Raw genomic sequence first — 144,179 nt, forward strand, 5'->3', positions numbered from 1 at the left:
AGAGGACTTTTTTTTTTTTTTCAATATTTCTTTAAAAGCATGATTCATCACCAAATACTGGAAATAGCCATACACAGGTGCTGGTATTTTCAGTACTGAGATGATTCATTCAACAGTTTGTTTTTTCATGCCTTAATCACCGTCAGGTAATCAAAAGCGCTATAATTTATGGACAGCAGTCCTTGGATGCCGTCTTGCCAGTTATCCTTGAGATTTAAAAGGCAGGCGATGGGAAAACTTTCTGTGAGGAAGGCTGGCGTGCTGGCAAGAAGTGGAACAGCTATTCTCAAGCAGGCGGCCATCAGGGAAATGTGAGCTCGAAATCCTCTCCCCTGCCAAAGAGCTGCTCAGAATCGGAACACGTTCAGTGTCCAAGTTTCCTCAGGGCATACCGGTGCACTGTGAGGCCTGCTCACCCGATGGAAAAAGGAGCCTTTCACTACGAGCAAACGCACATGTACCCTCAAACCCCGCTCAGTTTTACTCTCCTCCTTCCATCTTTACAGTTTGACATGGAAACTGGATGATCTGTAAAAATGCAGAGTGTGAAATGGTATAATTGCCAAATGAAGGAATAAATGAATAAATCATGCTGGTTTGTGATCCATGGATTCCACGAGGCCCCACTCAAGCCTCCCACACGCCCACTAATGTTACCTTGCAGGCAAAGGTTCAAGGTTCCCACAGCTTCCTTACATAAACACATACATCCCAGGTGTTCAATTAGCCTGCTCTGCCACTCACCAACACCCACATGGTAGTTTTGTGTATTGAAATTTCCTATTTTTTTCTCCAACTCCCACTCAGTAGTTTTCTGAATCATACACTTATTAGTGGCACTCTTTTGGCTGAGAGTGCTCATTTCTGTTACACTTTTCTGAAAGCTTTTATTATCAGCCATGTTGTAGCCTCCGATTCTATTTAGGGGTCACTTGATTTGGTTTGTTTCTTATGTAGAACCCAATTTATTTGTAGAAAACAAATGATCGTGTTGACTACAGCTTATTTATCGTTTGTCTGGACAGGTGCATCAAAACAGTTCACCCAAGCCAATTTTAATTTTACTGCAGATTTCCACCAAATCCCCCAAGATGTGAGTTCTTCAGGGGTCTTTTCTTCAAATGTGAGAACATTTATGACGCTAAATGTATGCACAATACAGTGCCCATCAAAGGTATGGGAACAGTATTTAGTTAATTTTGCCTTGTAGTTAAGGCATTTGGATTTGGTTTACACAGACTGTGATGTAGCTAAGGTGGAATATGTGTGGCAGAAACTATATGGATTGACCCATACCTGTCAACGCAGAAGTGGAACTGGACCCTCTCTCACTTTTTTATTAATAATAAAAAGATATAACATTATATTGGTGGTGAAACAGCTCTCCCATGAAAACAGAAGTGATGTACACTTACTAAGCACTTTGAGTTATTTATTATACTCTTTTCTTCACTTATTGGTCTTCTGCTGCTGTAGCCTATCCACTTAGAGGTTTGACATGTTGTGTGTTCAGAGATGCTCTTTTGGATACTACTGTTGTAATGTGTGGTTATTTGTGTTACTGTCGTCACCTTCTTGTCAGCCTGGCCCTTCTCCTCTGTCCCTTCTCATTAACAATACGTTTTTCCCCACAGAACTGCTGCTCACTGAATGTTCTTTCGTTTTTTTTGCACCATTCTCTGCAAACTCTAGAGACTGTTGTGTGTGTAAATCGCAGGAGATCAACTGTTTCTGAGATACTGAAATCACCCTGTCTGGCACCAATAATCATTCTACAGTCAAAGTCACTTAGATCACATTCAATAATAATAATAATAATAATAATAATAATAGTAATAATAATAATTATGATTATAATTATCATAATTTTTCTATGAAGCGCCTTTCAAGATACCCAAGGTCACTTTAATGGGAACAAGAATCAGAGCCAAATGCAGAGATACAGTACAGAGGGGAAAAAATAAAAAATAAAATAGGTACGGAACATTAAAATAATTTCATAATCAATGTGCACATGTATTATGTTTATCCATGCCACAAAGAATTGAGGCTGTTTTGAGAGCAAAGGGAGGCCCTACCCAGTATGCGTATAGTGTTCCTAATAAAGTGCTCAGTGAGTGTATAAATAATGTAGATTTAGACATTATTAAGCTCGTCGGGGCTTTCATTTTGAGGTAATGAATGGGAATGAATGAATTAGTACTGCTAGGTGTTGGATCGGCAGAACACCGGTCTTTAGATGTGTCCGTGATAACTACACTGATTACATGCCAATTTGATGTCTCCCATTGGGTCCAAACATTTAAATTTCAGCTGCCGGTGTTCTTATGTATTAGTTCTTAATTTAATTCTGAACCCTATAGATAAAAAAATGTAATGCTTTTGACAGTCTCATGAACCTGCACTGCGTTGTAAGATCCTGACTGTAACAATCAGTGTTGTCCCTCTAGAGCAGGGGTCGGCAACCCTGGTCCTGGAGAGCCGCAGGCTGTGCTGGTTTTTGTTTTCGTCTTAATACCAGCAACTGATTTATACCCAAGAAACCAGGTGAGGCGAGTTAACTGTGTAATCCACTGCTTTAATCGATCAATTAAGTGCTGAGTAATGACAAAAGCCAGCACACCCTGCGGCTCTCCAGGACCAGGGTTGCCGACCCCTGCTCTAGAGGGAGGCACAGGGGAAAGCCCCAAAGTGTTTGTACTTTTTGGTTGGTTGTTATGTGGAATCACAGTATATATTCCCACAATCAGTGTCATCCCACTTGAGGGAGGCACTGAGGAAAGGCCCCAAAGTTGTCTCATTTGTTTGTTGTGTGGATATATTTCCACAATCACATTGTGTATTATTTTATTTCGGCGTTCTTTTATCTACAATGTGTTGTCTTTGTAATTGGCTTAATGTAAAGCACATTATATGTATGAAAGGTACTATAAATATAGCTATATAAATAAAGCTTATTATTAACATAAAACATATTTATCGGTACAACAGCAGCATTATTGTGTTATTCGACATGCAGAGGTAGCTAATGTTAGCTAGCCTAGGTATTGCTAGGCTTGGCTTACTTTCTCCGAGCTAGCATGGACTTGAAGCGTAAGACGACTCGGCATAGCCACTTGCTCTGCTATATTGTTGCATCTGTATCTTCGTATGTACTGCATAAGCCATCTTGCGCTTGCGTGTTTTAAGTCTGTCACTCGATGATAGAGAACTGATTGTTGCCTGGTCCCTACTGGCCCAGCAAAAACAGACAATCCATATGTTTTTACATCCATATGTTGCATATAAACATATGTACATGCACGAGGGTGACACTGGCTCAGGAGGTAAGCACAGTCGGAGGGTTGCTGGTTCGACCCCGCCCTGAGCGTGTCAAAGTGTCCCAGAGCAAGACACCTCACCCCCAATTGCTCCTGATGAGCTGGTTGGTGCCTTGCATGGCAGCCAATTGCTGTTGGTGTGTGAGTGTGTGTGTGAAAGGGTGATTGAGAAGCATCAATTGTACAGTGCTTTGGATAAAGGCGCTACATAAATGCAGACATTTACCATTCTTTTACCATCATGTACATAAAACAGCAGTGAATATCTTAAGTTTAGCCTTTATTTCCATCCGTAGAGATTGCATTTGGAGTCAGAGGCACACCATCAGGAAGACCAGAGGACTAACTCTGGCTGAAAAACAACTAATCTGTGGAGAGGACAGAAGAATTAATTAAGAAGGATGGCACAGAAACTGGGTATATATTAAGTAAATACCATACGGGTCAACCAGTGAAGATAAATCCTAGTCAGTGACATAGGCTAGCCTACACTGCAAGATGCGAACCTCTCATCAGCAAGAATTGAAAGGCCAGATTAGAATGAGCCAGAAGTGTTCTGAAGTAGCCAGTTTTCATAGACACATGAGATCAAAATAAACCTTTACCAAAGCAATAGAAAATCAAAAGTGTGGAGAAAGGAAGAACCCATGATCCAAAGTACCCCCTCACCCCACCCCATCTGTGAAATATTATACTTAATGCCATTTTAAAAAATTGATCATTGCTGAATAACTGCCTTTTCATGACTAACCCAAATAAAAACAAACATGTTGATACGAAACTATATCCAAATAAGAAATCTGTATATTCTGTTTCTAGTTTTTCCTAATTTCCTGCTCTGAATGCCTTGACAATCTACTGTAGATGCACAAATCATATACAGTCCCCTCCAAATTGGAACAGCACAGCAAGGTCAATTCCTTTGTTTTTGCTATACATTGGAGACAATAAAGTTTGAGGTCAAAAGATGTACTTGAGATGATATATCAGATGAATTTCAGCCTTCATTTCCTGGTATTTTTATCTAAATTTGTTAAACAACATGTCACCAGACCACCCAATTTTCAGGTGAGCAAAAACATATTGGAACATTGGACAGGTGTGTCGTTGTGTTGTTGCCCAGATATGTCCTGTTAGATTGATTGCTTAAACAATAAATAGTACTGAATGTCTACTCTTGGTTTTAGCCTTGGAATTTGCCTGTGAAAACTGAATTTGTGTTAGAGAAGTTAAAGATTTTTTTTTTGTGTGTGCTTTTTCAGCGTTATTGGATAGTAACAGAGAGTCAGCAGAGAGACAGGAACAATTGGAGTGAGAGAGGGGAAGACATGCGACAAATGTCAGATGGTCGGATTCAAACCACTGACGTCGTGGCTCGCAATGAGGACGTGGATGGTGCTCTACAGGCACAGTCTTTGGGAGAAAAGAAAGTCATTTTGAAGCGTAGAAAAGAGGGGGAGATCAGATCCATTGCACAAGCATTGGGGATAGCTTGTGCAACAACTTGGAATGTCCTGAAAAAGAAAGAAGCCACTGGCATACTGAGCAACAGACATCGAACAGGTTGACCAAGGAGAACAACAGCAGTTGAAGACAGAAATTGTGAAGAAAAACCCAAAAACATCAGTCAGTGACATCAAAAACAATCTCCACAGGGCAGAGGTGAAGGTATCTCAATCAAATGTTTGAAGAAGACTTTGAGAGCAGCAATATAGAGGCTACACCACAAGATGTAAACTGCTCATCAGTAGTAAGAATCGAAAGGCGAGATTACAATTTGCAAAAGAGTACAGAGATGAGCCCCAAAAGTTCTGGAACAAAGTTTGATGGACTGATGAGACCGAGATTAACCTCCCAAAGTGATGGAAAGGCCAAAGTGTGGGGAAAGAAGGGACCTGCTCGTGATCCAAAACATGCAAGCTCTTCTGTGAAGCATGGCGGAGGAAGTGTCATGGCTTGGGCTTGCATGGCTGCTTCTGGAGTGGGCTCAATAATCTTTATTGATGATGTAGCAGCAGGACTAACTGGGAGGAACTTCATCTTGCAGCAAGACAATGACCCAAAACACACTGCCAACACAACAAAGCACTTCATTACAGAGAAAAAGCGGAAGGTTTTAGACTGGCCAAGACAACCCAAAACAAACAACAACTGAAAGAGGTTGCCATAAAAGCCTGGAAAAGCATCACAAAAGAAGAATGCAATAGTTTGGTGATGTCAATGGGTCACAGGCTAGATGCAGTTATTGCAAGCAAGGTATATGCTACCAAATATGTGTTATTTACTTTAATTTACTTAAATACTCTGTGTTCCAATACATTTGCTCACCTAAAAATTGGGTGGTCTGATACCAAAGGTGCTATGTTTTAAGTTAATCTAGGTGTAAATACCAGGAAATAAAAGCTGACATTCTGAACTCTTGTCTTGTGTTCATCTTTTTATCTCAACCCCAAATGTATTCAGTGTATTGCAAAAACAAAATAATTGGCCTTGCTGTTCCAATACATTTGGAGGGGACTGTATGTTCCTCATTTTTATAGGCAATGTGCACTGGTCTACCAGCTTGATCGTAGGCCTATTTCAAGTTTTTTTTTCTCCCGGCTGTACCACAGTCACAGTATTGCAGGTCGGTTCCAGAGCGGAACGTTAGAAATCAGGCTAGGATATGTAAACGCTTTAGAAGCTGGCATTTTGCTTAGCCCGAGTCGCTTCACACCCACGGGAGATTCGTGAAAAACCCTACCATTCATTCCTTTCCTTAATTCTGGGCTACATTACACATTTATATGTAGCAGTATTAAAATATTATTTTCAGTTTCAACTAGGTCCATAAGTTTGTGCAGCTAAATCTTTCAGCAACTTCACGTAGTGTCATTATCCGTATCCTTGCAGGCAGCAGTGTTCTGCATCCAAAGTGTCAAGCCCATAGGATAACTTTTCCATTACTTTTAAGCTGCATGTGTGGTTGATGGCGTCTTTTAGGTTGCATTAATGGACTTTTCGAAAACAGACATCGGTCACATTAATTTATCCTAAATGTATGACGTCCACAGGATGGCGTTAATTTATTTCTTAACATTGTTTCCACTTCTTATGCCACTGTTCGTATACCAAACGGTGGGGGTCGCCAAGTGTACGGTATAGTGTGGTGCTAGCAATACCTTTTCGTCTGTTCTGTCGATGGAGCAACGGCAATACAGACGCCCACCTCCTACTGCTTCCACTCACTCGCCACAGAGCTTATCAAAATGGCGGCAGCTTCCTCCATCCAGCCGCCGAGCGTACATGCTCTAAACCAGGAAAATACACCTTTCCCGGATTCTGACAGCCCCGAGAGCCGACAGGATGAGGACACCACATCGGACGGCCCCTGTCTTCGAGTCTTGTCTGATTTAGAGCCCGAAGAAATCGAAAGGAGGCTGGAAAAAACTCGCAGGGAGCTGAGCAACAGGAGGAAAATTCTCATTAAGAACCTGCCACAAGATATAACCAACCAGGTAGCTAACGTGATTAATTCATTTTTTTAATTAAGTGCAACGTAGCGACGTCCCGTTTGATACTGTTGTCAAACTTTTCCCACCAAATATTTATTAACTATATTTTTATAGCAAATGACAATGATAAGCATATGTTTAGCACTACTTTGACACACTTTTTTGCAGTTTGCGATCACGCAAAAATATATAGGTAGCGGGCGAATGTGTTACAGAATTATATGGACGAACCGGGTATGTCTTGGTATTGGAAGCCTTGCTACACTTGTTTGCAAGCAAGCCAAGCCATTACGGACATCAGGAATGCGCATAAAAGAAAGCAACCACAATGTTGGTGGGCGCACACAATTCCTAGAAAGATAAAGAATTACTCCCACGGGCCATTCGGTGCCGTTAAATGAACTGTTCTGTTGTTACAATATGCTCATCTGATAAAAAAAAAAAGAAAAGTATCTCAACCGCTGTAGCCGCGTTAGCTGGCCTTGGGACGTAGTTAATAATTCCCACATTGTAGCCTAATCTGATCAATATGTCCGAAATATTAACTAATAGCGAGGTAACCTGTACAATGGATCACTGTTCAGGAAATTGTACGGCCAGTACTTTTATCATGGTGTGTGGATTCGCTTATATTCTTTCGTGTCCCAAACTTATGTTTTCACTGTTTCACTCACCTATTTGCCACGGCGTAACTTGAATGACCTCCATTAATTTAGTGACACAACAGGGTGTCGGCGATGAGTACAACTGAAATTGTAAATGATGCAGCGTTATCGTACTAGCCTAGTAGGCGAAACCCTATCCGATACTTGCTAGAGGAAACCCTGTTACCGACGTACGTTTTAATATTTAAGCTGCGTGTGTCGAACTCCGAAGGTAGTTAGCTAGATAGACAGACACCTAATTAAATATAAGTACAAACACTTGTTAGCGCCTGCTGTGGGTGAACAAGCTGCTTAGGGAATCGGAAGCCTTTCCGGGGCATCATATGCATCATAATTAATTCAAATGTGTAGATATACGCACCTTATTGTATGAAGCATCGTTTTGAGACTCTTGAAGCCGATTATATTCCATGCATAGGTGGATGCTCGTTTATTGGGATTTCCTTCACTTTGCTCGATTAGGCCAGTTCATTTCGAAGTCATTTGTTTCAATATGTGCATGTTCAAATGTCATTACGTATAGTTTGAAATGTCACCAAGTGTTGGGTGCATGAATAATTGCGTTTCCCCTCTAGGACCTAACCCGTATTGTGAGATTGCTCCAGGCTATGAAGTCTCGGGCAAAGGCATTTGCTAGTGGAGCATATGTGTACAGTATAGTTTAAGGGTGAATGACAGATTCCCATTCAGCCAGGTGAACCTGTGTGCGTGTGCTATTATTTCACAGCAGAATGTCAGTGCAGGATATTGTGATACAAAAACAAAGGTCTTTTGATGGTGGATAGATATGTGGTTTTCATGTGGCTTATTGTCATTCTGGAAATAGGAGATAGCCAAATCTCTAAAATGTCTGCTATTTTAAGATTGCTTTTTGTCTGAAACAAAGAATGGTATAGAAGCTTGACACAGATGTTTAACACCCTCTCTATAACCCTTCCCCAATAATATACCAAGATGATAAGAAAATAAATACATGTACACTGTAGGCTAATAAAAATGGGAATTTCATGGTGTCACTGGTATATAGGCCTATCGGTCAGTAGTCTGAAGTATCTTCTCCTTCAAATTCACCAAATGATAATTTCACAGCTGATCTTTGACATTTTTTTTCTGGGGAGCATGCCCCCAGACCTCCCTCCTGCAGCAGGGTTGTAGCTCTATGCATTTCAACAACACCTCCGCCAGCGTTACAGCCTGTGTTTCCACACCTGAAAGTTGTCATTCCACAGACCCTTAGCCCTGCGTTCCAAACGGCCCTCTCTCGCTGTGCGTCAGTTGGGGATGGAGGCGCCGTTCGATTCGACAGCCGGATGATAATAAGATGGGTGATGGATGCTCTGTCAGAGGACGGCCAGGCAGAGCTTCCTGCCGAAGACGTCGACCGTCGTTTGAGCTGTTCAATTATTCAGGCCCTTCAGCAGCAGGTGTTCTGCCCTGCAGGTGGGACAAAACGAGGAGGGCCGCACGCACACGCGGGCTACCGCGGCGTATTTCGCTCTGTCCGCCCCGGCAGGAGTCAGAATGCGTGCCCACCCCCCTGCCTGCTCCCAGGACACAGTCACTGCCGTGTGTCAACAGCAGATGTTCTTGAATCTGTCTCTCTCTAACAGCACGGCCCCGTCTGGTGCCCTGCACTCAAATTCTGCCTGTTTATTGGTGTATTTCATATTGTTATTTTTATGTGCAAATTACCCCCAGGTCTGATGTTGATGGAAAAACCGAGGTGTAGCCTTCAGGGATTAGACTGGCAGGGCTGGTTACCATCAAGAAAAAAAAAAATGGAAGAGCATGTTTTTATTTTTGCATTATAATTCTGTGCCTTTATTTTTGTGTGGCTGTATTTTTGTTTTTCTGTGTTTCCAAAGTACTCGCTCGGGGGGAACCAGCCCATAGTTTCTAAGCCCCATTGCCTATAAACATAGCAAGACTGCGCATAAATATGCATTAGGCTGATCTTCTTGGCCTGCTGCGGTGGAACAATTAGAGGGGTTGGTCCGGTACTCTATGGATCCATCCTGTATGTAAACTGTCAAACGGTCAGCAATAGGATCTGCACATTACCAGCAGCTGTTTGTGAGGGCGTTTGCTGGCGCGGTGATATTTGAAGATATTTTACTGTGGTGAGTGCTGAGCAAGGGCATGGGTCCTACAGCTGAGCTAGCGGGGAAGAGATCTGCGTCAGATGCAAGCGCTCAGTTCTCAGTGCACTTCAATGATCTATTATTGTCCTGTCTGTTCTGAGACTCTGTTTACCCCTACCCTGTTTCCGTATGTGAAACTGCTCTACTTCCTCTGCACAAGCGGGCTGTTGCAGGAGATGCTGCTTCATGTCTGCCCCTTGTTGTACTGTCGCATCCACAGTGGGCGAGGGTAATGAGCTTGTTTGAGTCCGGGGAGCTGCTCTCTGGTCCCTGGGCCGGGCACGGTCGGGTCAGCCCTTCCTCGCGTGGTCGCGGGGGGTTGCGGCGCATGCTGAACCCCGTCACGCTCCGGCGGGTCCTCCTTCCGGGTGACCCGGGGACAGGCCGCGTAGGGCCCCCAAGGGCACCTCGACCACTGCTACCACACCCACCTGTGCCCTCAGGGTGAAATACACCAGCAGGTGCTGCATGACTTTGGGCAGCACTGGAAAAAGTGCAAGTGAAGACCTTCACGTTCACTGAAGCAAAGCCTTTCGTTGAAGTGAAGCCTTTCACTTTCACTGAAGCAAAGCCTTTCACTTTCACTGAAGCAAAGACTTTCACTGAAGCGAAGCCTTTTGCTGAAGCGAAGCCTTTTGCTGAAGCAAAAGGCTTCAGATTCGCTGGAAACCCTGCCTTTTTAATTACATCCAATGTAGCTGCTGCTTTTATTCAAAGTGACTTACAGTTGACTAGACTAGGCAGGGGCCAATCCCCTCTGGAGTAATGTGGGGTTAACGGCCTTGCTCAAGGACCCACAGCTGCATGGATATTATTGTGGCCACACTGGGACTTGAACCACCAACCTTCCCGGCTCCTACTCAAGTAACTTAACCACTAGACTCTCGATGCCTAATGGATGAATGTAACAGATGCATTAGTAAAGACAATTAAGCAACATTTCCTTGCCTGGGCTCCTTTTTTCCCAGATGTTCGCCACTGAAATAATTTCTAAGGCCGATTGAAATTTCATGCCGTTTGTGTTTAAAGCTATAGAAAAATGCTGTGATGTCTTAATCCATATGCCAGTGTCAGAGTTCCTAGGCCGAGTTTTCTACTAATTTGAGAGCCATTATTCTCCCTGGAAGAAACTGCATTAGGGACAGCGTTGAAAATCCTCTCTATTGAATATCTCTCCTTTATCCCAGATTGAGACAGACAGCTCTCCTCCCTACATTGTTTGAGTAATCAAATGTGGAAGGGGTTGCAGATTCTCTTAAAGGAATAGAGACTCACTGTGGTTCCAGTAACAACAGATGACACCATAGCTGTTCCTCTCGGTTGGGTGCTGTTTGTCAGGGGTCTGTACCAACACAGTTTGAGGTGCTGCACTAAGTGCTCCGTGGCTGTCAGCTGCACTGAGATCATGCCACTTTGCTCAAATATCACCACTTCCCGGATTGAACAGTGACTGCACACTAAATGATCTGGCTTCTGGGAGGTTGTGCGTGTGTGCGTGTGCGTGTGCGTGCGTGTGTGTGTGTGTGTGTGGTTCAGAACAGGGGCTTTGCATTTGCTTCGTGTCAGCTTGCAGAATATGCACACAAGACAGAAAGCCTATACGGGTGCCTTTTATTTTCGGCTGGAAAAGGCTGGGCCGGGCTCTCAGAAGCACTCCGGGTTCTGCTCTCCTGTAGACGCAAACGAGAATCCAATAAATATCTTGGGCTAGAAAAAGATCCGTGGAGCCGTGGAATCGCCAGAAGGGATTTATTTTTGTTTGCCTTTGTGTTCCATAGGATTGCGCTTTGATCTGACTTTGAATAAAGACGATTCCGGGCTGATCTTTTGGAGCAGGCGCGGGACCAGGAGAGCAGGGGTTTCTCCCTCAGCGGTAGACTACTCTTCTGTAGGTGGCTCTGCTGGAGGAAGGAGAGCTGGGATCAGTGATTAATATGCAGCAGCACTCCCCGCTGCCCTCCCCTCCATGTTTGAGAGTAACTGTAAAAGTGCCCCGGAGGTTAAAATGCATTTTCACCCTGCTCCGCTAATGTGCCATGCCACTGTGAATGGCAGCTCCTTTGCTCTCCCTGACTCTGCGTCAGGCCTGGTTCAGAGTCGGGGGCGCTCTGCGCGAAACATGCTGTCGATATCGCACACAAGATAAAGGCTCACCCCCTTTCACTAAGATCCTCATGCCTGGAGATATGCTTTTTCATGATGGGGCAAGTTCACAACCAGATTGAGATTATTAGCGTGGATGTCAGAAATCGTAGAGAGGCACGTTGAAGTTCAGAATATAGATGATGTTTGGCACATCTGAAAAGCGAACTTTCCTGTTTTGTTCTCCCGAAGATGCTATTTCTTATATTGTACGTTTTATCCTTTTGGGCAATTCCATGGTAACCGACATTACAAATGCAGCGTATCTGCTTGGTAAAGTCCAACAGAGCTAGTACATAAGAGACTGACAGGGTTATTTGCTCCTGATGGATATAGAAGCCTATATCATCTCTATTACGTAGCCATATAGAACTTTATCACACATATATCTGTCAGTTGTAACGACTGTTATCATGGAATTGCCCTTTTTGTCTTTCTGGTTTATAGCTTGTATTACACCTCATCTTTTTTCCCCCACCTGCTTTCATATTGTACTTATGGGATGGGGCATTTTACCGGGAAGGATTGTGAGTGTCCTTACTTGAAAGGTGCAAAGAAACTGTAATTGATTTTAATATGAGCACTTTCCTTTCCTCACTCCTGGGATTGCATTGCTTGCCCATGAAATTAGTTACACACTGCACAGGATTCTTAGCTGTCATGCGTTGAAATGGGAAAGAATTATGAATTTTATGAAATGTTAGATTACAATATGAATTTATGCTGTGTTCTTGTGAAAATGGGGATTGAAACTGCTTTTGGAGTTTGATATTTGAAGGTGTTTGGATGAAGTATCACACTTTGTATCAAACAGTCGTAAAGATATGCACTTAAACCAAACCTTTCTTTTCTCTGACAGGAGGTCCATGACATTTTGAGAGAATATGAACTGAAGTACTGTTATGTGGACCGAAACAAAGGAACAGGTAACCTTCAATAATTTATGCAGCATGTAGAGTGGCAAGCTAAAAATGGCTTTTCTGTGATAGGAGCTTAGCCTTTGAATACATTTAGTTTGAGTTAAAGTCCTGAAATGCAGCACCTTTTAAAAGATTAGTCAGAAAACCATTTTAATTGTTAAAGCCCTTGATGTTATAGGCACCAGCAAGGTTAATTGTTTTCAATAGCAAATGGGATCTTAATGGAAAATGTGTTATCAAGTGGACCATGTTTTTTTACAGCAGAGCACACGACTGTGTTGAGTAAGCTTGAGCAAATCTTTGTAGTTTTGTTGGGATGATGAATGGAGTTGTGAACTTTGGCTGTGCTTGATATTCTTTCTCTGTGATTTTCATACATCAAACAAAGCTCTAAGCTCTATTCTCCTTTTTCATTACATATCCATTTTTCTCAGATTTGTAGAATTTTGAGACGGTTGTTGCCAACTTAATGTCACTGAAATTATTTTCTTTCTTCGGAAATGGGGTTCTGAAACATTTGTGTCAAATTCAATTTAAACGGAGCCCTTCAAAGATACTCAAAGCTGGATGTGCTGAAACTGGTTTATAGGAAGCCTTTTATACCTAAATTGTTAGACTGTCGCTGTCATTTAGTCAGTCAGTTGAAATTCAGGCAGTCACAAAATGTTTGACTTTGATGTCTGGGATTGTTAGACGCGAGATATTTGTTACCAGGCTCTGAAATAGCAGCTTTAGTGCAGTCATCCATTTTTCATGTCCTCCGCCATTTCTGAATGTATCTGCTGTTCTTCTTCACCCCGAGGGCAGCGTGCGTCTGTTCGCTCCCTCGCAAGCGAGCGCGGAGCCGGGCTGCCGATTAGAGGACGCTTAGCCCAGCTTTGGAAAGACCGCAGCGCTAAACCCGGGACTAATCGGCGGTGTTGGGCCGCCGCTTACTCTGCCGTAATGCTGAGGTCTTTTCACAGCTCCGGAGCCCGGGCTCCCTGCGCCCCGGCGACGTGGCAGGGATTCCTCCGAGCCGTAATTAGTCGTGCGCGGTGTTGAATATGGACCCATGAGCTCATGTCCTAACCCTCCTGGCTTGTCGCCTTCTGACGGGAGGCTCTGGTGTCATGGCCGGTAGCTACGTGCGCAGGGGACTTTTCACCGCGGTTGCACGCCACAGGGCCATTTCGGGCGAGAAACCCCACAGTCTGACTGGCAACGGGCACACCTCCAACCGAACGGTCATTGATACTTGTTCCGGTGAATTCCTTTGATCTGCGCAGTGTCTGCCGCTCTTCCTCTGTAAGGAGGGGCAGCTGGGAGATTTAAATTTGCTCCGCCTGCCGACAGGGTCAGGGCTTGGACATGACCGAGTCGCTCCTTCAGTCACAGGCTAAGCTGACAGACCATTGTGCTTAAGCCTCTAAGCCTGCAGTTGAAAAGTAGAACAAAACCACTGTTATGTGTGTGAATCTGTCACACTATGTGAACTGGCAGATGAGTATGTAGCAGACTGGTGCCTGCAAATTGAATTCCAAGCTTTTTATCTGTTTGTGTATTAGAGCTGAGGTCTCTTCCATGTCAAGCGCATTGCCGTCTGGTTGGTTGAAATGAAGGGTCGTTCAAGAGGAGTATGCCCCCCTTGACCCCAATCGGCACCAGGAGCCTTACTGGACTCCCTCCCCACCCCACACCACTAACTACTCCACCATTACAGACCAGCTGTACACACTTCCCCTCCATTCCTTCCTCCCCCGCTTCTCCTCCTGGTGTCTTGGAACCCAGACGATAATCTAAAGAATATAGAAATAAACCGTGCAAGGTAGAGTCTGCTGTCCATCTGTCCCACAGGCTCTGTGCAACTTACAGGCACGGTCCGTGTAAAGATCTGTCTAGCACAGTATCCAGGGCAGCCTGACAGAATAACATTTCTGGGGCAGAAAGAGAATCAGGGTTGCACAGGAGCAGCAGAGGTGACCAGCACCCAGAGCAACTGCTGTAAAGGCACCTTGGGGATCAGCAGCCATCGTATTTTAAAGAACGCAATTAACCAAAGCGTTGATATCGAGGGGGGCCATTAAACACCAGAAACGCTTTAATCAGTCCTCGCTAATGCTGCTTTATGTCTCGCACCTTGAACGAAATGAAATCCACGGCCCCGCGGGCCTCGCCTGGTCTGGGCCCACCAATTAATAAGAGCACGGTTTCTGCTGGCTCTGAGTCTCCTTAGGTAATGAGGAATATTTATCCTCTATCCCCTGCGCGGAGTTTGCTCTCCAGTAGAGCCGCGCTAAGCAAATTAGCGCTCGGATACCGAGGCGAAGAATCGGCGTTCTGACGCACAGACGCGTCCGTTTCGGAGTCTGCGTTCGCCGCTTTCCACCCTGCGAGTTTTTCCGCCCGGGGGAGCCTCCGGCTTCCAGTGGGGACTCCCGAATGGAATTCCAAAGGTATGTGCGCCAGTTCAGCCTGCCGGGACCGGACAATGGAAGTGGCCGGCATGGGAATGCGAGAGAACAATAGGGGGTTTGTTTGACCGCCGTGTCCAATAATGAAGACACCGGGGCATTGGAAAGCCCTTCCAGGCTCAATGGGGAGCCCTCTCTCCCCTTGCTTTGTAGCCCAACGCCAAACGGAACGTTAAGGGCCGCGATCGGGTTTGTCAAATTGAAATAAAAGATCCTGTCACAGTTTGACCAAGCTGCTTCTGTGATCTCGCAACAGCCGTTTGGCTTTGTTTCGTCCGGGCTGTGGAGAGTGGAAGATCTTAACCCCGCAGCTCATAACTGGGAGATATGAACAATGCTGGTGATTGATTTTACCCCCCCAACCTCCATTCCTCTTCTCAGTTCTGTCCTGGGAATATGGTCATTTGATGATACGGGCGGGTGGGCAGCCGGTTAGGCTCACTGAGGTCATGACGCCTAAAAGCAACTTTTTGTTCAGCACATCAATTACCGCCCGATTGATCTGTTATTCACCAGCCAGTAGCGTCCAGTAATGGAGTGTGTGTTTACTGTTTTTCACCAGCTGGACTTTTGTAGCTTTCTTAGTCGTAATGGTCCATTTAGTGTTCGCTGGAAAAAAACCCTACTGACTGGAAGCCGTGATAATACGGTTACGTTTGAATTTAGTATTTTTTATGTTCAGTATTAGTGACTAGAAGTGGTTTGCCTTCCTGAATCAAGAAATGTAAATGTTTGCATAGCTTTAAAAAAAGGAAGAAAGAGTGTTCTGATATTTGGCCGTGTAAGGCAGTGCAGTGTAAAATTATTCAGTACTTCAATGTGAGTCACTCTAAAATGAAAACGCCTGTTTGGCCCCTTACCACACATTTAATGGGCTTTTAAAACAGCACATTTTCAGTGCCTCGGTGCTAGAACGACATCATCTGCTGATTGCTCCTGGATGACTAAGTGAATGCAAATCAACAGAGGTGGGCCATCCATCATGGAGCTCTCCCAATGTGTGGCAGGAGCTGAGTCCTGTCTTATCTGCTTGATTCTGCTTGAAAATATAAACGCTACCGTTTGGTTGGACTTCTGGGCGTAGAATCTTGCAGCATACGCTCTTTATATCATGTATTTCGGTAGAAATATATCGATGGGGATCATCGTCGACTGGAAAGTTTTTTTTCTCTTTTTCCATGTCTCACTAAGTGAAATGTAGATTATTTCCTGCACCTCCAGCCATTAGCTTTGAGATGATCCCTGATCTGCTCTTTCAAGCGAGTGTTTTAGTTTCTGTCCACTGCCACTGGCTGGCTTGTCAACTGTTTCTGTCTGTATTTAATAATTCTGTTAATGCTGGCATTACTGCCCTAGGGATAGAAAGGGTTGTGTGTTGTTAATTTGCAAGACCTCATAGTTTTCCCTACACAAAAATATCTGCAATGGTGTGGAACTGGTCATTTGCATTGGTCCTTTTTAGGTAATTAAGTAATTGATACAGCCACCAGTGGCTGGGTCCCCTTTTTTCAGCTTTCACGGTGTCGGGTGGAACGGCCGTGAAGATGTGAGGAGGGGGGTTGTGTGTTCTGGAAGGAGCACTGATGTGTGGCATGGCCTCGCCCCTCTTCCCTTATCAGACCCCACATACAGCAGGGCCGTCACAGCCCGCTAAGCCACCGACCGCTCAGCTGTGATACCGCCATACCGCCACACCACACCCAGCCCCCTTCTCATCGCCTTCAGCTGTAATGCGAGGTGGGTGGACGGGTTAAACAAGGCGGTGTAATGGCGAAGCGTGCGGCCCCATTAACACACGGTCGGGGGTTTGGTCCCACGCCATGCCACCTTCTCAGCTGTGGTCCCTCTACCCGTTACCCTCTCAGATTTATACCTCTCTGAATAAAGCAATACGTCCTAAGTGGGGAAATAAAAAAGGTGGAGAACCCCTTGTGCCCACACCCACACCCACCTCTGCCCCCCATGGCCTGGTGCAGTATATTTTAAGCCGGTGTCCGCTGGGGTTGGGTTTCAGCCGTTTGGAAGCAGCTGTCGTGAGAACGGTGTGGAAGTACAGAGCTTGCGTTTCTGTGGTGATCTAATCGCGATGGTGGAGGAAGAGGGGGGGGGGGTACGCGGTGCATTAGCGCTCCGCGGTCTCGTCGTCCACTCGACGTGGAAGCGCCGCTGTTTCCAGCGCTGCGTGGGAGCCGGCCTGCCATGTCTGCCACTTACGCTGGATGACTGACGCCTAAGAGCAGGAGAAGATCATCATTAATTGATGTGATGGCGAGTGTGGGAGGCTGAAATGCTGGGGGGGGGAGCGCATGCACAGAGACTAAGGGTGCGCTTAAGAGCTGTTTGGCAGTCTGTTACGTGCCGGGACTGCATACTGTGACACCTGTGCATGGCTGTGCACTGTGGCAGGAACCCTACCTGTGCAGGGAGAGGTCTCTGTGGCAGGAAACCTACCTGTGCATGGCTATGGCAGGAACCCTACCTGTGCATGGCTATGACAGGAAACCTACCTTTGCAGGGAGAGGTCCTGTCCAGCATGTGTGTCCATCCACACACCTGTATGTTTGTGCGCAAATGTAAATATTGTAATCCTCCCTGCGTGCTGTGTATTTGTGGAGAGTTACTAATTCTGTGGTTGAGGTGAGGTGAGGTGTGTGTGTGCCTGTCTGCGCCTGTCTGTGTCTGTGTGTGTGTCGATGTGTGTGCACATGGCCCTTGGGAGAGTGGTCCATTCTGTTCATTATGTTTGAGCGGTTTTCCCAAGGTGCCAGTAGGGAGAGAGGCCTTGCTGGCTGCAGGCAGAGAGCTCCTGCTTGTGTGTTTGTTGTGCTAAGTGACATGCTGTAAGTCAGCAGGTGGAAACTTGTTTGTTTGTTTTGACATTGCAGAGTGCAGCCTAGGTTTTTCAGAGCCTCTAGAGCCTTAGCTGCCTCCGTGCTAACCTGCCTCCAGAGTGCTTGGAATCAGGGAAATATTTGTGAAAATACTTGAATGAAGATTGTATGTAGTGGAGCACTCGACATTGTAACCCACAAGAGGTTGTAAAACTGCCCGTTTGTTCCTGTGATTTCATAAGCCTTACCATTAGTTTCCGTTATCTCTTCTTTTTAATTATCTGTTTCGGATGTGACATGGCAGGAGAATTGTAGGCTTTTAGAAGTTCTCTGTTGTATTGTTTTTTCCCCCCTCCACATACACTTCTGTAAAAATGAACAGCACATTCATAGGCAACGTCTGTAATTAAGGACATCTATGTCTTGAAATATACGTATTCTTCAACCTGTCACCAGCCGAGAAGCTTTGAATTATAACATTATTGTGTAAGCTTTCTAAGAGCATTTTTGTCTTTGACAAAAGAAAGAGTAATTAGTTTAATCTCTATAAAGCATTAGAGAATGTAGAAGTGCTTTGGCGCAGTGTATTAGGTGCAGAAACGGAGGCAGAGTTTGTTCATTACAGAGGCAGAATGTACACAAGGCCAGCTAATACTTTTCTCTTTGTTTCTGCCTAAACAGATTATTGGCCTTTCAGTGGCAGAATACTGTACGTTAATGCTTGCATACTGACTACTACTTCATTGATTTTACTGTAGAATATACTTCTGGCATATGAAGGGAGGTAAAGCATTGAACCATCAGCCATTCAAATTGTGAAACTACAAAAATAAAGTTCAAAGATTTGGATATTTCTGCAGGGTTTTGTAGCTACCAGTGGAGACCAGTGCCATAGGCTAAATGTGATTGCTTCGAAAAGGCTTTCATTTCTTGGTATAAATCATTGGTATAAATCTTGACCCCCCCCCAAGTATTTATGACAGACCCACTTTAATCCTGTTACGGTTTAGGAAGCAAGCTCTCAACACAGGAAATGATTCGAGACAAATATCCTGAGCCTGTAGCATGACTGCTAATAAAAGAACATCTGTTTGAGATGTTAAATTGTATCTGAGTTTACTCCTCAGATAAATTGTGTGTTGTTAAAAAAGACACACTGAAAGCAGAACTGAAGGAGGGTCATTATGAACTGAAAGAAGGAGGCTCCTGTCAGGTAATGGGGAGCCATTAGCCTGGCATACCGTTAGTTGCATAATATCTGAAGAGTATCAATTAACCTCTGTACCATTTCACACTTGATGCAAAGAGCAAGCCTCAACCCAGGCCATTCATTTATTTAATGGGGGAAAAGCATTACGGTTGTTTGGGTTTAATTCGCCATTTCTTTTAAGTGAAGGGGACAGCACTGCCATGTTGGCGTTAGCCTTGTGCTTTTGGTGAGTTAACCATTTCAGTCCCATACCCAAAATGAAATCCCAAGGGGTTTTGGCTTTGGTTGTGAAAATTAAGAAAGTTGAGAGGATTTAGGAGGGTTCTAATAGGGGCTCAAAACAATCGTCGAGTAGTCATGTTGATTTGTTGAAAAGGTATAAGGTGGAGATGGCATTGTTGGGATTTTCTGGTGGTTACGCTCGAGTTCCATATGGCACTCTTGGGACTGAAAGGGGTGATGTTCCTCTCTTCCAGCCTTTGTGACGCTGCTGAATGGAGACCAGGCCCAGGATGCCATCCGCTCCTTCCACCAGACCTCCATCCGTGGCAGGGAGATCACGGTGCAGCTGCAGCCCACCGACTCACTGCTGTGTGTCACCAACCTGGCCCACACCTTCGCCGGGGCGGCCTTCGAGGAGCTGGTGCGCGCCTACGGCAACATCGAGCGCTGCTTCCTGGTGTACAGCGAGCTGACGGGCCACTCCAAGGGCTACGGCTTCGTGGAGTACATGAAGAAGGACTCGGCCTCCAGGGCCCGCACGGAACTGCTGGGCAAGCAGCAGGGTGACCGCGCCCTCATGGTGCAGTGGACCGACGTCAACCAGCTGACCGCCGAACACCTCCACTCCAAGTGCCTTTGTGTCGACAAGCTTCCCTTAGACTTCTGCGACACCGACGAACTCGCTCACATTTTCTCCAACAGGTACAAGCCTGTCTTCTGCCAGGTGAGTCTGAGGGCCCCGTACCCAGTAAGGGGTGCTCAGGTTTGGATGGTTTGACACTTTTGAGAATGTTTTTTCCCCTCCAGTGCTCGGGCCCTCAGTGAGGGAGACGTCAGTGTCGGGACAGCGTTTGCAGCGTGAGGCGGGTATCCGCTGATCCCTCTGCTGGCGGTAATTGTGCGGTGCGCGGGTCAATCACGGTGCTGCCAGACACAGCGACGAGCTCGGAGCCTGAGCTCCCAGCCTCTCGTCTTTCCTCCGCGCATTATTTCAAGCACATTTGCCAGCAGAGAGGACAGGAATCAATAAAAAAAGCCCATGATGCTTTGCAGGAGAGTGAAGCGGGCTCGGTTAGAAAAGCTTGCGGTCGGTGTTCCAGCAGCTGCTGACTCTGACCCAAGGCTGTAAATTCCTGTCGGGAAAGTTTCTGCAGCCGGCGCGTCTGTTTTTGAGTCTGGGGCTGCTCTCTTCAGCACCGAGCGTTGGGTTCAAGCTCCTGTCAAAGCGTCAGATTCGCCATGTCATGTTGCCATGGCTGCAGAACGCCATTGTCGAGTCGTTCTTGTCAGTGAGCGATCCTCTGTAACCGGCGACCCCGAAAGTCTTGGACGTGTGACAGTGGGAAGGGGAAGGAATCAGGGGTCAAAAGGTCTGTCCTCGATTGCTCTCTCAGAAACGGTGCAAGATGCTGCTGACGCAGTGGTCTTTAGAAATGTTTAACACGCTGAATGAGTCACCTGTGAGAATGTTTGAAGCGCTTCCGTTGTGGGGGGGGAAAAAAAGTCTGGAGATTGAAAAGTTGAGTAACCAATAGCAACAGAATCCTCAGTAGCTTGCCACTGAATTGTGGAGCGTGATGTGAAGGCCACAAAATCAACAAACATTTTTTTTCTCCCTTTTATCGTTCTGGAGTGTTTGCTTACTGTGTTCAGTCTGGATTCTTGACAGCGGGCGCGTTGCGTAAGGCAGATTTTTTCATGTCGCACAGCCCCCTTCAGCGTGTGCTCTGACAAGCCTGACCTCTGAGTGCCTCTGAGGCCGTGCTCTATCTTATGAGCCCCTTCAGGCTATACGCCGTCATACGCCCTGTGTCAGCCTGTGTCAGCCTGTATCACCTCAGTGACCCTCCTACTTTTGTATTATCTTTTATTTGAAGTTTTCTTAAGTTTGGCAGATCTCTTACAGTTTAAAGTGGAGGTGCTGCCTCTAAAAAGTTAAAGCTACAATCAGAATGCCGTGCTGAATTTCATAATCTCATAATTTAATTTGAACACTTCCTTTTTTGCTGAGAGGTAAAATTGTTAGACAGATAAGCTGTTCTGATTGACAACTGTTATTCTTGCTTGTTAGCAAAGCAAAGTCAGCCTCCACTTGACTCAATATGTATGTTTGATGTAGCACCTTGTCAAGGACATAGAACAACCTTTAACAGAGTTTAAATAATGACTTATGATTCGTTGAAAGTTATTCGAATGGTGTTCTTACGCGTGTACATGTTAAGCCTGGGCGAACACATGTAAGGTTACTTAAAACAAACAAGTTCATAGGTTGCTCAAAACGCAGTTTCACATTCCATGCTAAACAGACTTTGACTTATGTTTTATTTACACCGGCCTTGTTATGGCTAATCTTGAGTGTAAATTGAGTTTATTTTTGGCCTGTTTACACTACGTGCCTTGATACTTGTGCCATCGGTCTTCGGTACAACCCCGCTAGCGGTTTTAAATGAAAGTTATTGTTCGTCATAACAGCGAGACAGTGGTAGGTTTTTGCTTCATCTTCAAAAGCACACGCTTCCTGTTAGCTAACGCGGAGTACACAAATTTCTGCATACTGTATATTGTGATGCTGCCTATACATGAAAAATCTCCAAATAAATAATGAATTGTATAATTTCCATACGACCTCGTAAGTATTATTGCAATAGGGCTTCTCCAACTTTGCGAGTACGCTGCAGCTCTTAATTAGCAACTCCATTCACGTGCTAGGAGTAGCGCAGATTTAATCAAATGTTCTGTGGAGACCGCTTAAGCTCTTAAGATTGATATCAGAAGGAGGGACATGATTCTCGCGTAGCCAAGGACTCTACATTCATTAATGCAGCAGTTTACTTAACGCTAGCACACTAATTGTGTTTAATTTACTGGAATTTCAGTATGACAGCAGTAACCAATGAAGCGAAAGCAGCCAACAGGTGTGCGCAAAATAATGTAGACGAGCAGCATAATAATTACTCTCTCTTTCAGTCTCCACATGTTCCTCGTGCCCCCACAAATGAATGCGCATCTCAAGGAACATCGGGGTTCTCACGTGCCTTGTTAGCATCTGGGACATACCAGCAGCCAGAGGGCCTCTTGGGCTTTTATTCCGCTACAACGAATACTTGTGTAAATACATTAACGTAAACGGCCTTTTTGGACATTTTAATGAGCCGGCCAAAGCGGGTCAGATAAGGCCAGATAAACAAGTCTGGTCACTGAAAAAAAAAAACCAGTGTCAATGTGACAACAGCTGTCAAAGTGACAAAACGAGTTAATGTCAGCAGGCTAATTGAAAAAATCTAGAGTCATTCCATTACCGTTTTCAATTTGTTCTACAGAAAAGGCTCAAACTTAGTTTCTTGACAGCTCTTCTGTTAACACCACAGATTAATGATTAAGTAAACGATGCGTTCAAAATTGAATGGATATATGCTGCTAATTGACTGGACTGAAATCGAAAGCACTGTAATTATTAAAAACAATTTCAAACTGGACTGTCATTGTAATTAATGGTGGTTGGTTGTGCATGTGTCAGCAGCACTGACCTTGGTTTAAAATATATATATATATAAAAAAGTTGTGTACTTGTGCCATTGACTTATTGATTCAGTTGTGTTATCTAGCTGCATTTCAAATAGAACTGTAAGAAATGTTTTCCATTACCATCTTGCAAACTGTACAGTGAAAAGATACATTTGTTCCCCGTTTCGCTCACTGCAAATGTGTATCCCTTTAAACAGTGAAATTAAACTTGAGTGTTAATGCAAGTGTTAATTTGCAGAACAGCTTTATGTCATGGCAGCCTGAGATCCATAAGTCCCTGCTCATCAGGAAATCCTGGAGTTTCAATTACTTAAAAAACAGAATATTGAAACCTTATTTGATTGGACATATTATGTTTTTAGTCTATAAAATGTGGCAAACTTTAATGAAATTTGTGAAAATAAATATTAAGAGCTTAAATAAATCTTTGAGCTGTGTATGGAAATAGCAGTTACACCCCTGCATTACACCCCTCATCCCGCAACCCCCCTCCCCTCAACAGTCTGTCATTATTGACCCCTAATATAAAACTGCAGTAATTTCTCTGCACAGAATTGTGACTTGGATTGTTTAATGCATGAATAATTTCCAATTTACCTGACAGCAGTTTTCTAAATACTGGAATGGCAGATAGACACGGGTTAGTGTCGGAATCTAAATCCTGGGTGTGAAACTGAATTCCCAGGGGGTGCAGTGTCTGCGGGTTCTTGTGAGTTCTGTGAATTATTTAGTCAGTCAATGACTTAAATGAACAACTGGGGTTGAGAACACTATGAAGATCAACAGACGCTGCTGCCCTCAGGGACTGGAGTTTGACATCAGTGCTCTAAATTGACAGGCATTAGTAATAGACAGGACAGCATCTAGAGTTGTTTTTGGATTCTGTTTCTCTGTGAGATAAATTAATGAAAATAACAATAGATTGTATATGTCAATTGGTGTTGTTCACCAAACCATTAAAGCTAAAAACCTATGGAAACAAGGCCTCAGCTGCACTATTAGTAGCAAAGTCCTAGATTAGCCAGCTTGTATTTCTATTTATGTAAAGCCATAACTGGTTCTATATTGAATCATTATGTACATACCACGGTTTTTCCTGGCTCAAAATAGGGCTTAGGTGGTCACTTTGCATGACACTGATTCCAATTGGTCCGGCTTTACTGCCACTGTCAACTCGTTTTCTCCCCATATTTACCTACATTTAGAATGTAAAGTTCTGTAAATTCTTCAGTACATTGATAGCAATGCAGGCTTGTGGCAAAAATTAACAATTGCCATTTGCTAGTACTTAGTGAATAACTGTTGGAATAACAATATACCACGACCTGCTAGGTTTGCGTTCGCTAATGTTAGCCTTGATATGCTTTTCGAATGAGTTTGGCCTAATAGGCTACCTTATCTAAATTCTAAACTTTTTTTGGGGCGATGTCCCATTTACGTTACACCGTTGTGGGAGATTGAACCTGCATAGCCTAACCATGTTTAATATCTATCTATTCTGGCAACTCTCATTTTTTTGTGTTTCTTACTCTGTTTTTACTATGTAGGCATCGCGTAGTTTACACAAGGACGCATTCTAACATTTGTCCGCACTGGCAGCTATTGCCTATTGTTTACTGTGCATTTGACAAATTAACTTTCATTTGATTTTATCTCTCCACAAATACAGCCAATAGAATAGACTTGGTATTTATTATTATTAATAGTTTATATCTTACCTTCGCGCAAATGTGTGTCTGTATCACGTCACGTTAAACCGCGTGGTCGTCTTCACAGTTTAACAGAGGCTTTTCCGCGTTTGTCCTCGGCTTGGGCAATAGGATAAAAATAACACATCTCTCTCTCTCTCCATATGCTCAGGATAACGTGTCTGTTTTACAAGTTTCCCAGCAACACCTTTTAACCAGCTAGCTACAAAATAAGTTTTGTAACTTTTTTCCCCCCCACTATCAGCTACAATGTTGCAGAGAGGAATGTCAGAGCAACAGTAGATGTCAGAGGAATTCATACATACTGTAGCAACCGTTTCTATGCAGGGATTGATGGACTGCGGTATTAATCCTACATTTGCTCATAGGTTCTACTAACGTGAAATCCTGTATTGAAAGGACATTTCTAATTAATGTTTGCCATCTTAATTTTTTTTTTTTTTTTAATCTACAGATGTTGCTAATGTTTTATTTTTATTCTTGAATAAAGTTTTGTGTTTGCCACTTTTATTTCCCTAAAAATATTGACAGTATTTATTTCACTAAACATATTGACAGTATTTAAAGAACTTTACACGCACAATCTTTGCGAGTAGCGGGGTCATGCCCGGGCCCCCCGTCTCCTGACATCTGTCCTGTTTGTCAAAGTTTACTGGACGGCCGCGCTTTCCCCCTGCATGGTCCAAACCATGCTGCTCCAAACCTGCTGCACTGGGCAGTCCGTTCTGATGACACGGTCATCCGCCAGTCATATCCCCGAGGGTGGCGGTCTCAAACAGAAGGATCATGCCTGCTCTCCAAGTTCTGCTTCCTCCAGTTTGACATCTCTGCATCTGAGGTGAAGGGGCCTTTCACTGCCTGTCATTTACAAAGCCTCAGAGCTGGGGGGGGGGATCGGGCACAGACACTATGATAATGGGCAGAACACGACTTCATGTTTGAACAGAAACTAATCTAATGGATGCTTCGGCTGTGATCACTCAGGAGTGTCTAATGACGCTCCTGCTAGCAGCCCAAGGCCATGAGCAGAACTTAATTAATTATTTCCCAGCGAATGATCACGGTGCTGTATAGCAGGCTTATGTCCAGGAGCTGGTCTTTTTCCCTCAGTGTGTCTGCCCGACCGTCTTCGCAGTTCGCCCGCGCAGGAAAGATTCTGCGAAGCGTAAACACTGGAAAAATCTGAACCCGTGACATCATTCCTGGGCTAACGAGTCATGGAGGCACTGGAACTGCAGACACTGGCCTGGAGTTGGAGCCTTTTCTGCTCTCCTTCTCCCTCAAAGAGCTGCATGCCTGTCTGGGCTTTACTGTTGGCTGAAGGACCTGAAATGTTTGTATAAAAGAGGACGGAAAATGTATATCAGTCAGGAGCTATAGAGAGATTGCAGGCTCATTGTAGGTGGACAGCTGGGCGGTGCATGGTGAGATGAGGTTGGGGGATGTGGGGTAGGTGCGGTATTGATCAGTTTCTGGTGAATATGTGGATGTAAAGCAGCTTTAGGCCCCGGCTCTGAGTGCCGGTGCTGTTAGTCATCCTCTCGATTGCTTTTAAGGGCTGTTCATCCTCCCACACACAGAACAGAGCTGCGTGTCTGTCTTCTGCATGCAGATCCATCCACACACAGAACAGAGCTGCGTGTCTGTCTTCTGCATGCAGATCCATCCACACACAGAAAAGAGCTGCGTGTCTGTCTTCTGCATGCAGATCCATCCACACACAGAACAGAGCTGCGTGTCTGTCTTCTGCATGCACATCCATCCACACACATGGAGCTCTGCCAGGCTAAGGGAGGCGCTCCAAATGTGCGCTTCTTCTGTGTCTGCAGTACCAACACACACACGCACGCAAACACACACGCAAACACATACACATGCAAACACAAGGGTGGGCACACATACGCAAGCACGCGCAGATACCCATGCAAACACGCAGGCTCACACACACGCAAACACACAGGCACACACACAAACACATACACATGAAAACACAAGGGCGGCCACACACGCAAACACACACACACACACACACACACACATACAAACACACACATACACAAACAAACACACAGGCACACATGCAGGCACACACACACACGTAAACACACACATACACATGCAAACACAAGGGCGGCCACACATATACAAACACGTAGGCACACACACAGGTACATGTTCACTTACCCTCAATGCCAGTCCTGGGTAGATGCCTGCGCAGTGCAGGATGAGTGGTGGACACACAGGACCTTAACTGCTGTATACTGGCTGTATTCCACACCTTAAACCTGCGTATACAGCCTCCAGCAGGCTACCTGACTGGCCTGTGATTCTAAACCTCACCCGCTTCCCCCAGCGTATGTTTGGTGGCGTGTGTGTGTGTGTGGGGGGGGGGGGGGGGGTCATGTGGCTGCGTCAGAAATGCTGAAACACCTTCTGGAAGGGTCTGCATACGCCCCATTAGGCAGCCACCCGCCTGCCTCTCAGGGTCCGGCAGCTTCAGTTCCCGCTATACGGTTTCACTCTGGCTCAGCACTCTAATGCCCTTTCCATGATGTATATAGAGCCATCTGTGGACTGAGGTTGCATCATGTCGGGGACGGAAACAAAATCGCCTACCCTCAATCCTGAGAGGCTACGCTCGGCGGCTCATAAGGCAAAGCAGAAGCAATTTAGTTTGGTAAGAGCTTTTCTGGGAAGAGACGGTTAGCTTTAGCGCCTGACCTCCTCACCGTGATAACAGCATTATCTGACCTTCCCTCCCCGGGCCTCTTTGCTAGCCTTGCTTCTGTTGACGCTGTATTGATATTCTGATTGCATTAGCATGCAGAGACGGTCTGCGTGTTCTCGCTCGCCTAGGCAGCCACCTCAGGAGAGCGTTTCCTCTGAGGGAGGGGGTCAGGATTTACATGCCATTTTCTCCTGCTGAGGGCCAGTGGGCCCCCGCTGCTCGGACCATGGCTGGGCCTGCTGGTGCTAGTGGGGGAGAGAGAGAGAAATAAAGAGAAAGACAGAGAGAGATTCATCACATCGCGTCACACTCCTGCGGCTGCCAACGTGCAAACACTGCCAGTGATTTCATCTGTGACTAAAAGAGGGGAAAAAAACAGTGCTTCGTGACTGAGACAAAGACACAAGATCGATCTGAGAAACATCATATTTCGATTCAGTGGATAAAACGTTGAATAGTCCCATCTCCGACACTTTTACAAAGACTACAAAGGACAGCTATCTGGTAGGAAGAGTGAAGTTCCGTAGGTTCTAAAGACGTATCATCGTGATCATATCAACCATCATGTTAGCCAGAGTCTACATTCTGGGTCCTGTAAAATGCCCTCAAGTGATTCACAGTTGGCATTTGGACCGGCTGGCCGACTGTTCCACAGGCAGGAGAAGCAACCAGATTGGATTAGACGGCTGCCAGTCAACAGGCGTGCTGACAAAGCCAGGTAGCTCCGCTTACTCAAGTTGTAACTTGATGTATAATCAGAATAATGTGCAGGTATGAGCACTATCAGCAGAGTTGGCGCTCTGACTGGTGTCCAGCAACGGAGAGAGATCATGTGACTCTGTCCGTGTGTGTAATTGCTTCCTGCGAGCGGTCGAGCGGCACTGCCAGGGGCTGAGTGCAGGTGTTCAGAGGACAGGGAGCTCACGCTCGCCATATTAAATCTTGTTTAATAAAAGAAGAAAATGAACAGTTGATTAAATTAAGCTCTTCCGCCACCGCACTTTGCTTCCCGCGCTCGCGGAAGCGTGAATTCCCCTGAAATCCGTCCGCTGACGTAAAGTACGGGGGAAAAATATGAAATGTTCTTATTTCCGGAGGGATCGTACCGTACGTGCCACGCGGTAACGGGTGAAGTGTGATGGAACATTGTGTTGGGAGTAAGAGTAGAGCGTGTGTGTGTGTGTGTGTGTGTGTGTGAGTGTGTGTGTGTGTGTGTGTATAATGTATGTGTGTGTACGTGTGTGTGTGTGTATATATGTGTGCATAATGTATGTGTGTATGCGTGTATAATGTATCTATCTCTGTGTGTATGTGTGTATAATGTATGTGTGCATCTCTGTATATGTGTGTATAATATAGATGTGTACGTGTGTGTGTGTGTATATGTGCTTATAATGTATATGTGTGTGTGTGTGTGTGTGTATACCTGTGTGTGTATAGTGTGTATGTGTGTATGTGTGTATGTGTGTATAGTGTGTATGTGTGTATGTGTGTATAGTGTGTGTGTATCTATGTGTATAATGCATGTGTGTACGTGTGTGTGTATATCTGTATGTATGTATGTATGTATGTGTGTGTGTGTGTGTGTGTGTGTGTGTGTGTGTGTGTGTATAATGTCTGTGTATGTGTTTGTGACCCCCTCCAGCTGGCCCAGGATGAGGACAGCCACGTGCGGGGCTTTGCCGTGGTGGAGTATGAGACGGCGGAGCAGGCCGAGGCCATGCTGACTGAGATGGACAGGCAGCTGATCGGGGGCCAGGAGATTCGGGTGTCCCTCTGCACCCCTGGGACCTCAGGGAGGAGCACTCTGGCTGCCCTGATCGCAGCTCAGGGGGTGGTGAGTGCCAACGCACGCACGCACGCACGCACACACTCACTCACGCACACACGCACGCGCATGCACATGCGCACAAAGACCCCTTTCATGAACACACAAAACGCATGCAAACATATACATATACACATACACATACACACGCATGCACACACACGCACGCACACACACGCACACACGTGCACACACACACATGCACATAAAGACCACTTTCATAAACACACAAAACGCATGCAGACATATACATATACATATACACATACACACGCATGCACGCACACACACACACGCACACACAGTCGCACATTACATTACATTATTGGCATTTGGCAGACGCTCTTATCCAGAGCGTCGTACAACAAAGTGCATACCCATAACCAGTTCGCTGAAAGACCCTAGAGGGAAGTACAATTTCAACTGCACACACGCACACATGCACATGCACATAAAGACCACTCTCATAAACACACAAAACGCATGCAGACACTTAGGCATGCACACACACACACACACACACACACACACACACACACACACACACACACACATAAGCATGTGCACACAAAGACCACTCTCATTAACACACACAAACGCATGCACACACGTAAACGCAAACACACACACGTACACACACACACAAACACCAGTTAAATAAACACACAAATGTGCACAGACACACAAGCACACAAAAATACATGCAAAGACCACTTGCATAAACACACACAAGCGTGTGCTGGCACATAAACATGCACACATACAGACACAAACGCACATGGTCACACACACAAACGCTCACACACACACAAACTCCACTTGCATAAACACGCAAACGCGTGCAGACACACACACACAGAATGAGCCTGAACACTGGCAGTTTAATTACAGTATTCACAAGACTGCGCTGCCTCAGACAGAGCCCACTTGTGTGGTTCCCAAGATAAAAATAAGTCCTACAGCGTTTGAAATATTTCCCCCTCAGGGATGCTGTTATTTTTGCCTATTGGTGCAGAAATTATGTGAAGTGGGTATCAGTTAGAGCTCCCCAGCACCAGAAAACGATCAGATTGGATGTTTATTTAACAATGGCTTGCTGAGTATAGTATGGTAGTATCAGTGAGTATCGTATGGTATTTCTCAGGAGTACCTTCGCATTAGTGAAAGTCATCCAGCGCTGAGAATGTTGCTCAATTAAATTCATACTGCATTTATAAATGTATAAATCATATGTGCACCCTGCGTCAAAACTGAGTATTTGTGTGCAGTGTAATATTAATAAATATTACTCCATATCAAGAAATATTATCATGAGAATATTCCTATCCATTGCAGTTTTACTGGTTACAAAATCACATGGCTTTCTCTCAGTATCATAAAACGCTGTACGCTGTTGTAGGTTTCCGGAATGTATGTTTCCAATGCAGCAGATGTTTAAATCTTTATTGAATGTATCTACTGGAATCAATATTGTGATGCACACAGCCGTAGGCTATTTTTTTCTGTTGGAGCTGGCTCTAGTGCACAGTCTGAGCCCTCATCAACTGTCAATGGAAGGTGAAGACTGCACTAGATTTCTGTTGACGATCTCTGGAGTCTCAGCTCTCAGTACTGGTTAATGAATTAGCGCAGTCACGCTAACTAGCTTGCAGTGGTGTGACAGATCAAAGTTTTCTCAAAAGGTTCATAAAGCAAGGAGTCATTTTGGAGTGAACAGAAAGGAACCAGTTCTGGCCAAGATCCGATACAAATTCATAAGGTAAAGTTTAACTAGAGTACTTTTTCCCTCAAGTAATTTTGATTCGTCGTAGGTCTTACCGGCTAAATTGCGTTTGCATTTGTTTCAGCTATATTGTCCAAGATGAATCGATGATACGTAAGCAATGTTCCTGTTTTGTGTGCAGTGTTCAGGCGCTCTTATAAGATTTGAGGTTGCATTCCTGACAGATGGGAATCCCTAGGCAGACTCTGTTGTACTTTAATATTTTTCTCCCTTCAACTTAACCAAGTTGTGTTGTATCTCCAGATTGAAAACACAGGCTATAATGTGTCTTTTCTGTCTTTCATGCCTCTTTCAGCATTTTATGCTTGTCTCTTAGCAACAGGTCCGACTATACGAGGTATGCAGTAGTCTGCAGCCATTCCATTCTGTCGATTGCCATTATTTTGCTAGCAGCCATACCACCATTCACCTGCTCCTGCCAAATGGCTGTAGCCAAGTGTGTGTGGGTTTGGTTACTACTTGGATGGGGGAGACCTCCTTGGAAAACTAAGTTGCTGCTTAAAGTGTTTCCCTCTTGTCAAATTACCCCCATTGCCTAACACAGGGATGGGGTCATTGTGCTGTCAGAGATACAGTCTTTTGGATGAGAAGTTAAACCTAGGTCCTGACTCACTGTGGTCATTAAAGATCCCATGACAAGAGTCAGGGGTTCCCCGGTGTCCTGGCAAATTCCCACCAAATAATCCTGACTCAATTGGCAAAAAACATTGTTCTCTCCCTCCACCTCAGCTGGTGTGCGGTAAGCATTCTGCCACAAAATGGCAGCCGTGCATCACTCAGGTGGGTGCTACACATTGGTGGTGGTTCAGGTGAGTTCCCCCTCATCACGAAGCGCGTTGAGTGTCTAGAAAAGCGCTACGTAAGTGCAATGATCTATCTATTTGACTGGCTCTATCGGCTGATGCCAATACCTCCGTTTTAAGATGCAGCACAAGTGCCATCAGCAACCAGGTTTCCACATTTATGGAAGAAACCGAACGAGGTCAATTTCATGAAGCAAAATGTAACAAATTTGATTTGTATAACTGCATATTTTAACGTTATTAAGTCTTCTACCGGGTGTCTGTATAACTGAGTTTGGCTGGTAAACTCAGTTCAATGAAAAATTAATAAGACATTCAGACGACTGCGCTTAGGTTACTTTTGAGCATTTTTCCCATTAAAAACATTAGATTAGATGAAGCGGTTAGCGCCTGAACCCCCAGTGCTCAGCCTCAGTGGCGGCAGCTGAAGAGCCTGCAGAGGCCTTTCCTGTGCGCCTGTGACGTGCCCTTTTCATTGAGAGCGAGTGTAAACAGAGGAGCAGATGGACCCCTCTCTCCACTCTCATCCTGCTCCGTTGTGCTGGTAGCTGGGGGGAGTAAACAGCCAAGCGAACAGAATGATGCAAGATGACATTTCTCAGGATGTCTGTCCCTCGGAAGAAGCTGACGGCGTGTGATCTGCCCGCGTATTCGCCGCTAGCCTATTTACGCAGTGGCCATTTTGTAGGGACAGGAACACCAGTCCCTCACGAAATTTCGGTTCAAGGCTTCTGTTGTTGTTTTTCCCGGTTGTTTCTTTTTTTTTTTTTTTTTTTTCTTCCTGGCCATTTCAGCTGTCATTGCGGTCGGATTTTGTGGCACCCCTGCCTGACTGACACCTGTGCTTGTGTTGGCACACTGAAGTGGGGTGAAGGATCACTCAGTCATTGTGGCTGTCAGGCAGGATCAGAACAGAATAGTGTCTTGGGAGCTGGTGGCCTCTTTCTGTGACCCTCCCTGCGTCCGTGCCCTGAGGCTGCAGTATGTGGGGCATGGGGAGAATTCTTCCCTTTGGCGTTGGAGCGTTGCTCCTCTCAGCATGGCTGAAAACAAGCCGCTTGTCTTGGAGGGACATCAGGAACGCCCTAATGAAGGGATCTAGGCTTCCAGAAGGGCTGCCTTCATGTAATTGCCTTTGTCCAATCAGACCAACAATCTAGTTTGAGTCACACAGACAAGATGGCCCATTAAAGCCATTTGGGTATGAAACTCACAATCAATATTGCAGTGGCAGGGTTCTCCCCCAAATCTTTCTACTGAGTGGTGATCGGGCCCTCGTCGAAGTGGGCAGGAGGGACGGGGGTTGGAGCTTTTGCACATTAAAAATGTTATGGGGTGTTAGAAAATCCACAAAAAGCCTTCAGACAATGATGGTTAAGAACCTCAAATCATTTAGGCCATTTAGGTGATGAAAGCATCTTCTTAAAAGAAAAATTCTCTGAACAGATGACAGATAATAAAAAGGACTACAAAAGAAAAATATATTTATGACCATTAAATATTAGAAGTGAGAAATGAATCTCTTACTTCCAGCTTTTTGACACATTAACAGCTAGTCATCAGGATGAACTTGGAGTTTAATTTAACCGCTCGTTATCCGAGACAAGTGTAAGGTTTTCTTGTAAGGTTGAATCAGCACACCAAATCTCATAAAAATTTGTAAACATGTGGTCCAAAAGTGTGTCGAGTTGACGTGGAATAGCAGCGCCCACGTCCATTAGAGAAAGACCTTATTGTGAGTGTAATGTTCGGTTTGCTGTGTGTGCCTTGCCTCAAGTCTGGTACTGAAGGAAGATAATTTTTTCCCAGCCTTGACAAACTAGTTCACAGAAGCCAGGTCTCTCCCCTGATTGCGAGTAGGTAGAGTGGCGACAATATTCCAGTGACGCAGGCTATTTTCGTTACACAGTGGCACAACTGAGGGAACAGAGTGGCACACTGCCACAGTTACATTCTTTAAGAAAAAACCCAAGTTGTTTCTGTCCATGCTGAATACCAGCTTGTTATCTGAAGTTAGTTTGCCTCGAATACATCCGTCCTGTCGCATCAAAATGCAGCGGGGTTGAGAGAGACTGCAGTGTAGGGATGTGTGCGTGTGCATATATGTGCATGTGTGAATGCGCTGTCTGTACCATGAAGCCTCGCTGTGTCGCCCTGGCAGATGTCAAGCAACAAGAAGGGCCTGCTGCCGGAGCCCAGCCTGGCCCAGCTGCTGAGCAGCATGAGTAATCCTGCAGCCCTGCAGGTGCTGATGAGGCCATACCAGGCCACCGGAGGCAAACGAGGAGGTGAGCTCCAGCCTATACACAAGCACACATACACATATACATGCACATACTATACACATACACACACATGTACATACTATACCCATGCATACACATACAGCATTCACACATAAACAAGCACACACACATACACAAATGTACACTCACAGGGCTTAAAGTTCTCAGGCACCTTGCTGGATTTTCGGCGTTTGCCCGTTTTTTCCACAAAATAATTTTCTCGCAAAATAAATAAATAAATAAAAGAGAAAACACAACAACCACTCCCCGGCCAAGTCAAGATAATGCATAACTTTGCTACTTTCACCCCAAAATGATAGTATATACAGGAAGAATTGAATCCGGTGTAATATATCAATATGATAACATCCCTTCTTTTGTAACATGCAACACAAGGTCTTAAAAGGTAAATGTTATAACCATCCCACGTGTCTTTGTTTTTGTTCCGAGTGCGAGTAAGGCAGTTTTTCATCAAATGAGTACGGAGCTACTGTCAGTCCGTCAGTCACCGTGTGAGTCTAAGTCAAAGTATCCGCTGAAACATGGAAGCGGAGTTCATTCAAACTCAGGAAGACACCAGCCTAATTGAGAGGGCAGTGAAAAATGAATGGAGATGGGCTTTGGTAGAAAATGGTGTGGAACGGCAACCGCTTAACACTTGAAGAAGAAACTCCATGAAGTTGTTTCTGCACGGTGTGTGACAGGAAACTTATACACGGCAGTAGCAATGTTTATCTGACAAGTTGAAAAAAGGAATGTTTTCCTTAAAAGCGTGAACATTAATAGAATTCTTAATGTCCGAGTTAGCTATTATGATGAAGATCTTGGCAAAGTTATAAAACTACATCTGGCATGTTCAGTGTTTCCCGCAGTGGTGGCGGGCCGCCTTAACAAAAAAACAGCCCCTCCTTAACCAACGTTGGATTAAAAAATTCAAAGCGATTGAAAAAGACAAATACGAAATAAGAAATCCGACATCAAACAGAGGCATTTGCCAGTTTAAAATATCATTGCGCTGTTTGTCATAGAATCGTTATCAAATTGGAATAAAATACCTGCTAATTATTAACCTAATTGTTTTGTCATGGTATTGCGAAACCATAGCTTTTGCAAATATGTTTATCGACATTTATAAGTAGACTAGCGACTATTTACAATATTTAAATTCACAAGCATACTAGGTCGCAGACATCTGGAAATCATGGCATGCAAAGGATATGCAACCAACTATTTTCATTTACATTATTACAAATCTCAAATTGTGGAGTGCAGGCAAATGATGGGTCTTTGTCCCAAACATTATGGAGGGCACTGTATACACACACCCACATACAAGCATGTACATACAGGGTGCCAAACACTTCAGCTTCACTCAATACAGCTGCATCAATCTTAGATTTATTTATCACAAATATTTACTAGTGTTTTAATAATTGGTGCTTAACTGCAGGAAATGAAAATTCACTTCACTATGAGCATCACAACCAACACGTGCAGTAAGAGAACAGTTATGCTCATAGTCTAACATAGTCTCATATTAGACTTATTACATTGAGTTACCTGTAGTTGTGTCTATTGATAGACACGTCTGTTAGGTTACAAAGACATTCTATTATAATTAATCCTCAATGCTTTTTGATTAATGCCTAATTATGTATTAAAATGAACTCTTCAGACTCATCGTTGACAAATGAGCTCAGGAAGGCATTTTGGACAAGCTCTTTTTAAGGGGACACACAAGCTGAAGCTAAAATTAGCCCATGATTAAATGCTCAACTTTCCCACCTGTTCTTGTGCAAATCGCTATTAGGTGCAACCATGCATTATGAAGAGGCTGACAGGTGCGTGGCCATGCAGTGTGCTGCGTGGGACTCTGACCCTTGGCTTTGTTCCCTCAGGGAAGTTTGGGAGGCCGCAGGGCTTGCCCTTCCTTCGCCCCCCTCTCACTGCAGCCCTGCTCCAGCTCGGGAAGGTGCAGCAGGTAAGAGCCGCAGGCCATGGAGCTCGGCAAGAGCACACGAGCAGGCATGGAGCAGGAGAGCCCTGGGCAGGTGTTGAGAGATGGGTGTAGTTGTAGGAGAGTGGAGTGTAAGAGTTGAGAGATGGGTGTAGTTGTAGGAGAGTGGAGTGTAAGAGTTGAGAGATGGGTGTAGTTGTAGGAGAGTGGAGTGTAAGAGTTGAGAGGTGGGTGTAGTTGTAGGAGAGTGGAGTGTAAGAGTTGAGAGATGGGTGTAGTTGTTGGTGAGTGGAGTATAACACTTGAGAGATGGGTGTAGTTGTAGGAGTGTGGAGTGTAAGACTTGAGAGATAGGTGTAGTTGTAGGAGAGAGTGGAGTGTAAGAGTTGAGAGATGGGTGTAGTTGTAGGAGAGTGGAGTGTAAGAGTTGAGAGATGGGTGTAGTTGTAGGAGAGTGGAGTGTAAGAGTAGAGAGATGGGTGTAGTTGTAGGAGAGAGTGGAGTGTAAGAGTTGAGAGATGGGTGTAGTTGTAGGAGAGTGGAGTGTAAGAGTTGAGAGGTGGGTGTAGTTGTAGGAGAGTGGAGTGTAGGAGTTGAGAGGTGGGTGTAGTTGTAGGAGAGTGGAGTGTAGGAGTTGAGAGGTGGGTGTAGTTGTAGGAGAGTGGAGTGTAAGAGTTGAGAGATGGGTGTAGTTGTTGGTGAGTGGAGTGTAAGAGTTGAGAGATGGGTGTAGTTGTAGGAGAGTGGAGTGTAAGAGTTGAGAGATGGGTGTAGTTGTAGGAGAGTGGAGTGTAAGAGTTGAGAGTTGGGTGTGGTTGTAGGAGAGTGGAGTGTAGGAGTTGAGAGATGGGTGTAGTTGTAGGAGAGTGGAGTGTAAGAGTTGAGAGGTGGGTGTAGTTGTAGGAGAGTGGAGTGTAAGAGTTGAGAGATGGGTGTAGTTGTAGGAGAGCGGAGTGTAAGAGTTGAGAGGTGGGTGTAGTTGTAGGAGAGTGGAGTGTAGGAGTTGAGAGGTGGGTGTAGTTGTAGGAGAGTGGAGTGTAAGAGTTGAGAGATGGGTGTAGTTGTTGGTGAGTGGAGTGTAAGAGTTGAGAGATGGGTGTAGTTGTAGGAGAGTGGAGTGTAAGAGTTGAGAGATGGGTGTAGTTGTAGGAGAGTGGAGTGTAAGAGTTGAGAGTTGGGTGTGGTTGTAGGAGAGTGGAGTGTAGGAGTTGAGAGATGGGTGTAGTTGTAGGAGAGTGGAGTGTAAGAGTTGAGAGGTGGGTGTAGTTGTAGGAGAGTGGAGTGTAAGAGTTGAGAGATGGGTGTAGTTGTAGGAGAGCGGAGTGTAAGAGTTGAGAGGTGGGTGTAGTTGTAGGAGAGTGGAGTGTAGGAGTTGAGAGGTGGGTGTAGTTGTAGGAGAGTGGAGTGTAAGAGTTGAGAGATGGGTGTAGTTGTAGGAGAGTGGAGTGTAAGAGTTGAGAGATGGGTGTAGTTGTAGGAGAGTGGAGTGTAAGAGTTGAGAGATGGGTGTAGTTGTAGGAGAGTGGAGTGTAAGAGTTGAGAGTTGGGTGTGGTTGTAGGAGAGTGGAGTGTAGGAGTTGAGAGATGGGTGTAGTTGTAGGAGAGTGGAGTGTAAGAGTTGAGAGGTGGGTGTAGTTGTAGGAGAGTGGAGTGTAAGAGTTGAGAGATGGGTGTAGTTGTTGGTGAGTGGAGTATAACACTTGAGAGATGGGTGTAGTTGTAGGAGTGTGGAGTGTAAGAGTTGAGAGATGGGTGTAGTTGTAGGAGAGTGGAGTGTAAGAGTTGAGAGATGGGTGTAGTTGTAGGAGAGTGGAGTGTAAGAGTTGAGAGTTGGGTGTAGTTGTAGGAGAGCGGAGTGTAAGAGTTGAGAGGTGGGTGTAGTTGTAGGAGAGTGGAGTTTAAGAGTTGAGAGATGGGTGTAGTTGTAGGAGAGTGGAGTGTAAGAGTTGAGAGATGGGTGTAGTTGTAGGAGAGTGGAGTGTAAGAGTTGAGAGATGGGTGTAGTTGTAGGAGAGAGTGGAGTGTAAGAGTTGAGAGATGGGTGTAGTTGTAGGAGAGTGGAGTGTAAGAGTTGAGAGGTGGGTGTAGTTGTAGGAGAGTGGAGTGTAGGAGTTGAGAGGTGGGTGTAGTTGTAGGAGAGTGGAGTGTAGGAGTTGAGAGGTGGGTGTAGTTGTAGGAGAGTGGAGTGTAAGAGTTGAGAGATGGGTGTAGTTGTTGGTGAGTGGAGTGTAAGAGTTGAGAGATGGGTGTAGTTGTAGGAGAGTGGAGTGTAAGAGTTGAGAGTTGGGTGTAGTTGTAGGAGAGTGGAGTGTAGGAGTTGAGAGGTGGGTGTAGTTGTAGGAGAGTGGAGTGTAAGAGTTGAGAGATGGGTGTAGTTGTAGGAGAGTGGAGTGTAAGAGTTGAGAGTTTGGTGTAGTTGTAGGAGAGTGGAGTGTAGGAGTTGAGAGGTGGGTGTAGTTGTAGGAGAGTGGAGTGTAAGAGTTGAGAGATGGGTGTAGTTGTAGGAGAGTGGAGTGTAAGAGTTGAGAGATGGGTGTAGTTGTAGGAGAGTGGAGTGTAAGAGTTGAGAGATGGGTGTAGTTGTAGGACAGTGGAGTCTAAGAGTTGAGAGATGGGTGTAGTTCGAGGAGTGATGTGTGTGAGTGTGTTCGGATGCTGTTGTTGTGGGAGAATGGAATATAAGACAAATGGGTGTAGAGTATAAGATTTGAGAGAGGTTTAGTTGTTGGATAGTGCCGTGTTAGTGTTTGGGGAGGGTGTAGTGTTTGTGGTAAGAGAATGTCTGTTTGTTCCAGAACGCCCTGCTTGGGAATGGCCTGGTGCTACAGAACCTCCTGCAGATGCAGCTGGCCCAGCAACAACTCCTACAAATCAAGGACAAACACATAAGCAATGTGAGCATTTTCTGCGTGTGCGTGTTCGTGTGCGTGTGCATGTGCTTTTGTGTGTGTGTGTGTGTGTGCGTGCATGTGCATGCGTGCTAATTGTCTTATTGTGTGTGTGTGGTTTTTTGTGTATGGGTGTGCTTATTGTGCGTGCGTGTGTGTGCTTTTGTGTGTGGGTGTGCTTTTGTGTAAGTGTCTGGTTATTGTGTGTGTGTGCTTATTGTGCATGTGTGTATGTGGGTGTGCTTTTGTGTATGTGTCTGCTTATTGTGTGTGCGTGCGTGCGTGTGTGCTTGTGCTTATTGTGCGTGTGTGTGTGTGCGTGTGTGTGCTTATTGTGCGTGTGTGTGCGCTTGTGTGTGATTGTGGACATCTTCTCTCAGATCCTCAAGTCTGTTCTTTTTTCATGTGCCTTTGTGCGTTCCAAAGCAAACCTGCTGTTGGGGTATATGGAACTAAGGCAAGAATGCCAACCTTGGATTTTATCACATCTCTTACATAACGTGTTCTAATCCTTGGTATGAATCCACTTTTAAGGTCTCTCTCATGGAGTTCAGGGCGGTCTTAGTCTTCATCAGAGCCATATACGGACACGGGAGGCCTCAGGCTTTAATCCATCACTGTACAGGGAGCTCAGCAGAGGTGTGAGAGAAAAAGCTTGCACTGTGTTACAGAGGACGGTCTACGAGCCTGTGGCCAGTTCAGTGTTTAGGACACAAACTCAAACCAGGCTTTTCTGAAATGAGAATCTTCCTGAAGCCTGTTTTCTACATTGTTTGCCGAGCCAAAATAACTTTTTTTGTATAATTATATAGAGGGATTCAGAATAATTCAATCTCATTGTCAAAATTGTTATTTTGCTTTACTTATTGGAAATCCCTTTTTAATAAACATCACTCATTGTTTATTTTCAGATATTGGTGTATTCAAAATGCCAATTTGCTTTAGAGAATTTTGTTACATACCCCCCTCCCACCCCCAACCCTCCTGTTATATATACATAATGTCAACAGAAACTAATCAGATTTTTCATTTTGCTCAGAAGGGAAGACACATTTCTTGAATAAGAAGCAACACAGCCGAATTGTGTATTAGCCTCATTAATTGTCCCTGGTTCAGTGCTCATAATGTCTCTGGCAGTGGGAAGGTTACCTGCGTCTGAGTGACGGTCGCGCTGAGTGACAGGAGCTCTGTCCTCCCTGCAGGTTCCCAGCCTGCTGGGCGATCCTTCCAGACTGCTGTTGCAGAAGGCCATGGGCCTCAGGACCACAGCCCCCATGCCCCTAGGCAAGGGCCTGCTAGGGGACTCCCCGAACGGTGAGAGCAGACGCACCCACAACCACCTCTCGCTCTCTCTCACTCTCTCTCGCTCTCTCTCGCCCTCTCTCCCTCTCTCTCGCTCTCTCACTCTCTCTTGCTCTCTCGCTTGCTCACTCGCTCTCTCTCGCTTGCTCGCTCTCTCTCTCTCGCTCTCAAATGGTTACGTTTGTACATTTCTCAGTCCTGTCTGGTTCCCTGGTGTGGCTCTATCGCAAAGGCCATACATAGCCTTAGCACAGTCCACAGTAGTTGTCCAGGCATCTGTTCTTGGCCTTGTCCTGTTTTCTTTATGCAATAAAACTCTTGGCTCAGTAATATCTTCCCATTGCTGCTCCTACCGTTGCTATGCTGACGAAAAGCACAGCTGTTTCTTTCCTTTCCACCCCCGGAGAAATATATTGCTTCACGCATCAAAGCTTGTCTCCAGGACATTTTTGGTGGGATGATCAGTTGCCATCTCAAACTCAATCTTGCCAAAACTGAGGTGTTCTTCCTACCAGCTACATCCTCCCCCCACGAGAATCTGTCCATCACCCTAACAACTCAACAGTGTCTCCCAGACTGCCAAGAATCTTCATGGAGTCCTGGATAATAAGATGTTTTTTTTACTGAGAATCTTGCAAAAATCACTTTGAGCTGGTGATTTTTTTTTTCTCTGCCACTTCCTCAATATCCTCCTTCCCTTACAATACGTGCTACCTAGTTGATTGTGCTGTCCTGACTGGACTGCAACTCTTTCTCGGGGACGTGCCGTCAAGCTGCTCCAGTGCATTCAGAATGCTGCTGCTTGGCTCATGTATAATCTGCTAAAATACAGGCATGTTAGGCCTCTCCTCATCTCCAGTGATGCCACACACAAAAATATTAATCTGTAGTCCTAGCCTAGATTCCAGCAAGAGGTTCCTCTCCACATCGACTGGTCACCTTCCGTTCTTTTAAAGCGCTGCATGGAACGGCCCCTCTCTATCTCTCCGAGATCCTGCACCGCCACACCCCCTCCAGATCCCTTAGATCAGCCGACCAGCTACTGTTGGTGGTGCCCAGAACTAGGCTGAAAACTAGGGGAGACAGAGCTTTCGCGGCTGCTGCACCCAAGTTGTGGAATAGCCTCCCCCTCCACGTACGGGCCGCTCAGACCCTAGAGGTTTTTAAATCCCTTTTGAAAACCCACCTGTTCTCCCTGGCCTTCCCCCCACGTAGCCATCCTTCTTCACTACCTTGTCCTCGTTCGGTCCCTGGCTTCTGTTGTTTTACTGTTTATTGTTTTTAATTGCTTTTAGCCCTTTTACTTTCTCTCCTTTTTAAATTATTATCATATATTGTTTTATATTGTATTCTATTTGGTTCTGCTGCACTTTTATCTGCATTTATGCTCCTTATTTTATTTTCCTAAATCTGTAAAGCACTTTGGTTTCAGCTGTTGCTGCATGTAAATGTGCTATACAAATAAAGTTGACTTGACTTGACTTGACTTGACTCAAAGGCCCTCCTCCTGGTCATCTTTCTCTACTCTCGCCGTCTAATGGTGGAAATAGGTCTGGAATTTAGCTAAACGGCAGGCAATTCTGGTCCTGGAGGGCCAGTGTGCATGCAGGATGTTTGTTTCCACCAATTACCCAAGCTAAATTTAGATAATGGACTGTATACACCAAGACTGGTTCACTCGTAGATTAGATCATGTAGAGTAGATCGTGTTTGATATAGGGACACAAGAACAGTCTTCGTCTTTCATTAATGCACTTACTAAAATGTTAGATGGTGTAAATGTTAGGCTAATTAGGTATGTAAGGCCAGAGGTTGGTGTGAAAACTACACAATACACAGTGAAACAGATGCAGCCCTCATTGCCCACCTCTGATCAAAGATAATAAGCAACTAATGCAGAGCATTTTCCATTTCATTTACTAGCTCCATCTATGCTACATCTACAGTCAACCTGTATCATCAGTCCTATCTATGCTACCCCTATTTGCTCATTGAAGCACTCTCTCATTCTCTCATTCTCTCTAGCACCGACTACAGCACTTAGCTTTATGATGTAGGTTTACACATCTGCTAATTAATTTATATAACATTATGAATGGCGACTAGTCCATTGTGACCCTAATGACCTGGCATTAGCTCTTTGTTGCCTAGACCTTTTTCTTTGCATTTACACGAGTCGCCCTGGATAATACCGCCTGCTAAAAGCAACGTAATGCACTGTTAAGCCATTAAGTCTGAACGTGGTCTGCATATGGTGAAAGGGCCGCTCTAATGGCTGGCTCCATGTATCCCCCACAGAAGTTCCCCAGGATCCTCTGCAGGCAGCCCCAGCTCAGGGTCCAGGGGGACCTGCCGGGATGATGCCGTACATGGGCAGGCAGCACCTGGGCACCCCTGTCAGCGGCGAGCAGAACGGAGCCAGCGACAAGCAGCCAGCCCCGCCCGGGACCTCGGCCTCCTCCCAGCCCATGGCACAGAGCTTCCTGCAGGCCATGAGCTCCCCCGTCATGGGCACCCTGCTGCCAGGAGCAGCTCCCAAAGCACAGCAGGGTCTGCAGAGCACAAGCGAGGGCGCCCCAGCGGGCATGGTACTCTCGCACGCCCTTCACTTCACGTCTTATTCCCCCTCTCTCCCGCTCGCTCTCCATGTCAGTCTCTCCCTCTAACTCTCCATCTCAGTCTCTCCCCCTTTTCCTCTCTCTCCCTCTAACTCTCCATCTTTTGACTTCTCTCCTTCTCTATCTCTATCTATCTCACTCGCTCCTCCATACTGTTCTTCTCTCTCATTCCTTTTTTCCCTTTCTCTCTCTTCCCCCCTCTCTCTCTCTATCTCTCTAAGAGAACACCCTACAGTGTGCAGAATTTAGACGTTGTTTTGACTTTGATTTTTTTTGATTTTTTATTTGCTCTGGGGCCTCCAGCCTGAATTAGCTCTGAACTTGTGGAAAGGTTTGATCACTCAGCTGAAAGCTGTCCAATAGCAAGAGACAATGGTTCCAGTGGCCCCGAGCTTCGACTGCAGATGGATTCACTAAGAAGGCTTTCCTCTGATCTTTGATTCCAGATTGCTTAGTAACGAATAGCTTTCAACGTATATATATTTCCATTGTTCAGGGACAAAGGTTTAGTCAGCCACATAGTTTAGTCATCTTCATTGTTCCCTTCCCAATATAATGACTTTCATTAAAATTCAAGTGCCATAATTCAGTATTGGAGTGGCTCTTTGGGGAGCATACAGGTAATAGTGGTAATTCTCAATTCCCAGAAGGGCCGTTTAATTAATGGAGAATGTGATCCTATGGGTTCTCAATGCTCGCCTCCGTCGCACAGAGAGGGACGTGTGTGATTAATGCTGATGACTGTTCTGACTGCAGACTCAGAGCAGTCCTCAAACCTCACTGCTGGGAGAGCCACCCAAGGAACTCAAGCTGCCATCTAACCCCTACCTGAACCTGGCCAGTGTGCTGCCCGGCATGGTCCTACAAGGTACCGAGACCTTGAGTGCACTAAGTCCACATTTGCCAAACTCAGACGCAACAGACACTATACACACCGAGCTCAGACACACTACACACACTGAGCTCAGACACACTAGACACACTGAGCTCAGACACACTACACACACTGAGCTCAGACACACTACACACACTACACACACTGAGCTCAGACACACTAGACACACTACACACACTGAGCTCAGACACACTACACACACTGAGCTCAGACACACTACACACACTGAGCTCAGACACACTACACACACTGAGCTCAGACACACTACACACACTGAGCTCAGACACACTACACACACTGAGCTCAGACACACTACACACACTACACACACTGAGCTCAGACACACTACACACACTACACACACTGAGCTCAGACACACTACACACACTACACACACTGAGCTCAGACACACTACACACACTGAGCTCAGACACACTACACACACTGAGCTCAGACGCTACACACACTGAGCTCAGACGCAACAGACACTGAGCTCAGACGCAACACACACTCTTCTATTGGATCATAGAGTGTTTAAGTTCAGTGTATTGGGCACATGCTTTTCAGATACAGCACAGAAATAATACAGGCCCATACCCAGAAGCGGCCAGAGGAGTTAGAATAACAAATACAAGTAGACAAGCAAGGTATTGGGCAGAAGTGAACACAGACACCAGTTGCCAGTGTATCATAGTAATGACTGAATGTTTGTTTTATAATATTTTCAAGGTGAAAATCCTGCATAGTATGCCTTTAAGCTGTAAGTGTCACAGAGTTTTGTCCACAACACTTTTCCAAGTTTGTCTTTGGCTTGGGGAATGGGATAAAAATAACAGCCCTTCCAAACATTCTGGATAATGCACATCTATTTTACAAGTTCCCGAACAGGAGATTTTTTTTTTATCATTATTTTTTATTATGCTACTTCGGAACATGCTGATTTTAAATGGACTAAACATTCAGATACATAGCAAAATGTGCATTTCCAGTTATGTGTCATTAGAAAGTGAGACTCATTTCTGTTTAATGCTAATTTCTTTGAGCAAATCACTTATTTTCTGTAGTAACGTGGAACTTCCTCGAGCTACCAACAAATGAAAAAGGGAATATCTTCCTACAGCCTGGAAGAAAGATATCTGCGCACACTTTGCTATCTGCACATTTCTAAAGTAATAGGGTACTCTGGTTTTGATACACCCCTGACTATATGTTAATGTAGGGCGTATACGGAGATGTGAAGTGCACACCGTACAGGCTGTATACGTGGATAAGAGCTTAGGGGTAATGCTGTTGTGTGTTTGTGTCCCCAGCTCCTGCCAGTAGTAAAGCACAGAGTGTGGCTCCACACAGTGGGGTGTACAGCAGTGTGCTGGCTCCAGTCCCACAGCCCCCCACTCAGACCGCTGCCCAGTACGGCTCTGATACCTCCACAGACTACGCACAGCAGTACAGCCAGCAGTACTCACAGGTAAAGGACGCCTACGTAGCACTCGCGTTAATGCACAATTCTGTTTCTTATGCGGAGAGAAAAGTAGGAAAAAATGCAGGAAAAAATACACCGCATTCTATAAACGTTCTTTTTGTTTGTTTTTTTAAAGATCACAATGGGCCATGACCCAGACTTGAACCACAACAAAATAGTTAGTCTGGTTTGTTGACCCTCTTTCAGTGTTTAATTTGTTGTTTATTGATAATTGATCATAATATTTACGCAGCCGTTGGTAGCAGTCTGAGATTCAAGGAAAAAGCGCTTAATTTGAATGAAAAGTCGAAAACAAGCACTAGCTTGCAACATGAAAACAGAAATCAGAGTTTTTTGTATTATTAGGCTTTTTATCGAAAATGTATTTTTATTAGAATGCCAAAACATCTTATTTAATTCCTCTAATCCCGCCATCTGCTCCTGCTTCTGACAAGTGTCATAATAAAAATGATGAACTACATAATTTATTGTGTTATTGTGAGTTGGCATACTGTATCATGGAAAACATTACATTTTTATCCAAATGCAGGTTAATGAGTGTAAAACACAGATTTTGAAATGGTCTGCATTCAATAGTTAGCAAGACCACTGCTACGCTTTTATGCTTTTTTTTTTTTTTTTGGAGAACCGATCACAGATGACTTAGTTAGCCTACTAAATGTAGCATCACTTACAGGTAAACGCCTACACTGTTAATGGTGGCATCAATCACAGGTAGACAACACTACTAAACATAGCATCAATCACAGGTAATGACACCTACACTGCTAAACATAGCGCCATCCATAGGTAAATGCCTACATTGCTAAACATAGCACCAGTTACAGGTAAAGGCCGACACTGCTAAACGTCACATCACTTGCAGGTGACACCTACACTGCTAAACATAGCATCACTCAGAGTTTAAACACCTTCACTGCCAAACCCAGAGCATTTCACAGGTAAACAATACCTACACTGCTCATCACAATGTTACTCACATATAGCAAACACCTACAGCAATAAACACAGTATTAGTGAAAGGGGGAAGAGGATTCAATATTAAATATCTTTATTGGAAGAGGACATGGTGAATACCGTTTGTGGTAGTGATGATGACAGTATGATTTCCCATCATAGTCATCACCACTACCGTAACACAGTGCTGTTCACGGTATCCACTATGTCCTCTCCTAATAAAGATGTTTAATATTCAGTCCTCTCTCATGACAGTGTGTTTATGATTCCTCAGCTCTGCTCAACAATAGTCTCCATTAATCATACATTTTCCTTACTGAAATGGAAACAACTGCTCATGGTGTAAATAATGTATGCGTAAACAAGGTCTGAAAAAGAAAATGCTGCTTTGATTGAGTGTATACAGTATATAAGTGTATACAATTGGCATGCTTCCCCACCCAACGGTGGCCGGGCTTTGTCACTGTGTTTCTTCCTGTTGGAGGTGTGCTTTGTGGAATATCTCTCCAAATGTAGCTGGTGCGACTGGGCTGCGCGAGTGCGCTTGGCTCTGGGTGCTGGGTCCCATCTGGTCCCCCACTCCCCCGCACTCCACCACCTCCAGGGGTCTGATGCACGGCGCGTTCTCGCCAAACGCTCGACCGCTGCAGATTATCCCCTCACAGCCCGCGGAGGGGGAGGGAATAACAGACTAGAGAGCAACACTCAGCAGTGATGGAGTGATGGAGCAGAGAGGGGGAAGGCGGAGAGAGAGAGAGAGAGTGAGAGAGTGAGAGAGAGATATTACGGATCAGAAGATGGGAAAGAGTGAGGGAGCGGGGAACTGATTGTGTTAAACAAAAGATGAAGCGCTGGATAGAGCAAGTGTGATTTAGGCACAGCAGTGTGGGTGGATGAGTGGGGTTTGGGAGTACAGAGATGAAGTGTGTGTGTGTGTGTGTGTGTGTGCGCGCCCTTGTGTGTGTGAATGAGTAAATGTGTGTGCGCAAGCAAACGTGTGTAAAAATAGAGAGCCATCGATTGGGTGAACATAGTGTGGGTGCGTGTGTGTGTGTGTGTGTGTGTGTGTGTGTGTGAGAGAATAGAGAGCCATCAATTGGGTGAGCATAGTGTGGGTGCGTGAGTGGGTTTGTGAGTAGTGTGTGTGTGCGCATGTGCATAAATGCGTGTTTGTGTGTGTGTGTGTGTGTGTGTGAACAGAGAACCATGGATTGGGCGAGCATGGTGTGGGTGGGTGAGAGTCGGTGTAAAACTACGGGACGATGAGCTGTGAGTGAGACTGTAAGAGTGTGAAGAAATGCAGTGGAGAGAAAGACAGAGCCTCTCTCTGACTCCGCTTCCCTGTAGGAAGCCATGCAGCAGTGGTACCAGCACTACCAAACACAGGCCTACAGCGCCGCCCCACAGGAGAGCACAGGAACTGATTATGGGAAAGAGCAGGGCCAGGTAGGTACGCGCGCGCACACACACACACACACACACACACACACACACACACACACACACACACACAGTCTGTCCACACTGACTGCCATCTCTAACACTGCCTCTCCTCTGTTGAAGATATCTGTGTTCACACAGCCCAGCTCCTCTAAGATGTGTTTCACCCAGGTGAGCGCACCAACTCTCAGAAACTCCAGCCATTCCTTATTTGCACATTACAATATTTTCTGCCCTTCTGGCATTGTTCCTCATTCAGTAATACTGTATTGTGTGTTTGTGAGTATAATGTTTTACGTATTTAAGCCTAAGTGAATCCTTGGCCCACAAGCACTTTTAAGTTCCCCAGTGAGGCAACAAGATGATTGCAGCTGATGCTGTGTACAGCGTTGAAGGCTTGCAAATCTGTAACCGAACACTGTGTTTACAGGGAACCGCCACTACGTCCTACGGGGATTACAATACCTACATGCAGGCTGTCAGTCAGTACTATTCTCAGACGCAGATGTCTCAGGCAGCTGCTCAAGCCTATCAGCACAGAGACGCAAGCAAGGTACTACGCCCCCCTCCCCGCATGACCGTGCTGCTCTCGCACATGCAACCGGCTCAGTACGGCTATTCTACGTAGCCCGCTGACACCTCGTTGACTATCGCTTGTGTGTGTGTGCTTTGAAATGGATACCTTGAGACAGGAGCGTGTTCTGGGTGTGGCAGGCGAGTCACTCTGGGGTTCTGGGTGTGGCAGGCGAGTCACTCTGGGGTTCTGGGTGTAGCAGGCGAGTCACTCTGGGGTTCTGGCTGTGGCAGGCGAGTCACTCTGGGGTTCTGGGCGTGGCAGGCGAGTCACTCTGGGGTTCTGGGTGGGCAGGCGAGTCACTCTGGGGTTCTGGGTGGGCAGGCGAGTCACTCTGGGGTTCTGGGTGTAGCAGGCGAGTCACTCTGGGGTTCTGGCTGTGGCAGGCGAGTCACTCTGGGGTTCTGGGTGTCGTCCCGCGCAGGAGGCCGAGGCTCCCAAGGCCCTCCACCCTGCCAGCAACGGCAGCGCCCACAGCGTTCACCCCAGCGGCCTGGTGCCCGGGTACAGCTCCATCCCCGTCCTCCCGGGGTACATCGGGGTGCAGCAGGCCCCGCCTGTCTCTGCCACCCACCCCCAGAGTGGACCGGCCGTCACCTCCACCGTCGCAGACTGGAGCCAGTATTACTACGTGAGTGACCCAATCCATTCACTTTTCCGCTCAGGCGACTGACGGACTCTAAAGCGGTAGCTAATGTTCTCCAACGCTTTCAAACGTTTTTCCGTTTGCCATGAATGTTAGCTAACAGTTTAGACTAGTTTGGCGAACAAAAAGCCGTAGGGTGTGCTGGCTTTTGTTGTTACTCAGCACTTAACGGGGTAATTAACTGATTTAATTGATCAACTCTCCAAACCTGGTTTCTCCGGGCTGAATTGATTGCTGATCTTAAAGCGAAAAGAAAAGCCGGCACACCCTGCGGCACTCCGGGACCAGGACCCAGGACCGCTGAGGCAGACGCTTGGAATTCCAGGCAGCGCTGGCGAATCCAGAAAATGTGGGCCAGATGTGTGGAGTGCGTTTACTTTGACCTTTACAGATGTGACGTGGCAGAGCAGAACCTGGCTGCCTGCATTGTTTTTGCGCTTTGTGATTTCCTCAGGCGTTCATGGAGCCGTCTCTGTGTCTCTCTGCAGAACCAGGCCAGGGGGCAGAAGCGTGAGTACTCCCAACTGCCTCTGCAGGACGCGGGGCCAGACGGGGCCTACGTGGGCCAGCATTCCCAGGGCCTGGGCGGTCAGTACGCAGACTATTACAAAAAGAAGAGGATCTAGGACCCCGTGGCCCCCTCGGCCCCTCCCCGGTCCCTGCAGCCGTGTCGTCCATGCTCTCGGTACCCCCTCTCCTCTGTCGCTGATGTTGTCCATGCCTTAACTTTGAACTTTAGTCAGTTGGTGTTAAAAGGTTTCCTGTACATTTTTCTAATGTATGATTTTGTATTTGCATTAAACACGGGCCTTCTTGTGGGGCGTGTGTTGTCCGGTAACTATTATTTCTGCGAAAACCCCCCCTCCAACAATAGGGACAAACAGGGCCCCTTGGAAGAAGGTACCACTTTTTAGTTTAGGAGAAGTGATATTCCCCTTCGCTCTTTTGCTTTTTTCCTTCGCATATGAATCTTGTTTCTTTCTTAAGGAAACCTCAAGGTGGCATTTCGGCTGTATATATTTTGCTCTCGTTTCGTAAGTGTTGGAGTGTCCAGCTATTGACCGGAGATTCTGATGCTGCTGGAGTCTCTACCTACCAGGACCTCTGGAGACAGAGACCCAGGTCCCAGGACAAGGCTCTTCATCCGGATGGATGGTGGCCTTCCTTTAGGTGCAAGGCCATGTTTCATAGTAACTGCAATAAGGCACAGTAGTGCTAGACTGAACTCTCTGTAAACTGTGCTGTAGGAAAAGAAGCATTTCTGCCAGTTTGTATATGAAGTGGACTTTCAGGTTGTTTGAAAATACTAGGGCTTGATTGCACGGACCTAGAATAGGGATGTTTTTCCAACTGCCATTACAGGAAAACCGATTTATTTTGGAGAGCAACTTCACGCTGTCTCTCCTGTAAATATTTTCTTGACGTTTTCTTGCCTGGAAATGACAAAGCAGGGAGACTGCTTTGAGTCTTGGCTGATTACTTGGACCTTGCTATTTTAGACACCCAGGCAATATTAATCACAGCGCGACGCCAATATGAGAGTATTAGCGCTCAGCTGTGCCGTGTCGAACCTCCCCCTCCCCTCTTCTCTGTAGTCTGTGGTGAAATGGCTGATTACCTCCTGCGGTCTCCAGCACTAGGGATCAAAGTCACAATTCACTCACTTTTCCGCTCAGGCAACTGACGGACTCTAAAGCCATGCTTTTACTAGCACAGAATGTTTAAATGTTTAAATAATATACATATACAATCGTGACTTACTGACATTTTCTAGCATTAAGTTACGCTGGCAGGAAGCCAGTCATTTTTCTTTATTTCAAGGTGTACTGTGTTCAGCTGCATATTTCATTTAATGGCTGATCGCTTTACGCCAAGCCTTAAAAAGGCAATACTTTAGAGTGAACCTTAGATCTCTGTAATAGTGAAACTTGTTTTTTGGTTGTTGGGGTTTTTTTTTGTTTTTATTTTTTTTACAAATGCAGACTGTTGTTTTGCATTTATTCAGGAATATCAAGGCTGTTTTTACGCCCTTCAGGTGATTGTACCATCTTCTCTCCCTACCTTTTCCCAGTTCATAGCCATTAGCGCATGTTCCATTAGCATTAGCTTCCATGCCTGAATAAGGCAGGCTACTGGGGAATCTGGGAATTCAAAGCCACGCTGAACCAGCACTTTAATGTGGGTAAAGAAAGACAGAAAAGTAACAACCAGATGTTATCCTGACAAGTTTTATTTGCCGGTGTCATCCCAGCTTGATTGCAAAATGCTGTATTGCTGTGCTATTTCCTCTAGCTGTTTCTAGTGCTGCTAGCTGTATGCATCCACGTTTTATTCCGTGGGGGACCCTTTGTTTAAGGCGAGTCTTATTCCAGTGTGCGCTTTGGTATGGCTATGCAGGGATTTATCTGAATACATGTACCTCTGTGGTCTTTTGTGGGTACTCATATTTAGCATTGCACAGATCCCTAACCCAGTTAGTGTTGAAAGAGCTGGTACCCCCCCTTTTCCAATAATTAGTCTTCGGCAGTGAAGACCTTGTGAAGTATGTGGAAATGAAAGGCTGCTTTGCGAGACCCTTGTCTCTTTGGTGTTGCGTAGTGACCCCTGCTGGCGTAACACAAGGGGCCTCCAAACTGTTGCTGTTGTGCCTAATTCTGCATGTTGCCAAACAGGCATATCCTTCATAGTCATTAACACCAGGCCGCTTTCCCCTGAACTTTACAAGCACTGTCACGGAAGCGGCTTATTTCACCGCTCGCCCCAAGTTAGAGCTACAAGGGGAACAGACAGTGCTGATTCACTGCAGGGTTGATAAGAATCCAGAGCCCTTGATACTGACTGAAATGAACAACAATGATCTCAAATTTATGTGTATAGGCTTTTCAATATTGAAGCAATTTTTGATGACTGCAAAGAACGTTCTAGTGTCTGTAGAATAGATCAGAATATATAAGCTTCTTTCTTTTGTACATTTACTTTAAAATACACATTTTTGCAAGCTTTCATTTGAAAATGAGATTTTCTGACCTAAAATTAGTTTTTGCAATATTTTATATTTTCAATAAGTTGATATTTGCTTTACTGTGAATAGGCCATTTTTAGGAACAGTTGGATTTTAGCATGCATATTTACAGGTGTAATATATAAGTTCTAAGAATGTTTTCAATAGTTGATATTGAGTATGAAGCTTTTGATTTTGACACAAACGTTTGATTTTATTTATTTTAATTGAATGTTTATTTATGTACATTTTCCCTCAGTCATCCTCTTCCATGTCCGATCCCAACAAAATCGTTTTTTTTTTTTGTTGGTTTTTTTTTTTTTTAATTAAGGAATTGTCGCTTTTACATTCCAGAATAAACATTGACTGATACCCCCAAGCACATTTATTCCTGTTGTCCTTTTTTATTGTGTCCTGTTACACTGTGTGACTCTGTACTTTAACGGGTGAGCGTGTAACAGTCTCTTCCAGGGCAGCTGTCTTGGATGCCACTTCAGGCTTCGACGCCGACATTATTGACCTCTCATAAATCTTGTTCTGATAATCTAGGTGCTGATAGCTTGTGTATTGTTTGACCTGACTATTCTATTTTTGAAATATAATACATGAACACATTTATTCCCATACAAGTATGTATTTGTCCTTTGAAATCTAAGGCCAGAGCTATTTTGATTTTGTTATCTGAGCAGAGTTGATAGCACTCCAAATCATAGGCTACATTGCCCTCTAGTGTCCGCCTCGGTTTTACCGCCATCTTTCCACTAGCTGGTAGCTGGTCATGTCGGGTAGACTTTTAAATGACTTCACCTTCCACTCATGATTTGTCATGCATTTTACTTCCTGCTAGCCGTGTACTGGAAGAAGTGAACCAGGTTCTGGCTGATGAATGCGAGAAATGTTTTCGGCAGCAAGGCACAGTGAGTACCTCCCCTTTCTTCGGACAATACTTCCAGCAGTGGGTTCACCGCTGAGACTGCCACACACACCGACACGGCGCAGTACAGTCATGTGACATGGGCAGTCTAGGCTTGCTTCATGCATGAGTACATCTCCTTCCAGTGCCATATTTTAAACGTATAAGAATAAGTTGAATATGTCTGCTTATGAGCCCATGGTGGTCAGATCATTTCACTTTCAGATTTACCTACCACCATGCACCCATCCCCCCCATTGTTTTCCCCCAGAATAACAATCATAGAAATATTGTTCATTTATTTAACAAAAATATGGGTTTACAGTTTAAGCGAAACCAAATGGAAAATTAATGCCAATGGAAAGTGCGCAAAAGATTTTGGCGTAAAAATAAAATTTGCGTGGGTCTATGTACAATTAAGTTGGGATCCAAGATTAATACTAATTTGGCTGCCGATGCACGATTACATTCAGAATCACTGAAGCCACACGATGCCTTAAAATGGTGTCCTGCGAGTGGAAATGGCGAAAGGGATCATACTGTATGAGAAATCCAAGTGAAGCCACCTGCTGCGGTAGACTTAAGAGATTCTTTTTTTTTTCTTTTTCTTTTAGTTCCTCCTGCTGTAATTGATTGTAAAGTCTTTAAGGCAGGCTCCTCTGGTCACATGTTCTCTGCCAGCATCTGCTGGAACACGCTGATCAGCTCTTCAAAGTCGATCCTCTCCTCGGGAGCCTTCACCCAACATTTCTTCATCTGGGTGTACACCTGCGGTAGGAAAAGAAACATTGATTACACGCGAACGTGAAAAGGCAATGTAACGTACAGCTGCGGTTCTGCCTCAAAGGAGTATTTCAGGGGTGCACAGAAAGGGCCGATCCGTTTCAGGATTTTGTGCCAACATCTGCTCTTATTATTTAATTAGCTAAATCATATCTTGAATTAGACATTTGTATAGGCACCAGCTACAGCCGCAGACTGTATTCTAAAGATTATATTGTGCTCAATTACAGGAGCAGCACAGTTTATAGAGCTGTCTGAAAACAAAAAAAACCCGCCCACAAACCGGCCCTCCAGGACCGGAGTTGTGCACCCCTGGTGTATTTGATAGACCTCTGTGTGTCTGTAGTATGAGTGGATATGGACAGTATCTACTGACAGGAGGCCCAGGCCCCTACCGTTTGCGGGCAGTCAGCTGGACAGGGCAGCCGCTTGCCTGCCTCCAGGGCCTTCACCAGCTTGGCTAACGTCAACTGGCCGTAGATGGAACCGATCATCTTGTTGAACTCCTGCGCAGTGCAGAGGAGCAGTCCGTCAACTCCACTCAAACATATGGCAAGAGCACCCTGTGTACATTATCCATATGGTCTGAAATAGGTCAGACCAGGGAATGTCTGCCAGCAGACAGAATTATTGGAATGCTGATGTAGGAGGGCATATTGTGGCAGTTTTCAGTTCAATTAGGGAGGAGGTAGGGGGTGGGGCTAGTCAGACGCTGGCCTCCGGGTGTGTCATCTGTCACCCTGGGCACAATCGGGTGCCATCTGCCACAAGAGAGAGGACTGTTCTCCGCAGTCTCATTCAGCTTGGCCTTTAGATACACACTGTAGAATTGAGTTGGGGTTGGCCTTACCGTCATGGGGCTGCAGGCTGAGTCGCAGTAGGTTAGCAGCTCATACAAGGTGACTCCAAAGGACCACACGTCTGACGCTCTGTAGAATTTGAGCTGGATCAGGCACTCGGGGGCATACCTTGGAGAACAGGCATAAATGGAGACAGTCTGGGTCTCAATACGAGGTATGAGGCCCCATTCCACTCAATTATACCAATGCTGTTCTACAGTAACACTTCAGACCTGGGAGTCGCATCATAGGCACCACATAGAGGCGCACACACAACAAGGCTAAACAGCCCCTGTAGATGACCTCATTGCTTGTGAGTGTGAGCAAGCATTTTCAAATGGAGTCAGGTCTGCCTTAGTACTTGCAACTCTCAAACTCCATTTAGCCATTGGAACATCAGGACCTGCGTGCTGATTTTGGCAAGGAACAATTGCAGAGTTGCACTACGTATCAAGCATTAAATCTGTATAGAGATATTGCGGAGGGTGCGCCCCTGTTTAAGGTATTTTACAGCACCTGCTTCAATAGAAAAGATCTACAACATGGTGACACTGCAAATGTAATCTATGCAGGTCACCTTGGGCAAGAACTGGTGGGTGAATTTATGGTGAAGACAGGTCACGATTATGCTTAATACACTCTGTTCCTTTATCTGCCTGCAAGTACTTCTCAGGGTCAGCTGCAGCCACTGCCCCCTGCTGCAGACAGCTGCCAGCCCATCCTGTACTGCAGTCCCTCACCAGAACACAGGGCTGTCCAGTTCGTCCTTCACCGTGTAGTAATCCTCTTTGTCTTTGATGCTCTTGGTCAGACCAAAGTCTCCGATCTTGACCGTGTTCTTGTTCTCCACCAGGACATTACGAGCAGCCAGGTCCCGGTGGATATAGTTCTGCGATCCCAGATAATTCATTCCCTGGATGGAAAAAAGCACATAGAAAATAACTTCCTTCCACTTCATTTGTTCTCATAAATGGTCATATGCGTTTGCACACACCTACCATTTTCACCTCTGTCCTCACACACCATTAAAACATAACACAGGACTTGGGCACATACTGCACCAGCCCTGGGGTGTATTCAACAGCACCAAAATGTTAACATTTTAAAACAATCAGGAATGAACTGTGCATTCTGAGGTTGTTATAGTGTAGCAGATTGTTTTCTTTAAAATTGTTGCAATACATTACCCCACCAGCAAACTAGCAGAGCGAACATTCCAACCACTACAACACGTCCCCAAATGTGGGGATGCTGCACAGTGTGGCAAACGGAGGGCCTACCTTGCATATCTGAATGGCATATCTTAGGAGCATCCTCAGGTCAACGTTGGCCTTGTTCCTGGGCAGGTACTCTTTCAGGCTCCCGGCAGGCAGGTACTCCATGATCAGCTTGAGGGATCTTCCTCCTAAACGGGAGCAGAGGGACGGTGTGTTAAACTGGATTGGGCCTGGGCTCCATTCAAGAGAAAACCACTGCAAATGGTTAGAGAGACTGCATTTAATGTTGAGTTCTAGAGCAGCATTACACTGACATCTGGTAGGGTGATACAGAGCGACACCAAATCTGTTAAATGACACCATAGAACCCCAACCAGACCTGGTAAACAAAGATAGTAACACCATAGCACCCACACCAGACCTAGTAAACAAAGATAGTGAGACCATAGCACCCACAGCAGACCTAGTAAACAAAGATAGTGGCAGCACAGCTGATGGTTAAGAGCGGGCATGGTGGTGCTCAGAAACGACATGTGACAGGCTTTCCTTACCCTCCTCCTTGCAGATGCCCTTGTACCTGACGATGTTCTCATGGTACAGCTTCCTCAGGATGTCAATCTCGCACCACAGGTTGCTGCACTGCACCCCCCTGTTCTCGGGCTTCAGGGACTTCACCGCCACCAGCTCGCCTGTGCGGTCCTCCCGGGGGTCGTAACGACAAAGCTCCACCTTCCCAAAGTGACCCTGCCACACAGCAGCCCATGGGCTCGTCACACAACGTGCGTACGTCTGCTGGCACCCACACCATTCCAGCGCTATCCCCATGTAGGGCTTACACCATCTCAGCATCTTTGCTCCTTACTGTGCGAACACACCGTCTTCACAATGCCATGTTCAAACTCACAAAATGCGATCACACAACGCGCTACATAGACGATATTGTCACACATTACCTCCCCCAGGTCCCGAACCTTCTTGAGGAATCGCTTTTCATACACGGTGGGGTCTATCTCCTGACTGGGAACTGGTTTGATGGAGGGGTCTGTGTGAGAGGATGACAATGTTACTCTAGCAAGAACTCGAGCAAGTGTAGCACAGCCTACATATTCAGTTCTACAAGATAAGAGCAGGCAGAAAAAGTACCTTGGCTGTCAGTTGAAGGGTTGCTAATAGGACATTTTTTCTCTGAATGTCACAACAATTTGGTACATTGAGTATTGAGAGAACTGCAGTACCTTTCCAATCCACAAGGTGGCAAAGTTAGTAAAAAAGAAGAAAAGAAAAACATTGCCGTGTGTGACTGGGAGGGCTGTCCCCCCGAACATACTAAATCTACACTTACACTGTAAATAATAGAAATACATGTAAAAAAAAAAAAAGTGTTAAAAAGTAGCAGCTGTGCTTCTGACTGGAAAAGAAAATGGTGGAGCCGTGAGTGTGGGGGAGCAGCCTTACTCTTCTCCTCCAGCATGTCGATGTCCCTCACGATGGCTCTGAAGAAGGGCCTCTTGTGGGTATCGTAGTTCATGCAGTGCGTCATAAGGTCCGCCAGTTCCTTGCAGTCTGGAGTGGGCAGCATGACCTCCCGCATGTAGAAGCGCTCTTTCTGTTCACAGAAACCAGACCAACTCTATGTGAGTAACAGACTCACCCAGGTCAGGAACCGTGTCTGTCTCAGGCGCAGAGAAAGCCTGCAGCAGCTGCTTCTGTTGTTTTCTTAAACTGAAATCTGTAACAGCCTTTTCTATCTCCTTATGCTAAAAACTGTATTTATGTACTTTTGGCCATCTTGATAAACCAAAAACATATGCAAACCATTCCACTGTTTTGTTAAACTGAAACTTGATACAAGCAGTTGACTTAAGCACGAAAATAATACTTCATACTGAGACATTTAAATGATAGAGAGGAAATAATGTTTTGTTGAGCCCTTAGTTCTGAAGTTAAAAGACTGTACCTCAGTGAGGGTCTTGTCTTTGAGGGGCACCTCTCCGTCATAGCAGATTTCCCACAGGGTGGTGCCAAAACTCCACTTGTCAGCTGCCACACTCAGCGCATTGGTGTTCTTGACACATTCTGGGGCGATCCAAGGGATCCGGTCCACACACTCTGAGGATACACACAGTTGTTACACACAGAACACACTGACCCCTTAGCATCTCTGAGTGTGGTGTGTAGCCCCTTACCCTCAGTAGTGAGTACAGTCGTATGGTGTGTAGCCCCTTACCCTCAGTAGTGAGTACAGTCGTATGGTGTGTAGCCCCTTACCCTCAGTAGTGAGTACAGTCGTATGGTGTGTAGCCCCTTACCCTCAGTAGTGAGTACAGTTGTGTGGTGTGTAGCCCCTTACCCTCAGTAGTGAGTACAGTTGTGTGGTGTGTAGCCCCTTACCCTCAGTAGTGAGTACAGTCGTATGGTGTGTAGCCCCTTACCCTCAGTAGTGAGTACAGTTGTGTGGTGTGTAGCCCCTTACCCTCAGTACTGAGTACAGTTGTGTGGTGTATAGCTCCTTACCCTCTCTGGTGAGTACAGTGACAGGGATGCCTGGGTCACTCAGCTTGATAAATGGCCCACCCTCATTGTCACGCCCGTCCCTAGCCAGCAGGATATTCTTGGCACAAACGTACCCATGGACAAGCTTCTTATCCTCCTGGGAGGGGAATCACAGCCATCAGATATGAGTGAGAAGCACACCTGACACAGACCCAAGACAGCTGCAGGCATCCCTTTATGATGGTGAGTGCGGTCATTCACCAAACTACTGTAAAAGCAAGCCGCGCAAATAAGTTCTGTGCCGCTCTTATCCTTTCCTCAGCTATTTCTGATTCTGTGCCAATGACAAACTGATTCCCAATGCTGCATACTGATGATAAAGTAGGAAATAACAATTTCACAGAGTATCTCATGATTATATCTCATGAAATGGTTGGCATTTATATCGCGCCTTTATCCAAAGCGCTGTACAATTGATGTTTCTCATTCACCCATTCATACACACACTCACACACTGATGGCGATTGGCTGCCACGCAAGGCGCCGACCAGCTCGTCAGGAGCATTTAGGGGTTAGGTGTCTTGCTCAGGGACACTTCGACACAGCCCGGGCGGGGGATTGAACTGGCATCCCTCCGACTGCCAGACTTACTGCCTGAGCCATGCCGCCCTTATACACCATGACATGTCATTAACTTGTATCTTTGTATTACCAGGTAGCTGAGGGCACCAGCCAGCTGCTTGGCCACCTGGAACTTCCATGGTGTGTTGAGGTGCATGCGGTTCCTCTGCATGAAGAGGTCGAGTGGGCCCAGCTGCACATACTCCTCCACCATGATGTCTGAGCAGGAGGACAACACAACAACATCAGTCTGGTACAGCTGGTATGGTCAGTGCAGACGTGTAGGATCAGTCTGTTGTTGAAAACCACTGTTGTGTGACAGGTCTGATACTGATGGAAGATAACAGTAGTGCAAGAGAGGCAAGTATGATGTAGAGAGAAGATAAGAGTCATGTAGGATAAGTGTGATATACGTAGATGGAAGGTCACTGTACTGTTGGACACGCTTAATATAGGTGAAAGGTAATAGTCATATCAGACCAGTCATCTAGAGATGGAAGATCACTAATGTCAGACAGGTATAATACAGATGATGGTAGTACAGGTAGCAGATAGTGGAGTAAATTCATGCAAAATGATAAGCGTTTTGACAGTAGGATAAAGAAGGAAATGAGTGGAAGCTGGAAGTGATCAGGGAGCAGGGAGGTAAATATTCACACTCGAATCTGTACCTTCCAAAGACCATTTAAGTTATTTCAAAGGAGGTACAACCATGTTTTTTGGCACTCCAACTATCTAAACCATTGTATCCACTTAGGTCAACAAGGTGAAAACACAAACATACAAAAACTAGCAGCCCTACGGTGCAGCTGCAACATACAAAACAAAAAGTTGTCCAGAAGTGCAACGTTTGTTTGTGTTTTGCATTGCATTGTTTTTGTACGTTGTATTTGCACTCCAGGACTGAAAGGTTTTGTTTTTGCATATTCTTTTTGTATTTCTGTTTTGCACTTCAGGGCTGCAGGTTTTTGTTTTTGTTTTTGTAGGTTGCATCTGCACCTCAGGGCCGAACGTATTTGTCTTTGCGTTTTACACTTGAGAGCCACCATAACAAGATGTCCATGTCAAAACTTTACAAAATAAGACCACGTGATGATGAGAATAGGCCACTTTAGGCCACTTTAGCCCAACAAGGAGAGCAGGGGTTCCCAGACCTGACCTGAGGTATGCTGATTTTCATTCCAGTCAATTGTCTAAATCGTTACTGAAAATGCATTAAGTTATTCCATAACGTTGTGTTTAACAGATTTTAACACAACATGGGTTTGTCTCATTACCAGTTGCTTTGTCTTTGAAATCTTCATTTTTGTACAAATGGATTTAGGTCTTTGCTGATTTCATCTCTAGGCCATAATTTCTCCCAACACATCACAGAAAATGAAAGCATTGGTTGCTGATAATTGATCCAATTAAAAGTCTTCAAATGAAAATTGAATATTCATTCTTTGTAGCACGAATATCAGTTTCTAAGCACTTGGCTTTAGGAGAGTAAATCATCTCTCATTTGACATTTTTAGTGCTTACTTTAGTGATAACTCTGAAAAGATTCCTAATATCACTACAGTATTTACATTTAACAACTGTTAACACATAGCCCTTCATGAATTAAATCTTTCTCACATTATGACCCTACATATAGGAGTTTAAGGTAATGTGTCTGCTGAATTAGGTTAATAAAAATGAGCAGAGATCTGGAAGGTATCAGTGGCGGGGCAATACAATAGATATGGATGAAGGGTTAGAATAAAGCCAGAGAAATATGGAAGGATACAGAAAAGATCAATGAATATAATATTAGAGCAGAGAAAAGATGGAGAAAATGCAGAGTAGGAGTAGACAAAAGATAAAATCAATAAAGACATATGGAAGGTTACAGTAGGGCAGGGCCAATGAATATCCAGTGCTACTACAGCAAAGCTGGATACATAGTGTTAGCGAGTCAGATAAATATAGTCTTGGAATAAAGATGGATACATGTATAATATCGGACTAGGATATAGAGAGATGAATACGTAGTGTTAGAGCAGGCGCGGGTGAAACTCACACTCCAGGTCGCGGACGCAGATGCCATAGAGCAGGGAGATGTGTTTGTGCGAGACCTGCCGCATCATGCTGGCCGTCTCGAAGAAGGCCTGGGGGGGGAGAGTGAGAAGGGCTCAGGGGCACACAGACAGAGCAAGCATGGCACAAAGGCACTGTGGTCAGGGCCCTCACCAGGGAGATGTCTCTGTGACTGGACCCCAGCACCTTCAGGACCACCTTCACCTCCTGTAAGGCGTCGTCCTCATTGTTCATCTTCAGCACACCTGCGTAGATGTTGGTTCTGGTCCCTCTGCCGAGGTGCTCCCCCTGAGAAAACGGGACAGTGGAAGATACTGATGGGTCAGGAGCCAAGACGTGGTGAATGAGCCATGAGTACATGCGCGCGCACGCACGCACGCACGCACGCACGCACGCACGCACGCACGCACGCACGCACGCACGCACGCACGCACGCACGCACGCACGCACGCACGCACGCACGCACGCACGCACGCACGCACGCACGCACGCACGCACGCACGCACGCACGCACGCACGCACGCACGCACGCACGCACGCACGCACGCACGCACGCACGCACGCACGCACGCACGCACGCACGCACGCACGCACGCACGCACGCACGCACGCACGCACGCACGCACGCACGCACGCACGCACGCACGCACACACGCACACACTCTACCTGTTGTATTTCCTCTTTGAGAATCCTGTGAAAGCTGAGCTGACTGACTTGCAGAGGGGTCTGAGTGGCAGACACTCTCTTCGTCACCACTAAGAGGTTGGAGATCTCTGAAACAAAGAAAAAGCTTGTGATTGACCCAGATCCTCAACATTGATGGAACTCAGAAACGGCAAGTACAAACAGACTTGACATGTCTGGGGGTATGGGCCACTGTGATTTTTTTAATTATTGGTGCAAATTGTGCGGCTGTGTCATACATAGGGTACTTAAAATCTCCACTAAATTCCTTTAAATGTACACTATGAAGAATTCCTGTTGTGTAAAGATAAGGCCCATTATTGACAACCTACAGTGCCCACCATAATGTTTGGGACAAATTATGTCTTTATTTGCCACAATTTTAGATTTTTAACACAATTAACATGTGGTTAAAGTGTATTCTCAAGGGTATTTTTATACTATTTTATTCTTGTTTCTCAGTCTCATAATGGCTTCTTTGACTTTCATTGGCACAACTTTGGTCCTCATGTTGATAAACATGAATACATAATCAATAATGGTTTCTTAAAAAATTTGTTAAAACTGACACTTTAACCACATGCAATTTTTATTACAAATCTTTGTCCTAAACATTATGGAGGGAACTATAATACCTACAGGCCACATACACACTGCAGGCAGCTAGATACAGTTGTCACTCCTCATTGACGTGCTTAATTTTGTTACGTTCACAAACTGGTTGATTATGAAGGTGAGTGACAATCATATTCTGCAACGGAACTCCCTACCTGAAAAATCGAATTATTGACGAATGAATTTCAGTGCAAATCTAGTTAGCCGGTGCAGTGTGTACCAGAACCAAACTGGAAAATTAGTTACAGTACAATTTTAACTCCCTCTGCCCCCCTTATTCATTTGAATACATGGTGGAGGTGCGCCATCGTTGAGAGACTATGGCAAATAAGCATTTTGCTGAGTGTTATTTCTGAATGAATAGGATGCAAAACAATGCAGAGTAAAGATTAAGTCCCTGAAAACTGTATTGGAAAGTGGTTGACATGGCCATCAAAAACCAATAGTGTACATCTGTCAAGAGAACATGAAGCTCACTTCCTTTAGTTTGGCATTCTGTACTATATGTGTGTTGTTATTCTTCAATGTAAACAGTATTAATACTTGTTTATAGGCCAACGTGGAAAACAGCATCCATTGCCCTACATGACCTTTGTAGATATCACATCAACAAGTTCTTGGTTTAATATAGAAAGGTATCATTAATCATCTATACCCGTCTTGTCACCAGAGACCGGCATCTTTCACCTTCTCTGCAGAAAGTTTTCACAGCCAGAGTGCTACGAGGGACTCAAGGTATGTGCCCTGAGTAATCCAGGAGCCATTAAGCTGCTTTGTAATGACATCAATATTTACACAAGACTGACAGTGATCCATTATTTTATTTCCCCACTGCTCCATGCTCCCAAACCAATCTGTAGTTTTTCCATGGTTGTGTGGACCAGCAAGAAATATCTGTATAATGTGAGACTGTAATTTCAGAAAACTGAAGCTTGAGAAATGTTAAATTCTCATTTAGCAGATGTGTACAATTAGAAAACTTTTCATTTACATTTGACTGTTGAGCTGATAATTTGGGTTTGTTTTGGTATCTGACCTTTTAGTGCTGAACTGAGCTAAATCCAAAGCAGAAATAAAATTCTGATGAAATAAAAACATTTAGGCTTAAACTGATTGTTACATTGCTGTGACCATTACTATAATATATGAAGTAGGCATATAGATGATAGTGATCCTGTGAATGTTCTTGCATAGCTATTAAAAGCATTTAACACCAGCATATAAGTACCTCAAGAAGGAAAAAACCTAAATAGTTAAATATATTAATAGTTGCACAAAACCACACTAGAATTTTAGGATTCACCACTGTCAATTTTGGAATAATGATAGGGATAGGGTTTGGTTCCTGTGTTCAAAATTGTAAACATAAAAATTGCCTCACTCTGGGCACTCCCGCGGTCCATGAAGTATCTGCATTGTTGCATTTTTTTGTTTGTTTGTTTTTGATCTGGCCAATTCCAGCACCACATCTACCGATACCCAGACCCCTGTGGGCTACATGCAAAACCAAACGACACGTTTAGGTAGACAAACCAAAAACATAGATGGGCCAATTTCCATTTCCCACAAAAAGCAGGGAATTCATCATTTATATGGCCCGTAATGTACCTAATGTAGGTCAGGCAGCCTAAGAGGCTGATCGGTCTTTATATTGGTAGCTTTGTGCAGGCACAGGGCTCAGGGCACAGGGCTTTAGAACTGTGTGTGCTCACATGCTGGTGATGAGGAAGTGTAGCTATGAGAGAGGATACTGTGGTTTGTCAAAGAATGTCATCGTGCAGCTTGGAAACCATGAGAAGGTCTACATGCCGTGGACTGCCACAGCCCTGCTCACCTCCCATCATTCTTGTCCCGCTCAAAAAACATTTACAGTCTGTGGTGGAGATGCAGTGTTAGGTTAGTGGCGTATAAAAAAATAAATGAAATAAATAAATAAAAAATTATATTTATGCTGACTCTTCTTGAAGTGGACAAAACGTTTCACAACACTATCTGTGAAGTAAACAGACATGAAATGCCTGTCACCGGAAAACCACATTTACTACACTTCCTGCCTGAAACAGCTGCTTTTCCGCTGTGCCTGGGCACGCATGCTGAAGTGATAATGAAATTTCTGGAAGGCAGTGTCATCCAAATGGTCCCAAACTGAGCCAGGCTGGGAAAGAAGAGCAGGACCGGGGACCCTGAAGTACTAGGGACCTGGCCTGGCTGATCCCTGTGTTCCAGCTCGCCTCACAAACGCTCTGCAAAGGTCAGCCCCTGCTGAGTGCGGATGTTCCCTCACATTTTTACATTTACATTTTGGCATTTGGCTTTTAATCCAAAGCGACTTACAAGTGCATAGGTTCTTCCACAAGTTAAAGCATCACATCCATAACTAGTAAAACACAAAGTGTTGTTCTAAACATTTGGTCATCATCATTTTTTTGGGGGGGGGTTTGAAAAGGTGTGTTTTTAGTCTGCGTCGAAATAGGGGGAGGGATTCTGCTGTCCTGACAGTGGTACCAGAACGGAAAACAGGCGTGAACGTGCAGCTCGACCGCCAGGTGCTCTTAGTGAGGGAACCATAAGGCGACCAGAGCAGGCAGACCGGAGTGGTCTAGCTGGGGAGTAGGGAGTGAACCCACCGTGTGCCCCACTCACTCACTCGCTTTCCCTCCACACACTGACCCCCGGACAAAACACACACACGCACACACTGCACGCACACATTGCATGCACACCCCCACACACACACCCGCCCACATGCATGCATGCACACACACACACACACACGCACACGCACGCACGCAGACGCACGCAGACGCATGCACACGCATGCACACGCATGCACACGCACACACACACACGCACACACACACATGCACGCACACACACACACATGCACGCACACGCACAAACATGCATGCACATGCACATGCACACACACATACACACTCACATGCAATACGCTAGAATGCTGCCATTCCAGTTCATTCTGCACTAAATGTTTCCCTTTGAACCTGTCAGTTGACTTCAGTCCAAAGAAAACAGGATTTGTTATCTGTTGGGCCGACTTGTATTGTGTTTGTCAATGTGACATTAAGAGATACTGAAAACCCAAAAGCAGAACTAGGTCCCTTAAACAACAGAATTACACAGTTTATCTGGCCAGAATACGTGTAATGACAATGAAACAAAGTGAAATGTGTGAATCAGTCAGTTAAGTTCTTCTTAAGTGGTCAATTGCTGCTTTTGAAAAAAAATGGCACTAAGTAGCTATAGCATTTTTTTTTTTTTTTTTATGCAACAGTGAAAATATGTCTATGAAACCTACACACTGACCCATTACTCCCAGACATGTAATGCCTCTTTCCAAATACTTAATTTTCTGTGTATTAAAACCTCAGTAACACCACCAGCTGTGGAAGCGATTCTCTAAAATAAAGCTTTCTCTGCCTGAGAAATGACACGAAGATAGCATTTCTATATGTGATGGTCAGGGTTATATGGCTGTCTACCATCTACTATATACGATAACCATAACAAATCAAGGTATGCAGGCAATAACATCTGCTTGAACAGGTATGCATTTCAAGTCTAGCACAGAAACCGGCACACTACTATAGAGTTCAATTCTATAGTAGTGTGCCGGGGCGGCCTGTAGCGTAGTGGTTAAGGTAAATGACTGGGACAGGCTACGTCGGGGGTTCGAATCCCAGTGTAGCCACAGTAAGATCTGCACAGCCGTTGGGCCCTTGAGCAAGGCCCTTAACCCTGCATTGCTCCAGGGGAGGATTGTCTCCTGCTTGGTCTAATCAACTGTACGTCGCTCTGGATAAGAGTGCCAAATGCCAATAATGTAATATATATTCTTATTCTATGGTTTTACATTACAGTGCTCTCTGTTCCAATAAATAAATGAAAGGTGAGGTGAATTTCTCAGAAGTCACTGGAGAGGGACAGAGACCAGTGTAGCAGTGAAGAGTTGTGAGGGTGTACCTCGAGGTTGGGGCGGGCAGCACCTCCTCAAGTGGAAGCTGAGGTGGTCGGTACGGAGGACCTGCCCAGTCAGGTGTCCCATCAGCTCTTTCAGCGAGGGCCAGTGGGTTTCTGTCCCACACAACCGGTAGCCCAGGTCACCCACCTCTATCTGGAAGTTCTTAAACTGCCAGTTCAGCCTTGACTGACAGACGTTCGTCTGGCAGAAACAAGAGAGAGGAGAGGAAATGGTGGCTAATTGAAGCACAGCTACTTGAAAAGTACAGTAAGACCTAATCATATGAGTAGAGTCAGACTCAAGATGACCATTCTTGTTGTTCTTACAAGCAATAGTTTAGTACTAGTAAAATTATAGCAGGCTACTTAGATCGGAGTCTGGATTATGAATGTTTGAAGGTACTATAACATGACATATATTAAATATTGACAACAGCAAGGTTTTCACTGAAGTGCATGACCTTTGACATTTTAAACTTGGAAAGGGTGCTTTTCTCTGCGGTTATTCCACACTGTCAGTTGTGTCCCAATTCATTTTCACCTCCAAAATGTTTCCATAATACAGTACAGTAATGTAAGGGTGGTTAATAAAGAAGGTTTTTGTCCATTAACTGTACTAACTGGTAACACATGCTTTTATGTTTATTTAACAGAGTATTAAAGAAATGTGTTCCTCCACATTGTTTAGTCTGTATTTGAACAAACTGTTAGTCTGTAACGAATATACTTGTCTTGTAATTAGAGCTACTGGTAAAACTAAATTTGCTTTAAGCTTAACTGTATGACTAACGTCCTGAGTCACCCAGTGAATATCACCATAGGGCCACAAGCAGGCTGAGCGCGGATACCTCGTTGCAGGTGACGGTCATGAGGATGTGGCTGTAGTCAGTGCAGCTCCAGCGCAGCACGTACATCCCCTCCTCGTTGCCCTCCTGCCGAAGCTTCTGGATGGCGTAGTCCGTGCTGAGGGAAGAGCAGCAGACACAGTGAATCGTGAAGAGATGGCGGTTTCTCAGTTAAACCTGCCCACGCAAAATGACTAACCGGCAACCAGGCTCTAGCATGTAGCATATCATATGGTAACATCCCGGCAGGAAATGAAACCTTGTGCAGTCACCATTTTGTATGAAGTGGCCGTTGTAATCTGGTGGAAAGAGGGGGGACAAGGAGGGGGGTCAGGACTGACCAGATGGGGCCGTGGCAGCTGTTCAGCAGGTTCTGCACCACAGAAGAAGGCGCCACCTCAGTGCACAGGTAGTGGTGGGCATCCACCGTCAGTCGAAAGTAGCCATCCACTAGGGCGGCGAAAGACAGTGCCTTGCCGCGGGACGACAGCCTCAGTTCCTGCAGGAGCAGAACGGGCAGGCCCATGGAGCGTTATGACACAAACATCAGCCAAAGCCACCTACTTAACAGTCACACTTCAGCCTCGCCATGACTCCATTTTAAATTAGTTTGGAGGGAGTCAGATGCCTGACGCACAACACAATGGCTACTCTGTGATACCTACCGCAGCTCTCTCAGACCCAGGGGTGGCTCTGCTGTGGTGCATGCAGGAATCTTCAGCTATGTAAAGCTCTCACAGTGTACATATGCAAATGTGTTCTCCTTATGCAAATACAGACTCTATATAAAGCTTTTTTAGTTCACCAGAATTGAAATTCTACAGTTTGTAAAGTCTTCTCAACAAAGTTTATGATCTCCTTAAAAGCAAAGCGTTGAGAAACATCAAAGCGTGTTCAATTAGAAATGTCCTACATTTTAGAATGTAAATGATTTGAGTTCTACATTTTAAGATAACTTCTGCAAGCAGTGAGAGTGCAAAAGCTCGTACCATTTTTTTATTATCTTGTTTGAAGATGGTAACTGTACATTCCTTGATGACGATGTGTGTGATCTCATGGAAGTCGCAGAAGGGTAACCAGCCATCGCTGGTGTCATTTCTTTTATTTTCCTCCATCTTGTTTTTCTTGGACTTGTTGTTCCGTTTGATAACCACTGTGTTCTGGGTGCATAGAGAAGATGGAGGAGTCAAATTGAGAAATTAATGTAAATGCATCAAGAGACAGTGATGAAGTCTGAGAAAGGATGTGCAGTGTAATGACATAGCAAACACCCAAAATTCAGTTGATTTCTAAAGAAATCTAATAAATGATCAAAATGAATGCACTTTACATCTTTGAACCACCAATAATTTCCTCTTAAAAACCTGGGAGAAAAAAAGCCATTATTTAGGACTGTCTTGTAACACATAAATGTATACATCATTCTACTGGCTGAGATTTGCAAATCTGCAGAACGACATAACGACATAAAGCAGTTTATTGAATCTTACAGTGACTGGCTTCTTCCGATAGGAAATCCCGGCATTTCCGGACACTTGGACCTCGTACGCCTCAGGTTCCTCCGTTTTTTCCCACTTGAGGGCCTGCAACGTCTCGGTCTCGTTGGAGATGTGCAGGTCTTCGGGCTTGTTGACCTCACAGCCAAAGCTCTTGGTCAGGGTCTCCATCGTGGCCAGGTACTTCACCTTCAGGTCATGCGCGGTCACGTTGCTGTCTTCGATGGTCTTGCTCTTGAACTCGTTGAGGAAGTTCTTGAAGACGTTGTTGATGCGGATGCGTGTAAGGATGCTGCGCCGCTTGATGTCCTTGCTCAGGCTTTCTGGAATGTGCTTCTTATAGCTGAACAAGTTGACAAATCGAGTTCATTGCTTCTCAACTACAACAGCACACAAAACAAAGTTCGACAATCGACCATCCTACATGGGCATTTGGCCTCAATCTGATTAAAACTGGCAAATCACTCACCAGCAAAGCAAGTTAGCACGGGACCCTTTCAAAGGCCAGAAATCATAAAAGTGCTATTTTCTGGCCTTGCAGTTCTGTTATGAGCCTGCATTTTATCTGCCAGGCTTTTGGGAAGACAGTGCTGAGAGTGCTGCGTGAGCAGGTACCTGATCTCTCCAGGGGTCCTTGCCAGGGGCAGCTGTCCGTTGATAGTGTTGTGCGAGATAGCCAACACGGCCATTCCCAGACACTCGTTCTCAATTTCATGGACCTCTGCCTCACTCTGTGGGCTCCGCACTGGTGCCCAGCCTTTCAGAAAGTCATGCTGGCCCTACAAACACAAAAACGCTTTAGCAGAAAAGCAAACCAACCTGCGTCAAGATGAGGTGATAAAGATCAACTTGGAGTTATAGTCGACACTCACAGGCACTGTTACATTCCATTGTTTCCAGAGTTTAGAAAGAGATAGGGAAATAGTCCATGTATAATGCTCACAGTGCAAATGGTTTACAAAAGACACTTGGAGGAGAGAGAATGCTACTGTATCACTGTCTAAATGGCCTTCATAGACAAAATATATGTTTTGTCATAGCTGTTTAAATGCATTATTCTGTTTTTGTGTCATCTGCATTGTGATTTGCCCATGTACTGTACAAGTCGAAAGAAACCCCCATTTCCCTTCTGAATCTCTGGGCAGGTTTCTCTTGAAAAAGAGGTTCAACATCAAGAGGTCTCCTGATGACACGTACAAATGAAAACCTTTACCTCTTCATTTCGGACAACTGGATTGCAACTCTTTGTGTATTACCTAAAGTATTGCAATAAAGCAATTTGGGTATGGTTTGCCTTGTAACCATGCATGGTGTGAAGTATAGCTGCACTTATCACCTGTGCAAACAGGTACTCCAGGGAGGGGGCGTCAAGCAGCGGGGTTCCCTCTGGGCCTATCTCGGGGCTCATCCCATTTCTCTGCTTGTTGATGGAGTGTCTCCACACCGGCGACTCGCTTTCATTCGTGCCATGCCAGTTGGTGAAGTAGAACCTGAGAACAGAGAGCCAGTCCAGGTTTATCCCTCACCGCCGGCACATACACACGGAGCCTGTGTGTGTGTGTGTATTTATTCACCTGTGTGTATGCTTTCGCACGTCTTTCTCACATCTCGTGTTCAGTGTGCGTGTGATAAGCCAGGACAAGAAAGTGAAATTGGTACTCCACTTGAAAACAACAAACTGTGAAATGTTTCTTGTGTCTGAACCACTTTCGGAAGATGGTCTGGTGTTGAGGTTGAAGTGTGACTACTTGGGACGGCTAGAAGTGTTGCACTCATTGCTGTTATTGCACCATGTAGTAAACAGGAAGTTCTTCAACACAAATGTGTTGCCTTCAGCAAAATATAGTGCGCAATGAGGGAGGAGTATCTTTTTATTGACACAACAAGTGCAATATATGAAATGGAGTAGTCTCCATATATTATATATATATATACACATACACACACAGTACTGTGCAAAAGTTTTAGGCACCTGTATAACATTCTGTACAGATAAGATTCTTTCAAATATAATTCAATGAAAAGTCCTAAATAAACATACTATACATTTTACATTACCATTTTAGTAATTTGGCAGAATATTTAAAAACTGAATCAAATCAATATTTTTTGTTACCACCCTTCGGTGTTAAAACTGCATCACTTCTCTTGAGATATAGAACTGCGGGACAGCGTTGGCTAAGACAATCAGCAGGGAGGTTGTTCCAAGCATGTTGGACAACTTGCCACAATTCTTCTGCAGACTTTGGTTGGCTCCTTGCTTCTGATCTCAAACAGCCTTGATCAAGTTTTTATGTAAAAAGTAGTAAATTGCTTACAGTAATATGTTACTTTTTTAAATTAAATGCCTCTTAAAAAAATAAAAAATAAGGGCACTGTAAAAATGTAATCTTTTGGAAAATGAATATTTGGAAATCTCAAATGTGCTCTTTTATGCTAACACACACACAAAAATAAACATATATATATATAATAAAGTCTAGGGTGCCTAAGACATCTGCACAGTACTGTATATAGAGTGAAAAAATATAAATAAAATAGTGAACCAAAGATCCAGTGAATTTTCTGGCAGTAAGGAGAATGTGACACAAACAATGCCGTGAAAAGAAATGCCCTGAAGCCTCTGTTCTGCTCTACATTCTAGATACTGAATGAAACATAAAATCACCCCCCAACACACACACACACACACACACACACACACAGCATAAATAACATTCTGTACAAACAAAGGCTGTTCAGAATGTTCAAAAAGGCAGCAGGTAGCCTGTTGTCAGTTGTTTCAAATGTTGTACATGACACAGACAGCTACAGATGGCAGCTGGGGGCTGATGTAGGAGATATTGTGTTTTGTTTATCTAATCACACTGCCCTGGCCCAATGCTGAATGCATGCTGTCTTTAATGAAGCCATGCTGCCAAGCCTGGTGAAAATTCAATCCGCGTATGCAGATATCTGAATTTCCTGTTGTGCATTGTGCAGAGGTTTTGATGTAGTCACCATTCTACTTTCAAGGGAGATGCCACATTGTGAAATTCTAGTTCATCCCTCTCGTTTATCGACCCGTGCATGGTCGGCTACGCTTTCGTTAAGAAGCCATGGAGAGGCATGCAGGCTTGACTGGTCAGGCTCCCAGTCAGACTTACCTCATGCGGTAATGCAGCTTTGTGGATGTGTAGTCGTCGACTTTGAACACGTGATTAGGTGGGTACCAGATCGCTTCAGTCTCATCGTATAGGGCAAACAGGTTGTGGCAAAGAGGAGAAATATCTGGAGGAGAAGTGAGAACCGATTGAGAACCTTGAAATGCGGAAATCAAAGTCACTTTATCACAGAAAATCAAGACCTGATTTATTTTAGTATCCTGTGAGAAGTTTGGTTTTTCCCAATCAATACTGTCCAACAAAGATGACAAAGGCCCCACTTTCCGTTTTCCTTTCTTTCAAGTTCAAGTAGGATTTTTGTATGAAATTATCAAATATGCTCCAGTACTGTACTGCCATGAATCCTATATTACTTAAATAGTTTGTGATTTTTAATGTTTTTCACAGCAAGGCAGGGCAGACAGTTTTCTTGTAGAGCCAAGAGCTTCAACAAACTGCCCTCTGTCCTGATCACAGCAAGGAGCACTGCTGAAACTGACACTGCTTATTTGATGAGATTTCAACATGGCTGTGGGTTATTAAACAGGCCTGCTCGTTTTCCTTTATGATCATCAGTGTGGCCAGCCAAGCACAGGTCAAACAGAATCAGACCTGTTTACTGGCAGGCTCTGGAATGAGGCATCAGGATATTCTACAAATACACACTGCAGCATGTAGCAAGGAAGGAAGCAAAATTATAATAATCTATTGCAGCATAACACTCTTATCATTTAGATTTTAACAGTCTTGTCATGGATTTTCCCCCTGTGACTACTCCATCGGTCTACATCAGTTTCTGCAGGGAAGTGTAGTGAACAGCTGATGCTGTTGGTATGGACCTGGGGCAAAGCATACGTACTGAAGTCAAAGCAAATATGCTATTTTTACAAGCTCCCAGCTGACCCAGTTTAGCTCAGCTATACCTGAAGGGAGCCAGTGAGAAAGGGAGACTGGCATATGTCTGCATATCCCTGTCTGCAGGGGCCCAGTGGTCGTGTTAACGCAGGATTCTGTGTTTTTGATGCAGAAAAAAGGAGAGCCAAAATGTTGGGGGGAAAATGGTAAATGGCTGGCATTTATATAGCGCCTTTATCCTAAGCACTGCACAATTGATGCTTCTCATTCACCCATTCACCCACTTCTCATTCACCCACACTTCTGACACACCCAGGGTGGGATCAAAATGGCAACCCTCCGACTGCCAGACGACTGCTCTTACCTGAGCTAATGTCACCAAAAATACACGGTATACTATAAATGCCACTATTCTGATGTCTTTTTTGAGATTACAATGGGTGACTTGAAACACAAAGATTTTGTTGAGTCAATTGTATTTTGGTGTCAGTAAAAATTGTTTTGTTTATTGATCATTATATTTTCACACGATGCAATGCTTTAGTCCGCTTGCGCAACATAATGAAATTAAAACAGAAATCACTCCTAGGGTTGTTTTAATATTATTAGCATGAGTGGCAAAAATGTGTTTGATGAATGCCAAAACATTATTTGTAGCTTACTGCATCCTGCTAATCCCACTATTTGCTTCTGTGCATAAATAGTCAAATTATGAATGACATATACATTTATTGTGTTATGATTGCGGTTGGTATATTACTGGGAAAAAAATGCTTTTTATCGGAACTCAAGTGAATTAGCGTTTAATACAGATTTTGAAATGTATTGCATTCCAAAAAAGCAGCATTCCATGGTCCATGCCTTCTCTGTTTGCATGCCCTCTACTCCTTGCTTCTCTCAGCCTCAGGAGTGCTCACTGTAGTGTTATATTGTGACCCTTTTCTATACAGATGTACAGGGTTTTTTCCCTACAGCATTTCTGGCACAGTAATAGTGTGATTTCTGGCACAGCAATAGTGCAATCCTGCTGACCCACTTCACGTGTGAAACCGGCCCTTTAAAACCCCCGATCCCAGGAGAAGGAGCACTAGGTGTTTTCCTGTCTGGGCTCATGGCAGCTCATTCCTCAGGCAGCGGTGTTAATATGGAGCGGTGGTGTTGTAACTCACTGCACTTTTGCGCTGCCTGTACGCACAGGTCCTCGGCAACGTGGCTGTCCTTCAGGTACTCCAGCTGTGTCTCGCCTGACAGGTAGAAGTGGATCTCCAAGCCCCTCATGGTGGTCAGCGTAGTGGGGTTGCTGTTATTGCTCAGCCTCATTTTTTGACACAGTTGCCTGCCCAGTTTCATCCCAGTTTGTCCTGACATCCGGGCACTGGAGAGGGACTGAAGGAGAAGGGAAGTGAAAGATAATTTTTTTAGAAGGAGTCACACCATCGTGTTGTCCTTCAGGCAAGGTGAGTCACTACAGTACAAATGGTAAATGGTAAATGGTTGGCATTTATATAGCGCCTTTATCCAAAGCGCTGTACAATTGATGCTTCTCATTCACCCATTCATACACACACTCACACACCAACGGCAATTGGCTGCCATGCAAGGCACCAACCAGCTCGTCAGGAGCATTTGGGGGTTAGGTGTCTTGCTCAGGGACACTTCGACACAGCCCAGGCGGGGGATCGAACCGGCAACCCTCCGACTGCCAGACGACTGCTCTTACTGCCTGAGCCATGTCGCCCCAGTACAACCAAGTTGGTCTTTTTAGCAGATATTTCTGCTGGCAGTAAACTCCTGTAGAATTGGTATCTTTAATAGTAGTGGGATCCAGAATTATTGGCAAAAATAAAAACCGAGAAAAAAAACCAATAGACAATATGGAGAATTATCTCTATTTTATATTCAAACATATGGGAAATCTACATTATTTTATTTCAATACATTTCGTCTCATGTTTGAATGTTTATTATTTAGCAATCAAATTTTTTCTGAAAACCACACATACCAAAATTATAGGCACCCCTAACAATTATTGTAGATAAAATCTAAATATACAATTTTACTTAATGATATAATCATCTGTTAATCAATAACAGATTCCACTGCAAACAAAAGTCTAGAATTAAGACAAGATACTGGATGCTCTCATACCTGCACTATGGAAGTAATTAAATAAAATGGACTAATCCAAAACAGTTGAGAAGCCAACTGTCCAATTACTTTTGGTCCCCTAAAATAGGGGGATGATGTATAAAAATAGATGTAATTCATAGACAGATCACCCAACATGGATGTAAATAACCTCAAATTAAAGGTAACATCATATTCATTGTTTCTTTTCAGAGCCAATATGCCGGAGTACAGAGCATATAAATTGTACCACTGTCCAAATACTTAGTGCTCACTGTATACTTGTTTATAGCTGTGATCCGAGGATGAGTTAAATTAACGTAGGGGCCCATTTCATCTGTATGTGATGTAGAACAGTGCAAAGTAACGGTGCAATACTTATTTAATTCAGACACAGCAATTTCATTTTGAAATGATCTTTCACAGCAGCACTGACAGAAACAATCATCTAAGTGCAATTTTGATATGTTGGTAGCTTCACTGCACTGCACAGAAGTAATCAAGAGGTTGGTCGCCAAGGCCTTAAGACACAGTGCATGAATCTAAATCAATCATTTCAGATATCAGGATGAGTGCTGCCGGAGAGGGGATATCCTGGCACTTGACTGCAGTCAGTAAATAACGTGACAATGCATTGGGCCAGCAACATCAATATGATCACGGTAGAAGAGCACATCGAGAATCAAATCACACTGGACACATGAGCATAGCCAAATGTCCTATCATCACCCACACATTAATACAACAAGCTGAACCCGACACAGAAACATCTGCAAGAGAATCATTACACCAAACAGTGGCAATTCTCTTGTCTTCTACTCAGGGACAGCTTTTACTGTATGTTGAACAGGCTTGCAGATTTCTAGACAGACCGCCTAAAACGAACAGTTAATTTCTTGTATTAGTAGTGGCCAAAAATTCCACATTCTTTGGCTCATCTATATTGTAGTTGTCAAATGTAACTTTAATTTATTTTGTCTTTATGGGAAACAGGAAATTAAAAGGGAAGCACATCAGCACTTGACTGTGTGAAAATGATCAGTGATCTTAGAATTCTACTCACTCCCAGATATACAAGACTAGTGCTATGTGAAATTAGCCTTATACAGTACTCTGAATAGATTAAACGAAGTTTTATTCAAATCCAAACATAGTCTGAAGGCATTGAGCAAACACAGCTTTTTATTCATTGTTTATGTATTTTAGCTGCCAGATCAGCACATTAGCTGCCAGATCAGCACATTAGCTACCGTGAGCCTTTAAGATGGACTTTCCCCAAGCAAAATAACATGGCCTTTAAAGAGTGAGAAAGGTACAAAGTGTGTCTCTGTGGTTTTATCTTTTATAAACCACAAAGAAGACAGAGCTCTGTGAAAGGAAGAGAACACATGCTCTTCCTCAGTAGTTCTCCTGTTGTAATGCCTTCTGGTTGAAGGTAATGCGCATTACCACATATTTGCATGTTGAGGAGTAATAAGAACTAGCTCTTTATACTGAGCACAGCAAGTGGCGCCTTTCTTAGGTGTGAGTGAGCAATGAGACACAGCTCTGTATTGTGGCCGATATGCAAATTGAACAATGTGCCTTACTACGGAGGATGTTCTCTCCAGAACACAATTCAGAAAAGATCTGCAGTTTTTCACTTTGTGCACAAAGATAATTCAATGGGACCTTTTTGCCATATTAGGCGTAACAGAGGGGGAAATGATAATCATTGATTCATTGCCACCTGAAAGTGACTCAAAACCTTATTGTTGAAGCCAGACATTTTAACTGAAGGAGTTGTTAATGACAGAGGTCAGAGGAGAAGGGCCAGACTGATCAAAGCTGACAGGAAGGTGACAGTAATACAAATCACCACACATTACAACAGTGGTATGCAGAAAAGCATCTCTGAATACACAATGTGTCAAACCTCTAAGTGGATAGGCTACAGCATCAGAAGAAGTCTAAAAAATAAGTCTAATAGATACCTAATAAAGTGTTCAGTGAGTATGTGGTGAGGAGCTGTGTACATATGAGGTAGAGATATGGATAGGCAGGGCAACTTCAATCCTGCATTTCAGATCAGACCTATAAACCTTAATTTAATTGAGAATTTCCCATTTCTATACATAGTTTTAATAGCTTAATAAAAACAAATCACCAAAATCATTTTTTTCTAAAGAATGAAAAATAAACTCTCTACTGTATCAAATGTATGAAAAATATCAGAACAAAAATAAGACTAATCAATTAAATCTAAAACCAATCTAATGTTATTAGAAACATGCCTTTTTTCCATAAACCCAAACTATACCAATCAATAACATTAGCTAGCACTGCTTTAATTATTTTTCAAGAAAATTGATTTCATATTTTACAGTCACCATTGAGCATGCATACACTCACTAAGCACTTTATTAGGTAGCCTATTTATTAGACTTATTTTTTTTTAACTTATTAGTCTTCTGCTGCTGTAGCCAATCCACATGTTGTGTTATCAGAGATGCTTTTCTGCATACCACTGTTGTAATGTGGGGTTATTTGCGTTACTGTCACATTCCTGTCAGCTTTGACCAGTCTGGCGCTTTTCCTCTGACCTCTAGAATTAACTCAAACCACCCTGTCTTGCACCAATAGCTAATCATTCCACGGTCAAAGTGATTTAACATTTATCACATATCACATTTATTCCCTATTCTGACATTTGGTCTGAGAAACAGCTGAACCGCTTGACCATGTGTGCATGCTTTTTATACATTTAGTCGCTGCCACATGATTGGCTGATTAAATATTTGCATTAACAAGCTGGTGTACAGCTTTATTTTGTTAGGGGGATACATTTATAAATCTTTGTGAGAGTGGGGAGGAAAAGAACGTGATAGAATGTGATAGAATGTGATCATCGCTTCCATTTACTTGTCTTTTTCATTTTTAACGTTAAAAGATTTGTGCTGACAACACAGCCTTCATTTCTGTTTCACTTGTTTACTACCGCTAAAAAGATTATTTCTTTGGAAATTATAACTGTACCTGTGCTATGCAGTTAGCTGTCATGGCAAAGATAATGAGTAATGAGTAATTGGTGGTACAGCATTTTGGTACTGTATTACTAGCAAGGTTTCATGTAGGCTACAGTTATACACATTACATATCTCTTGATGGTTGGATAATCTGTATAGTCACTGCCATGTTGCACAATGTATCCAAAGAATTTATCCAGCTGGCTTCCAGCTTAGGAGTTTCTTCATCAGGTTGAAGTTTCTTCATCAGGTTGAAGTTTCTTCATCAGTTCTTCGTGAATTTCAGCAATTTTGTGGATTTCTTCTCGGAGGGCAGTCCTCTCAGTTGCATGACACCATGCCAGCTTGAACCACAGATCCAGGAAGGAGGCCATTTGATAGTTCTCTCCTGGTAATGTGCCAGGTGCTTCGCAGTAGCTTCCTTAAAGCTTTTCACCAGCTAATCACTGTACTTTGTACAGCATTGAATGAGATGGTTCAAAGCCCCCTACACATGGGATTACACAGCTGGCTGTCACAACATTTGACCTATGGCAATCTTAAGGGGGTACGAATATCAACCGCATCACAGAATACATATTTTTCATGGTGACGGTTTGGAGACAGGCAGGGTGTTCAACTTTTCCTCATCTGCATTGAAGATGTAGGATCAACTCCCACAATCCCACAGGACAATTCCACGACGTCCACCCCCAATGATGTCTAGCTCGGTTCAGCCAATCCCATAATGGCGGGAGCAATAAACTTTCTCGGGATCCCTCTCTTTCTCCTCTTCTTCTCTTCTTCCCACTTATTTTCGACGCACCCTTTTTGGCCATTCGCTTCAGCTCATCCGAGCTCCGAGACTCAGACAGAGGCTGAATGCTGCACAGCGCACTACCAGGCCTACGGACACACCTAGTTACCTTGCGGTAACTTCGTGGCCTATAGCGAGTGGAAACTGGTGTACGCGGAACGCTACATCAGTTTACCCCTGCAAACCTCACCAACGAACAACAGCAGCAAACTTTTACACACGGAAAAAAAACCAGCGTACATCCTTCCAGCAACCGAGCGGACCAGACGACAACGCGCGGCTAAGATGAGAACGCCCCAGCTTTGCGCACCTCTTCAGGACATCATTCACAACACCATCGCGGCTCCTATAAGGACAGCACGTCTTTTGGATCCAATGTGTATGGACTCAGTAAGACAACAAACATTCAGGCATAGCCAGTGTTTAGTTTAGTCTTAACTGTTTTTGTGAATCTGTGTTTCCATATTTGCCGTCTTATCATTGGAATGTATTTTGTTAGCTATATGTACGTGAATTGATTTGCCGTCTTTTGTGCAGAGAGTAAACTACGCAAGTAGTCTTCTCACCTAACAATAACTAACACACCCACTTTTACTTTCCTTTGTTCAAGGGACATGCGCGCACACACACACACCCAACTAACTTACCCTAACTTCCCGTTAGTTTATCTGTTCTGTGTTTGTATGTTTGTTTAATAAATATATTTTATTAAACCCGGTGTCTGTTTTGGCGTCACATAGACATGAGAGCCAAGTTAAAGCAGTCTTTCGAAGAACTTCCAACCTTCAGGTTATCGGTATGTTTAATCATTAATATTGGTTATTTTAATTATTAATTAAATATTGTGGTTAGATATTTCTGATAACAGTAATTTTATGAGACTGATAACTTTTTGCAGTTATACTGCAACATAACATTAATTGGCGCCCCGGTTTCGTAGAGAGTAAAATCCCTATGTTCTACTTCCTTGTCTCCAGACCGCCAGATGGCGCTTTAGACTGTGTGAAACCCCTTGCGCTAGCCGCATCTATGCCGAGAACTAAGGTCCAAGTTGTCACCTGTGACGTATGACGTGCCCCAGATGATAAAACAGTAGTGCGCACATCAGACTTTGCCTTTCGCTTTCTCGCTGTTGCTGAGAACAGACTCCTACAAAGAGCTACTGTGGTTGCAAAACAGCTAAACTTCGGAGTATATCTCAACAGCTGGCTTCCACAGCCTTTTCTTTTCACAGCGTACTATTCTGCTGACTCTATTGGAAAATTTACCATTGGATTTTTTAAAAGGTAAGTTATCTTGAGTGCTGCAGACCCACCACACCGGTCTAGCACTAACTAACTATTGTGAGGTAACGTGTGAATCGTGCGGTGCCCACACCCCAGCACCTCATTCTACTCTGTGTGTTGTTGGGGCCCAGTCCCCGGTGCAGCACAACACGATAAAACAAAACATTAACCGGCGGCCACGACAGGTGAGTACCGCTTTAGTGCTGTAGACCCAGGCCACCGGTACAGCATTACAGTGAGCTTGCTGACACCCAGCCCCCGGTGCAGCATAGCGCGAAAGCCGACGTCTCTCCACCGACGCGGCTAACAGGCGAATATTGTTTGAGTGCTACAGACCCACTCCACCGGTCTAGCTAGCACCAGCTTGCTAGCGCCCTTTCCCTGGTGCGGCAAAACAATAAACCGATGCCTAGCTCCGGCGCGGCTACACTCAACTGCCCCATTCCCCGCGCAGCTTGGCGAATAAATAAAATAGAAAAGAACTGAAATTAATTAAGTGCATCATTCTGACCAGGTGTTTAGTATCGCTGCGGGTTTCCTCTAGACGCGGTAAAGTTGATTTTTTTAAATTGCTCATTTGAACAGCAAGGGTTAGGGCTTGAGCCACGTTGTTTGTCTATTACCTGTTAATCACTTCTACTGGTTGCATACCCGTAGAGTGATTGAACATTCGTCTTAAGTAACTTAAATAGCTGTGGAATTTATCAGTAGATTAGCTTTGATTTGGTATTGCTTGTGAGCAATTGTAGGCCATTTAAATAGGCGTGTCAGAGCGACGCTCCGTCCCCGTTTGTGATGTTATGTTTCACCCCATCCCAGTCTGCTCTCTCCCTCGAAGACCCCCCCTGCGACGTGGGCCTCCACGGCGTCGGAACCCCTCAAACCTCAGCTATCCCCCGCTGACCCCCTGTGAGGACTTTGCTGTCACAGGGGGACTATGGAACTGCCAGTCTGCCACTCGGAAGGCTGACTTCATCCCTGCGTATGCCTCCCTCCAGTCCCTACAATTCCTTGCCCTAACTGAGACCTGGATCACACCTGACAACACCGCCACTCCCGCTGCCCTCTCATCCTCCTTCTCCTTCTCGCACACTCCCCGGCCTTCCGGCCGTGGCGGTGGTACTGGTCTTTTAATTTCCCCCTCGTGGAAATTTTCTGTTCTCCCCCTCTCTGACCTGTCCATATCCACTTTTGAATTCCATTCTGTTGCAGTATCCTACCCTACTAACCTTTTCATTGCAGTTATCTACCGTCCTCCAGGGCCCCTGGGAAACTTCCTTGATGAGCTAGACACCCTTCTTAGCTCCTTCCCTGAGGATGGCACCCCACTGATTCTCCTTGGAGACTTCAACATCCACCTAGAAGCCTCCCAGTCTGCCGCCTTCCTACCGCTAATCGACTCCTTCGGCCTCTCCCTGCAACACTCTCCTCCGACCCACAAGGCGGGCAATGTCCTAGACCTTGTCTTTGTAAGGAACTGCTCATGCTCCGATTTCACGGTTACCCCTCTGCATACATCTGATCACCACTTCATCTCATTCTCCCTCCCTCTTCCTCCCCATCCTCCTCCCCCTCCTCCCACCCACACTTCCTCAGCCCGCCGTAACCTCCGCTCCCTCTCACCCTCTTCCTTTGCCAGCACCGTCACCGCCTCACTCCCCCCTCTCGAATCCTTCTCCAAACTCCCCGCTGACTCTGCATCTGCCACCCTCCTTTCATCTCTCTCCTCCGCCTTTGACTCTCTCTGTCCCCCTGTCTCAAAACCACCTCGCACATCCCCTCCCAGTCCTTGGATATCTGATACCCTCCGTACCTCCAGGGCCAGCCTCCGCGCAGCGGAGAGGAAGTGGGGGAAATCCAGAGACTCTTCCGAACTCATGACTTACCAGTCTCTCCTGGCGGCATTCTCTTCCGATGTCACTGCCACCAAAGCAAAATACTATCAAACGCAAATTCAGAACTCTGCTTCTAACCCCCGGAAACTTTTCTCCATTTTCTCCTCTCTCCTCAACGCACCGCCTCCTCCTCCTCAGTCCTCCTTCGCTGCTGATGACTTTGCTGATTTCTTCGATGAGAAGGTCACAGTCATCCGCAGATCCTTTACAGCCACCACCCCCCTCACTGTGCCCCTCCCCCCCTCTAGGCCCATCCCTTCCTTTTCCACTTTCTCCCCCCTTACGGACTCTGATGTTTCTCAACTCCTGCTCTGCCACCGCCCTACAACCTGTGCCCTTGACCCTATCCCCTCTTCTCTTCTCCAAACTATCACACCTGACATTCTCCCATTTGTCACCTCCCTTGTCAACTCCTCCCTGTCTTCTGGCTGTTTTCCGGCATCCTCCAAGAGGGCCCACATCACTCCGCTGCTAAAAAAGCCTACCCTGGATCCCTCCATCATCCAGAACTACCGCCCGGTATCTCTTCTTCCTTTCCTTTCTAAAACTATAGAACGAGCTGCTTCTACTCAACTTTCTTCTTTCTTTTCTAACAACAACCTGCTAGACCCCCATCAGTCTGGCTTCAGATCGGGCCACTCGACAGAGACTGCGCTCCTCTCCGTCAGTGAGTCACTTCATGCCGCACGAGCAGCCTCCCTCTCCTCTATCCTCATTCTTCTAGATCTCTCTGCTGCCTTCGACACCGTGGATCACTCCATCCTCCTGTCTGCCCTGTCAGCAACGGGCATCTGTGGCACAGCCCTGGACTGGATTGAGTCCTACCTCTCTGGTCGCTCCTTCCAGGTTGCCTGGGCTGGTTCGGTATCGACACCTCGGCCCCTCGCCACAGGGGTTCCCCAGGGCTCAGTCCTTGGCCCGCTTCTTTTTTCTCTCTACACTCGCTCCCTTGGCCCTGTGATCACTGCACATGGGCTATCCTACCACTGCTATGCGGACGATACCCAACTCTTCGTCTCGTTCCCGCCGTCTGATACGCAGGTTTCAGCCCGTATCTCTGCTTGCCTGAGGGACATCCAGAGCTGGATGGACAACCACCATCTAAAGCTCAACCCAGGTAAAACTGAAATGATATTCATCCCTGCTAATACCTCTCCCCATCTGGATCTCTCCATTTCTCTCGGGGATACCACACTCACGCCGTCACCCAGTGCAAGGAACCTCGGCGTGGTGATGGACAGCAGACTGTCCCTTTCCGAGAACATTGCGGCGGTGACCCGGTCTTGCAGGTTCTTCCTCTACAACATACGGAGAATCCGCCCCTTTCTCTCCCCCTACTCGACCCAGCTCCTGGTCCAAGCGATGGTTCTGTCCCGCCTGGACTACTGAAATTCCCTCTTGGCTGGCCTCCCAGCGTCCGCCATCAGACCCCTCCAACTCATCCAGAATGCAGCAGCTCGTCTGGTCTTCAACCTTCCCAAATACTCACACGTCACCCCCCTGCTTACTTCCCTCCACTGGCTGCCTGTCATGGCTCGCATCAAATTCAAAACATTGGTGCTAGCCTTCCAAGCAGTTAAAGGGTCTTCCCCAGCTTATCTGCAAAAAATCATCAGACCCTACACCCCTGCCAGACCTCTTCGTTCAGCCTCCACAGGCCGCTTGGCACCTCCCCCTCTCAGAACCTCCACCTCACGCTCACGACTACTGTCTGTTCTGGCTCCACGGTGGTGGAACGAACTCCCCGTTGAGGTCAGAACTATAGAATCTCTCCCCACCTTCAAGCGCAAGCTGAAGACGCACCTCTTCAAGCAGCACCTCTCCCCATCCCTCCCTACCTCCCTGTGAACCTTAATTGTTGTCTCTGTGACTTGCTTTGTGTATCGGTATTTTTAGTTGGCTAGGTAAGCAGTGTTTGGATAGTTAACTTTGGTCACTTTTGCTCTTGTTTGTTTGTTTGTTTGTTTGTTATCTTTGTTGTACAGGTAGCAGTTGAAATTGTACTTACCTCTAGGGTCTTTCAGCGAACTTATCCCTGGTTATGGGTATGCACTTTGTTGTACGTCGCTCTGGATAAGAGCGTCTGCCAAATGCCAATAATGTAATGTAATGTAATTAATTGATTAATTAATAATTATAATAATTATATATATATATATATATATATAAAATTGTTAGCCCATACCCCGGTACCACATATCGTTGCAACAGTAACCAGAATGGCCTGGTGTGTTCTGTGCAGCGCACCCATGGACTTGGAAGATCCACACGACCGTTGCCCCAGCTGCCTGGGGACTAACCATCACAGAGAGGCTATGTCCGACCCCTGCGTGCATTGTAGCCAGCTAACCATGCAACAGCGGCAGGCACGCCTAGCGGGGCTTGATGGGAAGGAGGATTGCCTCCTCTCCTCTGCACCCTCTCAGGAGCGTGTGATCAAGTGCCCAGCAACAACACAGGCCCCCATGTTCTGACGCGTAGGGTGGACGAACTGACTGATAGTGTCACACAGATAAGGGAGCTACTTCTTAATATGCACCCACAATACTCGTCACAATCTGGCTCTCAGACAGATGATGAGGCCTTTCTACCTGCCTCACAGCAAAATCCACCTGCTTCTCCTTTGCGCAGAAAAGAGGATACTCTTTCTCTGGCTGCCACTGATAGCCTGTTTCCGGGGGACAGCAACGATTTTTCGCTTCCTGGGGATCATACTACAGAGAGCGGCAGGGAATCGGAAGATGAAGTGGAGCCATCAATGGTCAACACCACTCTGACAGGTGCCATCCAAATGGCTCTGACAAGCTTAACTTAGAGCCTCTCCCCCAGAGTATGATACAGACAAACCGTCTTTGCCGCTTAACCACACACAGCAATGACCTGTTTGTTCCCCACTGTGAGGACTTCATAAAGATGTTTACTGAGGCCTTGAAAGAGGCAAACACCAGCAGGATGGACCGCCCCACAAGGCTGTTGACATCCATGGCAGACCCAGGTTCTGCGCGCCTACGCCCCATGCCACCAGTGGAATCTGCAGTGGTGTCACTGGTTGTCTCACCGGATGAGGCGCCTGATCCGCGGTGCCCTAGCCCAGAATGTAGACGCACTGACAACCTTGTGTGTAGAGCTTATAACACTCAGGCTACAATGGGACGGGTCCTTAATACTATAGCCCATGTCCTGCTTGCCTTGCAAACCGCACTACAGCCTGCCTCAGACGCAACAGCCTCTGAGTTGGTTGACACCGCACTTCAGGGCGTTGGAGCGCTGCCTTAACAATGTGGGAAATCCATGGGACTGCTAGTCCAAGCCCGAAGGCAGATCTGGGTGGCACAGTCCCCTCTCCCTGATGCAGCAAGGAATGTGTTACACCAACTGCCCTTAGCCCCTGGCCAGTTGTTTGGACCAGCAGCACAAGAGGCTCTCAACCGCCGCCAACTTGCTTCTGAAACACGCTCTCAACACGTTAAACCGCGTGTTGTTTTCATACGTCCCCAGTCACTGCCACCTCCTACTTTTCGCGGTGCCCCTGTCTACCGCCGTCAAACAACAGCAGCCTTCCAACAACCTCAACAGAGGCAGGCAGAGCATGGCTTTTCTCAACGTGGAGCACGTGGAAACCCCTTTTCCTCCTTTCCCAGGTGTGCACGGCCCACTCACAGCCACCCCCCCAAAGCTACACACCACACACAGACAAGAGACTGATGGTGTGCGGCTGGCGCCACAGCGTTGTACTCCCCAACAGCTGGAGTACTGGGGCTCCACAACATCAAACCAGTGGGTCCTGGACACCCTCAAAAATGGCTATCGCCTTCAATTTCGCCGCCCGCCACCTCTGAACTTTGGACTACGCGCCACAAGTCCAGAAATACGTTCTGCGCTAATGTCGGAAATAGCATCCTTGTCTAGAAGGGATTGTATCGAAGAGATAGACCCCCTGACACAAAGGGGTGTGTTCTCCACTTATTTCGTCGTACCCAAGAAAGATGGTGGGCTGCGACCGATATTGGACCTTCGCCGTCTAAACACCTACCTCAAGCAACTACCCTTCCGCATGCTGCACACATCGGACATGCTCTATTCAGTGGAACCAGGAGACTGGTTCATTACGGTGGACTTGAGGGACGTGTACTTCCATGTACCCATCGCCCCTCAGCATCGTCTCTTTCTCCGCTTCCATTTCGAAGGTTGCTCGTTCCAGTTCAAAGTGTTGCCTTTCGGGCTATCACTGGCGCCCCGGGTATTCAGCAGGTATGCAGGAAGCCCTGGCTCTTTTACAACGCCAAGGCATCCGTGTTCTGCCCTATTTAGACGACTGGTTGATCTGCGCACCATCTCCAGATCAGGCCAGCCTAGGTGTTCGGACGCTACTCAACCACGTCTCAGCTCTCGGCCTAGCCATGAACTTCAAGAAGAGCACACTGGAACCTGCCCAGGTTATCGACTTCATAGGTATCCACCTAAATTCAATCACCCAACGAGCTTGCCTGACTCAGGCAAGAGTCCGCAACATACTGGAGCTAGTCGCACGTGTCAGATTGGGCCGTTATGGCCTGCTGCTACGCCTTGTAGGCATGTTGGCTGCCACGACACCTGTTGTTACATTAGGGAGACGACATCTCCGGCCTTTCCAATCTTGGCTGAGGTCCAAAAGACTCTCAGCAGAGACTCAAAAGAGAGTACTGGTGGCCATCACCCCCAAGGGCACTGCCTCCTTGGATCAGTGGGCACTGAGGTCCTTTCTTCTCAGGGGAGTCCCACTGGGACCACCCCCAGCAAGGAGGGAGGTCATCACCACAGATGCCAGCCAATATGGCTGGGGCAGGGTGTGGAATCACCAAGGGATACACGGTGTGTGGCAGGAAATGTTCCGGTCCTGCCACATAAACTATCTGGAGCTACAGGCTGTCTGGCTGACACTACAGCATTTCACAGGACAGTTGGAACACAAACATGTCCTCATTTGGTCGGACAACACTTCTACAGTGTATCATGTCAACTACCAGGGGGGAACAAGATCTTCCACCCTGAACAACCTCACCCGGCAGATCTGGCTGTGGGCAGACACACACCTGCTATCCCTGAGGGCAATACATGTGCCAGGAAGGAAGTGTGGCGGATGCCCTGTCCCGGGGTGGACCCCTCCTGGGGGAGTGGCGTCTGAACGAGGAGGTCGTTCGGACAATTTGGAAAACATATAGGCAAGCGGAAGTGGACCTATTTGCCACCAGGGACACGACCCACTGCCCAAAATGGTTTTCGCTGCAAACCGAACCAGGGTCCCTAGGGCAGGATGCATTAGCCCATCAGTGGCCAGATCTGAGGCTATATGCGTTCCCACCGTTCCCGTTGCTGTGGCAGACACTTCAGCGCATACGCATGACCAACCAGCCAGTGCTTCTGATTGCACCCCACCGCGTGCACAGCCCCTGGTTTTACCTTCTGAAGGCACTCTTAACAGGCCCACCCAGTCCTCTACCACTCCGGACAGACCTGTTGACTTGAACGGGTGTCTGTGGCACAGTCATCCTCAGAGACTGAAGCTCTGGGTCTGGCCCTTGGGAGCTCATGCAGCATACTGGACTGTTCGGAGGGGGTCAGGGACACTCTTCTAAATTTTTGTGCCCCTTCGACATGTTTGTTGTATAGTGGTAGATGGAAATATTTTTCATCATGGTGTTCTGAACGTGACATTGACCTGTTAGAGTTCCAGGAATGTCTATTGGAGGCTGGACGCTCGGCGTCCACCCTGAGGGGGTATGTGGCAACGATGTCGGCCTACAGGGATCCGATAGACAGATTCCCTGTGGGAGCGCATAAAATGGTTGTGACCTTCTTGAAAGGTGCAAAACAACTTAACCCACCTCGCAAATGTGTCGTCCCTCAATGGGACCTCAATGTTGTGTTGAGCAGTCTCTGCAGTTTCCCCTACGAGCCTCTAAAGGAGGCAGACGTTAAGTGGCTTTTGATGAAGACGGCTTTCCTGATTGCAGTTGCTTCTGCAAAAAGAGTAAGTGAGCTGCACGCACTCTCCATCAGCCCGCAGTGTATGCAGTGGGGGCCGGAGCTCTCACGAGTAACATTGTGGCCAAACCCAACATTTTTACCATTTAACATTTAAGTGTTGGGTCCAGATTACATTAACAGGCCTTTTACAATTCCTGCCTTGAATTCTGCTGATAATGCACTGAACACGGACCTTTGTCCTGTCAGAGCACTTCAGCAATATGTGTCAAATACAGCAGGTTGGCGAACCACTGACCAACTGTTTGTGTGCTTCAGTGACAGATGTAAAGGAACAGCCTTATCAAAGGATAGGTTGGCTCATTGGATTACAGACACTATAACTTTTGCATATTCTTCTACAGGTTGTGATACACTCGTTCTGTTTCTACCTCCTGGGCAGCCCTGAGGGGTATAAGTCTTCTGGATATTTGTTCCGCTGCGACTTGGACTTCGCCTTGCACATTTTCCAGGTTCTACAGGATAAATGTTGCTTCAAGTTCACTTCACTGCCCCACCTGTTCAGCTGCAGAAGACAGCAATTCTTGTTTATGAGGATGCGTGAGCCTAGTCTCCGCCTGTTTGTTGTTTACAATAAAAGAAGCCGGACTGGAATGTTCAATAAAGTTGAATAAGTGAGAATACACTGGTCTTGTGTTAGCACTACCATGCATGTGACAGCTTGGACATAAGTCTTCCAGACAGTCTAAAGCGCCATCAGGCAGTCTGGAGACAAGGAAGTAGAATGCTGGTTACGTATGTAACCGTGGTTCTACGACTGGTGGAAGACCGCCAGATAGACCGGTCACTCGGGTCTCTGGTTCTGGCGAGAAAGACTCCAGGCAAAGTCTGACGTGCGCACTACTGTTTTATCATCTGGGGCACGTCATACGTCACGAGGTGACAACTTGGGCATTAGTTCTCGGCATAGATGCGGCTAGTGCAAGGGGTTTCACACAGTCTACAGCGCCATCTGGCGGTCTTCCACCAGTCATAGAACCACGGTTACATACGTAACCAGCGTTATTTGGCGGCCCGTGCAAGGACCCTACAAAAATCAACTTCAGCTGTGAGTTCCATCTCGTGGCAGTAGCAGGTTGCAGATGATTCTTCCCCTCAAACGGATCCTGAGCTAAAGAGTACTCATGATAGTAAGCAACGATTGGTTAACTTTTGCCTTGTTGAGACTGTCAACAGACAGTCTTGTATTGTAGTCCTTATATGCACTGTTGACGTGTTCCCCAGTATGGAAAAGTTTAAACCTTTTTCAGCATAACACTGATGGTTCCAGTGCAGTAGAAAGTGGCCAGTCATTCCAAGGTAGGATTTCATTCATCGACAGGTCCAGAAATCAAGCGTTACGCATAGAAGATGCTAACCCAAGAGACACCAGATTCTCCTCCATCTTTGCCTTTTGGATCATGATAGCAGGTGAGCTCAACCAACTGATTGCAGGACTCCACCCCATATTATAAATATGGGCATTTGGTTAACAGGCTTCCTGAATTAATAAATGTGTCCTCTGCAGACACGCATACAGGCCTGTTGCAACTCATTGGGCGGTTTCATGGACACAGGTTAAGCTTAGTCCTGGACAAAATTGAGTTTTGTATTTCCATTTTTGAATGCACGCCATTTAAGCTTAATCTGTGTAACTGTAATGTTTGTGGTAGTTTTGGGTAGCTTAGGGTTGGGTGAGTTGTGGGATACTTTGAATTGTTTGAGCTTTCTTAGGGTGAATAGTAGACCTAAACTGCCAAAGCATTCTAACTAATTAAAGTGATAATCAGTGAGTTTTTTGAGACGTGCCTGTCCCAACACTTGGTTTTGTTTGGGATATTTATTAAGTTGATTTTCTGTTGATTTGCCGGACTTCTACCACCTAAAACAACTAATAGCCTACTTACTGATCTCGCACACATCACAGATTATCCCTTTAAATATTACATCTTACAACTTAATTATTATATTATCTGGAATCATTATCAGTTTAAAACATGCATTACATTTTGTTTTATTATGTTATGCACTTCAACATGGTCTTTGGATTCTTATGTGTTCTTTACAATTAAGTTGAACTTCCAGATACAATTCAAAAAAGGAAGTACAATTAATTGAAAATACAACATTTGAAATACTATTAAAAATACATATTTGAAGTATTTGCACACATGTAAAAACTAAATATTTACATATTTACAAATACTTACAAATTTACTTCAATATTTACAAATACATTCAACCAGTAATTCTAAAACAGGATACAATTAGTATTTTTGAAAACTACTTTGACATTATAATTTAAGAAATTGAAAATACAGAAACATAAATAGCATGTCTTTGCTGGGATGCTGAACTGTGTAAACATGTTTTGCTTTTGACAGATGTGAAATCTCACAATGGGTCAAGCCCACCTCTGACACTATAATGACAGGTAAAATCATCAGGCTCATAGCTGAAATATTGAAATAGACAACCTGTCACTGAAGACATTCGAGCTGTAAAAACAAAGCAAATGGCAACATGCCAAACTAGCATTGCATTAAAATAATTTTAAGGGGGGAAGCATGCAAGTCCACTTCCCATTTACCATTTCAGTACACACATAATATCTCTACATCAAACACAAAGGATGTCTTTGATTCGATCAAAGCTTTGAATTGGGCTATTTGCTTTTCAAGTCATAACGTTAATCTACATCGTATAGAGAAAATCCCCAGAAGGAAAATAAAACAGCATCTCAAAACGTGACCGAGATGATCTAAAATTAATCATAAGGCATTCTGTTTGACGGCTCCTCAATTGTTTGATGGCCATTTAAAAACTTACTTTTTTCAAATAAACCACGCCTGAAACATTCCCCGTAGCACAAACATGTTACCTTTTACAAATGGCATGGCCCCAAAACAGCTGTGGCATTCATACTTCTAATGAAAGCATTTCTATGACGACTATTCAACACGGCAAAATAGGGCTATTTGGACAATGCATTTGATTGGTTACCCTCGTATATTTTACTAGTTAAAATGCTTCCTAGGAATGTTAGCTAGTGGTGTTTACGCAAAGGACTAGTAGCAGTGCTGACTCGCCACTGTCAGCTCCAAGGCCTGGCTAACACAGTAAAGAATCCATAGGTAGTAGCAGGCTGCCTGGACCTCACTAGCCTTTGCCGTTAAGCATGTTGATGGCTGTAACATTGGCTACCATAGATCAATCGCGATCAAAACATTTTAAAGACACTTACCAAGCAAGTTAGCAAGCCAGCGAGCTAACTACTTCCGTAGTTGCTCATCAACAACTTCTTGCATATCCCAAGGAACCGTTCGCGATTCTAATAATGATTCGTTCAGACGAGGACGGATATAAATTATGAATATTCCAGCATTCGGATCCACTGGGGGCTTTACAGTAGAGTAAGTAACACCGCCGAAAGCCGAGGCTGTTCGGATTCTCATATAGTGTGTTCTGTCAAGCAAGGTTCTATTCTCGAAAGAAGACAACCTGGCTTTGTCTCTGACACAGCGTTTATGATTGGTTCTTTGGGCTTTCAGTCTAACAGTACCAATTGTTTTAACCCTTCAGTGTTTGTTTTGCTTTATTAACCCTTGAACCATTAGTATGCTTTAGCTGTTAGTATATTGCTGTCATTTCCAGTATAAATTGCATTGTATTTACAAAACATTAATTGAATTGAATTGAATTGAACTGAACGTTATTGTCATACTTCGTTCTGTATTATTAGGCATTTTGGGTTAATTGCTGTGTGCTTAGCTGGAGTTTAAACTGCAGCTTTAAGGCTCTAGACCACATATCTGCATTTCAACGGGAGCAGATATCCAAATATGTGGACTAAGATTTAGTTATTCCAGTTGAAATGCAGATCTGTGGTATAGAGGTTTCAACTCCAGCTAAGCGCACTGCAATTGTCCTGACGTTCCGTTTTTGTTTATAATTACTTTACACGATATAACTGTACAATACAATTCTCACAATTGTTTACAAATTGTAGGTCTATTGGGAGACCATTATTTTGATCCAATATTAACTTAAACGTAAAATCCAGAGATTGACTCATACAATGCATGCCGTTTGTCATTCGGTTTCTCGAATTTCTTTTGGAAATGAGTGTGCAAAAACTGTCAAATTAGAATGACTTAAAATTAAGTTACAAGGATGTCATATTTTGTTTTAAGCAGCGTGTTGTTCATTTGTTAAGACGGGGAGCATGCTATACAGATTTAACCTTAAACATTAACAAAATAACACATTTCCCTTTTCGAATTTCAAGTCCTTCAGCGACTATAAAAAAAGTGCTGTAGGGTCATGCGCTGGAAGTGAATAGAAACTTATTTGAGCTACTTCTCTTTCATGGGGGAAATCATTAATGTAATGTCAATATCAATGTTATGTAATGTCTAAATTGTATGCTTTCTGAACTCTACTGAACTCCCTTGTGCAGAACTGGGCGGCCGGTAAGGTAAGGTGGTTAAGGTAAATGACTGGCAAGGTCGGTGGTTCGATCCCCGGTGTAGCCGCAATAAGATCCGCACAGCCGTTGGGCCCTTGAGCAAGTCACTTAACCCTGCATTGCTCCAAGGGAGGATTGTCTCTTGCTTAGTCGAATCAACTGTAAGTCGCTTTGGATAAAAGCGTCAGCCAAATGACATGTAATGTAAAACTGTAATATGCCAGTATTCTAGAGTCAGTGCAACACATGATTCTGTTGAGAAAGGTACAATTAATGTACAATTTTCTAAATGCATCCAGAAAATACCAGATGCTGTAACAAATGAACTTGTTGAATTATGTGTATGGAATGTTAAGTCTTCTATAAAAATTATGTCATATATGAAAAGAACCAAACCCCTTTGAGGATGTTGTCAGTTCTAAATTTGGATTAAATTAGTCATTTGTGATTTCACTTATACATTCAAGCAGCACTCAAAAGACTCATATTAATAGTCATATTTCTTAATATTTAATTTCCAATAATGAGTGGGTACCAGAATCAAATTATTCTTTCCATTATCATTTACTATCACCTGTTTATTTTATTTTATTTTTAGCAGAAATGATCACATTTTAACTGATTACTGAAAAATGTGATCTGTGTGAACTTAATTTTCTTTGGAGAGTTCTTTGCCTTCCCCCATGGCGAAGGCAATGTATATTCAGTTTTTAGCCCCAATAAAACAGGAAGCCATGAAAGGCCAAAAATATACACCAATCAGCCACAACATTAAAACCACCTGCTTAAACTAATCAGTGCATATTTTTGATTGTACATTTGAAATAAGTGACAAGTGATAAATGTTATGTTGTGGCTGATCGGTGTATATCTGAGCTTTAGGATAAACTTTGGTTAATGGGATACATATAGACCTTGTAAACATTTGGCTGGTTTCAAATGTAAGCACCTTGAGTTAGACAAACTGCTTATCATTATGTTTTTATGTTGTGAAGTAATCCACTGTAATTAAATGTCAGTCTTCATTGACTTGGTGAACAAATAATAATAATATTATCCATAACAGTGTAAAACCGGAAGCTATTTTGAGATTAAAAGAAACGTTGAACTACTATCAAAATATCAATGTCAGTTTCTTTTGTTCCCCGTTGGCCAGGGCCTCTCTGTGTGGAGTTTGTATGTTCTCCCCGTGTCTGCGTGGGTTTCCTCCGGGTACTCCGGTTTCCTCCCACAGTCCAAAGACATGCAGGTTAGGCTGATTGGAGAGTCTAAATTGCCCATAGGTACAGTCAGGTCCATAAATATTGGGACATCAACACAGTTCTCATCTTTTTGGCTCTATACACCACCACAATGGATTTGAAATGAAACGAACAAGATGTGCTTTAACTGCAGACTTTCAGCTTTAATTTAAGGGTATTTACATCCAAATCAGGTGAACGGTGAAGGAATTACAACAGTTTCTATATGTGCCTCCTACTTTTTAAGGGACCAAAAGTAATGGGACAAACTAACAATCATAAATCAAACTTTCACTTTTTAATACTTGGTTGCAAATCCTTTGCAGTCAATTACAGCCTAAGGTCTGGAACACATAGACATCACCAGACGCTGGGTTTCATCCCTGGTGATGCTCTGCCAGGTCTCTACTGCAACTGTCTTCAGTTCCTGCTTGTTCTTGAGGCATTTTCCAGTTTTGTCTTCAGCAAGTGAAATGCATGTTCAATTGGATTCAGGTCAGGTGATTGACTTGGCCATTGCATAACATTCCACTTCTTTGCCTTAAAAAACTCTTTGGTTGCTTTCGCAGTATGCTTCGGGTCATTGTCCATCTGCACTGTGAAGCGCCGTCCGATGAGTTCTGAAGCATTTGGCTGAATATGAGCAGATAATATTGCCCGAAACACTTTTTTTTTGTCAGCAGTCACATCATCAATAAGTACAAGGGAACCAGTTCCATTGGCAGGCATACATGCCCATGCCATGACACTACCACCACCATGCTTCACTGATGAGGTGGTATGTTTTGGATCATGAGCAGTTCCTTTCCTTCTCCATACTCTTCTCTTCCCATCATTCTGGTACAAGTTGATCTTTGTCTCATCTGTCCATAGGATGTTGTTCCAGAACTGTAAAGGTTTTTTTAGATGTTGTTTGGCAAACTCTAATCTGGTCTTCCTGTTTTTGAGGCTCACCAATGGTTTACATCTTGTGGTGAACCCTCTGTATTCCTGAACCCTCTTGATTGTTGACTTTGACACGCATACTCCTACCTCCTGGAGAGTGTTCTTGATCTGGCCAACTGTTGTGAAGGGGTTTTTCTTCACCAGGGAAAGAATTCTTCTGTCATCCACCACAGTTGTTTTCCGTGGTCTTCCGGGTCTTTTGGTGTTGCTGAGCTCGCCGGTGCATTCTTTCTTTTTAAGAATGTTCCAAACTGTTGATTTGGCCACACCTAATGTTTTTGCTATCTCTCTGATGGGATTGTTTTGATTTTTTTTCAGCCTAATGATGGCTTGCTTCACTGATAGTGACAGCTCTTTGGATCTCATATTGAGAGTTGACAGCAACAGATTCCAAATGCAAATAGCACACTTGAAATGAACTCTAGACCTTTTATCTGCTCCTTGTAAATGAGATAATGAGGGAATAACACACACCTGGCCATGGAACAGCTGAGCAGCCAATTGTCCCATTACTTTTGGTCCCTTAAAAAGTGGGAGGCATATATATAAACTGTTGTAATTCCTACACCGTTCACCTGATTTGGATGTAAATACCCTCAAATTAAAGCATATCTTGTTCGTTTCATTTCAAATTCATTGTGGTGGTGTATAGAGCCAAAAAGAGGATAATTGTGTCGATGTCCCAATATTTATGGACCTGACTGTATGAGTGTGCGAGTGAATGGTGTGTGTGCGCTGCGATGGACTGGCGACCTGTCCAGGGTGTATTCCTGCCTTTTGCCAAATGTATGCTGGGATAGGCTCCAGCCCCCGCGACCCTGTTCAGGATAAGCGGGTTAGGATAATGAATGAATGAATGAATGAATGAATGAGTTTCTTTTGTCCATTATACCACGACATACTGCGCAATCATTTTGTCTTCATGGAGGGACTTCCCTTTACCTGCAACTGATGATTCACTTACACTGCCAGGAACCGTGGCCTGAAATTTCTTAATACAACTTGAAAAAAAAGAAGCTTTTCAATTCTTGCCTTATAGCAAAATTAGTCTCCTGCAAACTATCAGTGCACAACATACAGTGGTGTGAAAAAGTGTTTGCCCCCTTTCTGATTTCTTATTTCTTTGCATGTTTGTCACACTTAAATGTTTCAGATCATCAAACAAATTTAAATATTAGTCAAAGACAACACAAGTAAACACAAAATGCAGTTTTTAAATGAAGGTTTTTATTATTAAGGGAGAAAAGAAAACTAAACCTACATGCCCTGTGTGAAAAAGTGATTGCCCCCCCTGTTAAAACATAACTTAACTGTGGTTTATCAAACCTGAGTTCAATTTCTCTAGCCACACCCAGGCCTGATTACTGCCATACCATTCTCAATCAAGAAATCACTTAAATTGGACCTGCCTGACAAAGTGAAGTAGACCAAATGATCCTCAAAAGCTAGATATCATGCCGAGATCTAAAGAAATTCAGGAACAAATGAGAAAGAAAGTAATTGAGATCTATCAGTCTGGAAAAGGTTATAAAGCCATTTCTAAAGCTTTGGGACTCCAGCGAACCACAGTGAGAGCCATTATCCACAAATGGCGAAAACATGGAACAGTGGTGAACCTTCCCAGGAGTGGCCGGCCAACCAAAATTACCCCAAGAGTGCAGCGACGACTCATCCAAGAGGTCAGAAAAGACCCCACAACAACATCCAAAGAACTGCAGGCCTCACTTGCCTCAGTTAAGGTCAGTGTTCATGACTCCACCATAAGAAAGAGACTGGGCAAAAATGGCCTGCATGGCAGAGTTCCAAGACGAAAACCACTGCTGAGCAAAAAGAACATTAAGGCTCGTCTCAATTTTGCCAGAAAACATCTTGATGATCCCCAAGACTTTTGGGAATATACTCTGTGGTCTGACGAGACAAAAGTTGAACTTTTTGGAAGGTGTGTGTCCCATTACATCTGGCAGAAAAAGAACATCATACCAACAGTAAAATATGGTGGTGGTAGTGTGATGGTCTGGGGCTGTTTTGCTGCTTCAGGACCTGGAAGACTTGCTGTGATAAATGGAACCATGAATTCTGCTGTCTACCAAACAATCCTGAAGGAGAATGTCCGGCCATTTGTTCGTGACCTCAAGCTGAAACGAAATTGGGTTCTGCAGCAGGACAATGATCCAAAACACACCAGCAAGTCCACCTCTGAATGGCTGAAGAAAAACAAAATGAAGACTTTGGAGTGGCCTAGTCAAAGTCCTGACCTGAATCCTATTGAGATGCTGTGGCATGACCTTAAAAAGGCGGTTCATGCTCGAAAACCCTCCAATGTGGCTGTATTACAACAATTCTGCAAAGATGAGTGGGCCAAAATTCCTCCACAGCGCTGTAAGAGACTCATTGCAAGTTATCGCAAACACTTGATTGCAGTTGTCACTGCTAAGGGTGGCCCAACCAGTTATTAGGTTTAGGGGGCAATCACTTTTTCACACAGGGCCATGTAGGTTTGGATTTTTTTTCTCCCTTAATAATAAAAACCTTCATTTAAAAACTGCATTTTGTGTTTACGTGTGTTGTCTTTGACTAATATTTAAATTAGTTTGATCTGCATTTAAGTGTGACAGACATGCAAAAAAATAAGAAATCAGGAAGGGGGCAAACACTTTTTCACACCACTGTATAGCTCCACCTTGCACTTCATGATACGGCATTGTAAAATAATAAAATCTGCATTTATCGTTGATGTACAATTTGAAGATAAATAGCTCCCTCTGGTGCTTGATATTAAGATGCAACCTAAATATGCTTATTTTCTTGGACTAATAGCAAACATTAACAACATTTGCCATTTCTAGCATGATTATAAAATTTGAGAATGAAAATTGAGTATGAGAATAATTGTGAATATCGTTTAATTACTGGCTAAGTTGGCACAATGACAGTGTGGTTTAACTACAGCAAGTGATTTCAATGTAGACCAAGTCAATTCCAAAAGAAACCACAGATGCCATTGCAATCTCCTTTACCAAATGAAGAGTTCCTGTGTGTTTGAATGAATATGGGGCTTCAGTCAAAAGTGATCTAACTGGACATAATAAAAGGGAAGCAGGACTGATTTGACTTTGAATAAATACTTTTCTGCAAAATAGTATGCTATTTTTTCCACTCAGTCTTTTATTTGTGTTACACTGAATGCTAGAAAAACATTAGTTTATACTGTATACCATACCTATGTTGTTTTGCTTCCAAAACATTTTTAAATGAATTGCTAGCTCTGAGATCAGAAGAACATTACTATTCAAAACAGTGCCAGGAAATGGAATGCTCTAGACCTTGCCAAGTTACACAAGACAATTCCCTTTGTAACTGACATAAGATTGGACCAAATGGATAACAGACACTTAAATGCTTGTGCAAACTACTGTTTTGGGGCAATTTAAATGAAATGCCTGTCTTAGGATTTTGCAGTGAATCACAATTAAAATAGACTCCATTACTTTGTTTTAACAAAGTTCCTTTTACCTCTGATGGAGTCTAGAGGGAAACAAACAGGAATTCTTAGCTATATTCTATTGTCCAATAAATGTGAGTATAGTAGAGATTACATAGAACTGTGTTTCATCCTTTATTCAACATTTAAATGCCATATGTAATTATTCTTTTTAAACTGTATTTTCTTTATGATAATTTTATTCAGAGGCGGCATGGATGGTGCAGTGGGTAGCACTGCCGCCTCACAGCAAGGAGGTCCTGGGTTCGAATCCCGGTCGGCCGGGGCCTCTCTGTGTGGAGTTTGCATGTTCTCCCCGTGTCTGCGTGGGTTTCCTCCGGGTACTTCGGTTTCCTCCCACATGCATGTTAGGCTGATTGGAGAGTCTAAATTGCCTGTAGGTGTGAGTGAATGGTGTATGTGCCCTGCGATGGACTGGCGACCTGTCCAGGGTGTATTCCTGCCTTTCGCCCAATGTATGCTGGGGTAGGCTCCAGCCCCCCTGCAACCCAGTTCAGGATAAGCGGGTTAGGATAATGAATGAATTAATGAATAATTTCATTCATAGGTAGAGCTGCCTTCACCACAGTTTTTTTTAAGGATGTTTAATTGTCAAATGATAACAGAACACAAGGAGGATATTTTGCAGTGTAGCAGATTTTAATAGTCATCTATTTTACAATGGGAGGATGGTACAGTTAATATAATAAATACATTTCAATTACACATTTGAGCATGCATTATTTTTGTGCCACAATACAAAGCATTTGAAATAAGGGACAAGTGACAAAACATAAAAGTATCACTAAGATGTATGTATTTGAGTTACAGCAGATTTGTTTTATGCTATTACAGATTTGCCTGTACATTCAACACACACCAAGCACTCTAGGAGTTTAAATAAGCTTTCCCATATTTTGTCCTTTTACCAGAGAGGTCTAGTACACAAGTACCTGTGCTGTCAAGATGGCTGCCATCCTTCAGTTATCACAGTACTGTACCTTTAAGATGGACAGCATCAGCACTGTGATAACTGAACCAGGGCAGCCTGTCAAATCAAGAAGTGCTTCAACTCCTCTGCAATTTGGCAACTCAACACCAGCTTCTTGTACCATCCATCTTCATGACAGATCATCAGACCTATGAGAAACATGATTCTAGACAATAATACTGTAAGCAACCTGGCATTAGTTGGTGTTACTTTTGTTAAACTAACACATGGAAGTTAGCAAACGCCAGATTTAAGTACCAATTTTGTACCATTTAAATGTTTTATTTTGGATGGGAAACCCATAAGCTGATTATGCATCTCTTGGGAGTCTGTGACAAAGTTTGTAAGCCTTTTAATTGACTGAAAATTGGATTGACTTAACATTTCTGTGATAAATAAGTCATAATTTATGACAACGTCAATGTCAACAAGACAACGTCATTAGACTGGCTTGTCATGACTGAGAGAGAGCAAATGATTGTGCAGAGCAAATGGTGGTCTGGCTTACGGTAAATGTCTGGGAATGTATTTTGTATAGGTATAGCAAAAAACATGTGTGGAACAACAATGTTGTAATTTTTATACAGACCACGTGTGCGCTTTATTAATTATTCAATGGAAAATTTTTATTTCCCCAGGAAACAAGTTAACAATTATTTCCATCCCTGGTTTAATACTTGCAACCACCCCTGGCAAATATGACAGCAGTGAGTCTTTTTATGTAATTTGTGATAAGAGAGAACACATGTATTATTTTTTACCATTTCTCCATGCAGAATGCTTCAAGATCATTGATATCTGTCTCTTTTGAATTGACAGTTCTTTGGCTTTTCCCACGCTGATGGATGACAGAGATTTTGCAGGCGTGTTCCCTCATTTTTATACTCTGGTGAAACCAGAAATGGAATGGCCCAATATAGTTCCTTTAGACTGAAATGAACTACATTAAGTGAAATGTTATTCACAATTTTACTTGGTTTGATTTTATTTACAATAATTGTTAGGCACTAAATCTATGTGTGAAGTTTCATACAAAAATACTGCTTAAAAGTATGAACTATTGTTAAACAGGAAATATTCATCTAATTTCTGTGGAATATGAATCATTGCATAACAACATGCCATATTACTTTTTACATTCATGTCTTATATTTTGAGATCCTTTAGGATTTTTACGAGCTTAAACTTGTGGCAACATGTACTATTATTATTATTATTATTATTATTATTATTATTTCTTTTTTATTTTCTAATTATCATTTCTTCTCTACTAAAATACAAGATTGTAATCGCATTAATATAGTCCTACATAATTTGTTTGGCATACATCATGCCCCACGACCACTATACAGTGTAGCTACGTAATTCATATGTAACATTTTCCCACTTCAAAGTTGCAAAAGTGGCATTCAGTTATGTACACTCCACATAACCTCAAGAATAGGCTGAAGCCAAAAGACACAAAATAGGAATAAAACCTGAACCAGGACAACCATTAGAACTGCGATCCATTTTTCTCGTTATCACATATGAACACGTTATTTTTTATATGAAAATGTAAAGGATACGTTATTTCGAATCCACCAAACACATACGTCAGACTTCTTGTGATTCTCGTGACTCCACCCTCGAAGCTCGGCCTTGTACAGCAGTCCAGTCGCGTAGCCTGCTAAAGTAAGCTCCTCCCATCACCTCCCCGCCCTCCGTTCTGACTGCTTCATGTAAACAACTCGATTAGTTCTGTTTGCTATCTGTGGGGACTGATGCCAAAATGAATAAAAATAACATCTGCGCAACGTTCGTACGCGAATAGAATGACACAAAATGCAGCACTTACTTGCATTAAACCACATTTATATTTGAGGCAGGCTAAATGTACAAATAATTATAGGCTAAAGATTTATTTTAAAGAATTCCCATGCCCAAGACGTATTATACATTTGCTACCAAATCACATATAACGCGACAGATAGGCAACTACATAAATAATGCGTTATTTATGTTTACCTTATGTTTGGAAGTAATGTTAGGCAGCTAATAATGTAGTTGAGAGACACTTAACACTGTAAACAAACGACTTACAATCTCAATAAAATAACAGACTGTAATAACATACAATAACCGATATTTGTAAATGCGTTTAACCTGCTATAGAATATGGTCAGTTTTGTACGATAGCCTATTAAATCTCGAAACAGTTTGCGGTCCATAGCAATGCATTTGCAAGTCTAGTTTTCAAGAAGCCAAAAGCTAACGCCCAGCACCATACACACCCCTTTCAATGCTAAAACAAACATGTCTAGTCCCACAGCAAGATTCTCTAAACGAGCTTTCTTTATTAGCTTATACAAGCACATATATCTGACACGTATAAGCATAGCTTACCCGCATTTTTTCCTTTTTCTTCTCCCTGTTTACGTTGATATTTTTAATGACGCAGCAAGACCACATTGAACAACGTGATTGTCGCCATTTTTTGTTGTTATTGAAATCCCTTAGCCATGTGACAAAATAAAAAGCAAGCTTCCGGGTACAGTAGCTATGTGTAAAAAAATGTCATACCTACATTTATTCGTCAAGGTCTTTCTTTAAAATTAAATTTCAGAACGCATATAGTTAAACGTTTGCACCATGCCCTCTGTAACAATCCGACACCGACATAGTCCCATCTCCTACTACATTCGAGCCGCAAAACAGCTTGTGGTATGAGTGGTGGTCCGCTGGAAGATCCACAGCTTGGAGAGGATACGCTGTTCTTTTGACAGTTGCGCGGTCATTGCTGCCAACAAGTGCAAAGGAGCTTGTATTGGACAGAACAGACCTCAAATGTTGAAGAGATGAATAACACGAGTAACCTATAGCAATGAATGTTGTGTCGTCTATCCTGTTGAAGCCATAGACCGTTGAAGCCATGCAGCTAGCCTAAATCTATTTATTTAAAATATAGTTCTCACCATCATGGTCAAGAAGTAGCCTAAATATTGTTTCAATGTGTTATTATTATTATTTCTATTACTATTATTCTGATTATTATTGTCGTTGCGTTTTTTCTTTTTATTATTATAATTATTATTAAATATGGATTGACGCTACTCTTGTATAGGCTAACGTTTGGTCATTCCTTTGATGGAATGTTTTTTGAGGATGTGCGTATGCTGGATTTTTCTGCAGGCCTACAACTAACTCCCAAAATATGACGCAGTAAAATGTTTTAACTAAATAAAGCTGTAGGGTAGCAAAGAGCAAATGTCTTAAGGGGGAAACAGCAAGACCAATGATTATAAAATAAAAATGGGAAATCGTAATGCATGTGCACGTTTGTCTATTGTGAAATGAATATACCTTAACGGTTCTAATTATACTTTTTGAATGTTAAGCTTTTTGTTTTCTCATGGGCAAATCTTCAGGGCAAGGGCGTGCATACAGTTCATATTTTAGAAAGCAACAACAAAACCATTAGCTTTGAACAGACATGCTTAATAGAGTAGCATTGTGGTATATAAATCATGAACAAACTCATTTGCCCTTCACATTTTGGAAGTAGGCTAGATTACATTACATTACATTACATTACATTATTGGCATTTGGCAGACTTATCCAGAGCGACGTACAACAAAGTGCATACCCATAACCAGGGAGATTATGTTTCATGAACTTTATGTTTCATAAACTAGCAGGCTATCCTAAACAAGTAATGCAGTATATTGCAATAATAATGTTTGGTTGCCTAATCTTGTGAATCCATATAGATTCGACAGGCAATTTTAATTAACATGAATTTGGACCGTTAATATTTTCTTTATCGTGTACTTAAAACTGCTCTCAGAACAGTGGAAGGCAATAGGACAGCAACAGATCTCTGCAAATCACGCGTCGAAAGTAAATTACGGCGTGGGGGAAGTCAAATCTTGGAAGTGGAAATCGTAACTCTGGTGACGAGTCCAATGTCAATACCCGAGACTGTTTGTCCATCTCTGCTTTGTATTTAACGTTACGTCAGATCTCATGCTTTCAAGTTAAGAATAATATGGAAGCATTATTGGACGTAATTGTATTAAGAACATTTTAAAACGGGATATGAGAGCAATAAAACGCCATCTACCACAATTCTGAGCGTTATTTCAGAATACATGCATGCGCACCACATTCTTGGCTGATGATGTGTAAAAGGGGGTGTAGATAGGGCGTTGGGTCCCCCATTCATTTTGCAAACAAAATACTTTCTTAAAGATACAGTGAGACCGTAATTCCGTGGGCGGAGAATAATCTTTTGCTAACTTGGTCTGCAGCCTATGTCAAATTACACCATTTTGTCGAACAAAACAGAAGGGAGGTGAGCTAAGGTTTGATATTGTTCTCCACTTGCAGGTTAGTAAGATGAAAAAAATACTCATGATCCCTAGCTAGCTCAACTGTAACGTATATGATGTTAAAGTTAATTGTTGTTTTGTTGTTCTGCAACAAATATGTCAGGTAGTAGAATGTTCAATGTGTCGGACATATCTATCTCTAGCTAACATTTTCTAGCTAATATGTCTTCGCTTTGTTTAGTTTTTTTGTTTGTTTTTCTTTCGTCTTTTTCATACTAAGAGAGTAAAATTCTAGCATGCGGGCAAACTAGCTACGTGCTGTGTAGCTTTAAATGCATCGCTTGCCAAGTTAAATGAATCCTGTTGCAAGTTAGTGCAACACTTTATGTCAAAGTTTTATCCAGGTAGCCTAAAATACAAATTGTTTCTGTCTGTTTTCGAAAATGCTATAATAATTTTATCAGGTTGATTCAAAAAGAAATGGCAAGCCGATTATTCCGAGCCGTCATTATGGGTCCCCCAGGCTCAGGAAAAGGAACAATCTCGGACAGAATTGCGCAAAGTTTTGGCCTGAAACATCTGTCCAGTGGCGACTTCCTACGGGATAGCATTGCTGCAAACACCGGTAGGTACTGCTTTCCATCGACTACTTATAAAACTACTTCCACAATCAGACAGTAGTTTTTCGTCCGTTCATATAGCCTAATCAATGTCTGCACGCTGCTTTAATGTAGAGCTAACGTCACAATATAACGATTGTTTCCTTTTGATGTGCTTGTTATAAACTATATTGCAAGCCAGCAAGCTACATACACTCTACTACGTAGCTACTTTAGTTTGCAATTAGCCTACCTGGAAATAGCACAATACCGTTAGCTTTGCATTTGAGTTACGAAGCTGTAAAATGCAAATTAATGTTACATTAACTGGACTGAACATTTAAGATGTAATGGACCTGCAGCCTCTTTCGATGTCATCTAGCTACCCGAACAGAAACTCCTATGCGAAATCTTAAGTGTAGCTCACCATAGCAAAAAAACAGGCTACCAAAACATTAGCAATTACTGGACTATCCGGTTCAGATGAGGCAGCGATCAAGCTTCCTGTTCGCTGCGTATTATACAGGGGATCTTGGTGAGGTGGTGTTGGTGAGTCACTGCATTATGCAATATTAGGGTGCAGAATTTAATCGGCAATGTACAGTATTAAGTTGTATACTTCAACGTTAAAAAAAAAAAAAATTATCTTCAGGCTTACAGCAGGTAAATAAAGTAAAGGCATGTCTTTAATGTAATGAATATAATAATTGAATGTGCTGTGCCTAATTTATGCTTGGCCAAGGCTTTGTATTTTCGTGAGGTTCTAGCCGTTCTTTTTAAAAAGTTATTTTTGCTGCAGTAGTAAGCAAAAACACATGGCCATGTTTACAATTAAATCTGGGCTGCCTTCCTTAGGTTTCAGGGAATCGTCACTGGCTTTAGCGTATCGCTATAGTATTGCTTGGCGCTTATTGTTGAGGGAAAAAAAGAAAAAGGTTAGGGTTTATTAGTATTCTATTAGCACGCTGTTGAGCTGTAGGTATATACAATAGTGAGAGATTAGTTAATGCTGACCCATTTGGAGAAAGCCGGGAAATTCCTTACGGCTCTCAGCTGGTGACCAAGGATACTGTAGACTACTGTACTGTTCAGTAGCTCCCTGTATATACACACACATATACATATGATATGTATATCTCCCTCTGCGTATAGAGGCTGGTGTTATGGCGAAGGCATACATTGAGAAGGGTCTTTTGGTCCCTGATCATGTCATGACACATGTCCTGCTTCCGCGGCTGGAGCTGATGAGCGGACACAGCTGGCTTCTGGATGGTAAGAGCTTGACAAGTAATTCTCTATGCACAGCTTTGCATAATATAGTCTGACAGAAACAGTGTCCCAGAACTTTCTTATTTTAAATAGTGATGCACACAGATTTGTTTTAAATTCCACAATTGTTCATTGGAAGTTTCCTTGAGTTCTGACATTAGACACAGCATTAAGTCCCAAACCATCTTTTATTTTAATGAGATTCTGTATTCACTAATACAGAAATATGGTGCCGTTTAACTTGTCCTTAAGCTTCTTCAGATATATCCATAGTTCATTGTTTCATATGAATATTTTCAAGATTCAGAGGACAGTTTACTTTTTATGTTGTATGTTATATGATCTGGAACTCTCATAATAACTATATTTTGATCAAACTTTTGAATATTTTCTGAGTTGCATATGAAACAATATTGTCAAGAAAATAAGATTGTACAAAACTGGTTAATCCCTGTGCAGCAATGATTTCAACAATGATTTCTTTACTTTGTAAACCTGTTCAAAGTGCAAGACGTATTTTGAAACCCCATCTAGTGTCTACAAGGGAGATCTGCAATCCCAAACCAAAGCACATTGGCTGCTTCTATGCTATCATTTGGCATAAAGCATTAAATTTTTTAAGCATTACATAAAGTGGTGAGTAAAAGGTAAGATGAATTTTTGGACATACCATGTTGTCATAGAACGCCACCACAGTGCATGTTGACGACGACACCTAGTGGATGTGACTTTGTGTAAGGAAAACAGAAAAAAGATTTGAAATTTAAATATACCCATTGATTTTAACTATATTTTGGAAAGCATAGTTAAAGGTAATACTTGTGCTAAAGTTGTTCAACTCTTTTGCAGCTGTGGTTTTGAGCACAGTGGGATACTCGTGCAAGCAAAATGTTCAGTGTTCACACTATGTTCGAAGCCACATACTATCATACTACTCATACTAAATTTCAGGCTCATTTTCATTTAAATGTACTCATGTTACTTAGCTAGCTAGCCTTTGTTGCCTGTGAAGAAGGAAGGGTACCCAGCACTGCATCAGTTTTCAGTCCTTTGACCTCCCTCAGCTCTCTGTACCGACCAAAAAGCAGGCTGATGTTCACTCTTGTTTTGCCATGACTTTTATCACTAAGCTTTTGAGATGGACAGCAGGGTTTCTTGGGTTCTGCTAGTGCTGAGTGGGCTTAGCTGACTCTGGTGGAGCTGAGCGCTTACCAAGTCAGCCATTTCTTTGCCAGAAATACCTGGCAGCTGGCTGCACATTTTTCCCCACAAAGAAAAGATGAGGTCAGGAGGATTGTTGGAGGCTGTAACTCTAGTAGGATATCTGACATAAACACAACATGGCTTACAGACCATATACATATTTGAAATTAAAAATTCATAGTCAAAACATATATATATTTTTTTGTTTTGAAGAAAAGCATTAGGCCAACTTCTCAGCATTTTTATGCTTTGGGGATTATTTGTTATTTTTTTATCTTCATTAAAAAGTTAGATACAGGACATTTAATTTCATTCATTCTGACTAATTAGTAGGCCTTGGTCTATTGATATTGCCTCTAATCAAATTGCACCTATGCTGAACATAACCAGTTAACTGTTTATATAGGCTATTGTTCAAGCAAGAGACATACTTCATACTTTGAAAGACTGATTTTGGATGGATTGTCTGTTTGAGTTGTAAAATCATCATGTCAGGACCATACAGGCAAGAAAAGCTGGCTTTCGATTAATAAGTATTCATATCAGTTACAAAATTATTTCAAAATTCATCAAAATATGTGGTTATGTTCTGTCATGGAAATATATTTTACTTATTACTAAATTTAACCTAGACGTTGCTTTCTCTGATGTAGTTTTGCATGTGCGGATTTCTTCTTCCTCAAAATGATTTTGCCAAATTGTTTCAGCTGGCTCTAACTTCCTAAAAAATGGTAATGAGGCATGCCTTATACAGTGATTGTAGAATTTATTATAGCTAAGCAACCTAAATTGTTGAGGCAACCACTCCCTAGGCAACCTCTCCCACAAGCATGGATTGGACTGTTACTATACAGTCCAGTTCAAGTCAGGGACCTGTTACAATATGAAATCATTTCAGGGCCGTAGCTATCACTGCCAATTTTCTGATGAAATAAGACTGCTGAAAACATGTTTAAGTCCTTGTGTGTTAAATGTATTTTAACACATCAAAGGTTTCGCTTGTTGCCGTTTGCTGTCATTAAATTCCATTCATTTTACAGTACCAGATAGCCATGCTGATTTCACCTATCAGCTTGTAACGGAATCAATAAAAAATGGAACCCCTTTCAGTTGCCATATAGTACATTCAGCACAGAAATGACAGGGATGTGAATATTTTTGAGGGCTGACATACCAATTTCTGGCACAACATGGCTCTAAGAGGTTATATTGTCCTTCAATATTGTAAAAGTGTTGAATTACTGTAACAACTATTAGCAGCTCATTGCGGTACACAGCCTGTTATTATTGTTGGAACAAAAACCAGCATACACAGTGGGTCCCGAGGATCGGGATTCAGAAATAGCGTTTTAGGGTACGTTGTATTGTTAACATTTGTATTTCTCATTCCCTGATGATGATATTGATATTTAATTAGTCAGTAAGCATTATATGTGAATTGTCTATTGTAACAGGTTTAAAGGTGTTTTAAATGGCACATGTCTCTTTCCGCCCCTGCTGTCGTTATTGTTCCCTTCAGGTTTTCCGCGAACACTAGCTCAAGCCACTGCCCTGGACAGTGTTTGTCAGTTGGACATGGCAATCATCTTGAATATTCCCTTTGAGACACTGAAGGAGAGACTGAGTGAAAGGTGGGTTCATCCAGCCAGCGGGAGAGTGTACAACGTGGAGTTCAATCCTCCTCGTGTCAAGGTGAGGCTCTTTCTTCCCTTCTTCAAACACAAGCACCAGAAACGTTATGTTAGGGCTTCTCTGTAGGGTGATGTGCAATTCGCCAGAATTTGTGTTAGAAGGCAGTTCTGGTGTTAGTTGGGATTAGTGACTACTCTGATCGATCAGGCAGTCTTGTCACGTGTGCTCTGGACTTCAGACTGAAACAAAACTCTATTTCAGAGATAGCTGCTGCAAAGTCAAGCGAGTACAGCTGTAATTTATATAAAGGCAAGTGCTTCATAGTTCATAAACAAATACCAAAAGTGCTATCCACAGTGTTACTCGCAGATAACGACACTGAATATTCTTAATGGGTATTTTCTTTCTATACGACTAACTCCCTCAAAGTACATTACTTGCTTGTTCATTTGGAATGATCTGGGGGCAATGTTTGCTGAATTTGTCCCATATCTTCTCAGGGTGTGGATGACATCAGTGGAGAGCCCCTGATCCAAAATGATGATGACAAGCCAGAGGCAGTGCTTAGTAAGCTGCGACGCTACAAAGACATCGCCAAACCTGTTATGGACTTTTACAAGTAAGTGTATAGCAACATCCAGTCCCACCAGGATCTTGCAGAGTGTTTTTGTGATTATTGGGCCCAAAATTATCAAATGATCAAAATTAACAAATGTGAGGCAATTTGCAACCTTTTTCAAGTTATTTTTCAATACAATTGCGGGAATGTTTTAAAATCAGCTGGGAAAAAATTGCGATTGTTTAAAGAACTCACCAAAAATCATAATATGTCATTAGTTCCAGTGAATATTTGTAAATGTTTTCATGGCCAAGACAAACACAAAGTTCAGGAAGAAAAATGTAAATAATGCTGGTTTAATTTCTTAACGCAAAGTGCATTCAGTCTTGTGTATAGATATGAAACTAATACTTAACACAGTTAGGACGAAGAGTAGATCTGCAAACGCTGTCTCAACGCAGCATAGTGTTTTTATTACATTTGGTTGCCTTGTGCCACTATTGCTGCTGTTTTTTTTACATACTGTAGTCTGTCACTGAGTGCCAACTTGTGCCAACTTGTCTTCGTAGTTTAATTTTCAGTTTAAGCTTACAGCACAAACATGGAGGCTCTACCTAATATACATAAAAAGACAGGATTAGCCAAAGGCATGACACATGTCAGGAACACCTTTTTTCTCACTGCTTTGATCTCGTATATTAACAAGTGTTGTGTAGGAAGGTTTTTGCCCTTAGTTCATTCTGGTGGGGCCAGGGTCTGTTTGTGTGTGTGTCTGTGTGTGTGTCTCATGTGTGCTTCTGTGTGTTAAAGTATGGGTGATTCTTTGCCAGTTGTGCTAGAAAACCATTTAGTCTAATGATGATCTTATATCATACTTCTTTGGGTGATCTTCAGCTCACATTAAGGAATTAATAAAAAGGTTATTAATTAATAAATCATTTTTTGCAGAACTTTCACTCTCTGGGATGTGAGCTTCAAATCATGTACACACTTCATTAATGTGCAAAAAAACATTTTTTCACTCTGTCATTTTAGGTTATTGAGTGTAGATTGATGAGCAACAATGGCCATTTTAACCCGTTAAAATTAAATCCACAACACAATAAAGTGTGCAGAAACTGAAGGGGACTGATCCTCTGTATGTGTGATATGGCACTTAAGCAGTAGGGGGCAGAAAACAAGAGTTTTCATCCATTTATGAAACTGCATGTTTGTTTTGGCATTTTAGGAATACTTTTAGTAGTTTCAGCCTGCGGTCATTTACTGAGAAAATATTCATATAGTCCTTTCCAGTCTGGCATTTATAAAAGTTGTCATGCTTTGTTATTTGAAAAAAGGGTTATTTGAAGAGTGAAGGTCATTAGTTTACAATTATTGCTCGTAGTTCACACTCTGTACAAATGCCTTTCTAGGTAGATGATACTGCAAAATTGACCGTGTATGTATGTGTCAATTTGTATTGTTTAGAGTGCAAGTACAGAAGATTGTATTGTACAGAGTGCATTTCGTACTCATTGAAATAAAAATAAAAATGAGAGATGAGAGCTGAGATTACCTTTTATTCCTTTGGATATAATATTTGCATCCTCCGATGTTATTATTATTTAAATAATAACTACATCAAAAAGGAAAAAATAGCTAACTTCAATTTATATTAAACCGATATTGAATATGCAGTGGACTGTAAGTATTTCATACTCTGTACTTCAACACATTGGATTTGGAATAAAATGTAAATAAAAGCAAAACGTTTTTATTTGCCTTAATTTGAGCTCATTTACATCTGGTGATCTGTGTATGTATTGTATTGTAACTGTATTAACTGCATTATCCTTTACCAAACTGTAGGAAATATATGGTGGAAGTAGTGTTGTGACTTGGGCGTGTACGGATGTGACTGGAACTAGCTAATTTGTCTTTATTGATGATGTGACTGCTGATGGCAGCAGCAGAATGAATTGTGAAACATCTGTTCAGATCCAATAAAATGCTTCAAAACTCACTGTCAGGAATAATAAATAAACAGTAAGCTGGCATTAAGATCCATCTTAACTTTACCTGTTTGAGGGGAGAAGGCTAGTGGGTTTTATGGCTGGGGAAACTCTCAGTATGAGTTCAGCTCTTTTGATGGCTTAACAGCCCATCTACAGTCCTTGTTTCTTCAATATTAACATTTTGTTTAGTATGGGAGTCAGTGTATGTGGCTCACTTGCGATGAAGCCTAATATCAGTCACTATTATCTTTGTCAACAGGAAGAAAGACATCTTATACTCTTTCTCAGGGACAGATACAGATAAGATCTGGCCCTACATCAGCTCCCTGCTCAGTACTAAGCTCCCTGCGGTCCAGGCCAGTGCACAGACAAGCCATTGCACACCCATCAACACTGAAGGCATTCTGTAAGGACGTTTTGCATGAAGGAGGCTTGATTCGTGGTAGCATGTGGAAGACTATCAGCTCAGTTCAAAGCCAGTGTCTTCTGACAGCTTGATATGTATCCAAAATCCAGATGCATACACTTTATAGATTGTAGTTATATTCAGTTAATTAGGAACCATGCATTTGGGTACAATCCAGTCAAGCATGGTAGTATCTGAAATCCTTACAACAACAAATGCATGCCTGCCACCTTTTCAGAGTGGAATTCCTTGTACAAACTTATATTTAGATTTTATTATGAATTTTAGAGGGGACATTTCAAAATGCACACCATTGTCTGATACAATATATAGCCTACTATAAAATTGGCAGTGGGACCATTTTGCTCAAAAGTTGGAACTATAATGTGTGTGCACGCTTGATTGCGGAAAATAGATTTTTCTGGGCTTTCAAACTGTTCTATCGTGCTTTATTTGAAAATGCTGACAACGCTGACCAAAGATTATATTCTAGACAAGGAAGATACCAAGCAATTGGGAGAGGGAGAGGCATTTATGTGTGCTATTGCACTGAACAAACATGTTGTCATTGTCAAAAGAAATGCTAAATATGGAATTCTCAGGAACAGCAAAAACATTTTCATGTTTGCTAATATAACACTAGGAATTTGGTTTTTAACCCAATGTAATTACTTCTTACACGGGGCTGGACAAGAGCCTTAAATACAGTGGGGTCCAAAAGTCTGAGACCACATTGAAAATCTGAGGGTTTTTAGGATGCACAATCCACAATGACCTGACCTCAACCCCATTGAATATTTATGGGGATACTTGAAGACTGACTAAAGCAAAGTATTCAGTAACATCACAAGATGCTCATTGGAACATTGTCAAATAATGCTGGGATGATGTGGATCATGAGGTTTTGCACTAATTTGTGGAGTCCATGCCAGCTCGAGTGCATGTTACCATTAAAGCAAAAGGGGGTTATATGAAATACTAAGAAATTTTGAAATTCATTTAAATGTTTCAAAGATTCAACTTTTCACAAAAATTGTTATGCTGATAAAAAGTTTGTATTAAATTAGAAAAGAATGCAAAATAGAAGCATTTTCACTGGTGTTCTCAGACTTTTGGACCACACTGTACGTGTCAATGTTTTGTGCTGACCATATTGACAGTATGCTCATATGAAATTGAATAATACTCTTTTGTGTGTACATTTTAAAAATATTTGTGTAGGTTTTCCATTGAATTTCCACGTGTAAATTAAATAATCAGGCTATTTCTATAACTAAAATTTGAGTAATGTTATATTATTCAAATTAAAAAATACAATGAAAGTTGTCTACGAAACAAGCGGAATCTAGGTTTTAGGAAATGTATTGATAAATATGTTGTATAAAAATGTATTGTTGCATTTATTTGCACACTAAATTGGCAGTTTAAGTACATCTTTGGTTCTTTGTTGATTTCAGTATTGCGTATGACAGCTGTACACAATGACACTTATTTTCTAAGTACAGTTTTATTGACAGTTTATTGACTATTATTTGTAACCGACAGTTATACGGTGAAATGTAGGACACAAATGTCTCTCCTGTGTACATTTCTGAAATATTTTTTTTGTATAAGCATATTTTGTGTAAGCATTTGCAGTATGTGATGGGAAGAAATGATATTACATTGTTACAGGCTTTTTATTGTTTCCAAAGCCCTCCTCTTATGTGCAATACTATATTCATTTTTTATGTTTTCTTCCAATGTTATTTTGCAAACCTACTGCATTCCAAATAAAATAAAAATAAAATTATTTTCTCAATTTGGCTCCGAATGTTTGATAGACATAATTGCAAGTAGCATAGTCTGATTTTCTCATGGTGCATACATAGGAACATATATTTATTTGTGTTTAAAGTTACTGTATGTGTGGTATTTCTCACGTTAAGTTAAATTGTATAATTGCTGTACTGCAACTTTTCCCCCGTGTTCTTCCAATGTTCCAAGCCACACACAGTGCCCTCAGTCTAGAGCCATGCATAACGAACTGACAAGCAAGTAGGCACTTTTGGTGACACGCTTAACACTGATCAGGGACTGGTCAGGACTGGTGGAGCAGTGTGCCAAAGAGTGGTCTTGAGCGCAAATCCTACAAAGGCCATAGTTCATACTTTTTCCACTTTACTGATTTGTAAATTAACCAGAATATCCCATACAGTAAATGAGCTGTATGCTCTGGGTTGAATGGGTTGCAAGTCACAGAGTGTAAAGACATACCAGGAAACACAACGACAAATCAGGGCCCCATTTCATATATGTTGCTAACTCAGTTAGCCCGATAAGATCTTTGATGTTTTGGGATAAAGTCTGGTTGCTTGGTTTCATGATGGGATTTCACGATTTTGATGGGCTTGTTGCTGGGACAACAGTGTCTTAAGCACAAACCTGCACAGCCCCAGGTTTAAGGTTAAGTTGTGTTGGTTAAGTCAAGGATAGCATGTACGTAGCCTATATAAACCACATAGGGTAATCACACACAGCAGCCTTTTGCAAGCGAGGTTCTTGTCAATGAATAAGCCATCATTCTGAGAAGAGCATTTAGAAGACGTGTTTTTACAGACCAACGAGACATTTTAAGGCTGCAATGCACAACGAAGATAATACTTTTTTGAATTTTTTGAAAGTTTGGTCACCCCTTGCCTTTTTCTGGATTAATATTTCCACTGTTTGTAATCAACCAATTCATATGAGGTCAAAGTGCAGATTCTCATATTTTATTAAACCATGTTTTTATACGTTTTGGTTGCACCTTGTAGTAATTACGACACTTTTTATACATAGCCCCCCATTTCAATGTGTGAGACAATTTAACATAATGTCAAATAAAATAGTCATGTTTTGTATTTCGTTGCATATCCATTGCATAGCATGACTTCCTGATGTCTGTGACCTATCAACATCACCAGAGACTGGATATCTTGTTCTCAGGTTGTCCTACAAGCGATACTAAAACTCTATGCATTTGAATGGATCTCTATGGGAATTGGGGGGTGGGACTTGATTCGGCTGTAAATTATGCTGATACAGTATGGAACACATTTGTTGGCTAATTGGCTTTAAGTCATGAAGGGTCCGAGGTATCAAACCAGCCTCAAACAACTGTGCTGCTACTAGATATACAGGAGATACTTCAAGGGTTGGTTCTCCTGAACATTTCTCCTGAACATTTCTTCCATTGAGTTCAACAGGAAAATTAGTCAGAAAGGTGTCCCTTGTAGTATCTACAGCCCCCCCCCCCCCCCCCATTGTCCTTGGCCTTCTCCTGGGCCATCAACTGCAAAGGGGCATAGTCTGTCACTGGGGTGAACTGTCAAATTCCAGCAAGTAGTATTGGAGAGAGGAAAAGGACCACATTATAGTCCCTCTCCACAACCACGTACGTAGTACAACTCATTGGGGCAGAGCTTTCAGATCAGGTAGATGGTGGAGAATCCTAAAGCTCTAACCTCCTGGGGCAGTGCTACTCCAAGTCCAGTCTAATGTATTGGTAAACAGGAGACTAAGCAGGAGACAATCCTCCCCTGGAGCAACGCAGGGTTATGGGCCTTGCTCAACGGCCCAATGGCTGTGCGGATCTTATTGTTGCTACACCGGGATTAGAACCACCGACCTTGCGTGTCCCAGTCATTTACCTTAACCACTACACTACAGGCCCCTCTCGCTGTCCTCAACTTTCTCTGGCTGTTCCTTGCAATTATGGTCTGAAAGAAGTGCAGGAGTGTGGAGGAGAAATGAGGCACAAAGCAATGGTAGTACCTAGTCAGGCCTAAGGAGGCATTGTCTTGCTCTGCTACCACCTTTTCTTAAGGCTTCTTAAGGCCTGCCTACTATATGTGGTCCAGGTGTTTTTCCCAGGAGGTGTAGCGGATGACTATGTCATCCAGGTAAGTGTCCTTTTTACCTCCATGATGATAGCCTGATGTTATGTTCATTGACCATTGTCTAGGCCTGGGAGTGTTGAGAAGACTTCCCAAGACTGTGAAATCAGCTCCTTAGCCTGTTGGACCTGGCAAGGACTTTCCCCAAAGACTCCAAGCTTTTGCAGAGGGGGTGAACAGTCCAGTTAGGGCAGCCTTGGGACCCTCTACCCCTTGATCCGACCCACTTCTGGATGTCGTAAGGTCCCTGCAGGAAGCAAGAAATATATTCTGTTATCAGGACCAAAAAGAACTCACTCATCTGGTTGTAATTTGCAGGGTTGAGGCAGCTGATTGTAGGTGCTCTGCTGGGCATTCTGTGACTTCTCCATGTGTTCCCATATTACAGTATCTCCTCAATCTGGCTCCTCATCCCCTGGACACGTTCAATGAGGTTCCAATGGAGTGCTGCTTGTTCTCACCAGACCTCTTTTGCCAGGTCAAGGAGCCCACCGCCTGTACAGGATCTCAAATGGATCTCATGCCAGCTGGTGAAAGCCTGGGGTACTTCCCTCACAGCAAAGAGCACATAAGGGAGGAGTTAATCTCAGTTATTCTCACTGCAGGGACATGGTGGACATGTGTACACAGGTCAGTGGTAGATGAGTGGGCTTCTTGGGAGAGAGCAAGGTGTGGCAGTACCAGGGTAATAGCACTCCCCGAGTCCTGGAGGGTGTCCACCTTCTTACAGCCACCGAGCAGCGATCGACAGGGCTGGGCTCCCCTTGCTCCGCTAGCTGAACCACAAGACACGAATGCCCATGGCTAGGATATGGGGGAGCTATATTTGGGTCAGCTTTAGGGTTTCCATCTGTTTTGGGGTGGGGCCACATTGGTCACTGCTTTGGTGGGGTCTCCCCCACCTGCAACATGTCCTTGGTAACCTCAACCCTTTCCACAACCCAATGCCACTATGTCTCCAGGGTCATCAAGGGCATGCCGATTCTACAGCTTCTTTGTTCCATAGGTCAGAGCCTGTAGAAAGCGGCGCATATGAAAAGCTATAGTGCTTTTTCTTGATTTTTTCTAAGACAGTTCAGTCTGCATGCATTTGGACAGTGTCACAATTTTAGTTGTTTTGGCTCTGCACTCCAATACCTACAGATATAACCAGACACCGGATAAGGCTATTGTTTGGACTATGTCTCTGACAGTTTTTTTCCCTATTTGTCAGCCTCATGATAGCTTAATTGACTTTCATTGGCACAACTCTGGTCCTCGTGTTGACAAATGTCAAGAACAGACAGGCAATGAAAAGCCTAGAATCAAGACTAAATACTGAGCGCGCTCTCATGCCAGCCCTAATGAAGCGTTTTAACACACCTGCCTAATCAGAAAAACCTGTCAAGCCTTTGTCCCAAGTATTATGCTGCCCTGAAATGGGGGAACTATGTATAAAAATGGAACCAAAGGTGAAACCAAAAGGTATAAAAATACTATTTAATAAAATTGGCACTCTAACCACTTGTGAATGCTTTGATTACAAATCTAAAATTGTGAAGTACAGAGTCAAATCAAGAAAAAATGTCTTTGTCCCAAGATTTTTGAGGGAATTAGCCATTCCTTAATCTGATTTGTTTAAAGTGATAAGGGTAAATCAGTGAATGGATTCAGACTACATTGTATGGGGTTATTATGGTATGTATTAAGCATCAGCAAAATTAGAGAAATCAAATACATTGCAATATTGACTCATATCAATCTAAACATTTCCTATGTGGGGGTTAAATTGGTGGAGTTTATTACCAGACTATGAGCTTTTGGGTCAGGGTCCTTCATGACATCAAGAATTCCCAGACTTAATGGCCAATGACTGTTTTATTTCTCATTGCATATCTCCTCCCATAGTTTCATGAGATTTGTCTACAGAGAGTTTATAGAGAGATTTATAGCATAAGCTATATGGCAATATGGTACCAGGAATAACACAGTTACCTCACAACAACAATGTCCTAGGTTTGAATCCTGACTGGGGTCTTTCTGTATTGATTTTGCATTTAGCTCATTTTCATATCTTTATCCCTCTACAAATCTTATCCCTCTCCCAGTCTCTCCTTCTCCAATACAGTTTACTTGCTGGGTAGTGCATTTTGGGAGGAGTTGTGGAGGGAGGTGGGATGGTGGTGATCCAGACCACGCCCATACAATCCTGGCGTTATTTTCAATACAGATTTTATGTCTGACTTGATATGTGTGTTATTATATTTATTTACTTTAGTTTGAATAGATACATTATTTGGTGGATGTGTAGTGGATACATCCTTCTGTGATAATATATGGTTATTCACTTGAAAATGTGACTCTTTTTAATCATTTGAGGTTACATTGTCGCCTGAGGAGTGCTGTTTTTTTACCTGAAGGACTATAATTTGAAACTCAAATATCCAGTATAGTGAGCTTGGACTATACTGGGAAACAAAATATTTATATTCTTTCTTATATTTTTCTGTTAAATAAAATCATTATTTGATCGTACAAGAAATTATAATTAAAAGGCAGGAAAATAACGGTAAACTACAGAAACAGGCAATCTTTAGTCACCTATTGCCGACATAGTATTGTCGGGATTGGCCTGGAGCCAGGAGAAAGCCTGAAAGGACCCATTAACTCCGCACAGAGACTGCCTGCCTTCTCTGTGCTGGGTTGTGAATGCGGTTCTGATGACGGCTCCTTTCATTGGCAGAAGGAAACGTTGAAACATAGTAGCCAGCGTTGAGAGGATTATTATTTTTACATCGGTCGGGAGGGATATATGCATTGTTGATGTTATTTTTTGTATGTGATTGACAAACGCTGGCGCCGGTCTCATGAGCCTGTTGGGTGGCTATAAGAAAAAGACCAATTACGATGGATATGAATCTTTGCAGTTGGTCGATAGCAGCGGTGACTTCAGTAACCGGGAGAGAGGCGGCAGCTCGATACCAGCAAACCTAGCAGCGAGGGCAGGCCCAGTGACACCGGACGACTACAGCACCATGGACAGCTCAGGTAAGTCTTCGAACAGAAGAGCCATTGTCTCTCTGTCAGGGTGTTTCGCTGCATGGGTGTGCTTAATGCATCAGTGGCCACGACATGCTGTTGTTACATTAGCGACCAATCCTTCCTGGATAAAAGATTCAACGTTTTTGACAATACATTCGTTTTAATCGTAAGAATGACTTTGAGTACTGTGTTAGCACGTATGTAAGTAATAACTAATGTCAAAAACATGTTAAGACACTGCTTGATATAGTAAGACAACTGCAAAGGCAGAATAAAATCTTCTATATCTGTGTAGATCAATAATATATTGGCCTATAAAACACATTTTGGCCAGCAAGTTTTGGCCAGTGCCGTTATAGACTGGTGCAGGTAGAGAGCAGTTGACTACCAAAACTTGATGGAATGCTGATGAGAGCTATTCTCACAGCGTTACACTGAAAAGTGAGAAAATCGTTATACTGCAAGAAATGGAGGCGGAGACAGATGCTTTCAAAAATGTGAAGGAATCATTTGAGATCCTCTGTCCCCTTTGAACACTGCTGCAAAGATTTTCCAGCTGCCTGGGCCCTGGTAACCCTACAGCAGTGAGGCCAGGGCGTTCACAGTTCAGTGCTCGGTGCCCAGAGCTCTGCTGACAGTCTGGACTCTGCAACACTAGCAGGCAGTCTGAGCAAAGGAGATGCAGCTGTACCTCAGTCTCATCATATGACTCCTGAGGCCTGCTTAATGTGAAGCACATTCTTTTCGTCGCTATCATATGACTCCAGAAACACCCTCATCACAGGTTGTATGTTAATAGTGGCGCTTTCCAGCCTAGCTTTTTATCCAGCAGTTGTTATTTTGGCTTAATGTACCAACTAAAAATATAGAGAAAGCTTTCATGTGAGATTGTGGATGGAAATTGATCCGGCACATAATATGTGCACAAATATATGTCCTACGATCCCTAAGTAGGATTGTTTCCCTGATCTGAATAAGGTATATTTGAATCTGATTCAAGCTATTGTCTTAAAGGGTCAGATGGTTGCATAATAGACTTGGCTGTCTCATCAGAAATAGCATTTACTTGCTAAACGGACAGAAATCAATCCTTTGTGTACTATGCTTGGGTACCCTTAAACAAGGAAATCCAAAACCATGTGAACTGTCTTCAATATCCTCAGTATCATTTTCTGGAAGCATTGATGCTATTTTTCTACTTGTGAATAGTGCATTTTGGAAATGCCATGTCTTATTTGAAGGTTGTCAGTCAGCAAAATGTGGCTTCATGGCCTTCGCATCTCTAATCAGCAACATTCTACAAACGGAAGTTACAGAGCAGGTCAGTGGCAGTGGTTATTCTTGGAGCTTTTATGTCATTTGTATTCTGATGGCTTATTGAAGTCAGCTGGCAGGGTCTGGCAGGGAGCTGAGCTCTTGGGTTCACAAAGGCATCAGAGATGTCTCTGCTGTGAGGATGAAAAGAGTTTGGTGAGTTCAGAGCAGTAACCATGAGAATTTTAACACTGCGGGCTTTGAAGTTTACCAGTGCTGGGTCCAAAAGAAGGCCACAGTATTTGTTTCCATGGCTGTTGCTTTTAATTCTCACCCAGGCACTATTTAAATGGTGCCAGAGCTCTCGAAAAATACCTAGGGCTCTTCTGTTACACAATAAAATCCAGTAAACGCAATTTTTTTTATGGACTGCATCAAAAAATTTGTTTCAGGCAATGCACTTGATAAGTCCAACTAAACACTTTTAGTGTAGTTTACTTGTATTAATTGTTGGAGAAATGCAATGGAGAAATTGATGCATTGGCTTGAAAATATGTTAAAACCTCAAGCTCTAATTAGCGATATATTCTTATAAAATACATGTACTTTGTAAATGTTTGAGAGTTCTGTCATGGATACATGGAATGATGAATAGTCATTCCAGTAAAGAGTAATTATGAATGAATGAATTACTAATATGGTATGTATCTGTTATAAGACCAAGTATGAATGTAGCCCATGTGTTTTTTCTGTTCACACTGTTCTAAAAATATCAGTGTTACTTTTGAGAGGTAAAGAAAATTGGGCCACTTTTATCTGCAGTGTGAACATAACCTTAGCTCATAAAGTGAGATCAAGATGGATTCCAGCAAAATAAGTTATGTGATGTTGAAAGGCTTGAAGATTAATTTGGATTGTATCTTTTTTACTGTAGCTTGTGCCGAATTCACCTTCTGTCTAAATGTAGGTTTAAGTGGCTGCATATCTACTCGCAATGTGTGAGGTGCATATTATGCAGATGTTTTCTGGCAAACCCTGTCTCTCAAATTTCAGAATCTGAACACTCATTCCTAATGACTGCAGTAAAGAACCGACTGTGGTTTTTCACGGGAGAAGGAAGTCCACCAACGTTGATTTTGTCCAGTGTTAGACATTTGGAATTTTAAACATTTGAACATAGAAATGCTGTGCTAACATGTAGAGAGCTAAAGTAACAAATACACTTAACTATAGGAACTCCCATTGTGTACTAATTTCCCCATTATATACAGTACTGTGCAAAAGTCTGAGGCACCTTTGATTTTTACATATTTTGTCTTAGATATTTCGATATTGATTTTTAATTTCTGCATTAGTGTGTCGGTAGAAAAGAGGTAATTTGGAATTTCCAAACAAGGAAATGTCACAGTGAAACTTTTGCATTTCGTTAAATAAGTCTAATAGACCAATTTTCTGATCAGAAAAAACTAGATTGAGGCTGTCTGGGACTACCAGTATAGCCAGAAGCAAGCAGGACAGCCAAAGTCTGCAGTACTGCAGCCAGTTCTCTAATATGTTTGGTACAACCTACACCTGATTTTCTTATAAAACTGCTGGGCAATGTATCTAAGAGAACTGATTAATTTCATTATTTTTCAAAGCATCTTTTCTCATGGAATTGTTTTACATGTGCCTAAGACTTTCATTACACGGTCAAAGTAACTTAGATCACATCTCTTCCCCATTCTCACATTTGTTTTGAAAAACTCTTGACCTCTTGACCATGTCTGCTTGCTTTTATGCATTTAGTTGCTGCCACATGATTGACTGATTAAATATTTGCATTAGCAGGCTGGTGTACAGGTCTACCTAATGAAGTGCTCAGTGAGTGTATATTTCAATATATGTAGAGTACCCGGTGAAGAAAATGCTCAGAGAACTGAAAGGGTCAAATAAAACAGTTATTTTTGATGACACTACAAACAATTAAACAAGCTATAAATAACTATGTGCAGCAATAATATATTATAAAGTATACTTGATTAATAAAAACTAAATAGGTATTATGACTGTACCAATATAATAACTACTAATTATTATTGTTTGCCATGGACTGAATGATTAAGCTACTGGAGAAGGTAACCAAGCACCTACAAACGGTACGGTATTGCCTCCAAAACAATGGTTATATTCCAATAGTCATAATGGTAAATACAGTAGTAGAAAATATAGGTTAAAGTCAACTGCTGGTGCCAATCTTCCTCAGTTAGGGGATTGGGGTGCTGGGCCCTGGGATATATTTATATAAACATGTAGAGTGATCCGCAACTCCCACAAAAAAGATCCACCACCCAAATATGTGCAACTTCATTTATTATGCAGAGTGATATCCAGAATGCTGACGCGAGAATAATTGTTCTCAGGCTCTGAGGAGGACACCAGTGGAAATGCGTTAGCATTGTAGCCGGCCTGCCCAGCACACTGCGCAGTGAGCCTAATGGAGCTGGCTTCAACCTCATTGCGTTGCCACGACAATGATTTGTGAAACTTGTTGACAGGGAAGATGCACGATGATGAGAGGTTTTTCCTCACTGGGGTTTTAGTCCGCTGTTCCTCTGAAGGATGATGCTTCAGATGGGGAGGGACTCAAGGAGAGAAAGCTACAGGAGCCTGGACCGAGTCTTTCACATGCTCTGTGTTTAATCCAAGCCTATAGCATACACTACTCAGACTGAGATTCTTCGACTGCAGTCGGCACTCATGGCATATGAGTCAGAATCCAGCTGCATGCTTCAGTGTTGTGTCAGCTCCTTCTCAAACACTGTTCCATTCAATCAACCCTCAGACAACGAGAGAAAATTATCTCTGGGCGCTCAGCAATAGTGTGGAATGGAGAACCCCTGATTAGGGCTAGGACTATGTCCCAAGTAGGCACTGTCTGGCAAGGAACACATTTGTTTTTTCTGGATAAAGAATAAATGTACTACAGTGACAACCTGTGCTTCACTCTGTTGATTTGGAATCAGAATGTGCACGTTCTATGTTATTATGTTTGCGGTTGTCAGTGTCTTGTTGTGTGTTTTCAAAGACGTGAAATCTGATCACTTGAAGGTGCTACATCTCCAGATATGGACGCTAACTATGGTGGGGGCCTGTTGGACATGGTGAAGGGGGGAGCTGGCAAGTTTTTCAGCAACTTTAAGGACAACATCAAAGATACCCTGAAAGACACCTCCACCAAAGTCATGCACCAAGTGGCAACGTAAGTTCCTGCTGTTTCCTGATGATGTTCCACCTGACAGTTTTCATTTGAAATGTGAGATTAGATTTTAATGAAACTCATCTGTCTGCTGAGATAATTAGGGCCAAAGGGTAAACCTTTTATGCCCTCTTAACACTGTATTGAGAACTGGAGAATATTAGTCTAACTCACAGGAATATAAAAAAATATGGTATCACCAAAAAGTATAAGAATCTATTAACTGTAAGAACATGGATTTTGTCACAGGGAGGAAAACATGTTCATCTTATTAAGCCATAGATGCATGAGATGTGCTGAGATGCATGTCAAGACCAATGTATTGGAGGGGAGAGAGAAAGAGTTGTGGGTCATCAGCATAGGAATGATAAGACAGGCCATGGGAGGATATGACAGAGCCAAAAGACTTGGTATAGTGAGAAAAGAGGAGAGCGCCAAGGACGCCAAGGATCAGTGTGTTTTGAATTTGAAAAAATACTTAATATTAATCCGACTTCACAGGACAGATAAAACAGGAGATTGAGCTTGTGAGATTGAGTTTATAAACAAGATTTGTAAATGCTCACTTATGGTTGAACATGTGACCCATTTCAAAATATCCATAAATTAAAGATTTATAGACTTAACAAAATACAGTAACTAATGATGAAAGGCAGAGGCTCCACAGAAAGCCAGGAGAGAGAGAAGAAAGAAGGTTGAAGTGATTCCTGGTTGCAGAGGGCCATTCTCCACAGGCGTCTCTGGCCACACAAAGAAGGGTCTGTGTGGGCCTGACAGCTAGCTGGCCTCCAGAGGCCTCTCCTGTCCCTCAACCTTCATCAGTACAGCGAGCTGTCAGGGCAAGAACCCAGCAACTGAGCCCCAGCATGTCACTTCACTTAGAGGCACTGCCCTCCTATTATTAATGACGGTTTCTCATGCCAACTATCTACCGTGTGATAAAGATACATTTGTTTTAGCACAGAGCAGGAAGTGTAACCAAGCCCCATGTCCTTGTGTTTATGGTCAGTTAATTCTGTGAGGCTGCAAGGTCCCCTGTGCCTGCTGTTAGAGAGTATTTAGAAGAGAGACTAAGTTCAGGTGTTCCCACTTGGTAAACAGTCTGCATTTATATAGCGCCTTTATCCAAAGCGCTGTACAATTGATGCTTCTCATTCACCCATTCACACATTCACACATGCACCCACACTCATGCCGATTGGCTGCCATGCAAGGCAACCAGCTCGTCAGGAGTAATCTTGCTCAGGAACATTTTGACACTCCTAGGGGGAATCACTGCCCGATGACTGCTCTTACCTCCATGCTGTAACACATTCAGTCTTTGTTTTTTTGGAACTTGAAATGCAAATTCATTCTTGTATGACTATATTTTAACATAACGTGTTTTATATTTCCCTGCTAGCTTGAAGATGTATCCAAAGATGTACTGTCAAGCTTATTATGGCAAATGTTTGACATCAGATTTCCATCTATAATGTATTAGTCCACATGTGTGTATGTGTGAAGGAGGCATGTGTTTCATGTCACAGCATTTACCTCTGCGGGATTCCATACATGTCGTGACAGGTATTACACACCGGAAGTGGGAGGAGTCATAGGACTGGATTTGTGCCGTGTTGGTGGATTGTGATTCTGCTCAGTGTAGCAGAGTGGAGCATGTGGGTTATCCAGGTCAACCTGGGGTAGCTTACTGACATTGAGAGGGATTAAAAATAGCAGGCCCGCCCAAGGGGAAGGCGGCTTTGAAGCGATCTCTTAATGGCCGCAGGCACGTAAAACCCATATCCACTGTCTGCCGTGCGACAGTGAGTGAATGCACAAAGCTTTGTAGAAACACTCAAAGGGTACTGTATCGGGGATGGAGAGTGGTGGTGGTATTGTACTGCATGCCAACCAATGCCGGGGGCAGTGGCCAGTGTCTGAAGTCCATGTGTATGTGCATGTGTGGAGGTAGACCTGTGCAAACCATAGCATCAAGCCTCTTAGAGCCCGAACTCTTAGTGATATCTGAATGAGGGTAGCCAGCAAAGGGCTATGGTTAAATGTCAGGAACTTGTGCTAATACTGTACTTCAAATATACTGCCATTAAAATGTCACACCTGTTTATTTTAAAAAGTATCCATGTTCACACCAGGTGTACACCTTAGTAGTTACCAAATCACTGCGCAAGCTAGGCTAACGCTAGGTTAAAATAGAATGCCGTACTCCAGTGATAGCCTTCTGAAGATTGCTTACTAATGCCGTCTTGCCAATCCTTAACAGCTTAACAGAGCTGCTTTATCTGTTGCATAATGAAACATAAAATCGCCTTAGGGATGCATGGCTCAATCTTCACAACAGGCAGAGAAAAAAACAGACCCATAACTCACCTAATTCTCCCTAGAAAATTGCAACCTCTTACAAGTTTTCGCTTTTTTGACTGCCATAATCACCTCTGTGGGTTTGTCAAAAAATAACATTCAGTTAAATCTTAAACTGACTTAAGACTGACTTGTTGATGATATCTCAAATATGCTATTGTTTTATGACACCAAGCCAATCTAGTATGATATGACTGAAGAGTACAAAATGTCTGCCATTTGCTGAACAGCATGTGTGACTACTTTCATTACAGTTATACAAAAGGAGAGCTGGACATTGCATATATCACCTCCCGAATCATAGGTAAGTATATGCTTCACCCATTATTTTCTCATGAGATTTGCAAGAAAGTGTAGGATATTTGGGAATGTTTTAGATTTAATGCATGATTGCTTGCTGGGATAGGTTGCCTGAATTGATCAAATGATAACATGTGAAAATAGGCTTGATAATATGGGCTTGGCCATTGGTTTTCACAATAGCCTGCCTCAATATGCAAAATCAGTCTTAAACCATTCTGTGCTTAAAGTCCATTCTTGGTCAGTTTTTTAGTTTGGAACCTTCAGCTCTGTGTGGGTTCTAAGTGTCCTTATTTGGAATATGTGCTCCTCGAAAAAGGCAGTTGCCAGTTGCCACACTTGGCTGTGCAGAGGCCTGTAAGATAGTCACTGGCTCCCTGTGGAATTCTGGGAGCTGTGGCTGTAATGTGACACCCCAGTGACTTACATCATCAAAGTCCAATCCATACAGCCTTCTTTACCTCCGGTTACCAGTAAAGGGTTATGAAGTGCGGGAAACCGTTCTGTGCTGGCTCACTCTGAGTCTTATCGGCTGTTGGCTCTTCCTCCTCTCATGAGCCTGATTTCCCTCTTCATCCTCTTCACGCCCCAAACTTATGCCCTTATGCCCTCCGTCAAGCCGGGGATCTCGGTTCTGGGTTCAAAAAGGTTATCGTACTTTAATATTACCTCCACAACATTCCTCAATCCTATTGATATGAATGTTGTGGAGAAACAAACAGTGGGCTCCTGTGTGTAGAAATTAGTATTTTTACACAATGCAGTTTCTGTGCTGGACTCTATTGTCTCATTCCTAAATACAGAGGCTGGGGTAATGTAGTGCTGTGGTGTCAAAGATCCTCTCTTTTCCCTGACAGTGATGTCATACCCAGCTGACGCTGTGGAGATGAGCTACCGGAATCACATCGAGGATGTTCGCTCATTCCTGGACTCCCGGCACATGGACCATTACACAGTCTTCAACCTATCCCAGAGGAACTACCGGGGGGCCAAGTTCTCCAACAGGGTGAGGGCAGCCCTGAGGATGTGTCTGTAAATCTGGATATGGCTGGTCATGTTCATGAGTTTGTCCAGGGCCTGTGGAAGGCACAGAGAAAAAAGAACATGGTTTCAATTCAGCTTAGGAAATGAAATACTGTTAACAAGCCGGTGTACAGGTCTACCTAATAAAGTGCTCAGTGAGTGTACGTATCTAAATGATCTACCTCTGTCTAGACAGCAGAATCCCTCCCCCTATTTGACGCAGACTAAAAACACACCTTTTCAAACTGTACCTAAGTCCTGCCTCCTGATCCCCCCCCCCTTTTCCGATATCCCTATCCCTCTAGTCTAACCAAAAAAAATTCCACTTCTGATGACTATGTTTAGAACAGCACTTCATGTGTATTTTACTAGTTATGGATGTGTTGCTTTAACTTGTGGAAGAACCTATGCACTTGTAAGTCGCTATGGATTAAAAGCGAAATGCCAAATGACTAAAATGTAAATGTAAAATGACCTTGCAGGTCCCAGTCATGCACCTTAACCACTACAGGCCACCCTGCAAATCGCCTTTTTTCTTTTCTGAAGGATCTTATAATGCTCTGTGTTGACATGATCCATCATGACACCTGAGTCTACCCACATGACAGTGAAGCTGTTTTGCACTCTGATGGCGGCTGTGTCATTCCGTATGTTGTGTGATACAGTGTGACTCATTCCCGCTCTCTTCTCCCCAGGTTTCTGAATGTAACTGGCCTTCGCGACAGGCCCCCAGCCTCCATAACCTCTTTGCTGTCTGCAAGAATATGCACAATTGGCTCAGACAGAATCCCAAGAATGTCTGTGTTATCACCTGCACGGTAAGAGCAAAAGGAAGACCAGGCATGTCTCTGTCCCTCCTCTCACTCTGCCTCCTGCCCAGTATGTGAAATCTCTCACTGCCTGAAGGGTTTTAGAATGCGGTGTGTTCTAAGCAAAGCACAGTTTGCGCCGTGCCTGTTTTCCACTGTGGTTAGATGAGGTTGAATTTTCAGGCTGTTATTTAACTGGCAGATCAAGGGCTAAGTAAAAACACATGTTACACTCAATTCCAGTCAAAATAAAGAACTGTGGATGTTTTCTGTCAAATGGATCTTGATGCCATTACGTGCATTTCTTAATGCCATTATGCGGTTCTGGCCAAACCAAGCTCATAACGAAGGGGTATGAATAAGTATGTTTCTCCTGTAGTTAGAATTCTTTCCTCAAAGCTGTTACAAACAAGTAACCCAGTATTGCTGCCATGGTCCATCCAGACTGTATCCTTACATAACCTTCAAACGGGTTGTGTATAACTGTGGGAATATTTACTCTACAAAAACTGCTGAAAAGATCCATTGATGGAAAATCTGCCTGGTCCAATTTCATATTTTAATTCAGTAGATGTAAGTTTACAAATATTGCAGAAGTTGGCACTGCATCTCAAAACTGTGTAGCTGCGTGACCGTACATACTGTATAATTTAAGTGTGAATGGTAACATGACCCACCAAGTTGCTTGTTTTCATTTCGTTGCAGTGCATAGCATCTCATCCCATGCATTTTGAATTAGCAGTTTCTTAGTTTAAGAAATGAAGTTTATTGTGGTTGAACATGCCTGTACTTAGGTAAGTTTGCTGTATCCTTTACCCTGTTTAAGGATGGCCGAGCCCCCTCAGGCATTCTGGTCTGTGCCATGTTCTGCTTCTGCCACCTCTTCTACAACCCCGTCCCTGCCATGCAGCTGCTCAGTGCCAAGAGACCGGGATCCGGCCTCTGGCCCTCCCACAGGAGGTAGGGCCTCCCTGACTGTCCTCCATGATGACACAGCTTCCAATCGAAACACAATATAGTGTTGTCATAACCAGCTCTAGTTGCTGTATCATATATGTGTGTATATGCGCTCTGTGCTCTTTTTACAATAGATAAACAATAAAATAAAATAAAATAAAATAAAATAAAATAAAATAAAATAAAATCCAATAAAATAAAATATATTACAAGCTTTTTTTTGTGTTGTATGTCCATTACTTCTCCAGAAGCTGCAATACAATGTTTTAAAATAACATATAGACACTCAAGGGAACCTTATGCTAATTTAGTAAATTAGTTTTGCACTTGTTGTAAAAAATAAATTATATATATATATATCCATGGTTTGTACTGATAAAGCACTTGTCCTTGGTGCAGTGACACATCCTTTGGACCAGGATCAAACCATAACCATGCCAACTGGGCGGGAAACCCTTGGGGTGAATCATAATTGGCTTTAATATCACCTCGAGGGGGGGAGGGCCTTAGCTAACAGTGTCTCCCTCCCCTCCGGCTCATTGCACAAGAGCCACTGATGAATCAGATGTAGACCTGTGGTGCAAGACTGCGCAGCTCAGCAGGTGCACTGCAGAATGGAAACGAGCGATAGCCAGTCGCTTCAGTGGGCATACGAGCTGGTCTGCGATCTCTGAAAAACTTCAATTCCTGTCGGGGGATTCTGCAGCAATAGAATGGGCCTACAGAAAAATAAGGGATAAATATGGATGTACAGTAAAATAAAATCCTTGGCCTTTTGGACAAGTAAAAGTTAATTTGATAAATTCCCAGTGGGTAAATGATAACGCATGGTCCTCGTTACAGGTAGTTGAATTTTTGTTTCCTGTGCCCAGGTATATTGGCTATGTATGCAGCATGGTGTCGGAGAAGCCAACCCTACCACACTTCAAGCCTCTGGTCATCAAAGCGGTCACTATGAGCCCCGTCCCCTGCTTCAACAGACAGCGCAGTGGCTGTCGACCCTTCTGCGACATCCTTATCGGTGAAACTAAGATCTTTTCAACAGCACAGGACTATGAGAGAATGAGGTAGAACTGCACTTTGTTTCACTGACAACAGACAGACATGCACACACGCATGCACACATTCACATATTCCTGAATCCGGATGGGTGCAGTTAATCTCTTTTTATGTGTCATACACTCATCCTTTGTTCAAAGAGAAATAAAGGTGGAGACAAACAGTCTACCTATTGACACTGTAATCCATTATTCACAGGGGATATTACTGGAAATTTCCATCCAGTACTGTATATGTACTAATAGATTACTTTTACTGAACTTTACTTTAATGTTCACTCTGTAATGCATTAAATAACCACAGACGTTAAAGTAGGTCTGTTTATGGTATTACAATGTGCCATGGAAGGTAAAAGCAGTGCAGGTACAATAGTCCTGCCTCTACTGTAATTGAAATCAACCTAATTATTAATAAGTTGTTCTCTTACCACTGAGCCTGACAGTGATGATGGTTGGTCTGGATGGCATTTTAGGAACATGTGCAAGCTTTTGTGTCTTGTTATTTCTGTCTTCTCTCTCCCCCCAGAGAGTACAAGGTACAGGAAGGAAAGGTGGTCTTTCCTCTGGGCGTGAGTGTTCATGGAGATGTTGTCGTCTCGGTCTTTCACATGAGGTCTACCATTGGGGGCAGGCTACAAGCCAAGGTATGGAGAAGCTGGGCATGTGTTTACATCCTCAGTTACCATTGGGCACAGAAGTGAGAATAGACCATAACCTTCGTTCTAAAGATATGGTTATTCACTTGTTCAGTCAAACACTATTATCATGACAAAAGCTGACATTACACAATCTCTTTGCAGGTGACAAACACACAGATATTCCAAATACAGTTCCACACTGGGTTCATTGCTCCAGGCACCACAGTCTTAAACTTTACAAAGTAAGTCCTTCTTGCTTCCCGTGGGGTCTGTGTATGGCCATGTCTCTATGATCTCTACACACACATGCTAGTATTTTTCATATGTATGTGGGTGTATTTATTGTGTGTGTATGTGTGTGTGTGTAGGCCAGAGCTGGATGCCTGTGACTCCCCAGAGAAGTACCCCCAGCTGTTCCACGTGGTGCTGGAAATTGAGGTGGAGAGCACGGACAAGCAGAAGGACTTGACCCCGCCCTGGGAGCAGTTCCCCAACAAGGACCTGATTCCCAACGTCCTCTTCTCCTGCCAGCAGGAGCACCAGGAGGCCCTGGCTATCGCAGGTAGATAAAACGGGCACCCCGGTGTTGGGAGTGGTCACATAATATTAATTTTTGTAGTGGGCTTACAGTTGATACCGCACAATGTCTGTATAAAGCACACAGATTTACATCAGCTTTTACCACACAGCCCATTTATTTCACCATTTAAGCACTTGCTATGCATAGGAAATAGGATTAAAAGGATTTTTCATAATTGCCTTATAGTTGCCATTGGGACTCGAGACTTCATTTAAATCAAGTATGAGAATATATTTCCCCAGAAAATGGAAATCGCTCAGCAATCCCCATTTGTGATTTTACTGAATAGGTATCAGGATGATTGCTGTAATTAACTCAGTGTAATGCAGTTTCATTCTCTCCTATAAAGAACAAATGGAGGGACTGGACCTGGAAGGTAAGGTATAGCATAGAAATGACCCCTGAGGACCCATAGCATAGCCCCGTGAAAGTGTGCAGTTTTGTGGCAGATTTGTTAGACTTGTGTACTGTATAGCTTGGCCAGCTAGCTGTCTGGCACAGATGAGGGGTGAATCATTCATGTGGAATATGGCTTTGACTCCCAGACTCCCAATTGGATAGACACGATTTACTGCTAAAAATTGAAGGCTGATGTCATAGAGATTCACTGATCGATACATGCCTGGCAATCGTAAATAACAAAGAGACAAGCTTCTTGACTTTGAAATAGGAACCAGTTTTGGGACTCAGCTTGCCACTCAGTTCCTACAGCAATTTGTTTAGAGGAATCAGGGATTAGAATTACACATATTAGAAGCACAGATTATATTATAAACCAATAATATACTTCAGTCTATAATAACTGTTGCAGAGCCGGTCTTTGGTAAAAGCTTGGCCGATGCAGTAACGGTAAGAGTAACGAGGAAGGGCCATAGCTGGATTTTTCTATTTAATGATGTGGAATTTCTTAAATTACAGATTGTTGTGTTATGCAGTGCTCCCAGCCAGAGAGAAATGCAACTGAAACCTTTTGGTTGTAATAATGAGGAACTGGAAGTCTTCCAAAAAGTCAAATGACAGGTTCCAGTGCTGCCTCTGGTCTGTTTTGAGTACTTGGCACCACTTGTTAAACAGCTGTCCACTGTGTAATCTTGCAAAAGATTTCCTTCTGGCAAATAAATAATTTTGGTTGAAAATGAGCAGGAAGTCAATTGGAAGCAGAGACTTCCTGCTCTTGAGCTCCCTTGCGTGTCTTGCTGCTGGTGTGCTGAGATGCGACTCCTGGTGTTCCGCAGACCCCGGCAGGGATGGGCGTCCTGGTCAGGCCACCCAGGAGAGTGAGCCCTCCGATGACGAAATGCTGTCCCTCTCCAGCCAGCAGAGCAACACCAGCAACGAGAAGCCCGGCGCCGCGCCCAAAGGGGCCACAAAACCTGAGGTCCAGTCCCCCTTCGCCCCTCCGCCCGCCGCCGACGACGTGGACCTCCTGGAGCTGGACGGGGACACGGGGGGCCTGCCCTGCTCCTCCCCCCAACCCCCCACCACCACCGACCTGCTCGGTGACCTGTTTGGGACCGGCCCACAACCGGACAGCGGTCCCGCCTCGACCCAGTCCACTCCGCGGAGAACCGCACCCTCCTCTTCGCCCTGCCCTTCCCCCCGCTCCGCAGACAGTAAGTCCGGCGCGGTTCTCTGGGGCCGGGGGAAACGGGTGGTTCTGGGCTGCGCTCGAACACAAGTGAGACTTCCTCTCATCTGTCTCCGCAGGTTTTGATCCTTTCGGGTCGGGATCCAGCCCCAAGCCGCAGGAGTTTATGGGCTCGTTTTTAGGGCCAGGTAATGTGAGGCAGCCGGACCCTTTCCTGCATGTCGCCGCACGCTCGCCGTCTCCCACCATGCAGAATGCAGGCGTGGGTAAGGCATGCGGCTGTCCAACATGTGAATGAGGCTTCTTGACGTGCGCATTGCTGCTTTGGGATGTATGTGGGCAGGAGGTGTGTGCATGCGCGCTTCGCTCTTTCTGGTGTGGTTTGAAAATCACAATCCACCCCCAGCTGTGCATCAAGTAGGGTATGAGTGCGTGGGATTTGCCTTTCACCTGTCAGGGTTAGAGCTGCGACTAATTGTTCTCCCCCCACGCCTAGGACGTAATTCTCCAGTTCATCCCACCACCCCTTCTGTGAGTATTCATCAGCAGAACACAATGGGAGGCTGGGAGTGGAACAAGCCGACAGCTTCAGGTAATGCATGAACTCTGCCTGTTTATCCAGAGCCCGGTTCAGAACTCACAGACCCTCTGAAGGGACTGCTGTGACATCACTGTTCACAGGGATCTGGCTCAACAGAGACCTCTAGTGGTGTGGTTTTCAGACAGGAAATAACTATACAAAAGCAGGCTGCATGCTAAGTGGCATGGTTAATGTTGAAAAAAAAACTTTTTGTATATTTTACTTTTTCAAGCTGTACTCCACTTCTGAGCTCCTCAAAAATATGTAGGTTTGCTTTCATCTTTGTATCTGCAATGGTTGTGAAAAACCTAATGTAATAGTTCGTGTTGCATAATATTTTCAGTGTAGTGGTATGCATTTCTGCTTTTGGGCCATCCTCCATAGGGCTTTCATAACCACAGCCATTACATGGCAGTGACCAAGTGCATTGTGGGTTTTTCCACATAGGAGGTTTTGGAATGGGCAGTAGATCAGCCAGCACCAGCCCCACTGGTTCTGTCCACAGCACGCCCACGCATCAGGCCAATCCCAGCACACTGGACCCCTTTGCTGACCTCAGTGCACTGGGTACAAATCTGGGAGGTGAGGGGCAGAAGTCCACCCTGTTCCTCTTCTTGTGAAGTCTGCATGTCCATTACAAAGTCTGTGATTCTGTTATTTTCTCTGTTGTTACATTACATTACATTAATGGCATTTGGCAGACGTGACTTACAGTTGATTCTAGACTAAGCAGGAGAGAATCCTCCCCTGGAGCAATGCAGGGTTACACTTGCTTAAAGAATAATGTTTAAAAAGCCTTTATTGCAATGGCATGTAATGGCCGATATGAAGTTTAAAAAGCAACTGTATCAGTAGATATGCCTAGCACCCTCCCTTCAAGAGCTCCTTGTTTTGCATTAGCTACCTGCGGTTTACCCAGAATTATTTTTGAGCGCTTATTAGCTGCTCTATTTTTCTTGTTTATACTATCTTTTATTGTATCAAGTTCCTCAGTTTGCAATGAAATCTTCTTCTTCATGGCATGCAAAGCCATTTCTGACATGCTGTGGCTTAAGAGGGTTGATAATCCCTCTCAACAGGAGAATCATAACAAAAAATCAGCAGCTTGTTCAAATTCTGGGATTGTAATTGCGGTTGCAATGAAAACCGGTACATACATTGGTGCCCAGGACCGAGTTTGAGAACCACTGATTCAGTCGATTATATTCAGCCGTTGCGTCGACTCTGATACAATAGAATCCGAATACATACGCGAAGCAACTGCTGCGCTCCTGCTCTTCCTCAGGCGGATCGGGTTTCTCCAGCAAGCCCACCACCCCCACCGGCCCTGGGGGAGCGTTCCCCCCGATGGGGTCTCCACAGCGGGCTTCCCCCCAGCACGGGGCAGGTGGGGGCTGGCAGCCGAGCACGGGGTTCACGCCGTGGCAGCAGGGTGGGGGGGCGCAGTGGCAGCCCCAGCAACAGCAGGCCAAAGCGGCTCCCCCGCCCATGCCCCACTCGTCCCCGCAGAGCCGCCCCAATTACAACATCAGCTTCTCCGGGATGGGCGGGGCCGCCGCCAGCTCCTCCGGGAAGCAGCCGCAGCCATTCGGTGAGTCTCGAGCGGGGTCGAACGGACCACATTTCCACACCGTCTCATTCCGGAAATCCTGTTTCAGTCGTTCGGCTGGAGTTTGTGTAATCAGCGTTATGCTAGGAAGGCCGCATTGAAACCGTGTTGCGAAACTGTTTACTGAAGTAAAGGGCACCGAATCAATTTCATCATGTTTATTTCAAATTATTTAGGCTTAGGGAAAAACTTACCACGGTATGCTGCAGGCGCACCGAGACATGCGCCAAAATGTGCAAAACAAGACAAAACACAAAAAATGGAAAAAGTACTGGTTGTGCTGGAACATAAAAAAAAAAAATTCTGTGTGCCCTTCCCCTGCTTCTGTTATTTGGAGTGCGTTTTTACACATGCACTGTCTCTCTCTCTCTTACTCACCACATCCACTCAGAAACCACAGCTTTGGTGGTTTCTGTGAGCAGGGACTGCTCCCACAGTTTTCTATAGCCTTATTCTGACTGCATTTCCCAAACTGACTGTGTTTTCAGTATTTATTCAAAGTCTCAGTTTCTGTGAAAAATGTAACATGCCTGAAGCCTTATCTCCAAGGAGTTAACCTATCCTTTCTACAGCACCCACAATTATTTGTCCCATCCCATCAGTATTAACCTTCATCGCACAATTGTAATGGATTCATTTTGAGCTATTATATGTTTGAAATGAGTTTTGATAGCTGTTGGTCTTCCTATCAAAGGGTCGGTCATTGAGTTGCTAAATTGCACACGGTGGAGAGTGCAACACATTCACACCCGAGTACCAACACCTTCTGCCTATTGTCTGTGAAGGGAGGCAGAAGTGGCACAAACACAAATGTTAAGCCCAAATATTTAGGAAAGGTCATGAAAGGAGTCATTTTAATTTTAAAGTCTAAACCCCTGATCGCTTTCTATTGTTAAACTGGTCTGCAACATATCACAAATTTCAAATGCTAACATACCACCATGCTGCCATGCAGGAAAGAAGGTTACTATATGCAGTAGTCTTTGTTTGAACTTTTAGCTACGACTGAATTCCCCCTTACTGTGAAAATAAATGAAAGATGATGCTTGAGAAGTGCTTGCTATTCATACATGCTAAATTGGTAGCTGTTATAAGGAATGGTTCTGATTATTTTGCTAATCATTTCTTTTGAAAAATTTGCAAAAGCTGTACCATATTATTATGTTGACAGGGAATGGTTGGGTTGCTGGGTGGCTAATCCTATTATGACACTGCATTATGGGCCCCACAATAATAATGTGAATAATGGGGAGATTCTTTCTGAAATATCTTTTGTGACAAAGTGCATTGCAGATGCTCTTCCAAGACCATAACCTTTGTGGTTAGATAAACCCTTGCTCATTATGACACTAAAAGAAACCTTGTTTCTTCTGATCCTTGATTTTGTGCAGGGACCAAGCCCAAAATGGCTGCCGCTAACTTCGATGACCTGTTGTCTGGACAAGGCTTCGCGGGTGGTAAAGAGAAGAAAGGGCCAAAGACAATAGCAGAGATGAGAAAGGAGGAGATGGCCAAGGAGATGGACCCTGAGAAACTGAAGGTGAGTTGTAATGTGTGAACATGGGGGAGTAGGAAGGAGAGGAGAGGTAGAACCAGCAGTCTGACCCAGCTCTCTTTCTGTCAGATCCTGGACTGGATCGAGGGGAAGGAGAGGAACATCCGGGCCCTACTGTCCACCATGCACACAGTCCTGTGGGAGGGGGAGACCCGGTGGAAGCCGGTGGGTATGGCTGACCTGGTCACCCCGGAGCAGGTCAAGAAGGTGTACCGCAAGGCCGTTCTGGTGGTCCACCCTGACAAAGTGAGTCTAGTGCTGAACATCACCAGGTACAGGGCTGCACTAAAGCTTTCATGCTGTGTGTCTAAATCTACATGCAAGCAGCAAGAAATATGAATCATGTTCCGATTACAGCAAAATGAATGTAACATGCCAGGGTTTTTTATTTTTATAAAATATATGAAATGTTCACATTAACTGTTTCTGTTGACTGCCTGTGTTACTTTGAAGTAACTCTGCTGCATAAGCACCGCTAATCTCTTTCTTTAAAGGTTACTGGGCATAGGTGATGATGGTTATTGAGCTTGTTAGATGTCAAACATGGTGAAAGAAAGAACAAGAAATGTTGGTTAGCAGGAGAATACAAGCTCACTCAGCTCAATAACAGTATAGGAAACAGCAATATGAGTCAATAGATTATATAATACTGTAGAAGAGGTATTGCCATAGAACATGTTGGAACCATGAAAACAATTCTGTTTGGCTGTTCAGTGACTGGGCTATACAGTACATTGTACCTGACCATTTTCTGACTTGCCTTTGTAAATGTGTTCTTTGAAAATGTAGATATTACTATTTAATGACTATCTAACAGACCTTCTCTTGTTGCTGTTTTTCAAGGCCACTGGAGAACCCTATGAACAATATGCCAAGATGATTTTCATGGAATTGAACGATGCCTGGTCAGAATTTGAAGGCCAAGGACAAAAACCATTGTACTGAAATGTGAGAAAGTTCTTGCTGCGTCCGCTGTCTGATTTTGACTTTCCAGTCAATATGATTCTCTATGATCTGAACACTCTTTCATAGAGATGTTAATTTACAAAGTAACTTGTGTAGGTTTGTAAGCATCAGACTTGCATATATGCCTGGTCACGTACTGTCCATTGAGAGATGCAACGCTGGCAAGTGAAAAAGAATGACGCTTGCAAGTCCCTTCTAAGGATGGGATGATACTAATTCAGAACAAAAATAGACGACACAGGGATTCGCAGTATTTTTGTTATTATAACGACAAATGAGCTGCAATTTCATGAAGGTTAGAACTGACTTAACTTCAGAGCTGCATTCACATAATCACCCCACAAGGATACGTTTCTTTTTCCAATTGAATCATTTACCTTTTAATGAGTATATCTCCTCTCCTTTTGGTAATCAACCACATTGTGAGCTTTTGAAATCGCTCACAAAGTAATGACATTATTTTTCACACAGTTGTTTTATCAGAATAGCAAATAGTACGCTAACAATAATAATCATTGACTATATTTATGTTAAAGATCTTTCATAACAACTTCTCACTCTTGCTAAGTTGTTTATAACTCTAGAGCCCAGCTGTAAATTCAACACCAGTTGCCATGTGATACACAGTAACGATGAAATGTGTTTCCAGGTTGAGTGGGTGTTGTTAGACATTGGTCAAATTGCCATGGTAGTTAGTGAAGCTAATGTCTGGACAGGGATGGAGATCTGTATGGAATCTGTCATGTTTTTTATTTGACAACGATTGCCCCCCATAAGGTGGTCATCTCATATCTTGTACTGTATGTGATCCAGTCTTCTCTTCAGTTTACAGATTTACCCTGTCAACTGTGTGATTGCATGCCCAGTGGAGTTCCCAGTATCTTGGCCCTCAAGTGTCCATGGTAAAAATGGCAGTTAGGACTCGATAGATCTCGATAGGTCTCTGTTTCCACCATTCTTTTCAGTCAGTGCACAGCACACTGTGTATTATACAGTAGAGACTCTGTGTTTACTCCCCGAATCAACTACTCTTTCCATTCTTAAACAAAGTCAATATCTACAAAACATAAATGAAGAGATGGCTCAGCTTTCCAATAAGTACAACAAATGTGGTTTGAGTTTTGGCAAAGGCCCACATTTGCTGCCCTGCATTACCAATTCTCAGTTTGGAAAAATGTCATTCTGTGTTGGCGTTTTGTGTCAACTTACATATTTGCATTTGAAAGTCACAATGGGGGTTATTATTATTATTGAAAAGCAGAGTTTTTATTTTTATGTTTAGCTTCTGTGCATGTGCTGTTTTAATGGAAGACTGTTTCCAGAAAAATGTCCCCTATTACCAAATCTAACGTACATTCTCAATATCAGATTAATGAAAGTCCATTTCCACTACTTTGATCTATTTTGGAGTAGTGTAGACAAAATTAGCTTCTGCACCCAATAGGGTGTTTTGTAATGTCACTTTGACAATTTTTATAATTTCTGTGTTTTTTACCTGTCGTGTGTCGAATTTGTGCATGGGTATCCTTATAACACAGAAAATAGTATTTGTTATTATACAGTAGACTAATTGGAGATTCTATACATTGCCAGTAGATGCAAATGTGTGAGTGAATGGTGTGTTAAAAATGGCTCTGGTTTCCTAATTTTTGAACAAAGTTTTGCATTGATGAAAATACAGCACATTATCACTCTGAGAGACAATGTCATCTGACGACATAGTGCTGCCCAGGATGGAAAAATGGTTAATTACTCACAGTACTCTTAGTTTTTTCCCTTCACTTTCATTGACTTCTGCACAATCACATAATAAACAGTAATAACAGCTCTAGATAAGTAATACAATTTTTACGATTGTATTTTCTCCACACTACTGTCTTCTGACAATGTGTGACTAATACATTTACTGACAGGAATCACCCCACATCAGTAACTGTTTTACTGAGGCATCCATGTCAGTCAACCTGGTCAGTCTTTTACTGTGAAAAAAGGGAAGTTATACTTTTTTAATGTTTCTATTAATGTTACTGTCCCGCAGTGACATTAGCTGATTTGTATCGATTTATTTAGATTTTAGTTGGCAGTGTGTACCAAGGACATGTATAATTTATTTTAAAATCCTAATAATAATAATTTTATCGGAATATATCTTTTTATTTAAAAATAATTCTTTATAGTATTTATGTTAAATAATTATGTTTTTTTAACTTAAACTGGATTACATTCACAGCTGCTGACCGCAACTGGGTGGGTGTTTGTGTGCTGAAAGTTCAGTGCCTGTTTTCCTTGCAGAAAAGTTATTGATCATTTCTTAGTGATTATATTTTGACGAGTGGACTGACAAATATAATACAAACTTTGTAACTCATGTGATACCTCTTCCCATATTTCCTTTTACCTACACAGTTCAATATCAGTCTGTGCATTGGCCTCATACTGTATTCCGAGGATGTCAATCACATTATGGAGTAACAGTTGCTATGTGTAAGACTTAATGAATGTCTAGAACATGCATAATTGTTGATCCAAAAGAGGCAACCATTTATCAGATGTATCTTGCACATGTTCTGTGTGCATGTTTCCATTGCCAATGGAATCCAGATTTTGTAAGTCATATTTCGCTAGCACAATCCTTCTTATGCTAACACAGCCATGGGAATATGAAAGGATCGATGTGCTTTTTAAGCCATTATGCTACCTGTCTTAGTGCATAACTTGGTTATGTGCTCAGTTATACAAACAACATTTAAAACCATAACCTGCATTAGCAGTGTTGCATTGCAGTTAGCTCTGGGGTCTTTATCAGCAATGGGAGAATAGCGCACAATAGGCCTACTTTATATGAAAGAAAACGAAGGCATAGCTACTGTATCAGTTTGGTCAGGTGCTTCTCCAGTCCTCTTCAATGTTGCAGAAAAGGGAACCGTTCAAATGTTTGTCTACAAGCCTGACAGACCTATGGACAACCAAGTGTTTTAACTGCAAAATGTGAAATAATAAATCCCGAAGTTCAGAAAATCTACTTTGAGGTGATATCTTGAAGGCAACAACTGTTTAAGTGAGAGATCTGGAACCTAAAGCAATGTTGAAGCTCACTTTATATAGAGTACATGCACCACTGAAACTATCATGAGAAAGTGGTGAGTTTTGGATACAATTATGTGTTTGCTTGTCTGCTGTAAAAGTATTACTGACATGTTAATTATGTTTCTGTGATGTTGGTTTTGTTGTTCATGCCATCCTGTACATATAACAATGTGCAATGCACAAATAAATGAAAATGTTAAAAAAAGGTGATCATATTCTGTGTACATTTTCTGACTTTTGATTCTATGGTAAAAGGTTAAAAACTGTGTAGTATTAGTATATTAGTATAGTCTCACGGGCATCATTTAAATTAATTTATCGAAATGTACAGATAGATGACCAGCCTCAATGGAAGATATTTACATCCATCCATCCATCAGGGAACCCGTATGGGAATTGCTGCAACAGACAATAATTATAATGCCCAACTGTATGGATTCTGTCTACTGGTTAAATAAACAAATGATGTTACTGTATGTCATGAATTCAAAGGCCCATTGATCTGGGAGTACCAATCTGCCCTCCATCTAATGTTCAGATGAAATGGAGATGGTAATTCATTACAATTCCTTGCATTTATATAGTGCTTATCGCAGCTGCTTGTGACTCAGGGTGAAACTCGCCTCAACCACCACCAATATATCGCACCCACCTGAGTGATTCCCAGCAGCCAGATGGTCAGTATACACCAGCTGTGGAGAGGGAGAGAATTTTTAGCCAATTTAAGATGGATATATTTTAGCCAGGACACCAGAGAACCTCCTACTCTTTGCAACAAATGTCATGGGGTCTTTAATGACAACAGTGAGTCAGGACCTCGGTTTAACCTCTCATCCAAAAGACAGCGTCTCCTACACCACAGTGTCCCCATCACTGCACTCAGGCATTGCGGTTTATTTTGACCGGAGATCACTCACTTGCTTAGCTTCTACCATTCAGCTGCAGCAGTCTTCATGGTGGTATGGCTGCTGGGTAAATCATTCTTCTGTTCTTCCTGCTGAGTCCAGTTGCATTTTGTCATAAATCTCCAAAAAGACGGCAGGTATCCCATAAAAAAGAACCATTGAATGACATGCACAATTTACCATGAACTGTGATTGTATCACTGAGAGAGGACTTCTCCCATTCACCTTGCCAAAAGTGAATAGAGTGAATACAAAGTATCATATTAAATCTAGCACCTTTTTTATTTCAAATGTGACTGAGAGCCTATTAACAGTCATTTCCAGCTGTAAAATAAATAAAAATCCTTTTCACCTTAGTGTTGTAGCAGTGCATTTCCACAAGGTGGCATCTTTCATTCATAGCATTATAAAAGGCCTTCACTTTGTATTATTATTTGAAAATATTATTTGAAAATGCATGATGAAGTTTTCAGTAAAATGTCAAATTGAACAGTACATTTTGAAAAGGCAATGCCAATCTTTGTAATATATTCAATCATTATTTTGTTAATGTATATGTGATTTGTCGCTTGAATGAATTATACCCTATTGTCTATAAAAGATGGCTATTGTGTATTGTACTGTTTTGGCACTTAAACCTACAATCAAAATACATTCACTTGCTATTCATAAAGTGTTGCATAGTGTGTACAGGCAAAAAGAAAAAGTCTTTAAGGTTGTCTTTGTACTTGAGCTCCATTAATGCTTCTGTCTGTACTTGAGGATTCAGAATTGCAGTCATCGTAAAGCATTCAAGCAAACGGCTTTCTCATTAAGCACTGCATGTGGGAGTTTTAGCAATGATGCTTTCACAGTGTTTTATGTAGACTGCTTTACGTCATCACTATGATCAGTGTGTCAAACAAGAGCGGTGGGCTGGTGGGCATTTAAATACCTGCTTTCATGCAAGTGATACCCCCCTACATTTTATAAGGCTCTAGTATGAATTCTTCAGGATTTCTATTCATCATTGCCGACCACCACACGAAAAGTGAAAGAAATTGAGGAGATACTGTGGTGTACTTCATTTTCAGTTGACACGGAATGGCCCTAATTAAGTGGTTGTTTTACCATTTCTATATTTAATTTCAGCTTTCGCTTTTTTTCCCATATAGCGCAGGAACAATTTTCTATGAGAAACAGGTACATTTGATTAAGTTGTTTTTCTATGAAAAAGCCAATAGCTTGAATTAGGAATGGAGCTGTTTCCATGGCACTGCTCCAATTAATCAAATTCATTCAAGTAATCGGAGAGTCAGCCTTTACATGCTATTTAATAAACAATGTATATAAGCTCTTTTTATTTGTTGGCCACTGAACTCTGCCGCAAAAACCGAAATAGCGTGTAGGCTTAGTAATTGAATTTTGATTCATCCTGTGCTAATCAATCACTTTTTGCTCAGAAATGATAGCAATTCAGTTCCTGTTTCTTAATCCGAGAGCCATCTGTGTCTGTTTTGACATCATTGGTACAGGAAATTGGACCCAAGAAGGGCCTCTTCAGTGCTTGCTTGACAGAGAAGGCTAATGAACGCATGGCTATATTTTGGCCTGACATTGCGAGCATGCTGGTTTTTTTGTGGATAGTTTGTGCTCACTTTTCATCCATACACCCACACAACGCAATTATTGTTCTCTTTTCTTTCCATTTATTTTCAAGATCAGATATAATCTGGCTTAGTTGGTATGGATGCAAGCCATAAATATAGATGTAATTTTAGCCTTTTTGTTTCAACAACTTCACCTGTTTGTTTTCCATTTGCTATATTGTACTATTATAGCTATAGTAGCTATAACATTGATCCAGGGCAGACATACCTATTACCCACCATACAGGAAGCTTAAATATAGACTGGCATGGTTTGCTCTGGACTTGGGGGAATGCTCGCTCAGGATCAGAGTGGTACAGCTGCTGCTCTAGAAATACAACACTTCTCTCTGGGAAACTAATGTGCAACACACTGTCTGTTCATTGTTGCCATGCAAACTAGGGAAATGGTGGCGATTGTGCCATGCATTTTCCCCTTTCACAGTGACTATTGTTTGTCACTCTTGATAAAGGCTTATGCTGGTGTCATGGAGGCATGCTTCTACATTTAAAATCTTTTGTTTTGATTTAATTTCTCATCCTCCACAATGGCTGCTGTAGAATAGCAGTAGTTTTTTATAAAGGACATTTGATGGACTGGGAAGCTGGTGACCTTGGACCTGGCAGGGCTCATTTCAGAAAAGATGCAAGGCCTCGTAACATTACCGGTTCTTCCAACAATGGCGTGCACAAAGCCCTGACAGAGTTGAATCGAGCATGCAAACACAATTTGCATACATTAAGATGTATTGTTTGTTACTACTGCTTATGTAGCATGGTTAGCTCAGCTAGTTCGCTAGTAAGCACGAATGGTGCAGTGAAAAGCGAAGGCTGGTAGCAGATTACCTCGACAACACTCCCCGATGACGTAACCCTCAAATTCAAAAGAACGTTGTTGCCCTTGGCTAGGGGCGAGTTCGTCTTTAGCTGGCTGGTAACACGTTCGTTCAACAAATATTTCGACAAGTGAGAGGCCGGGATTCAAATCCCACCTCGGACGCAAAGTCTTCATCTGTTACACTTACTTGCATACATTTAATTCTTCTCATATAATTGCATTGCATTGTGGAAAAGATTTGGTTGTGCCTATCGTACATTAACTCTTTGAGACCTAGGGTGAGTTTGACAATTTTTCATTATTCTTTGTTTTTTACAGATTAAAAAGTTTTGTCTAATAGATAACCTCATGCCATGCCTCATTTTTTTCAGCTGTCTCAATCGTAAAATGTCAAGCATAGGCCTGGGTATGATGATGGGTTAGCTTATGAGCCCCATTTTATGAGAAAGAAAATCCTTTTCACTTACTAAATAAATATGTTCCCTTGAGTATATCACCAGAATCAAAAGTGTCAGCTCAGTTATATCATCCTATATGATCCCTCTGCTAGCAGGTTTAGGTTTGATTCATCAAGTCAACACTTCAATCAATCAAGGACAACATTTGAAAATGAGCTGTTTGGTTAACGCGGGCACATTTACAGTACAGTGCCCTGCCCCTGTAAAAATAAAATGAATAGAAATTAATAAAATGTTTTTGTTGGTGGATCACTACAATCAGTCCATGTTTCTGTGCATTTAACTGTCCTATAGAAGCTCATATACAGAACTTCTGCCTTTGCCACTAAGCTATGGAGCAATACAGCGATAATGCAGATTCATTATGGTTCCTTTCTGCACAGTTGGTTGCACAAATTGAGCTGATATGGGAGAGAGACTTATCATTTTTTCATTTGCGAAAGATTATTACCCTCCAGAAATAAGAAAATTTGAGGTTTTCAACAGAAAGAAGAGAAAGGTAGATTTGCAATATAAGTAGGCAAGATCTTACATCAGGAAAAAAAAATTATATATACAAGTTTGATCACTTTGTCACTGGTAAGCTTACTTTTAATGTGTTCGACCATACACTCACTGAGCACTTTATTAGGAACAACTGCACACCTACTTATGCAATTATCTAATCAGCCAATCGTGTGGAAGCAGTGCAATGCATAAAATCATGCAGCTACGAGTTAGGAGCTTCAGTTAATGTTCACTCAACAATCAGCTTGGGGAAAAAATATATTCTCAGTGATTTTGACCATGGTATGATTGTTGGTGTCAGATGGGCTGGTTTGAGTATTTCTGTAACCGCTGATCTCCTGGGATTGTCATGCACAACAGTCTCTAGAATTTATTCATAATGGTGTGAAAAACGCAGAAACGCCTTATTAATGTGAGAAGTCACAGGGGAAGGGCCAGATTGGTAGAAGCTCACAGGAAGGTAACAGTAATGCAAATTACCACAATGGTGGTATGTAGAAAAGCCCATCTGAACACACAACGCATCAAACGTGGTTTGGCTACAGCAGCAGAAGACTTAATAATCTAAAGAATAGATCTAATAAATACCTAATAGTGCTCACTGAGTGTGTAATTCCTCACATTCAAGCTAACCCAAGAACCAGTTGTGGCATTATGACGACTTATATATCCTAGCTAACTGGTTATATCCTAACTTTTCTGGGTGTAAAGTCATGACTAAATTTTAT

At 43.3% G+C, this 144,179-nt stretch overlaps 4 protein-coding genes and 1 long non-coding RNA gene across 8 annotated transcripts; 3 read left to right on the forward strand and 2 right to left on the reverse strand.

Annotated features, from left to right (window-relative positions):
* Positions 1-3,582: 3,582 nt before the first annotated feature.
* LOC133126470 (uncharacterized) lies at positions 3,583-7,755 on the reverse strand. The gene is made up of 3 exons (XR_009708539.1): positions 7,489-7,755; positions 6,482-6,760; positions 3,583-3,688 (listed from the first exon to the last, which is right to left on the reverse strand). It is a non-coding gene; the product is annotated as an uncharacterized LOC133126470 (long non-coding RNA).
* On the forward strand, positions 6,443-52,199 carry raver2 (ribonucleoprotein, PTB-binding 2). Of its 2 annotated transcripts, XM_061238729.1 has the most exons (16): positions 6,443-6,817; positions 12,622-12,688; positions 19,653-20,122; positions 29,006-29,197; positions 33,936-34,062; positions 35,958-36,040; positions 38,812-38,910; positions 40,107-40,218; positions 42,505-42,794; positions 43,581-43,692; positions 45,030-45,187; positions 47,507-47,605; positions 47,723-47,770; positions 48,030-48,152; positions 48,598-48,804; positions 49,308-52,199. In XM_061238729.1, exons 1-16 carry the CDS (start codon positions 6,569-6,571, stop codon positions 49,443-49,445), a joined length of 2,574 nt encoding a protein of 857 aa, XP_061094713.1. In that variant the 5' UTR covers positions 6,443-6,568; the 3' UTR covers positions 49,446-52,199. The 2 variants fall into 2 exon arrangements, with proteins under 2 accessions (XP_061094713.1, XP_061094714.1); XM_061238730.1 differs by lacking the exon at positions 48,598-48,804.
* Positions 52,200-53,015: 816 nt separating this feature from the next.
* Positions 53,016-90,999, reverse strand: jak1 (Janus kinase 1). Its single transcript, XM_061238728.1, has 24 exons — positions 90,721-90,999; positions 73,534-73,750; positions 71,513-71,636; positions 69,703-69,856; positions 68,982-69,145; positions 68,361-68,709; positions 67,860-68,030; positions 67,212-67,369; positions 66,874-66,988; positions 66,029-66,227; positions 61,415-61,521; positions 60,901-61,035; positions 60,731-60,818; positions 58,778-58,905; positions 58,087-58,222; positions 57,530-57,681; positions 57,028-57,178; positions 56,526-56,614; positions 56,124-56,316; positions 55,636-55,760; positions 55,096-55,268; positions 54,367-54,484; positions 53,912-54,022; positions 53,016-53,501 (listed from the first exon to the last, which is right to left on the reverse strand). The coding sequence occupies exons 2-24, from the start codon at positions 73,730-73,732 to the stop codon at positions 53,397-53,399; spliced, it is 3,444 nt and encodes a 1,147-aa protein (XP_061094712.1). The 5' UTR covers positions 73,733-73,750; positions 90,721-90,999; the 3' UTR covers positions 53,016-53,396.
* Positions 91,000-102,821: 11,822 nt separating this feature from the next.
* On the forward strand, positions 102,822-112,376 carry ak4 (adenylate kinase 4). Of its 3 annotated transcripts, none has more exons than XM_061239212.1 (6): positions 102,822-102,971; positions 103,378-103,538; positions 104,665-104,784; positions 107,504-107,676; positions 108,117-108,235; positions 110,429-112,376. In XM_061239212.1, the coding sequence occupies exons 2-6, from the start codon at positions 103,394-103,396 to the stop codon at positions 110,577-110,579; spliced, it is 708 nt and encodes a 235-aa protein (XP_061095196.1). In that variant the 5' UTR covers positions 102,822-102,971; positions 103,378-103,393; the 3' UTR covers positions 110,580-112,376. The 3 variants fall into 3 exon arrangements, with proteins under 3 accessions (XP_061095196.1, XP_061095195.1, XP_061095197.1); XM_061239211.1 differs by having other exon boundaries at positions 102,838-102,936; XM_061239213.1 differs by having other exon boundaries at positions 102,848-102,946.
* A 4,846-nt stretch (positions 112,377-117,222) lies between these two features.
* On the forward strand, positions 117,223-139,326 carry dnajc6 (DnaJ (Hsp40) homolog, subfamily C, member 6). Its single transcript, XM_061239514.1, has 19 exons — positions 117,223-117,519; positions 121,858-122,008; positions 124,621-124,670; positions 125,524-125,672; positions 126,385-126,507; positions 127,325-127,458; positions 128,328-128,522; positions 129,040-129,157; positions 129,314-129,393; positions 129,520-129,713; positions 130,081-130,107; positions 130,967-131,344; positions 131,439-131,585; positions 131,816-131,911; positions 132,347-132,481; positions 133,185-133,490; positions 134,900-135,048; positions 135,133-135,309; positions 135,907-139,326. Exons 1-19 carry the CDS (start codon positions 117,339-117,341, stop codon positions 136,006-136,008), a joined length of 2,892 nt encoding a protein of 963 aa, XP_061095498.1. The 5' UTR covers positions 117,223-117,338; the 3' UTR covers positions 136,009-139,326.
* Positions 139,327-144,179: the final 4,853 nt, after the last annotated feature.

Source organism: Conger conger, chromosome 4 (genome assembly GCF_963514075.1).
Source record: "Conger conger chromosome 4, fConCon1.1, whole genome shotgun sequence".
Lineage (NCBI taxonomy): Eukaryota > Metazoa > Chordata > Actinopteri > Anguilliformes > Congridae > Conger > Conger conger.

Coding starts and splice junctions, on each gene's coding strand:
- raver2 (XM_061238729.1), top strand. CDS start 6,569: ATGGCGGCAGCTTCCTCCATCCAGCCGCCGAGCGTACATGCTCTAAAC. Junction 20,123..29,005: donor ACAAGCCTGTCTTCTGCCAG/GTGAGTCTGAGG, acceptor GACCCCCTCCAG/CTGGCCCAGGATGAGGACAG. Junction 47,771..48,029: donor CTAAGATGTGTTTCACCCAG/GTGAGCGCACCA, acceptor CTGTGTTTACAG/GGAACCGCCACTACGTCCTA.
- jak1 (XM_061238728.1), bottom strand. CDS start 73,732: ATGTCAGGACAAACTGGGATGAAACTGGGCAGGCAACTGTGTCAAAAA. Junction 58,906..60,730: donor CTGCGTCCGCGACCTGGAGT/GTGAGTTTCACC, acceptor CCTCCTGCTCAG/ACATCATGGTGGAGGAGTAT. Junction 58,223..58,777: donor CTGGTGCCCTCAGCTACCTG/GTAATACAAAGA, acceptor TTCCCCTCCCAG/GAGGATAAGAAGCTTGTCCA.
- ak4 (XM_061239211.1), top strand. CDS start 102,896: ATGTCAAATTACACCATTTTGTCGAACAAAACAGAAGGGAG. Junction 107,677..108,116: donor TCAATCCTCCTCGTGTCAAG/GTGAGGCTCTTT, acceptor ATATCTTCTCAG/GGTGTGGATGACATCAGTGG. Junction 108,236..110,428: donor CCTGTTATGGACTTTTACAA/GTAAGTGTATAG, acceptor CTTTGTCAACAG/GAAGAAAGACATCTTATACT.
- dnajc6 (XM_061239514.1), top strand. CDS start 117,339: ATGAGCCTGTTGGGTGGCTATAAGAAAAAGACCAATTACGATGGATAT. Junction 128,523..129,039: donor CAGGACTATGAGAGAATGAG/GTAGAACTGCAC, acceptor CTCTCCCCCCAG/AGAGTACAAGGTACAGGAAG. Junction 135,310..135,906: donor TGGTGGTCCACCCTGACAAA/GTGAGTCTAGTG, acceptor CTGTTTTTCAAG/GCCACTGGAGAACCCTATGA.